The 144,179-nt window shown below is 42.5% G+C and overlaps 3 protein-coding genes across 7 annotated transcripts; 2 read left to right on the top strand and 1 right to left on the bottom strand.

Annotated features, from left to right (window-relative positions):
• Positions 1-9,974: 9,974 nt before the first annotated feature.
• Positions 9,975-41,820, top strand: slc1a5 (solute carrier family 1 member 5). The gene is made up of 8 exons (XM_043680875.1): positions 9,975-11,072; positions 29,179-29,221; positions 31,208-31,297; positions 31,743-31,909; positions 34,363-34,596; positions 35,867-36,061; positions 38,414-38,548; positions 40,483-41,820. The coding sequence occupies exons 1-8, from the start codon at positions 10,486-10,488 to the stop codon at positions 40,715-40,717; spliced, it is 1,686 nt and encodes a 561-aa protein (XP_043536810.1). The 5' UTR covers positions 9,975-10,485; the 3' UTR covers positions 40,718-41,820.
• A 23,040-nt stretch (positions 41,821-64,860) lies between these two features.
• LOC122542812 (fukutin related protein) lies at positions 64,861-82,132 on the bottom strand. Of its 4 annotated transcripts, none has more exons than XM_043680871.1 (3): positions 82,083-82,132; positions 75,570-75,777; positions 64,861-66,986 (listed from the first exon to the last, which is right to left on the bottom strand). In XM_043680871.1, the coding sequence occupies exon 3, from the start codon at positions 66,807-66,809 to the stop codon at positions 65,304-65,306; it is 1,506 nt and encodes a 501-aa protein (XP_043536806.1). In that variant the 5' UTR covers positions 66,810-66,986; positions 75,570-75,777; positions 82,083-82,132; the 3' UTR covers positions 64,861-65,303. The 4 variants fall into 4 exon arrangements, 3 of the variants coding, with proteins under 3 accessions (XP_043536806.1, XP_043536807.1, XP_043536809.1); XR_006309869.1 differs by lacking the exon at positions 64,861-66,986 and adding an exon at positions 69,994-70,033; XM_043680872.1 differs by lacking the exon at positions 75,570-75,777 and having other exon boundaries at positions 82,083-82,124.
• LOC122542811 (striatin-3-like) lies at positions 81,517-127,477 on the top strand. Of its 2 annotated transcripts, none has more exons than XM_043680870.1 (18): positions 81,517-81,899; positions 91,262-91,365; positions 96,708-96,751; positions 102,556-102,637; positions 105,453-105,632; positions 108,077-108,236; positions 109,231-109,372; positions 110,149-110,253; positions 111,621-111,742; positions 115,429-115,604; positions 117,265-117,312; positions 117,825-117,946; positions 118,537-118,704; positions 119,524-119,664; positions 120,852-120,950; positions 122,435-122,521; positions 123,201-123,407; positions 125,699-127,477. In XM_043680870.1, the coding sequence occupies exons 1-17, from the start codon at positions 81,687-81,689 to the stop codon at positions 123,368-123,370; spliced, it is 2,163 nt and encodes a 720-aa protein (XP_043536805.1). In that variant the 5' UTR covers positions 81,517-81,686; the 3' UTR covers positions 123,371-123,407; positions 125,699-127,477. The 2 variants fall into 2 exon arrangements, with proteins under 2 accessions (XP_043536805.1, XP_043536804.1); XM_043680869.1 differs by having other exon boundaries at positions 81,518-81,899; positions 96,708-96,781.
• The last annotated feature ends 16,702 nt before the right edge of the window (positions 127,478-144,179 follow it).

Raw genomic sequence — 144,179 nt, 5'->3', positions numbered from 1 at the left:
AAATAGGAAATGGTGGAATTATTTTGTACGTCAGATGGGATCTGTGAAGTGAGGAAGCAGCTTTTCTTTCTGTTTTTACTGATGTTGACTGGGGGGCAAACACAGGCCAGAAATAACACAGTGAGACCATGAATGGTGGCTCAGTGGCTAGCAACGCTGCCTCACAGCGTCAGGGACCTGGGTTCGATTCCAGCCTGTCTGTGTGGAGTTTGCACATTCTCCCAGTGTCTGCGTGCATTTCCTCCGGGTGCTCCGGTTTCCACCCACAGTCCAAAGATGTGCAGGTTAAGGTGGATAGGCCATGCTAAATTGCCCCGTAGTGTCTGGGTGGATTAGCCATGGAATATACAGGGATGAGGTGGGTCTGGATGGGATGCTCTCCACCGAGGGTCAGTGTAGACTTCAGATGGGCTGAAGGGTCTGTTTCCACATTATAGGGAATTCTATGATTCATCTGAAAGCAGAGAAACTTGGTTTGACATCTCAGCTGAGAGGTGGCACCTCTGACCAACACTCCCTCAGTACTACAGGTTGGGTGGTCAAACCTGGCTCAGATTCTAGGTAGGGAAAAGGAAGCCTTTTATATTGTCTTTCACAACTTTGGGACATGCCAAAGCGTTTCACAACCACTCGAGGCTTTTGAGGAGCAGTTTGAGAAACGGAAGTACAGATTTCATCTAATTTTCTGCACCACAAGTTCCTACAAGCAGCGATGAGATCATCTGTTTTAGTGATGTTGGTTGTGGGATAGATATTGGTGGGTACTAGACAAGTAGGATTCAAAAACAAGGGGCTGTGTTGGGGAACGGGGATAAATTGGTTTATTTTCTTCAAGGACTGATGGTTGATGCCTGAAAAAAAATTAATTGGAAGTTTGTGGAGTCTAAGCACGGTGTAGTTTTCAATCTGTGTCAGAGTGGAAATATGAAACATATTTGATCGCTCATTTACTTTTCTAGGTTGACCACTGTGAGTGAATGGCCTGAACTAATTTCTTCCTCCTGAGCGCATGAAGCACTCAGCCAAACACAGGAGGGAGATAGCAGTGGAAATAGAATCGAGAACTACTGCCAGTTTCTTTCCCTGGGAATGTTGATGCCAATGGTTCATTCGAATCATAAGCTGGGGGCTATCATGAGGTGGTGGCAGTCTCCCCACCACAGGGCTGAAAGGACTTGGAGTTCAAATGCCCCGCATCATGGAGCTCTGTCAGTCTAGGTTCATTAACATGTTTTCAGAATTGTGAAGTCTTCCTTGCAGAAGGAAGCCATTTTGCTAATCGTATATGTGCCAATTTCTATCCCCCCCGCCCCCAATCTTCTTAAAACAATGACTGTCCTTCAACAGTATTTCATCAGTTATGAAAGACATTTGATAACCAAGAAAGGCACTACATAAATGTAAAACGACAGATGTAAAACTGGAGGTTTGATACCCGAGTCTGTGCTGAGCCAACACGACAACAAGGGAAATACTCCAGTTTGCCTTAGTGCCTCTGGGCAAAGGGAAGGGTCACACTGGATTTGAAACATTAACTCTGTTTTCTTTCTCTACAGATGCTGCCCAACCTGCTGCAGCAGGCTGTCTTTCAGATCTTCAGTATCTGCCGTTCCTGGCTTCACATTCATCATTCTGGCTCCTAGTTATTGGCCAGTGAGTTCTGGGACAACATGGTGCCCAGGAGGGAGTGGTGGTGGTGACCTTGCTCTTTTGCCTACAATTAACTCCTGAGCTCACACCAATGCCAGGTTGGCACTCACTGCTGAGAGTCAGAAGGCCAGGTTACCAGTCAAGTGCAGTGGGGCCAATTCTGTTCCTTGATTGTGATGTTCAACTGCAAATGTGCCTCAGATGGATAAGGAAGATCCCAGGGCTGCAATTCACAAAGAGGACAGGCTCTGAAAGCTGTTTGGCTGTGGTCCATCACCAGAACTGAGCAGATCACAGACCAATTCTGATGAAGGGTGACACACTCATTAACTGATCTGTTATTAAATTCCTGTGAATTTCCTGGTTCATCTCACTGATCGAAGCTTACTGTTTACTTCCTGTATATTCACTGGATGCTGGATAACATCCAGTGGCCTGCATAGTAACTCCATGTTTAAATTACTTTGGGAGGTTTTGAAGAGGTTAAATCTAAAACCGGGGTGGTGTATTGATTGGAGTGAGGTCAGCCAGGTAGATCTCAATGAGTAGGAGTTCCTTGAATGGGGCAGTTAATCTGGGCCAATCAGGGAGCCCTGGCTGCCAGGGGTTCTGACTCTAGGGACTGACTCTGAGCTGGCTGGTCAGAGCCCACGCACTGTGCATGTGTAAATAAAGGTGACTCTTAATATTCCTTGAAATAACAGAACTTTTATTAAAAATAAAAGGGTGCATTCAGCAAAATTGACAGATGACTCACAACTTCAAAGTCATTTATACAATGAGGAGGAAAACATTTCAACTTCAAAGGGCTCAGATGAGTTGATTAAATAGACAAGCGAGTCTTGTCCTGTGGCAGCCAGGAGCTTTGCTATCATGGTACATCATCGTCATCTGATGTCCCACCCCATTGTAGCCTCAGTTGCGATTGCTCTAAGACCTCCAGATGCCAGCCTCTGTGGAGTTATTTCAGGTGGCATGGTGGCTCAGTGGTTAGCACTCCAGGTTCGATTCCACCCTCAGACAACTGTCTGTGTGGAGTTTGTATGTTCTCCCTGCATCTGCATGAGTTTCCTCCGGGTGCTCCGGTTTCCTCCCATGGTCCAAAGGATGTGCAGGTCAGGCGGTTTGGCCATGCTAAATTACCCATAGTATCTGCAAGAGGTGCAGGTTAGGTGGATTGGCCATGCTAGATTACCCATAGTTTCTGAGGGAAGTGCAGGTTAGGTGGATTGGCCATTCTAATCATCCATAGTGACTGGGGGAAGTGCAGGTTAGGTGGATTGGCCATTCTAATTGCCCACAGTGTCGATTAGGTGGATTAGCCATGAGAATTGCAGGGTTACAGACTGGGGGTGTTGGATCTGGGTGGGAAGTTCTTTGGAGGGTCAGTGCAGACTCAATGGGCTGAATGGCCTCTTGGGGCTTTCAAATGTATGCATTTTAATAACAATTGAAAGATATCATTGCTCAATGTGCGTGAGCACAGAAATGATTTGCTCAACCAACATAAACCTACGGTTTCAGCCAAGTTCCACTGTTTGACATTTTGGACTCAGACTCTGTGATCTGTTGCATCAGCCCCTGAAAACTGGAATGCAAGACCTGAGTACGTGAAGGTGTGAGATAGTTAACAGATGCCAGCATTCCTCAGGTAAACACGGATATCAACAAGTCAAACAGGATCTCTCTCTCTCTCTCCTCCCTCTTACTGATACAAAGAACAGGTTGCAAACACGTCAAAAACATTACAAAGTTCCTGGAATGGTGTTCTTTTCTGACGTTACCCGTTTCTTATTCAAGGTCATAGGAGCACGAGTGCAAGAGAAGACCAATCAGCCCGTTAATCCTGTTCCACCTTTCCCGAACATTATTGATCATCAGCCTCAACGTCACATTCCGAAGCATGTCCTTTGATATCGTTAATATCTAGAAATCCATCCATCTCTATCCTGACGTTTCTCAATGACTGAGCCCCCACAGCCTTCTGGGAAATTTTTAAATTTTGAAACTACATTATTTATAAAAAGTTTTTGTCCACATAGTTACTAGAGTATTTTGCTTCTATACAGTCTTAGCAAATGGAGAACAATCAAACACTTCCCTGACGGTTCCAACAAACGCAAGTTTTTTTTTACTTCTGTGAGATACTATTTACATATATTTTAGGAACAGGGAGGGTCCAATAACTGAATGGACCCCTATTGCACTTTAGCAGGAAGACTCAAACAGTGGTCTTTCCCCACTGCCCTTTAGCAACAGCTGCCCCAAAATTGATTGCATCCCTCAGCACATAGTCCTGGATCTTGGAATGTGCCAGCCTGCAATGTTCGGTCAGGATCAACTCCTTGATCTGGAAGGCCAACATGTTCCGAAGAGAATTCCAAAGATTTGCCAGTCCCCTGAGAGACAAAATTCCATGAAGGACTCTCCTCCTCAACCACTCCTCTCATCTGAGACGTGGTGAACCTCAGGTTAAGCCACCACCGTTTATCGGTCTCTTGAATGAGAGGTCAGAGGTCACGCAATGCCAGGGTATATTCCAACACAAGTGTCTTCACCTGATGAAGGAGCAGCGCACTGAAAGCTTCCTATTGCAAATAAACCTGTTGGACTATAACCTGGTGTCATGTGACTTCTGACTTTGTCCACCCCAGTCCAATTCCGGCACCTCCACATCATCTCTAATGAAAGAGCAGCCCTCTTGTCTGGTGAGACTATGGCAACTTTACCTTATACCCCAATGTACAAAGCTCAGGATCCCATATAAATTGTTAACCTCTCACACAACCTGCCCTGTTACATTTGTGGACATATTCCTCAGGTCCTTCTGATCTTGCACCTACCAAATCCTTTACTCCTTATTGCCTCACGGTGTTCTTCCTATGAAAATGACTCAGCTTCCACTGCTTTGCATTGAATTTCAGCCGTTCCTTCAAAACTGGAAAACAACAAAGGGCAAAGGAGGCAGCAGCAAAGAGAAGGGGCATAGATGGATGATGGAGGTCTTAGAGCAATCGCAACTGAGGCTACAATGGGGTGGGACATCAGATGACGATGATGTACCATGATAGCAAAGCTCCTGGCTGCCACAGGACAAGACTCGCTTGTCTATTTAATCAACTCATCTGAGCCCTTTGAAGTTGAAATGTTTTCCTCCTCATTGTATAAATGACTTTGAAGTTGTGAGTCATCTGTCAATTTTGCTGAATGCACCCTTTTATTTTTAATAAAAGTTCTGTTATTTCAAGGAATATTAAGAGTTGATGGCAAGACCAGCATTTTCTTGCCCATCCCTAATTGCTGTAGAGAAAGTGGTGGCCTGCAATTGAGCTGTTGCACGCACACCCAATGCTGCTGGGGATGAGGCCTTAGGATTTTGACCCAGTGACACTGAAGGATTGGCGATATATTCTTAAATCAGGATGGTGAGTGGCTTAGAGGGAAATTTACAGAGGGTGGTGTTCCCAAGTATCTGCTACTCTTCAGCTTGTCGGGATTGTGGATTTGGAAGGTACTATTGAAGGAGGCGTGAGGAATTGCTGCAGTTCATCTTGTGTAAAGTACCATGTGCATTTGTCAGCAAGTATCCCACTTCTGAGCTGGTGGTGGGAACAGAAAAGGGGTCACTGATAAAGCAGCTGAAGAGGGTTGGGCCTAGGACACACCCTGAGGAGTTCCTGCAGAGACGAAACTGACAGAGCAAAATGACAACACCCAAATGGTGTAGATTGTGTCTTGTTCCTGTTATAGAGTCATACAGCGTGAAAACAGACCCTTCAGTCCAACCAGTCCATAATCTCAAACTAAACTAGTCCCACCTGCCTGCTTCTAGCCCATATCTCTCCAAACATCTACTCATGTATTTATCCAAATAGCCTTTAAATGTAATTGTACACACATCCAGCACTTCCTCAGAAATTTCATTCCACACGTGTACCACCCTCTGTGTAAAACATTTGCCCCTCATATCTTTTGTAAAATCTCTCTCCTCTCACCTTAAAAATATGCCCCCTAGTCTTGAATTCCCCCACCCTAGGGAAATGACATCTTTTTCCTTTACTCTGTAACAGGATGAGGGCATTGCTGGTTAGGCAGCATTTATTAGGCAAAAGTGAGGACTGCACATGCTGGAAACCAGCGTTTAGATCAAAGTGGTGCTGGAAAAGCACAGCAGGTCAGACAGCATCTAAGGAGCAGGAAAATCAACGTTTTGGGCAAAAGCCCTTCATCGGGAATAGAGGCAGGAAGCCTCCAGGGTGGAGAGATAAATGGGGGTGGGTCTGGGGATAAGGTAGCAAGGAGTACAATAGTGAATGGGGGTGGGGATGGAGGTGATAGGTCAGAGAGGAGGGTGGAGTGGAAGGGAGATTGGCAGGTAGGACAGGTCATGGGGAAAGTGCTGAATTGGAAGGTTGGAACTCCCATTCCTAATTGCCCAGAGGGCAGTTGAGAGTCACCACTTGTTGTGGGTCTGGAGTCACATGTAGGCCAGACCAGGTAAGGATGGCAGACTTCCTTCCCTAAAGGGAACCAGATGGGTTTTTCCAATAATTGGCAATGGATTAATAGCAGTCATTAGACCCTTAATTCCAGATATTTATGATGGTGGGATTCGAACCCAGGTCCCTGGAACATTACCCTGGGTTTCTAGGTTAACAGTCCAGTGACAGGCTATCATCTCCCCCATAACTACCATGAACTCTATGCAAACTCCTCATGGTTTTATAAACTTCTGTAAGGCCCCTTCTCAACCTCCTTGAAGAAAGTCCCAGACTATAAGTTCCTTTATCATTAGGGCTACTTTTCCTCTTAAGGGCTCTATCTCACATGTACTTCTGCTGTATGGCAAGTAAGTTGCCTCAGAGTCATACAACACAGAAACAGACTCTTCAATCCAACCAGTCCATACTGACCATAATCCCAAACTAAACTAGTTCCACCTGCCTGCTCCTGGCCCATATCCCTCCAAACCTTTCCCTATTCACTGTATTTATCCAAATGTCTTTTAAAAGTTGTAATTGTACCCACATCCACCCTGTTGATGTTTCACCGGGTTGACACTTTAGTTTTCAGAGCTATGCCAAGTTCTTTCCTGGCATGCTCCCCCACACATTTCATTGGACTTGGGCTGATAGTAATGATAGAGTGAAGGATTTACTGGGCCAGGGGATTATAGATTGTGGTTGAGTACAGTTCTGCTGCATCTGACAGCGGCTCACGGATGGCCAGTTTTGAGCTGATAAATCTGTTCTGAATCATGCCCCAAGCCACTACAGCCATAACATTGGCATCTTCCCATCAGAGTGGAAATTTTACGGTGTCCTGTACCCAGTGTCAGGATGAATTCCAGCCAGCCAATTCACAGCAAGGTGACAGAGGGTATTGTTGACAGCACTACTAAATAGCAATTGTAATGGTACACTGACACTCAGTTTCAATTCCACAAAGCCACTCAACTCCTGTAACAAAAGCAAAACACTGTGGATGCTGGAAATGTGGAACAGAAACAGACAGTGCTGGAGAAACGCAGCAGATCCAGCAGCATCTGTGGAGAGAGGGACAGAGGTAATGTTGAGTCAAGATTAGAATGGTGCTGAAAAAACACAGCAGAGCAGGCAGCATCCGAGGAACAGGAAAATTGACATTTTGGGGAGGAGCCCTTCATCAGGCTCAGTGGCAGGTAGGACAGGTCATGGGGACAGTGCTGAGCTGGAAGGTTGGAACTCCCATTCCTAATTGCCCAGAGGGCAGTTGAGAGTCATCCAGGAAAATTGACATTTTGGGGAGGAGCCCTTCATCAGGCTCAGGAATGCCTGAAATGTTGATTTTCCTGCTCCTTGGATGCTGCCTGACCTGCTGTGCTTTTCCAGCACCACTCTAATCTTGACTCTAATCTCCAGCATCTGCAGTCCTCACCATCACCTAGAGTTAATGTTGAGTCGAGTATGACTTTGTCAGCTTCATTATAGCCTGAACATGGATAAAAGAGCTGAACTCTAAAGCTGAGTTGGCTGTCCCTGACATCAAGGCCACATTGGACTGAGTATGGCTCCAAGAAGCCTAAACAAAACCAGATTCAATAGGAATCAGGGGAAAATCTCTCAGCTCTTTGGGTCATATCAGATATAAAGGAAGATGGCTGTGGATGTTGGCTCAGCTCCAGGACACCTCTGCAGGAGTTCCTCAAGGTAGTGTCCCAGGCCCAACCATCTTCAGCTGCTTTAACAATGACCTTCCCTCCATCATAAGGTCAGAAGTGGGGATGTTTAACAATGTTTAACAGTCCGTGTTCAAATGCAACAAGATCTGGGCAATATCCAGGCTTGGGCTGACAGGTGGAAAGTTACATTCACATCATACAGATGATACGCAATGACCATCTCCAACAAATGAGAATCTGACTATCACCCACTGACATTCGGCAGCATTAGCATCACTGTATCATCCTGGAGATTATCATTGACCAGAACTGAACCCATATAAATACTATGGCTACAAGAGCAGGTCAAATGCTAGGAATCCTGCACCAAGTAACTCACCTCCTGACTCCCCAAAATCCACCATTGACAAGGCACAAGCCAGGAGTGTGCTGGAATACTCCCCACCTGCCTGAATGGGTGCAGCTCCAACAACATTCAAGAAGGACTCCAGAATGAGAGGGCATAGATTTAGGGTTAGAGGGGAAAGAGTTAAAAGAGACCTAAGGGGCAACTTTTCACACAAAGGGTGGTGCATGTAAGGAATGTACACAGAATGGTGGAGGCTGGTACAATTACAACATTGAAAAGGCATCTGGATGGGTATATGAATAGGAAGGGTTTAGAGGGAAATGGGCCAAGTGCTGGCAAATGGGATTAGATTGATTTAGGGTATCTGATTGACATGGACGAGTTGGACCGAAGGGTCTGTTTCCGTTTTGTACACCTCTGTGACTCTATGAACTCTAAGCTCGACATTATCCAGGACAAAGCAGCCGACTTGACTGGTACCACATCCACTATCCTCACTTTGCCCTTCCCCTGTCACCAATGCAGAATGGAAGCAGTACGTGCCAGTAACTCACCAAGATGACACCAACTTCCAAATTCACAGCCTTGATCCCCTAAAAGGACAAAGGCAGCATGGGAACACCAACCCCTTCAAGTTCCCTTCCAAACCACTCACAAAGAGCAGTACAGGCCACTCGGCCCACCAAGCTGGTGTTGACACATGATGCCTTTCTAAACTAAAAACCTTTTGCCTCTACACAGTGCACCTCCCTCTATTCCCTGCCTATTAGTGTATCTATCAAAGTGCCACTTAAACATTGCTCCAGTATCTGCCTCTAGCATTCCAGGCACTTACCATCCTGGAAATAAACCTTACCTCTCACATCTCCTTTAAACTTTTCCTCTTTTTCTTTAAACCCCATGACCCCTAATAATTGACATTTCTTCCTTGGGAAAAAGGCTCTGACTTCCATGCCCCTCATAATTTTCAGAAGTCACATGACACCAGGGTTGTAGTCCATCAGGTCTATTTGAGATCACAAGCTTTCAGAGCACTGCTCCATTGTCATGTGAAGGAGTAGCGCTCCAAAAGCTTGTGATTTCAAATAAACCTGTTGGAGTTGAAGTCATGTGACTTCTGACCTTGTCCGCCCCAGTCCAACACTGGCACCTCTACATCATCTCATAATTTTGTAAACTTCCATCACTTGGAAATACATCACTGACCCTGCAATGTGGCTCAGTCAAAATCCTGGAACTCCCTCCTGATAACAGCACTTTGGGTGTCTTAACCCAGGTTTGTTAAGAAGGCGTACAGTGTGTTAGCTTTTATTGGTAGAGGGATTCAGTTTCGGAGGCATGAGGTCATGTTGCAGCTGTACAAACTATGGTGAGGCCGCACTTGGAGTATTGCGTACAGTTCTGATCACCGCATTATAGGGAGAATGTGCAAGTTTTGGAAATGGTTCAGAGGAGATTTACCAGAATGTTACCTGGCATGGAGGGAAGATCTTACTTGAGGAAAGGCTGAGGGACTTGAGGCTGTTTTCGTTAGAACGAAGAAGGTTAAAAAGTGACTTAATAGAGACAAAGAAGATGATCAGAGGATTAGATAGGGTGGACAGTGAGAGCCTTTTTGCTTGAATGGTGATGGCTAGCATGAGGGGACATAACTTTAAATTGAGGGGTGATAGATATAGGACAGATGTCAGAGGTAGGTTCTTTACTCAGGCAGTAGTAAAGGCGCGGAACGCCCTGCCTGCAACTGTAGTAGACTCGCCAACTTTAGGGGCACTTCAATGGTCGTTTGATAAACATATGGATGAAAATGGAGTGGTGTAGGTTAGATGGGCTTCAGATTAGTTCCATAGGTCGCCGCAACATCGTGGACCAAGGGCCTGTACTGAGCTGTAATGTTCTATGTTCAAGATGGGCTACAGAAAGCAGTTCGCCATCACCAGCTGAAGAGACAACAAATGCTGGCCCCTTCAGCAAAGGACCACACTCTGTAAATGGATTTGAAAAAAAAAAGTGTGCGTTTGTATATATCTCTCTCCCCTTCTCTGCTTACTCCTGGCCAGTAGAGGGACCTTTATCTATGCAGACGAGGGATTGGTTGCTATATTTCCGCTCCTATCGTGATTGAACGAGCTCGCCCACCGCCCTTTGCAATGTGTACCTCGTCCGTCCCACGGAACGAGTCAGTTTCAAACAACATTTCCTGTCAATTTCTACCTCGCGCGCGCAAACAAGAGCGTTTCCAGAAGTAGATTTTCCCAATTGAATAAACTCCGCTGGCCTGAACTGGTGAGAGATAGGGAGGGAGAAGTGAATTTACGAAGGAATCATGGCCACGTTGAGCAGCGATTGTCCGAAGGGGGTTTCGAATGGAAACATCTACTCGGACTCTGAGAAGACTGCGAATGGTAACAAAGTATCAGACGATGGCAACAATGTATCGAGCGGCGGTGACAATGTATCGTTCAGGGAGCCCGAGGCCGCCAGCAAGATGAGGAAAATCAAGGGTTGCATCAGCTCCAACCTCCTGGTGATCCTGACCGTGATCGGGGTGATCACCGGCGTAGCGATCGGCCTGTCGGTGAGAAACCTGCACCTCAACAGGGTCCAGATTATCTACTTCTCCTTCCCGGGAGAGCTGCTGCTGCGGCTGCTGAAGATGATCATCATCCCGCTGGTGGTGTGCAGCTTAGTGTCCGGGGCCGCCAGTCTCGACCCCCGAGCCCTGGGCAAGCTGGGCGGCTGGGCGATGCTGTTCTTCTTACTGACCACCCTCATCGCTTCGGCCATCGGGGTGAGCATGGCTTTTATCGTCAAGCCCGGAGACGGCGCCGAAGCCAACCCTGAGCTACCGGGCTTGGAAGATACACTACCGGATCCTAAAGAGGTCACCGATTCCTTTCTGGATCTTATAAGGTAAATGTTTCACCCCCACTTCTTTTTAAAAAATATAGATATTGCAACCAGTTCTGATTAAAATAGTTACATAGTTGAGCAGAAAACTGAACGCACAATTTCAGCAAAGTTTTATTTTTAAGAAAGTGGGTATCGAGGCTTGGGGGAAAGAGTGATGGAGGTCATTTTCTGAAAGGTTTAATTTAGTTTTGAATTTCTCGACCATATGTTTCACAGTTTTAAAGGTTTCTCTCCGTTTTCAAAGCTAACCTTTCCTGCCCACATTGTACAGGAGTGTCTGTCTGCCTGTAGGTGATTTTTTTTTCACGCCCCCTGTGAGCATTTTCTGATGCAATCTGCCACGTGGTTGGAAGAGGAAAGATGGTTGTCTGACTGGAACGGTCACTGAGACGGCAGCCCAGTTGAAAAGGCGATGTGTGGGCGCCAATTCTTTGAAAATGCTCTCACACACTCCACCCCTCCCCTCCCCTCCCCCTCCAAACGCCTTCGGACGTCCCTTTCCCCGTCCTTCCGAATTGCAACAGCAGCAAATGTTTATTTTTGGGGGGGAGGAGGCGGGGCGTTTTGAAAGGCGCTGTTCATGCCGATGGGTTAGCTAGATGGGCTCAATTGCCACACTGGCTGAGGTTACCATGAAATTCTGTCCTTCTCATCCTCTCCCCTAGCCTGACACTCCGGTTAGAGGGAAGTGAGGACTGCAGATGCTGGAGATTAGACTGGTGCTGGAAAAGCACAGCAGGTCAGGCAGCATCAGAGGAGCAGGAAAATCGACGTTTAAGGCATGAGCCCTTTATCAGGAATGAGGCTGGGAGCCTCCGGGGAGGGTGGAGAGATAAGTGGGAGGGGGGTGAGGCTGGGGAGAAGGTAGTTGTGAATGCAGTCGGTGGCTGGAGGAAGGGTGGTGATAGGTCGGAAAGGAGGGTGGAGTGGATAGGTGGGAAGGAAGATTGACAGGTAGGACAGGTCATATGGATGGTGCTGAGCTGGAAGTTTGGAACTGGCGTAAGGTAGGGGGAGGGGAAATGAGGAAACTGGTGAAGTTCACATTGATGCCTTGGGGTTGAGGGGTTCTTCCTCCAGGCGTCAGTGGTGAGGGAGTGGCGGTGAAGGAGGCCCAGGACCTGCAAGTCCTCGGCAGAGTTTGGAGGGGGAGTTGAAATGTTGGGCCACGGGGCTGTGGGGTTGATTGGTGCGGGATCAATTTAGGGAGATGTTCCCTAAACCGCTCTGCGAGAAGGTGTCTAGTCTCCATATGTAAAAGAGACTGCATCAGGAGCAACGGATACAATAAATTATATTGGTGGATGTGCAGGTGAAACTTTGATGGATGTGGAAGGCTCCTTTAGGGCCTTGGATAGAGGTGAGGGAGGAGGTGTGGGCGCAGGTTTTGCAATTCCTGCGGTGGCAGGGGAAGGTGCAAGGCGGGGAGGGTGGGTTGTAGGGGGGCGTGGACCTGACCAGGTAGTCACGGAGGGAACAATCTTTGAGGAAAACAGATAGGGTTTAGAGGAAATATATCCCTGGTGGTGTGGTCCGTTTGTGGGTGGCGATGATGCGGTTTTTGCGGAGGTTGGTAGAGTGGAAGGTGAGCACCAGGGGGATTCTGTCCTTGTTACGGTTGGAGGGGGGGTTTCGAGGGCTGAGGTGGGATGGGCATCTTCAACCATGTGGGTGGGGAAATTACGGTCTTTAAAGAAGGAGGCCATCTGGTTAGAGTCATACAGCACAGGAACAGAGCCTACTGTCCAACTCATCTGCGCCAATCTGACCTAGTCCTTACTTCCCTGTGTCAGTTGATGGAACAGCACAACAGGTTAGACAGCATCCGAGGAACAGGAAAGTCAACCCTTGGGTTTCAGTGTGAAACGTTGACCCTCCTGCTCCTCGGATTTTGTCTGACCTGCTGTGCTTTTCCAGCTTCACATCTATTGATTCTGACTTCCAACATTTGCAGTCCTTCCTGTCCCCATGTCCCAGCATTTGGCCCATATTCCTCTAAACCTCCTTATTCATATACCCATTCAGATGCCTTTTAAATGTTGTAATTGTACCAGCTTCAACCCCCTCTAGCCCTCTGGGACTATGACAACTTTACCTTGTCTCCTTTTACCTTCCTTTAGAAGGATGAGGAAGGATCTGAGAGAATATTATACATTTCAAAACAGGCTGGACAAACTAGATGCAGGAAGGATGTTTCCCATGGTTGGGGCAGTCTGAAACCAGGGGTCACAGTCTCAGGCTAGACATTTAGGAGTGAGATATTGAAAAATGTCTTCACTCAAATGTTGGTGAACCTCTCTATCACTGAAGGTTGTGGAAGTCGAGTCATAGAGATGTTCAGCACAGAAACTGAACCTTCAGTCCAACTCCTAACCTAATCTGGTCCCATTTGCCAACACTTGGCCCATATCCCTCTAAACCCTTCCTATTCATATACCCATCTAGATGCCTTTTAAATGTTGTAACTGTACCAGTCTCCACCACTTCCTCTGGCAGCTCATTCCATACACCCCACCTTCTGCAGGGAAATAAACCTAGCATTTAGGTCCCTTTTCAATCTTTCCCCTCTCAACTTAAATCTATGCCATCTAGTTTTGGATTCCCCTAACCTAGAGAAAAGACCTTGACTATTCCCCCTATCCGTGCCCCTCATGATTTTATAAACTTCTGTAAGGTCACCCCTCAGCCTCCGACACTCCAGGGAAAACAGCCTGTTCAGCCCTCTCCCTATCGTTGCGAAATATATTCAATAATCAGAGATTTTGTTTTAGGTTTTAAAGGTATCAAAGGGCGTTGGATTGTTGGTTTGGAGAGCAGTATGATGTCAGCAGTGTGGGTTCAATTCCTATCACCACTTTGAGGTTACTGTGAAGGATTCTCCTTCTCAACCTCTTCCCTCACCTGAGCTCTGGTGGCCCTCAGGTAAATCGCCACCAGTCGCTTCTCTCTCTTATGGGAGAGCAGCCCCTATGGGCTGGTAACTTTGTGGCGACTCAACAAAGGCATACAGGGAGTATGGCATTGAGTGAGAGAGGATCAGCCAGGATCATATCGAATGATGCAATAGGGTTGAAGGGCCAAAAGGCCTACTTCTGCCTAAATCTGTGTAATGTAAGCCACTTGGTCCCTCCATTCAATAAGATAATCTGATTGTGAACTCAACTCCACCCTTTATATTTGTTCAGGGAATGTGGATATCGCTGGCTAGGCCTAGGGCATTTATTGCTCATCCCCACTTGCCCCTGGAGTAGATGTGGTGAGCAGTCTTCATAGACCACCCACAGGGTTAGAAGGCAGTTCCAGAATTTTAACCCAGGATCAGAGACATAGTTCCAAGTCACATTCCTGCCTACCTTTGACAGGCAGGGGTCAGCGTTGACTCGATTGGCTGAATGGCCTACTTCCACATGCTGGGATTTTGAATAAACTTTTCATTCCCTTGTTTATCACGAACATATCCATCTTGGCCTTAGAAAAATTCAAAAACACTGCTTCCACCACCGAAGGAGAAAGAAAGTTCCAAAGCCTCTTGACCCTCTGAGAGACAATATATTTTGTCATTTCTGCCTCAGATGGTGATGCCCCCAATTTGAAACTATGACTCCGAGTACTCAAAGCACACTTTTTGTATGCCTAATCTGATTTTCCACATTACTGCGGATTCTGATTTCACCAGTATTTTGGCAGGATGTTCCAAACCGATACAACTCATCCCTCGTTGCTATATTTCTTATGGTTCATTTCTAGGTTATCTGAACATGTATTCATTAACAAATTTTTGTTTTTTTTGTCTTTAGTTACTTCCTCATAAAGTAACGTGGGCTTGGTGTAGTCAGTTTAAGGCCAAATTTTATGACCAAGTAGATTTCTAACCTCTGAGTCAGCAGGTTATGGTTTTCAGATCTCGCTTCTTAATTCAGGCTGATATTCTAACACAGTACTGAGGGGGTGTTGTACTAGGATGGGGTGCACTTTTTAGATATAGACGCTAAACCAACACCCCAACTGCCTTTATGAATGGATGTAAGTAGATTCTACAGCTGTATGTTGGAAGGAGAGTTAACCCAGGAGTCCTCAGCAATATTTATCCCCGAATGGACATCGCACACCACAAAAAGCATCAGTGCATTGTTGCATTGCTGCTTATGGGATCTTGCTGTGCACGAACTTGCTGCTCCGTTCCCTCCACTTCAAGGAGTGCTTAGTTGACTGCGTCTGCAGTGTTTGCAGACATCCAGCGGCCGGGAATAGCACTCCTGTAAATGCCAGTCGTTCTTTTTAAAACATAAGAGTTTATTGTGAAGGAACAGCCACTCTGTTAATCTAAACAAAACCAGAAAGGGCTGGAAAATCTCAGGAGCGAATGTGGAAAAAATTCCAAAGAAGGGTCACTGGACTCGAAATGTTAACTCTGTTGTTTTCTTGCACAGATGCTGCCAGCCCTGCTGAGTTTCTACAGCAATTTTGCTTTTGGTTCTGATTTCCAGAAAGCATAGTTCTTCATTTTATCACCCTGATTGCTTGTTTGATTTATTCATTGCAGGTCCACTGTGAGCTGATGGTGTGTGCTTATGGTGTGGGGATGGAGATGTAAACAAATATTACTGAAATCAGGAGCTACTGTTGTCATGGCTTTTCTTTGAAAGATCAGCATTAGGAAACCTAGCCTCACAACAGACTGGTTCTTCCTGCTGTTGGTGTCAAACTCACTCATAATTTCAAACCTTGAAGACCGCTGCCCCTGGGCTACGGGGGGATAGTTGTAGACTGTTCTGGCTGTTGTATCCTGTCTTATGACAAAGTAAGTGTTTGCAAGAGGCCCCGGTTAACACGTTAAAAAGCACAGAGAGAGCTAGGCGTGGCCAAAGTCAAGCTCAGCAGCTTAATCCCCTTAACCTGGATGGAAGGCATCAGCCTAATGGGGCAGCACGGTGGCTCAGTGGTTAGCACTGCAGCCTCACAGCCCCAGGGACCCAGGTTCAATTCCAGCCTCGGGCAACTGTGTGGAGTTTGCATATTCTCCCCGTGTCTGCGTGGGTTTCCTCCGGGTGCTCTGGTTTCGTCACAACGATGTGCAAGTTAGGTGAATTGGCCATGCTAAATTGTCCATAATCTTCGGTGCAGTAGTCAGAGGGAAATGGGTCTGGGTGGGTTACTCTTCGGAGGGTTGTTGGGCCAAACTGTAGGGAATCTAATCTAATAGTATTAGTGCTGGACTATTAGACCCAGATAATGTTCTGGAGACCTGGGTTCAAATCCCACCAGGGTCGATGGTGGCACTTGAATCCAAAAAAAAGTCTGGAATAAAGAGTCTAATGATGGCTATGAATCCGTTATCAATTTTCAGGGAAAATCCCATCTGGTTCACTAAGGAAACTGCCATCCTTACCTGGTCTGGCCTATACGTGACTTCAGACCCAGAGCAATGCCATTGATTCTTAACTGCTCTCTGGGCAATAAATGCTGGCCCAGCCAGTGATGCTCTTATCCCGTGAATGATTTTTTAAAAATTCAACTTTTCATTGCTTGGTCTATGGTCTTGTAGGTTATGATATTTCAAGTGCATAGTGGCACAGTGGTTAGCACTGCTGCCTCACAGCACCAGAGACCCGGGTTCAATTCCTGCCTCAGGCTACTGACTGTGTGGAGTTTGCACGTTCTCCCCGTGTCTGTGTGGGATTCCTCTGGGTGCTCCGGTTTCCTCCCACAGTCCAAAGGTGTGCAGCTCAGGTGAATTGGCCATGCTAAATTGTCCGTAGTGTTAGGTAAGGGGTAAATGTATGGGTGGGTTGCGCTTCGGCGGGGCGGTGTGGACTTGTTGGGCCGAAGGGCCTGTTTCCACACTGTAAGTAATCTAATCTAATCTACTTTGAGTGATTCAGCCTGATTATGGCTGGTCTCATAATCCTCAACTCCCATAACCCTTTTCCCCATAACCCTTGACTCCCTTTCTGATTAAAACCCTGTCTATCTCAGCTTAAATATATTTAATGGCCTAGCCTCAACAGCCATTTGCCGTAAAGAATCCCATAGGTGTGCCATCCTCTGCGAGAAAAAAATTTCGGGTTGATTCAGTTGGCAGTGTAAAAAGGATTGATGACTTCCTTATTCTAATCAGAGAGCCAGTTCATAGAATCCTTACAGTGGGAGCATACATCCCCTCAAGTCCACACTGACCCTCTGAAGAGCATCCCACCCAGACCTATCCCTGTAACCCTGCGTTTCTCATGGCTAACCCACCTAGCCCACCTGGACACTATGGGCAATTTAGCTTGGCCAATCGAACCCAACCTGTATATCTTTGGACTTTGGGAGGAAACCAGAGCATCCTGAGGAGACCTATGCAGGCACAGGGAGAATGTACAAGCTCCACACAGACAGTCACCCAAGGCTGGAGTCGGGTGCTGTGAGGTAGCAGTGCGAACTACTGAGCCACCATGCAACCCCTTCGTCACTGGGTGAAGGCTGGTCCTGGAACCGACCTTTACTCAATCTAAAGTTTATTTGCTGAACCAAACGAAACAAGTACGCATCTCCTAACTCAACAGAGACGCTCAAGAAATGTCTCTTCATATTGCTCAAGTGAAATCTCAACAAATCCTCTCCACTAAATGCAAGGAACGTGTCTTGTTGGATCAATGGAAAATCTCTCAAATCTGCTCCCCTGTAGGATGAGATATTCAAATTGAACAGAATGGAAGTAGGCCATTCTGTCCATTGCACTGAGCTGGTCCCTGCAAACCTGTCTCTCCCCAGTATACATGAAGCCAAGATCATCGTTCCCTTTGTCAGGTGAAAGTTGCCAACGTTAATTGTATGTGTCCCTGGAGGCTTCATTGCCTGACTGACTGCCCCACTCCTACTGACAGTTGTTATGGTTTCCAGGTGGAAAGACATTCTGCTCTGCATCTCCTGGTTGAGAAAAGACCAAATGATTCAAGCTCTGTATTTTTATCATCAGTAAATCGGGGTTTTTCTTCAAAACAAAACACACACTTTGGTGCCTCCTCAAGTTTCTTTCTTGGGGGGTCTCTCTTTGCAGCAATAGCCTGTAGGTTATACTTAAATTCCTAGAGATGCCCCAAGGCCAGCTTAATTGGTAGCCCTAAAACATCCTGCTACATTAGTTGAACATTTAGATGATCATTGTTTTCTGGGCTGTTTACCTTGTGCCTTCTTTTGTTGGATCAGGGTAGCAACAGATGTCGGGCAAAGATGCTTTAAAAAAATGGTTGACACCAGTCATGATCTGATTGGAAGTTGCAGTTGGTTCGATGGGCTGAATGGTCTACTATAGCTCGCCAATCTAGGTACCAATAGTGATTGCACTCTGTAGAGATAGAACGGATGTTTCCCCTTTAGGGCACTGGAGAATGAGGGATCAGACTTTAGCCTAAGCAGCTGTAGAACAGAGATGAGGAGAAATTACATGTCATCAAGGGTCATGAATCTGTGGAATTAACGATCCCAGAGTGTGTGGGACACTGAATAAATTTAAGGAGGAAATAGACCAACTTTTGATTTGTAATGGGTTGCAGGATTGAGCAAGAAACTGGAGTTGAGGCTGAGATGGACCATGATTGTATTGGTGATGGAGAGGTGCCAGTGTTGGACTGTGTTGGACAAATGCAGAAGTTACGTGACACCAGCTTACTGTTGGACAGTAACTTCACCTGACAAAGGAGCAGCGCTCTGAAAGCTTGTGATTTCAAATAAACCTGTTGGACTATAACCTAGTGGCCTGTGACTTCTGACATGATCATATTGAATAGCGGATTAGGCTAAAGAGACTGAATGGACTTCTCCTGCTCCTAGTTCTGTGAAGACTCTTGCACGGTCTCAAGGGTGTGGAAATTTGCCTTAAGGATGAACTTCTTGCCACCTTGCAGCAGAATCTGATCCTGCTGGTGTGGATTAAGAACAATTTACCAGTGAAAACAAGTAAATATTATACGTTAAAATTTGGTCAACAGTTCTTTTAAATCTGTCAAACGATGTTTCAGTACTTTAACAGTCGTTTACAGGGAAATAAACTTTATTAATCTGATTTTTTTTATCACCGTGGAGCCTTTCAGGGGCATCTTGACTTCAGCCACCAGAAACTTGTGTTCTCTAGTCACGCAGCCTTGTCGTGGTTAAAACATTTTGGTTTCATATTCCTGTGTTAATCTATATATAGACTGTCTGCTTTCTGACGTGGCTGTTTGATCGAGTTAATGTTGGTAATTTTACTAACATTTCCTTATCAGATGGTCCCCAGGTTCCAAAAGCCAATGTGTTCTTGAGGCTCTGGCTGCTGTTTCTGGGCTAGTTTGACTCTCTAAAGCTTGATTGTAGATAGAGGCTGTTCAGCCGGTCGAGTCCATGATGGTAAATCAGGCAGCAAATGCTGGCTACTTTAAACCCTTGCAGTCTCCTCATCTCAGGGGGTAAGGGTTACTTCTGATTCCTCACCAATTGCATCAGTTGATGGTGCCTATAGGGTGGTGTCACACCTCAAACCCAAGGACTGTACCGGTTCCAGTAGGCAGGCTAATACCACCACCTGTAAGTTCCCCTCCAAGCCACTCACCACCATGTCCTTCATAAACAATTGTTTAAAATAAAAGTCAGGGTGGTGAGTGGCTTGGAGGGGAACTTGCAGGTGGTGGTATTCCTATGGATGTACTGCCTGTGTCCTTCTATATGGTAGAGGTCATGGATTTGGAAGGTGCTGTATCCCTTGAGGTGGGAGTTCCAGGATTTTGACGCAGTGACACTGAGGAAAACTAGGTACTGTATACCAAAATGGCGCCGTAAGTAGCGACTTTTTACCGTACCCATTTGAATACATGACTGTAAAGCTAATTCTAATTAATTCAATTGGTGTGATTTCAGGGGTATATGAATAGGAAGGGTTCAGAGGGATATAGGCGACTGGCAAATGGAACTAGATTGGGTTGGGTTGGGTTATCTGGTCGGCATGGACAAGTTGGACCAAAGGGTCTTGTTTCCCTGCTGTACATCTCTATGACTCTAAGCTTCCACGGAAGTGGGTGTCACTGGCTGGTCCAACATTCCTTGCCCATCCCTAATTGCCCAGAGGGCGGTTAAGAGTCAACTACATTGCTGTGGGTCTGGAGTCACATGTAGGCCAGACCAGGTAAGGTTGGCAGCTTCCTTCCCTAAAGGGTATCAGTGAGCCAGATGTTTTTTTTTTCTGATAATCGTTGATGGATTCATGGTTCATCATTAGACTCTTAATTCCAGATTTTTATTGAATTCAAATTCCACCATCTGCCATGGCAGGATTCAAACCCGGGTGCCAGAAAGTTACTTGGGTCTCATGGTTCACAGTCTAGCGATAATACCATTAGGCCATCACCTCCCCTAGCTATAGGGTGCTCTGTGATGTTTTTGCACCCACCTGAGAGGGTAGCAGGTTTAATATGCCGGCATCTCTGACTTTGCACTGCCAGCTGATACCGTGTGCACGGGGGGGGGCAACGGCAGCTTGCATGCCCAACTCCAAATGGCAGCAAAAGAGAGCATGAAATGTGTGTGTGTCACGTCTCTATAAAAGAATCTAGACTAATTTGGGAATCATTCTGATGTTGCCGGAACAATATTACTGTCACTGTGACGTGAGAGAAATGCTCATTCCATAAATAGCAGGAATTCAAGCAAGTATCTTGTAATAGAATCTGCTTCTGATTTTGGACTCACCCTTTCTTGATAACGGTCAAGCTGGAATGTTGAATACTTGCGTGAAACCATGACGTGTCACAGCTAATATGACCTGAACCTGCGACACAATATGTGACTCCTTAGCTCCTTCCCTCCAGTTCCTGTGATGCAGAGGGAAATGGAACAATGGAATTTTATTCCAAAGCCCCAACGTTCGACCTTGGTTAAGTATTTACTGACCTGTCCACTCAATAGGATTTTGACATCCAAAAGTGATCTTGATATACTGTAGCAGACATGACAGATGTTTGACAACAGTAAACTTGCCAACAGAGTCTTTCCTACCTTGTTTAACCCAGCCACACCTGTGTCTTTAATAAGTCATTGGTGCAGTCGAATAGATTTAAGACACAACAGGAAGGTTATCTTTCTAAAATTGAGAAATCAATCTGATGGCTATCAACAATTTATTAAAGGAATTTTATTACTCCATTTAATCTCTGACGCTCCAGGGAAAGCAGCCCCAGACATTCAGCCTCTTCCTATAGCTCAAACCCTCCAATCCTGGCAACATCCTTTCAAGTTTCACAACATCCTTCCAAAAGGAAGGAGATCAGAATTGCACACAACATTCCAAAAGTGGCCTAACCAATATCCTGTACAGCCGTAACATGACCTCCCAACTCCTATACTCAATCACTGACCAATAAAGGCAGACTTGGTCGGGGTATTCAAGAGAGAATTGGAGTAATTAGCTGAAGAGGGAAAATTTGCAGGTGAGTGGGACATGGGGCAGGGAATTGGCTCTTGCAGAGAGACCGCGTGGGGCTGAATGGCCACCCTGTCACCATTCTGCAATGCCACGCTGGGATCCCAGCTGGTAATGGTGGTGTCAGGAGAGGCAAGAGGAAGGAAACCGAGAGGGTGGAGTGTCAGTAAATATTCCTGGGAGTGAAAAAGCAGGTCTGTGATTGTAAAGATAATGGCAGGGTGATTGTAAAGCAGGTGACTCAGTGTTGCTGCAGTAGCTGCTATGTTGGAGCATGAGGAAGAGTGTACATTAGGATACGTTTGCCAACACTCCAAGAATTAAAGATTAAAGCCACGACAAACCGAAATTGCTGTAAGTGACATCTGAGACAGCAAAAGCTTTTTCATTCAGTGTGTAATATTGACAGCACAAATATTTGGCTTATTGCTGGGCGCTCTGTTTACAATCCACGTAAGCCTCCTCCCACACTACTTTCTATGGCAGTACCCTTCCAGTTTTGACTCCATCCTGCATGTCCCCTGTTACCATCCTGGAGCAGCCTGTCACTATTTTGTTTTTACAGTCTGATTAGGGAGCAGTAACCTTTAAAATAGACAAAATCTGAGACACCGACTTCCTGAGAAAAATAAAGCCTGATCCCACGGCTATGAACAGACAACTGCAATATTCACAATCCAACATTAACACAGAAATACAAGCTACAATCCATGTACAAAATGTTTCTAATGCTCAGAATTAACATGGCTTATACAGAAAGAAGGTGAACCCCAACCAGACCATGGGGTTGCTGTCTCATTACAGACAGGTGACCGGTGGTGGTTTAACCTGAGGTGCCACACCTCAGGCAAAGGACAATCCTTCACGGTCACCTCAACCCGTGTTGGACCCATGCTATTAGCATCACTGCTTCGCAAACCAGCTGTCCAGCCAGCTGAGCTGACTGACCCACCCCCCCAAGCATAATTAATAAACTGTGATCGACCACTCTCCTCAACCATGGTATGACTTTAATGGGCGGCACGGTGGCACAGTGGTTAGCACTGCTGCCTCACAGCCCAAGAGACCCGGGTTCAATTCCTGCCCCGGGTGACTGTCTGTGTGGAGTTTGCACATTCTCCCTGTGTCTGTGTGGGTTTCCTCCGGGTGCTCCAGTTTCCTCCCACAGTCCAAAGATGTGCAGGCCAGGTGAATTGGCCATGCTAAATTGCCCGTAGTGTTAGGGGCAGGGGTAAATGTAGGGGAATGGGCCTGGGTGGGTTGCGCTTCGGCAGGTCGGTGTGGACTTGTTGGACCGAAGGCCCTGTTTCCACACTGTAAATAATCTAAAAAAACATGGTGGGTCATCAAATATCATTAAAATGATTGAACTTCACAAGGGATTGCAATTGTAAAGCAACTGCCATCCTTACCCGGACTGGTTTACATGTCACCCCAGACCCACAGCAATTCCTGATGAAGGGCTTTTGCCTGAAATGTTGATTTTCCTACTCCTCGGATGCTGCCTGACCTGCTGTGCTTTTCCAGCATCACTCTAATCTTGACCCACAGCAATGGGGTTGACTCTTCATTGCCTTTGGACAATTAGGGATGAGCATAAAGTGCTGGTCTAGCCAGTGACGCCCTCATCCCGAGAATGAAAATAATGAAAGAAAATCCTTTTTTTGCTGATCTGGCTTTAAACTCCATTTTGAGGGGCTCTATCATGGACCACCTTCACAACCGTTCCTGGTCTGATTGATCCCCTTTCTTGTCAGGGTCGAAGCTGCCCTGAATTCTGGAACCTGTGCTCCTTTTGTCCGCGTTCCACAAACAGCAAATTTTCTTCTGAAGGGCAGCACGGTGCCTCAGTGGTTAGCACTGCTGCCTCACGGCGCCAGGGGACCCAGGTTCGATTCCAGCATCGGGCGACTCTCTGTGTGGAGTTTGCACGTTCTCCCCATGTCTGCAGAGGTTTCCTCCCACAGTCACAATGATGTGCAGGTTAGGGTAAATTGGCTATGCTGTAGTGCCCAGCGGATGTGCTGGCTGTGTTGGTTAACCATGAGAAATACAGGGTTATTGTGTTGGTGGGATTATAAATGGGACGTTCTTCCTGACCCATTCACCTCTCTCATGAATCATCTGCATTTCTTTACATTAGTCAGGTAGTTATTTTAATCAGTGCTTACCCAAAGGGCTGTAGGGCCTTTCTCTCTGTTGTCTATGACTCCTGAAGATGTATCTTCAAGGTTCTTCATGTGGATGCTGACAGCCGGTGGAAGTTTCCAGAATTGGGCTTGACTGGTTTCTGCTGGAAATTGAGGCACAGGCAATTATATGACATTGAGAGAGAGAGAGAGCAGCTGCAACCTTTTTGAGGGGCTGAATGGCCTCCTGGAGAACCCAAACCCAGTCTCTACTGCACAGAAGCTGGTACAGTGTGGCACGGTAAGCGGGGGCAAGTGCGTTTGTGCCAACAACACAGGCACACCAATCTCTCACTAGTGACATGTTGCAATGTGAGAAGGTATATATGATTCCGATACCAGCTCCAATGACAGCTTAGCATCTTGTTCCGAGGCGCACCTCCTGAGGCAAGATCATGACAATGCAGGAAATGTGTGGGCAGCCTCTCATTACCAGTCTCTCCTTGCTGAGACGAAACATCTGAGCAGTGAGTTGTGGTTTTATTCGGGCAGTGGCTGATGACTACATGCTGTGAGTGTGCTGTGAGTGGATGACCTGCTATCTTTCATACTGAGTTCTTCCAGCTGGAAAATTGCATTTTTAACTGTTGCAAAAATTCCGGACAGACATTCCTGGAATTCAGCAGCGGGAATGGCACAGGGAAATAAATCTCTGCAGCCCACACTTTGACAGTTTTTGTGATAAAATTCCGGTCTCTCTCTTTCCCCATTTGTGTATACATAACGCTGTTTTATTTGGGACTTGCATGCTCTCTCTCGCTCTCTGATTTTTTTTCACCTTTGTTCTTTTGCTTTTTTTTCTCTCTATATCTCTCTTTCCCTTTCTTCCCCATTTTTCTCTTTTGCCCTTTATCTTTCTCTCCATCTTTCGCGCTCTAGCTTCCCTTTCTCCGCTCTCTCTCTTTCTCCCATGCTTTCTGACTTTCTCTTTCCCTATCTCTCTCTCTGTCTCTTTCCCTCTGCTTTCTCTCTCCCCACTCTCTCTCTCTTTCTTTCTCTTTCTATGTGTGTCTTTTTCACTCTCTCTGTCCATTCACTCTCCCTTTCTCTCTTTCCCCCTCCTGATTTCTTGCCTTTGGCCTTTCATGTAAATAAAGTTTTTATGCAAGATTTGTGAAGGTTCATAGCTCAGGTTGAGGTTTAGGGTGTAGGTTTGCTCACTGAGCTGTAGGTTTGATATCCAGACATTTCATTAGCTGGCTAGGTAACATCATCAGTGGCGACCTCCAAGTGAAGCGAAGCTGTTGTTCCAGGAATCCCATCCAGGACAAACATATAAATAGAAAGCAGGAGACAACAGCTTCGCTTCACTTGGAGGTCGCCACTGATGATGTTACCTAGCCAGGTAATGAAACGTCTGGATATCAAACCTACAGCTCAGCGAGCAAACCTACACCCTAAAGTCTTTATTTTACCAATCAGCACAGTCATGAACTTTGTTTTTCGAGAACTAGTTCTGATTCCTTGACTGGTTTCTCAGAAGCCGTTTGGTTTTGTTCATTGTTCCACCTCCCCTTTTCCCTGGCTTTTGTGTTCCGGAATTCTAGGTGACCCTGACCTGGAGAGGTCAAGAAGCAATTTGTCAGCTGATTGGCAGCCTTGAAAGATCTCTTCCTGACATTCCGGGCACCCGCTTGGACGTTGAACTGAAATACATCTGAGCAAACGAATCCAGAATCCTGTTGGTTATCTCGGCACATTCCGTTCACGAATCACTGCTGTGTTCACTGACCTACGGTAGCACTTAGTTCAGCAACAGTGTGAATTTAAAAATCCCCTCCTTATTTTCTGATATCTTCCCTCCCTCCCTTTGTAATCTCCTTCAGCCCAGTCTCTCTCTCTCTCTCTCTCTCTCTCTCTCTCTCTCTATAACACTGCTCTTTTACCTATCAGTGATTCTAATTGTTCCAATGTCAGGCTCTCAGCTCTGCATTGTCTTCCTCAATCTCGCTACCTATTGCTCCTTCTGTTCAAAATCTTCTATGACCAATTATAGAGTCATAGAGATATACAGCATGGAAACAGACCCTTCCGTCCAACCCGTCCATGCCAACCAGATATCCCGACCCAATCTAGTCCCACCTGCCAGCACTCGGCCCATATCCCTCCAAACCCTTTCTATTCATATACCCGTCCAGGTGCCTTTTAAATGTTGCAATTATACTAGCCTCCACCACTTCCTCTGGCAGCTCATTCCATACCCGCACCACCCTCTGGGTAAAAAAGTTGTCCCTTGGGTCTCTTTTATATCTTTCCCCTCTCACCCTAAACCTATGCCCTCTAGCACAATATTCCAACAGTGGCCTAACCAATGCCCTGTACAGTCGCAACCTGACCTCCCAACTCCTGTACTCAGTACTCTGACCAATAAAGGAAAGCATACCAAATGCCTTCTTCACTATCCTATCTACCTGCAACTCCACTTTCAAGGAGCTATCACTTATTTTCTCTCGTTCACATATGGAATCAATATATATGCTGATTGCATAATTTATGCCAGTCTTCTGCAAACACAAGTTGAAATGTCACTGAAATCCAACAGAATTGGCAGCATATCTGCTCAGACATCTCCTTTGTTTGGCTCACTGTCCAATTCTGTTTCTGCACACTCCTGTCCAGTGCCTTGGGGTGTCTTGAGATTAGACTAGATTCCATACAGTGTGGAAACAGGCCCTTCGACCAACAGTCCACACCAACCCACCCAGACCCATTTCCCTCTGACTAATGCACCTAATACTATGGGCAATTTAGTATGGCCAATTCACCTGCACATCTTTGGATTGTGGGAGGAAACCGGAGAAAACCAATGCAGACACGGGGAGAATGTGCAAACTTCACACAGACAGTTGCCCAAGGGTGGAATCAAATCCAGGTCCCTGGCGCTGTGAGGCAGCAGTGCTAACCACTGAGCCGCCGTCTTACTGTTGTTAAAGATGCCACGTCAATCCAAGTTGTTGTTGGTAGTCCACTTTTGCCCATTGGCCTAGTTTTAAAAATATGGTCTCCTGTGACTGTTAACATCGGAGTTGGAGTAGGCCTTTCAGCCCACTGAATGTGTAACACCTTCCTAGCCCGTGGCTGATCGATTTCTGTCTCCTGCATTAAGTCCATATCTCTCAAGATGTGGAAGTGTCAATGTTGGACTGGGGTAGACAAAGTCAGAAGTCGCATGACGTCAGGTTATAGTCCAACAGGTTCGTTTGAACTCGCAAGCTTTCAGAGCACTGTCCTTTCATTGGCCTCCTGATTGTCTATCCAAAGATTCCAACGGTAGGTAAGGTCTGACACATGCAGAGATTTTCTTTGGTACATTTAGCCTGGATTTTTGCTGCTTGTCCATTCTGTCTGTTTCTGGTAACCTGTCTTTTATTCTCATTTTTTAATATTTTTTTCTCCTGTTTTCAGTGTTCATGTAGAGGCCATGGGGGGTGCTTTTCTTTATTCTGTGCCTGCTACAAAATTGCAAACCTATTCCCACGGTTACAGGGAATCTACCAGGCAGTGTTTTAAATTTGAAGCCTTTTAAAACTGAATTTGTGTGGGAAAATCTTTCATTCACGTGGCGCCTTTCACAATCTCGACTTTCTCAAGCTTCTCTCGTGCGATGAAGCTCTTTTTGTAGTCTCATCATTTTTGTAATCGAGGCAGCCCATTTGTGTGCAGCACGGTCCTGTAAATGTGATAGTGTGAAAGAGAATGTTAGGTCTCCTTCCTCGAGAAAGGGTGTACTGGCCCTGGAGGGGGTGCAGAGGAAGTTCACTGGGTTGATTCCAAAGTTGGGAGAGTTGGCTTGTGAGGAGAGATTGAGTAGTCTGGGACTATACTCATTGAAATTTAGAAGGATGTGGAGGGAACCTTATAGAAATACACCAATGTTATGAAGGGGGTAGATAAGATGGAAGCAGGGAGGCTGTTTCCACTGGCGGGTAAAACTAGAACTAGGGGACATAACCTCAAAATAAGGGGCAGCGGATTTAGGACTGTGCTTAGGAGGAATTAGTGAGGTTTGAGAAGATTTTTAGCTCAGGTTGGGGTTTTGGATGTAGGTTTGCTCACTGAGCTGCAAGGTTCATTTCCAGACGTTTCGTTACCCTACTAGGTACCATCTTCAGTGGTCCTCAGGCGAAGCAATGCTGAAAATTCCTGCTTTCTATTTGTATGTTTGAGTTTCTTTTGGTTGGTGATGTCATTCCCTGTGGTGATGTTATTTCCGGTGGTGAAGTCACTTCCGGTTCCTTTTCTCAGGCGGTGGTAGATGGGGTCTAACTAGATGTGTTTGTTGATAGAGGAACTTCTTCCCCCAGAGGGTTGTGAATCTGTGGAATTCCTCGCTCAATGAAGCAGTTGAGGCTTCCTCATTGAATATTTTTAAGGTGAAGATAGATTTTTGAACAGTAAAGGGAGTAAGGGTTATGGTGAATGGGTGGGTAGGTGGAGCTGAGGCCATGATAAAGATCACCCATGATCTTATTGAAAGGCGGAGCAGGCTGGAGGAGCCAGATGGCCTACTCCTGCTCCTACTTGTTATGTTCTTACAAATGTCATAGGCACAGTCACAATTGTTTTTTTTAATGCAAAAGCATTTTGCTTTTAAATTGATTTTGAGCTGCCATTGAATCTTTTATGCAACTAAAGTGATGCCTGAGACATGATGTTGTGTCGAATAAAATGCAGGTGTGGGGCACTAATTGGACATCATCTGAACAGATCCAGAGACTCTTCAGTCAACTAGTCCAGGAAGTGAGCTGCGGAGGGAGTTGTTGTATCCGACAGCTTGCACCTCTACCATGGTTACGTCGCCATGGTTACGCCCACAGTGTTCTTGGGCTGGGAGGATGTGGCCCCCACTGATAGGGCTGAGGAGACGGATGGAAGAGAAGAGAGCGATTTGACTGTGATATCTTGCCATAGTGCCATTTCAATTTAAACTTTATTTAGGTTTCATTTGAACCTTGTGGTTGTGTTGTGCCCCTTTAATGCAGTTAACTTTGATTGGTTTAATTTAAATTGGGTTCTCAAAAGACCATATTGAAATTCTTGGCTGTTGCAGTGGAAATGGCCCCACCTCTGAGGCAGGAGACATGCATCATCCCACTTGCTCCAGAGGGAGTGTCTCAATGGGGTTGATCAGAAAATAATCTATAACCAGATCCTTCTCCAAGCTCGGTTGTGATTGAGTTAAGATCTGTGTGCTTGTAATATTCCATTTTTAGATAAATGGGAGACTGAATAAAAATGGCTGCCATGGTACCCTTCAGGTTCTGGCCAATGATGGGATACAAGATGGTGGCTGAGTTTAGCATCTCCCCTACATAATGGTATTGCTGCACTGTCTCTGTGCTGCACTGGGTGTGTCTATGTCAATTATTTTTCTGACTGATGATTGCTGTCGGGGCTGATGTGACCCAGAGCACAAGGAGTTTGGAAAGTTGCAAAGCAAGTCTTTTTAATTCTCTTTTATTTTTCCCCTTTTTTTTGTCAGGAACGTCTTCCCCTCGAACCTTGTCTCGGCAGCTTTTAAATCGGTAAGTTAATTTTTTTCACTCCTTGTGAGGCTGCACTGTTTAACTGGTAATAGATTATTTCCAATTCTCTTTATTATGTTAATGGATAAGTGCAATTTTGAAACAACCACCATAGAGAAAGGAGCATTTTCACTAAGACAGACTAGAGACTGTTTGAGAGCTTAATTCAGCTTATATAGCTTTATTGTACCCTTGTAAAAACATTTGTATCTGATAGGTGACCCTGGACTGTTATCGTTACTCAGTCTGGTCCCTAAGTATCTCCAATCCAGTGTCAATGTGGTTGATTTTTAACTCCCTTATAAACTGGGTTATTTTGATGCAACAAACCTGCTGCTGGTAATTGTCTTGCCAACTCAGGGATAGGCCCATTAATGTTGTCCCTTCCAGTGCAGGCGAAAGTGAGGACTGCAGATGCTGGAGACTAGAGTCGAGAGTGTGTTGCTGGAAAAGCACAGCAGGTCAGGCAACATCTGAGGAGCAGGAGAATCGACGTTTCGGGCAAAAGCTCTTCATAAGCCATCAACTGGAAAAGTGATGGGAAGTAGCGCTGTTTGAGTATAACAGAGATGGACTTCAGACTTACACTGTGATCTCATTCCCATAAACATCATCCACGGTCTCATCGAATTGCAGTTGAGATTCGATGGGCTGAATGGCCTATTTCAGCTTCTATGTCTTTATGATCTTCGCGCCAGAACTGGAAGTGTAGACCCTCGAACTTGCTCTGCCTTTCAAAACTCAACTCCACTTTCCTGCCCATTCCCCGAGAGGCCAAATGTCTACTTACCCCAGCTGTAAATCTATTCAACAACAAAGTACCTACACCTCCTTGGGTATAGAACCTGAAAGATTCACAAACCTTTCAGCAAAGAGGTTTCTTTGCTTCCTCTTCTCAGTCCGAAGTGATTGGCACCTTCTCCTGAGGCAGTACCCAAATTCCTCCCCTCCCCACCCCACCACCAATATTCTAGGTTCCACTCTGTGTCCGACCTGCCAGTTTTCACAAAGGTGAGGGTGACATTGGGAGAGAATTGGAGCACATGAGGGACAATTATCCGCTGGGAGATGGGCTCCTGGTTAGATTACATCACAAGATAGAGAGCTGGGACTGGTGGGAGGTTCAGGCATAGAGAGAGAAAGTTGGATTTGGGTAGAGATTGGAGCGGGGAGAGAGAAAAAGTGAGAGGGAGAAGCAAAAATGGATTTGGGTGGAGATTGGGACATAGAGAGAGCGATGGATTTGGGTGGAGATTGGTACCTAGAGAGAGAGAGAAAGCGATGGATTTGGGTGGAGTTTGGGACATAGAGAAAGAGAGAGCGATGGATTTGGGTGAAGATTGGGACATAGAGAGAGAGAGAGAGAGTGATGGATTTGGGTGGAGATTGTGACATAGAGAGAGAGAGAGAGCGATGGATTTGGGTGGAGATTGGGACAGAGAGAGAGAGCGATGGATTTGGGTGGAGATTTGAACATAGAGAGAGAGCGCAATGGATTTGGGTGGAGATTGTGACATAGAGAGAGAGAGCGATGGATTTGGGTGGAGATTGGGACAGAGAGAGAGCGATGGATTTGGGTGGAGATTGGGACATAGAGAGAGAGAGAGATGGATCTGGGTGGATATTGGGACATAGAGAGAGAGCGCGATGGATTTGGGTGGAGATTGGGACATAGACAGAGAGAGAGAGAGATGGATCTGGGTGGAGATTGGGACATAGAGAGAGTGGGGGAGGCTCAGGTGAAAGTTAGGGAAAAAGAGAGATGGGTTTTGATTGGAGAAATTGTGAGTGTATTAGTTAGATGTTGTGTGCATGTGGAGGTGGTGATAAAGCTTGACTGTCTGTCTGATCAGAATGAATCCTCATCATCGTTGGGTGGAATATTTTCTTTCTGAACAGGCAGTTGTCCTTCTCATTGTGATTGTTGTATAGTTTGTGCAGCTTTATTTGTGTACGAGTGATTCACAAATAGTATTTTCTCCTCAGTATGCTACAACTTACCAGGTCGTCAAATTCTCCAAGAACATCACTGATGAATTTGGAAATATTACAGGCATTGAAGAAAAAGATTTAAAAGTAAGTGGAAAAGAGATGACAAATTAAGATAAAAACAAACTGATCTTCAGCACATTTCTAAAGATGAAATAAAGGAGTGTGGATGCTGGAAATCTGAAACAGAAGTTGCTGGAGAAACTCAGCAGGCCTGGCAGCATCGGTAGAGAGAAAACCAAAGTTAACGTTTTAACTCAGAACATCCTGAGAAAGGGTCAGAGGACACAAAGCGTTCGCTTTGTTTTTCTCTCTCCACAGATACTGCCAGACCTGCTGAGTTTTTAAGGCACTTTCTGTTTTTGTTTCAAGATGTTGCTCTTTGTGGGATCTTGCTGTGCTCGACTTAGCTACCGTGTTTGCTGAATCACAGTGCGGCCAATGATACAAAAAAAAAACTTCAATTGGTTGGTAAAGTGCTTTAGCAAGTCCCAAAGTATAAAGTCCAATCTTCCTTTTTCCTGTTCTCCAGATTCCCAAAGGAAGCAGCGCGGATGCTATGAACATCCTGGGGCTGGTTGTCTTCGCCATTGTCTTTGGGATCGCTCTGCGGAAACTCGGACCAGAGGGCGAGAACCTTATCCGTTTCTTCAACTCCTTCAATGAGGCCACTATGGTCCTGGTCTCATGGATCATGTGGTAAGTGGGGTCACCCTGTCTCCGTTTCTTGCGCCTTGTCGATGGTGGACAGGTTTTGGAGGAGTTAGGTGAGTTACTCGCTGCAGTATTCCTAGCCTCTGACCTGCTTTGTAGCCACTGTGTTTATGTAGTAAGTCCCGTTGAGTTCTGGTCAATGGTGACCCTCAGGATGTTGATGGTAGGGGATTCAGTGATTGTAACGCCACTAAACATCAAGGGGTCGATAGTTAGATTTTCTCTTATTGTTGATGGTCATAGTCTGGCATTTGTATGGCAAGAATGTTACTTGCCACTTGTCAGCCAAAGCCTGGATATTGTCCAGAACTTGTTGCAGTTGAACATGAACTGCTGCAGTATCTAAGGAGTCACAAATGGTGCTGAACATTGGGCAATCATCGGCGAACATCCCCACTTCTGACCTTATGACGGAGGGAAGGTCATTGCTAAAGCAGCTGTAGATAGTTGGGCCGAGGACACTACCCTAAGGAACTCCTGAAGAGATGTCCTGGAGCTGAGAGAACTGACCTTCAACAACCACAATCATCTTCCTATGTGCCAGGTACAACACCAACCGGACATTTTGTCCCCACATGCCCATTGATTCCAGTTTTGCTGGGGTGTCTTCCTGAAGAAAACTATTTTCCCTCACCAGTTGCTGTAAGTGGTGGCCTTGTATCAGTAACTTAAGAGACAGTGCAGTTAATGTTCCAATCACTCTTTGCCTCCTGAGACCAAGTGTAAAGAACCTGGAAAAGAGAGCTTTCGGAACAGAAGGTCCCAATAAGCAAAAGGATCATTTTGGTGAACAGTGTGTATAGTGCTGTCCCATTTTCTTTTCCTCTGCATGAGTGTGCTCACTTTCAGCATCAAACTGTGTCTAAACAGAGAATGCGTGTCATAATCGGTTAAATGAAGTGTTCTCAGATCTTATCTTTGTAACTGAGGAGGAAAATGTCACTGAGAGAAGTTGCCAACAATGTAGCTGTAAACGGAACCACATTGTTAACCAAAACATGTAAACCAAGTAGGAATGAGCCAGATGAACAGGCAGCGCTCTGAAAGCTTGTGATTTCAAATAAACCTGTTGGACTATAACCTGGTGTCATGTGACTTCTGACCCTCTGTGATAGTAGGTTCCTCATTTCCATTGCTCTCTACATAAAGAGATTGCTCTCAATTTGTGTTTTATTTCTGACTTAGCTGTTTCGGCTCATTAACCACTGAGCCCATATGACTGCAGGATCAGTTGTGTACACACAAGACTACCTCTCAACTGGCCATTGGCAGTGTCACAGTGGTGAGGTCCTTAGGTCAGTAATCCAAAGGCCTGGTCTAATGATCTGGGGACACGGTTTCAAATCCCACCCTGGCAGATGGTGGAATTGAAATCCAATCAATAACTAAGTTCACATAAACTCTTGAAACTATAGTCAATAGTTGCAAAAACCCATCTAGTTCACTTATGCCCTTTTAGGGAAAGGAATCTGCCATCCTGACCCAGTCCAGTCAAGATATTGACTACATAACATTGTAGTCAACTCTTATCTGCCAGTTCACAGGGCAATTAGGGATGGGCAACAAATACTGACCTTACCAGCAGCACCCATGAAAGGAGAGGAAGAAAAATCTTTATTAAAAAAGCTTCAACGTTGCACAGAATTGTTATGGGACAGGAGGAGGCCAGTTGGCCCATTGTGTTTGCACTAGCTGTTTCATGACCCTTACCATTCTCTTTAAAAAGAAAATCTGTTAATTAACTCTTTGTTCAAAACATTGATCTTAAGACTGATCAAAGAGGCACAGCTTTAAGAAAAAAGGACAGGCTAAAAGACAATTAAAATAATTAACAACAAACAATTGTGGACAGAGGCCACTCATAACAGTTACCGAATTTTGAGAAGATTTGTAGTTTAGGTTGAGTTTCTGGATGGTCGCTGAGCTGGAAGGCTTGTTTTCAGACATTTCGCCACCATACTAGGTAACATCATCAGTGGAGGCTCACTGATGATGTTACCGAGTATGGTGACGAAACGTCTGAAAATGAACCTTCCAGCTCTGTGAGCAAACTTACATCCAGAATTCTTAAGAGTTGCAATACCTTAATTTACAAATCCAAGGTGTTTAATCTATCATCACTATCTAAAGATATGAGCCAAAACAGGTAAGTCAGAAATAAACACAAATTGAGAGCAATCTCTTTATGTAGAGAGCAGTGGAAATGCACAGTCTAGGGTAGCAGTTTAGGTGGATTGGCCATGGTAAATTGTCTGTACTGTCTAAGGATGTAAAGGCTAGGTGGATTAGCCATGGGAAATGCAGTATTACAGGGATGAGATAGAGGATTGAGTCTGAATGGGATGCTTTTCAGAGGGTTGGTGTGGACTCAAAGGGCTGAACGGCTTACTTCTATGATTCACTTGCTGGGGTATTAACATGAGGCTCTTTTCCCATAGGTATGCTCCTTTCGGTATCATGTTCCTAGTTGCTGGCAAGATTGTGGAGATGGAAGATGTCCTCATGCTTTTTACCAGCCTCGGGAAGTACATCTGCTGCTGCATAGTGGGCCACCTCATTCACGGCTTAATCGTCCTGCCCCTCATCTACTTTGTGTTCACTCGTAAAAATCCTTACAGCTTCCTGTGGGGCATCTTCACAGCCTTGGCTACAGCCTTTGGAACTTCCTCCAGGTAGGCTCGGAAACAATATGGAACCAATGCTGGATACTTTGTCTCTTTGTCAGGGTCTTAGGATGCCTTTTTGCACTTAAAGCGCTTTTTCGTGAGCTGTACTTATTTAGCAAACAGAAGCATCACTGGACCTGAAACGTTTACCTCCACTTTCTGTCCACAAATGCTGTCAGACCCACTGTGTTTTTCCAGCAATTTCTGTTTTTGTTTGTTTTTTAGTGTGTAGCAATGCATGGAGTAGAGTAGATAAACTTGACCAAGTTTGGTCAGGGAGTGTGATAACAGTAGTGACTGTAATGAGGTCAGCCAGGTGGACCTCATAGAATCTGAGTTCCCTGATTGGGGCTGTTAACCTGGTCCAATCGGGGAGCCTGGGCTGACAGATAGAAACAGGAGTGTCCCCTGGAGTTGTTCAGGGGGAGGTGGGTGCCGCAGGGAGTGGAGTGTATTATTTCCCCCTCCAATTCTATTTTGATTTAAGCCCTGCCCTCCCCTTCACTGTTTGATCACACAGCACTGCCCTTTGATGTGAAGGGCACTGCTTGTCACTGGCCACTCGGGTGTTTCCTTTCTTCCTGGTGGTGGAAATTTGAATAAAGATTCGTGCACCTTGTGTCTCTCACTGTGTCTCACACCTGCACGCACACAACATGGGGGCTGGGGAAAAATTAAGCACTACCGTGGTTAGGCGGTAGTGTGGGGGAGAGAGAAGAAAAGAATCAGGCGTGTCAGGGGTTCTGCTCACTCTAAGAGCTGGCTCTGAGGGAGCTGGGTCAGTGTCAGGGACTCTCCGTGTGTTAATAAAGGGGGATGGGTTACCGGCCTCTGTGGAGTTATTTCATCAGTGACACACTCATCCCACTAAGGATTAGAACATAGAACATAGAACATAGAACAATACAGCACAGAACAGGCCCTTCGGCCCACGATGTTGTGCCGAACTTCTAACCTAGATTAAGTACCCATCCATGTACCTATCCAAATGCCGCTTAAAGGTCGCCAATGATTCCGACTCTACCACACCCACGGGCAGCGCATTCCATGCCCCCACCACTCTCTGGGTAAAGAACCCACCCCTGACATCTCCCCTATACCTTCCACCCTTCACCTTAAATTTATGTCCCCTTGTAACTCTGTTGTACCCGGGTAAAAAGTTTCTGACTGTCTACTCTATCGATTCCTCTGATCATCTTATAAACCTCTATCAAGTTCATTCCCTCAGTGTTTTTTCATTCTCTCTCTCTCTCTCTCTATCTCTCTCTCTCCCCAGTTCTGCCACACTACCCCTCATGATGAAATGTGTGGAAGAGAACAACGGTGTCAGTAAGCAAATCAGCCGCTTTATACTGCCCATCGGCGCAACTGTGAACATGGACGGTGCTGCTCTCTTCCAGTGTGTCGCTGCTGTGTTCATTGCTCAGCTCAACAATGTCTCGCTCAACTTTGTCCAGGTCATCGCCATATTGTGAGTACAAGCATGCTCGCTGAAATGCATCACAACGGAGTAAACTGCCTGAAAGGGCTACTTCATTCAAAAGGGAGTTGTATAAAATGCTCGAAAGGCACAATTTGAGGAATGGTGCAGGTTTAATTGAAGGTCCTCTCAAAGATCATTAGAGAGACCCATAACACATGGGGGCAGAGTGGGCCATTCAGCCTATCGAGTCCGCTCCACCATCACGACTGACCTCAGAATCTACCCGCCTTTTCCCCATAACTCTCAATTCCCTTCCCGATTAAAAATCTGTCTACCTCAGCCTTGATCTTACTTAATAACTCAGCCTCAATGGCCTTCTGTGGTAAAGAATTCTACAGCCTCACTACACTCTGAGAGAAGAAATTCCTCTTCATTTCTGTCCTAAATATGCGACTCCTCATTGTGAGATTATACCCTGTGGTCCTAGACTCCTCCACAAGTGGAAACAATCCCTCCACACCTCCCCCTGTCAAGTCCTGTAAAATCTTGCATGTTTCAATAAGGTCACCTCTTACTCTTTTAAATTCCAGTGAGTACAGGCCCAAACTACTCACCCCCTCCTCGTAAGACAGTCTCTTCGTACCCGGGATCAGATGAGTGAACCTTCTGTGCACAATCTCCCCTTAGAGAAGGGAACCAAAACTGTTCATGGTAATTCAGATGCCTTTTCTCGTCTCTAATTCTCGAGTCTTGCGCATGTCCTATTTTAATTGCTTATCCATTAGCAGCCATGCCTTGAACTGCCTGGCTCCTTAGCTCAGGAATTCCCTCACCTCACCTCAGATAATAACACTCAATAAAATCGACATCATTAACTAAACTTTTAATTGTGTTCCTGTGAAGTGTGTTAAATCCTCATGAAAGGTGCTGTATAAATGCAAGTTGTTGAGGTATGAAGTGCACGTGAGATAGATTAAGAGGCTAGCCGTAAGTGGAGTGAAATACCTGCATTCCTATAGCAGCATTCACAACCTTGGAGGACCCGGAAGCGCTTGATTGACAGTTCGATCTTTTTCAAGTGAACAATGTGAGCGAGAAAGCTGCAAAAGCTTATAACAAAATGCTAAACCAAAATTTGTCAATTTTACAAAACGTCATATTTACATAGCAGTTAGTCAAGCCTTGATGTCAATACCCAGACCTTATATCATTATTTCATTTGTATTTTTTAAACTTATCAATGCTTTCAGGATAAATATCTCCTCTCTGGTCTGTTCAAGGCCATCCCGGGAATACTCTGTGTAAAAGATAAAAGGTAATGTTGCCATAGTCCTATCAGACCATAGGGCTGCGCCCATCCCATTAGAGACAGAGATGACTGGTGGTGGTTTAACCTGAGTGTCACCACCCGTTGAGTGAGGGAAGAGGGTGAGATTGAGAATCCTTCACTGTAACCTCAGCCAACGCAGGAATTGAACCCATGCTGTTGGTCTCACTCTGTATTGCAAACCAGCCATTCAGCCAACTGAACTAACCAGCTCCCTACTCTTTATACAACTTCTATCACTGGCCCGCTGCCCGGAACAGGAACTGGATCGAATTGGGGCAGACTCCTCGATTATTAACTACAGGCAATTGAAGGCAATGATGTCTTTCAGAAACACTGTTCCAGAGATGCCAGCCTGCCTCTTGTCATTAAATAAAAGTTGAGTGCTGGCAGGCCACTCAACTGTGGTGTGCATCACACCACGGCCTCATTCTGTCCTGTACACGTGCGCATGTTCTCGCCTGCCCTCTTGGCCGAACTGTTGCGATGTAGAAACAGGCCGTTTGACGCAATTTTGTTACCGAGGTGCCCTATCTCGAGCACTGATTCTCTACAATTGGCCTTAACCCCTGATTCATAAAGAAGAACAGTCACTGCTGAACAAAACAACACATTTTATTAAATTTTCAAATTGCATTCATCAGTACAGTTTGCAAGAAGACCAATTCTAGGGGAAATCCACATATATACAACATGAGGGGAGAGTACTTTTGTTTGGCAAGTGCACTTTGACAGAGGTGTTACCATGGAGAATGCACCTGATTGACAGTTAACCGCCAGAAGAGATTTGTTTATTGATATTGTACTGTCATAAAACTGGCTAGCAGTGACCTCTAGATTAGAAATCTGCTATCCTTGTACAAGTTGGGTCTGTATTTGACTCCAGGACAACTTTAAGCCTTTAGTTGGACTCTGAAATGGCCACTTGGATGTATTAGTGAAGTTAGCTCAACCATCCCCTGCCTCTGTGCTACTCAGAACGGGGTGGGAGGGGCGCACATCTGGTTTGGGACCGAAGGTCCACCGGTTCTCTAGTCCCACTCGTCTGAATTGAGCTGGTCCTTCTTTTCCAGAGTGACAGCCACTGCCTCAAGTGTTGGTGCTGCTGGCATCCCTGCAGGTGGTATTCTGACCCTCGCCATCATCCTGGAGGCTGTGGGGCTGCCCACGAAAGAGATATCGCTGGTGCTCGCTGTTGATTGGCTGGTGTAAGTAGCCTTTTGTCCTGGTGCAGGGTGGCAGGTTTGCTGTCCTTGGGAAGATGGTGGTGCAGCTGTAGTTTAGGGCCTCCCATAATGTTGATAGGGAGGGAGTCCCAGCATTTTGACCCATTCAAGGAACGGCAACATATCTCCAAGTCGGGATGGCAAGCGAATCAGAGGGGAGCGTACAGGGGGTGGTGTTCCCATACATCTGCTGTCCTTGATGTTTGGGGAATGGAGAGGTTGTGGGTTTGGAAGGTGCTAAGGGGCCTGGGTAAATTTCGGCAGTGCATCTTGTCGATGGTACACACTGCAGCTACTGACCTTCAGTGGTGGAGGGAGCAGATGTTGAAGGTGGTGGAGACAACAAATGTTGGACAAGTGCAGGTCAGACAGCACCCGAGGTGAGAGAGCAAGAGAACATGTCTTTATCAGTGCAAAAGGAGGTGGAATGGGTTCCTATCAAGTAGACTGCTTTATACTAGGTGTTGCTGAGCTTCTCGTGTGCACCTATCCAGACAAGTGTAGTCTATTCCAACACAATCCTGACTTTTAGATAGACCTTGAGGAGACAGGAGGTGAGTTACTCGCTGCCGGATTCCCACCTTCTGACCTGCTCTTGTTGCCACAGTATTTCTACAGCTGCACTGCCAGTCCGGGCAGGAAAATGGTGTGTTAGTTGTATGCTTGAATCCTATTTTCATACCAAAGTATAAACGCTAATTCTTTACAATCTTGAAAGAATGGCTACAGAGAATAGAGGCACTGAAAACAACAGCTTCTCTCTCTATCTCTGCCCAGATAAGTCAGTAACAAGAAGATAGCAGCCTGAATTCCCACTGACGGATGTTAATCAATAACCCCACCCTCCCTAGGCTCCAAAGAGTCTATTAAGCATATATTCAGACTTAGCCGTGAGGCCTGCTAGAGGCAAATAATCGGCCAAAATTCACCTACTTCTGAGGATTGCTGGTCTCCTTTGAAAACTGGTGCTAAATGTGAACTTCTAGATTTCTAGACTAAACAGAAAGGAAGAGTATTTTTGAAATGGTGGTACATTGGGAAGTATGGATGTATGTCCAGTCAATGAGACAGGCAGGTACAGCAAATGATTGGGATGACCAATGCTGGCCTTCATTGCAAGAGGATTTGAGTTCAGAGGCCGGGGTGGCTTTATCATAGTTACACAGGGCCTTGGTAAGACCAGACTTTCAGTAATGTATGCAGATTTGGTATCCTTACCTCAGAAAAGATATCCTTGCCATAGAGGGAGTGCATTGGAGGTTCACTAGGCTGAGACTAGGATGGAAGGACTGCCTTTAAGGAGAAATGGGTTCGGCTGGGCCTGTCTTCTGAGGGTTTAGAAGCTTGAGAGATGATCTGATTCAATTGTGCAAGATTCTAACAGGGCTGGATGGAGGGAGGATGTTTCCCCTGGGTGGGGAGTCTAGAACCAGAGAATTAGACTTAGGTTGTAGGGTAGACCATTTCGGGATTGAGAGGAGGAAACTGTTCTTTACTCAAAGGATAGTGAACCTGTGAAATTCTCTACCTCAGAAGGTTGCAGAGACCAAGTTACTGAAAGAAAAAGGCATCGAAGGGTATGGGAGTGTTGTGTTAAGTTAGAGGGTCAGCCATGATTATACTGAGTGGCGGAGCAGGCTCGAAGGGCTGAATGGCCTACTTTATCGAGGTTTCCACACCTTCTCGCAAGGAATTAAGGGATATGGGGAGAGTGTGGGTAATTGGCATTGAAATGCTCATCAGCTGAGATTAAATGGCGGAGTGGACTTGATGGGCTGAATGGCCTTACTTCCACCTCTATTTCTTATGGTCTTAATGCAAGTGAGGTGGGGGGAGGGAGGGAGCAAGCTGAGGTTTACAATCGAGAGAGACGAGTCTGTGGCAGATCTAACGAGTACATGTCTGTTTGGTTGTAGAGATCGCACTTGCACCGTCCTCAATGTGGAAGGTGACGCTTTCGGGGCCGGCCTCCTCCAGTCTTACACTGACAGGCAGAAATCCAGCCAGCGAGTGGAGGAGCTCACTGAGGTAAAAACAGAAGCAGCAATCCAGGAGAGGCCTGACGAGGAAGGATCGCCACTCATGAAGAAAGACACGAAAGAGCCCTTGAAAAAGGAGAGCGGCTCGCTGGAGAAGGAATCAGTGATGTGAGGCCTAGCTCCGTGGATCGGAGCATCCAGCTGACAAATACCTTGGAACCTCCTAACACACCTGTTCAGAAAATCAGAAAAACTCTCCAACCTCTAGCCCCTTTCCCTCTCCTGCAAAACATGATGAAATTTGAAGAGTGTGATTGGGGTGACATGAGGTTTCCTTTTGCTTTTGAGAAGTCCATGACCACACGAGGCATTATTTTCCCCTTCACCACGCTCCCCCCACCTCTACGCCACCTACCTGCCCTCGGGGCCTAGAAGGATACGAGCCTGAGGACTGGTGGTTTAGGGGTTCCAATGTTTCACCAATCAGCTGCTAGTGATTCTGAGAAAAGCCTCCTTGGACTATTTTTGGACTAGTTTTGACCTTTGTCTCCAAAGCAAAAAAAATCGAGAAACCAACAGTGTTTTAAGAGTGGCTCATGGGCCCGCTGTATATTGACACCGCCTGTGGCAGCAGTGCCATTTATGTCTTGGTTTTACACCACTTCCAGCAGTTCCTCTCTTTGTCTGCGATGCTGCAGCTGTGCTGTGGTTTACCATTATTTGGTTTTTTTGTGTGTTACAAGTCTGTGCCCCCCTCATAGTTGTTAGGGCAAGGAGGGCTTGGGTGCCAGGGTATATGCCCCATCTTCCTCTGACATGGTTTTGTTTTGCTTGTCGGGGGGAGGTGTGCGCAAGGGAGGAAAATGAAAAACGCACTTGCTTTTATACAACGCCTTGGTATCAGCATCTTCTGTAGTGACTCCCTCTGGCATGCGGGTGGGTTTCTGTACACGAACATCTTTAACCATGGTACAGCTGAACACCACGAGCTGGGAGGATGTAGGTTCAGTCACTTGGGAGCAACGTACAGGTCAACACCCCAGTGCCAAGACTTTGGGGGAAGGAGGTTGCCGCGCTTCACAAGGTATCTTTATTTTCCTTCCCCCTCACCCCCATTGCAAGTGTTTAAACCCCACCCTCCACCCAAGTCAGGTGGGAATGGAAGATTCCAAGTCATGACTCCAAAGAAAAACTAGGGTAGGGAATGACCGGGCTAATATTTATTCTTCCACTGACATCTTAAACAAAAGAGATACAGATGTTCTGTTCATTTACCATACTGATGTTTGTTGGATGTTTGCGTAAATTGGCTGCTGCATTTACTACAGGGAGCGACACTTGAAAAGCCCTTCATTGGCTGTGCAACACTCTTTGGGACACCCCGAGGATGTGAGAGGCGCTATATCATTGCACGTTCTTTCTTTTCCTGGGTTTAGGGTCTTGCTTCTTTTGTTTTGCTCTGGGCTGGAGAGGACTGAAGGCTAAACCTGGAACGTCAGGTCCATTTGGAGTCGAGTCAGAGCAAGCACTCTCCATGAGAAATCAATTACAATTGTAGAGACATCGAGAGGTGTGGAGCACACTACATTGACCACGGGATGGAGGCTGGAGGGGGACAATGTAAACTTGAAGACAAGTTGTTGAATAGATTTTGGCCGTTTGTTGATGGTATTTTCTGAAAGTTTTCTTTTGTTTCAAAAAAGTAAAAATTAAATCTTAATATATGGGACACTCACCCTTACTTGAACAGATTGAACTGGCAATTGGAGCTCTCTCTTAATCTTGTGCATGTGCACTTTCAGGGAAATGTCATTAGTTATTTTGTTTCGTGAGCTCCTTGGCATTTAGGTTCGAATGCCAACTCTCCAGAATTGCCCTGGAATTTCCCGAGTATTGATGTTAATCTTCTGGGCACTGCTGCGGGGTAAAACCCATTGGAAAACTCATAGTGAGGGGCATTTAAAACTAACAGTGGGTTCTTCTTGTTCATTTACGGGATGAGGCCATCACTGGACAGGACACTATTTATTGCCCAGAGGGTAGTTTAACAGTTAACTCTATTGGCTGTGGATCTGGAGTAACATGTATACCAGACCAGGATGGCAGTTTCCTTCCCTAAAGACCATTAGTGAACTAGGCGGGTCTTTCCCTGACCATGGATTCATAGTCATTGTTAGACTCTTAATTCTGGATTTTCACTGAATTCAAGTTCCAATATCTGCCCTGGTGGGATTTGAACCCAGGTCCTCAGAACATTACCGGGATTAATAGTCTAGCGATAATACCACCAGCCCATCACCTCCCCATTTGCCATGAAGTTTAAGGAATTGGAGATGGTTTGCTGGGGGGGCAGGGTGCGAAGGAGAAATAGATCATGTGACAAGATCTACAGGAAGTTAGCAACGTGGGATTCAGGGCATAATTTTAGCCAAAGGCTTTGGCTGGATTGGGTGTGTGATAAAGGGGAGTGATTCTATGCGTGCATTGGATTTCATTCTGACGAATACAGATCTGTGGAGTGAGCTGTAGATTGGGTAGGGGGTAGGTTCAAGGGGTCCAGGGATGGGGGAAGGACCCCACCAACTGGGAGATCCAGACTGATTCACCAAAAGCCTGAAAGGCAAGGGACACCTCTTCGGGTTACTCAGTCTCTGGTCCTCATACCTGTTCCAGCTGCTGATCAGCTTCTCACTGGGACTTGAGCTTCCTTCGGTTTTACCACCAACTGATTCCCCTCATCCCCCCGATCCTGGGAATTTCCCACCAGTATTTAGGAAACTGGGAAGGAATCTTCAAATGTTTTAAGTCGGTTCTAAGTTGAACCAGCACAGTACAAAGATAAACATATACTTAAAGGAATACAACTTACGTTGTCGAACATGAGCAAATCTGAAAGTTGTCTGTTGGAGGGGCAGCTTGGTAATATATATGTATATATTCGAAATTCGTTTAACTGGCTTGAAGCAAAAATTAAGGTTAAAGCTATTGATTAGCGGTTTTAGCTAAATTATTGGACCAATCGTTGTTAGACAGCTCAAAAATCATAAAGGCTAAAGAAATGCTGATCTTGATATCTCCAATACAGGAAGGTAGATGTTAAATTTCAGCTGTACCAAACCCTAGTTAGACCACACCTGAAGTACCATGCATTGTTCTGAGCATACATTAGCCACAGTGGGAATGCAGCAAGGATTTAACAAACCGATAGCATCTGTGCAGAGAGGAAAACGGTGACACATTTCAGATCTTCAACCGTTTTAATCAGAACTGGGCATGAAATAGGAATTCAATTTCTCTCTTTGCCAGATGGTGCATGACTGGTTCAGCATTTCCGGCTCTTGTTTTGGATTTACAGCATCAACAGTATTTTTGTTTTTTTTGATGGAAAAGTGTGATGTTTTAAATTGTGCATGTGCAAAATGACGTCTTCATTTGAAGTCTTCATCAGGAGGTTACAACATTGCAACGCAGTCTATCAGTGATGTAGCTGCAATGCAACATTGTAACCTCCTGAGAAAATGTGTGCAGGTTCTGGCAGATGCAGTACTGGTGGGGACAGGTTGGTCGCTGTGTAACACTGGGGTACGGTACTGGTGGGGACAGGTCTGTCGCTGTGTAACACGGGGTACAGTACTGGTGGGGACAGGTCTGTCGCTGTGTAACACTGGGGTACAGTACTGGTGGAGACAGGTCTGTTGCTGTGTAATACTGGCATACAGTACTGGTGGGGACAGGTCTGTCTCTGTATAATACTGGCATACAGTACTGGTGGGGACAGGTCTGTCTCTGTGTAACACTGGGATACAGTACTGATGGGGACAGGTCTGTCGCTGTGTAACACTGGGGTACAGTACTGGTGGGGACAGGTCTGTCGCTGTATAACACTGGCATACAATACTGGTGGGGACAGGTCTGTCACTGTATAACACTGGGGTACAGTACTGGTGGGGACAGGTCTGTCGCTGTGTAACACTGAGGTACAGTACTGGTGGGGATAGGTCTGTCACTGTAAAACATTGGGATATAGTACTAGTGGGAACAGGTCTGTCTCTGTATAACACTGAGGTACAGTATTGGTGGGGACAGGTCTGTTACTGTATAACACTGGGGTACAGTATTGCTACCTGTAGATCTGTCATTGTTTAACACGGGACAGTATTGGTGAATGGAAGTCTCACCATTACACTAGGACATAGATCCATTATTATAACACTAGGGTACAATACTACTAATCATAATGGCACTAAAAATGAATAATAGGTCCTTCACGCTAGATTGCAGTGCTTTCAATTGCAGCCACATAGTTCCTCACCATCACTGACAGTGATGCAAGGGAAATGCTAAATTTGCAAGTCGCTGTTGAACCCTCAAGCTTCAGTATGTGGCACAAGAGTCCCTACTGTATCCATAACCGCAGTCTACAAGAAGCCTCTGACAAAGTTATTTTAAGGTATGCAATAGCACAGTGGTTTGCTACAGACCTAGTGAGACTGAGGCCTGGCTAACGATGAGTTCAAATCCCACCTCGTTGACTAAGGGGTTTAAATTTATTTGGTAAAACTGGAATTAGCAGGTCAGTGTGGAGACCCTAAAAGGACTGGCGTGGCAAGAAGACCACCACTCATGGTCTTGAGGAAAGGAAATTTGACCAGTCCTCACCGGTGAATCCAGGCCCTTTGCAGTCACGTGGACTCCTTTCCAGTTGCTCTCTTAAATGACCCAGAAAGCCACCAAGTTATATTCAACAAGATGCCCACCAATGGCTTCTCAAGGGCAATGGAGGGATGTGCAATAAATAGGTGCCAGTGACCCTCCATACAATAAAGTGCAAATAAGCTTTTGGGATCACTGTGCAGTGATGGGTTTGCAGAGGTCCTACTGTATATCCGGATATCACTTTACAATGAAAGTTCAATTTTTTTCGATGCAATGCTTGGCATTGAAAGCACAATATTTTTTAAAGACTTGGTGTTTTTCTAATTTATTTTTCATGTTATAGGTATCACTGGTAAGCCCAATAACTGTTGCCCATCTCAAAGTGTCTTTGAACTGGGTGTCTTGTTGGCCATTTCAGGGGGACGGTTAAGAGCAGACAGCTTCATTCAGTAGATTTGGAGTCACTTGGAGGACAGACCAGGTTCAGGACAGCGGGTTATCTTCCTCAACAGGACAGATGGGTTTTGATGACAGAAACAGAAATTGGTGGAGAAACTTAGCTGGTCTGGCAGCATCTGTGGAGAGAGAAACTGAGTTGACATTCTGAATCCAGTGACCCATCTTCAGAATGACTCGGAAGACGAGTGCAGACCAGACTTAAAATGTTAAACTCTGTTTCTCTCTCCACAATTTTTCCAGCAATTTTGTTTTTTATTTCCGATGTCTAGCATTCGCAGACTGTTGTTGGAAAAACCCAAAAAACAAAACAATTGGTGATAGTTTCATATCACCATGACTACAGCTTTCAATTCCAGATTTACTAATGGAATTTTAAATTCCATGGTGAGATTTGAAAACATGTCTCAGAGCATTTGGCCTTCGAGCCCTGTGATATGTCCCCTTCTTCTCCTTCCTCAGCTCCTAACACTTTGTTAGAAACATTCACAATTCTGGAGATGCTCACCAGAATCTGTAGGAAGGAAGCTAAAGTTGACACTTTAGTGATATTCTCACAGAGATGGAGCCTTTCACTGGATTTCAGTCGGTGCAGGGAAAGGGAAGGTGGAGAGTTCAGAGATGTTTGAATGATGAGAAATGGTAGATCAAACTGTAATAAGGATGTGTTATGGACCAGGCCAGACCCCTCAAAATATTTTAAGAAAGTAGCCCGGACTTTAACTTTCCTGTTGTTTTATGCAGGTGTAAAGTGGGTATTTCAGGAGAGAATAAGCTGGTCAAACCACTTAGTTTTAAAGAAAACAATTTATTTACAAGGTTACTGTATGAAACACAAACGTAACCTCTCCAAAAAGCCAACAGAGGTGACCCTTCCTCAGAGTTCCTTCGAAGGGTCACTGGACCTGAAACGTTAACTCTGATTTCTCTTCACAGATGCTGGCAGATCTGCTGAGCTTTTCCAGCAATTTCTGTTTCTGATTTCCAGTATCTGCATTTCTTTCAGTTTTTTATACATTGTTAACTGGGTGTAGGTGAGGGCAGGCCTGTTAATGAAGCCTGGTAGGAACTATGTGGACTTTAAATATTGACAAGGTGGCTTACAAGCTGAAGCATACTTCTGTTTCAAAAATTCTTTCATGGGACTTGGACATTACTGACAAAGGCAACAGTCAATGCCCATCTTTCATTTGCCCTTGACAAGGTGGCAAGTAATCATTGCCATTGGTGTGGTATAGGTTCACGATGCATCTCACCCTTTGATTTTCATTCTCGTCCACTTGTCCCATCTAAATCTTTGGGGAACTTAGGTGTTTTACCCTCACACCCCTCCCAGTATTGTACCACCCCTTCCCCAATCTTTTTGGTGTTGGCATTCATGTGTGAACTCAAGCTACAATGGGAGCTGCAATTCTTATGGTGTCCAAGGCTTGAGAACCTCAGATTATATGGACCAAGGGTTTTGGATTGGGTCTAATACCGACATTCAGCGCGCTTTTGTGTTTTGTGCTTTCTTAAAAGTGTAAATGTATTTCCTTTTCCTTGTACGCCTGTACATTTTAAATTTCCATTCTGTGGTCACAATGCTCCCTCGTGTCAGTGCTACCAAACTTGAGTGACATTTCAGGAGAGCACATTGTTTGTGTGTGTGTGTGTGTGTCTCTCTCTCTCTCTCTTTTGTGATAGATCAGTTCTGTTGTAGTGTGTGTGTGTGTGTGTGTGTGTGTGTATGTATGTGTGTGATTTTTCAATGTTACCAAAATTGTACAAAGTAATGCATAATTAGGGAGCTGTTTCTGACCCCACCTCCTGCCTCTGTTGCACAAATACACACGTGGACAAGAGGCCAGGGTGGGGTTGAGGAGTAACTTCAAGTTTGTTTGGGCTATCAGGCCACTTCATTAAAAATAACGTTGACAATAAAATCATCTCCACATGTGAAATTAAATGGAAAAATACTGTCGTTTATTTTCTTTAAAAGATAGGATAGTAGTAGAGATGGAATTAACACTAAAAACTGACCAAACGAGTTAATCCAATTATGATTCAGAATAGAAACTGACTTTTTCAGATGAGCTCTAAATTACAGCAGCTCGTTATAAAAGTCATCAGCTGTGCTTTGTTTGACTGGAAGTGCTGATGGTGTAGTGGTAATCTCCCTGAACTAGTACTCCAAAGGCTCAGGCTAAGAATCTGGGGCATTGGTTCAAATTCCACATTAGTCTGACCTTCTGAAACTCAAAAATCACACCACCACATTAGAGTCCAATATTTTTATTTGGAAGCACTAGCTTTCGGAGCACTGCTCCTTCATCAGGTGGTTGTCAAACTTAGTTTTATAATGGAGAGGCTGGGAACAGACCAGACACAAGGTTAGACTTCATGCTGTGATCAACAGAGCGACACTGAGATCTTTCACTAGATGCTTGAAACAGAAACTTCAGCAGGAAGACTGGGAACTGTTGGAATAGCTGCAATACCGAAAAGACGTCTTGTGCTGGACTTGAAAGGTGGGTGCTATTTTGCTCTTCTGACTGGTTGGATTGTAGCTACATATTGGGGTGAGGGAAGAACATTCAGCCTGTCCTTTCCTATTCCTATATCTTCCTGATTCAGCCCATTCTCCTGTTCCCAACTTTCGATTTGGTTAGATTCCCTACCGTACGGAAACAAGCCCTTCGGCCCAACGGGTCTACACCGACCCTCTGAAGAGTAACCCATCCAAACCCTTTCCCCTACCCTATATTTACCCCAGACTAATGCACCTAGCACTATGGGCAGTTTAGCATGGCCAATTCACCTGACCAGCTCATCGTTGGACTGTGGGAGGAAACCGGAGCACCCGGAGGAAACCCACGCAGACACAGGGAGATTGTGCAAACTCCATACAGACAGTTCCCCGAGGGGGGGAATCCCTTTTCAATCGCCTTTGAATATTTCCCTCATTGTTCATTAGGAGTAGGCATGAGATCCAGGCAGTGGTGACTTTGCTATAATTACCAGTTGCTAGGCCTAGCCACATTTGTGTTGGGGGAGGGTTTGGTTGAGGAGTTGGGAGGTCATGTTGCAGCTGTACAGGACATTGGTTGGGCCACTTTTGGAATACTGAATGCAACTCTGGTCTCCCAACTGTAGGAAGGATATTGTGAAACTTGGAAGATTTACCAGGATGTTGCCAGGGTTGAAGGGTTTGAGCTACAGGGAGAAGTTGAATAGGCTGGAATTGTTTTCCCTGCAGCTTCGGAGGCTGAGGGGTGACCTTATAGAGGTTTATAAAATCATGAGGAGCGTAGAATAGGGTAAATAGACAAGGTCTTTTCCCTGGGGTGGGAGAGTCCAGAACTAGAGGGCATAGGTTTAGGCATGAGAGGGGAAAGATTTAAAAGAGACCTAATGGGCAACATTTTCATGCAGAGGGTGGTGCGTGTATGGAATGAGCTGCCAGAGGAAGTGGTGGAGGCTGGTATAATTACAACATTTAAAAGGCATCTGTCTGGGTACATGAATAGGAAGGGTTTACTGGAATATGGTCCAAGAACTGGCAAATGGGACTAGATTAATTTAAGATATCTGGTCGGCATGGATGAGTTGGACCGAAGGGTCTGTTTCCGTGCTGTATATCTCTATGACTACCTCTGCTGCCCTCGTCACCATCTTGGTTCATAATAAAAAGCCAGAGGTTCAAGCGTCATGTCCACCTCAATCTGACTATCTATTAACTGTCTTATTTATTATTGAGGTGGCACAGTGGCTCAGTGGTTAGCACTGCTGCCTCACAGCGCCAGAGACCTGAGTTCAATTCCCGCCTCAGGCGACTGACTGTGTGGAGTTTGCATGTTCTCCCTGTGTCTGCGTGGGTTTCCTCCGGGTGCTCCGGTTTCCTCCCACAGTCCAAAGATGTGCAGGTCAGGTAAATTGGCCATACTAAATTGCCCGTAATGTTAAGTAAAGGGGTAAATGTAGGGGAATGAGTGGGTTGCGCTTCGGTGAGTCGGTGTGGACTTGTTGGGCCGAAGGGCCTGTTTCCACACTGTAAGTAATCTTATCTAAAAAAAAAGCACCAGGGACCGGGGTTTGATTCCTGCCTCGGGCGACTGTCTGTGTGAAGTTTGCGCATTCTCCCTGTGTCTGCATGGGTTTCTTCCGGGTGCTCTGGTTTCCTCCCACAGTCCAAAGATGTGCAGGTCAGGAGAACTGGCCATGCTAAATTACCCATAGTGTGTTAGGTGCATTAGACGGGGGAATGCGTCTGGGTGCATTACTCTTTGGAGGGTCAGTGTGGACTTGTTGGGCTGAAGGGTCTGTTTTCATACTGTAGTTAATCTAATGGAAAGAGTTGCGGGGCTGTTGCCTGGAGGATTATGTTGTTGAACATCCTACCCTTCAAACCATCTGAGCGCCTTCTCCCTGCCATCCTGGTCTTGGGATGACCTTCCTTTGCCATATTGAATCCTACCAGCACCAGGTTTATGACATCTGGCATAAAATGTGCTGTGGGGCTGCAGGAAGGGTTTGCCAAACACATGTTTCGAATGGCATGTGGAGGGTTGTCTTCAAATTGTCTTATTTCTTGGAACAAGATGGTTGCCCGAATTAGCTGTGATTCCTTATAAGAAGTCAGTATAAAATATTTTCCAATGAGTTGCCTGTTGCTGTCTGTTTCATAAGATCATCTAGAAGGACAATGGCAGCAGGTACATGGGAACATGTACCCCCTTGCAAGTTCCCCTCCAAGCCACTCACCATCCTGACTTGGGAATATATCGCTGTTCCTTCATTGTCACTGTGTCAAAATCCTGGAACTCCCTCCCTAGTGGCACTGTCGCTGTCTGCGGACTGCAGCAGTTCAAGTAGCCAGCTTACCACCACCTTATCAAGGCCAACTACTGATCGGCATTAAATTTTCGCCGATCCAGCGATGGCCACATTCCACAAGTGAACAGCGAAGAAAAGTCCTTCACAGACTCTAGACTTTCCCTAGCCCTTTCTGTTTCTCACTTTGTAAATACAAGTTGTTTTCAAGTTAATCCGCTCTGCAAACCCCTTCTACTGGTTGTCAGCTGCAAGTTCAATTTTGATGTTTAATTCACAGAATCATCACATCCCTGCAGTGTGGATACAGGCCCTTCGGCCCAACAAGTCCACACCAACCCTCCGGAGACTGTCTTACCCCGACCCATTCCCCTACCCTATTACTCTACATTTCGCATGACTAATGTACCTAACTTACACATCCCTGAACACTGTTGGAAATTTAGCATGGCCAATTCCCCTAACGTGAACATCTTTGGACTGTGGGAGGAAACCGGAGCACCCGGAAGAAACCCATGCAGACACGGAGAGAATGTGCAAATTCCACACAGACAGTTGCCCGAGGCAGGAATCGAACCTTGGTCCCTGGTGCTGTGAGGCAGGAGTGCTAATTACAATTGGAAGCAAAAACTTACATTTATATAGTTCCTTTTCACCTAATCGTATTCCAAAGTGCTTTACATCTAATAAAAAGCTTTTGAAGTGTGGTCATTGTTATAATGTAGGAAACATGGCAACCAATATGTTCTTAGCAAGCTCTTGCAGACAGCAATGTAATAATGACCAGTTTTTTTTTGGTTTGTTGATGGAATGTATCATTTGCCAGGCTGGCATTTCTTGCCCTAGTTGCTCAGGGGAAAACTAAGAGTCAATCACATTGCTGTGGGACTGGAATCACATGTAGGCCAGACCGGGTAGCAATATCAGATTTCCTCCCTAAAGGGCATTAGTGAACCAGATGGCTTTTGACAATAATTGACAGTGGTCACTATTAGAGCTCAGACCTTTTGAGTTTATGAGTTGGGGCATCATGTTGAGGTTGTACAGGACATTGGTGAGGCCTCTTCTGGATTACTGTGTCCAGTTTTGGTCTCTCTGTTACAGGAAGGATATTATTAAACTGGAGAGGGCTCAGAAAAGATTTACCAGGGTGTTGCTGGGAATGGAAAGTTTGAGTTCTAAGAAGAGGCTGGGACTTTTTTTCCCTACAGCTTAGGAGGTTGAGGGGTGACTTTATAGAGGTTTATAAAATCATGAGGGGTATGGATAAGGTGAATGGCAGGTGTCTTTTTCTATGGCAGGAGAGTTCACAACTAGGGGACATATGTTTAAGGAGAGAGGAGACACGAGGGGCAACTTTTTTTACACACAGAGCGGTTTGTGTGTGGAAAGAACTTCCAAAGGAAGTGGTGTGTAAGTACATGAGCAAGAAATGTTTGGAGGGATATGGGCCAAGTGCAGGCAGGTGGAACTAGTTTAGTTCGGGATTATGGTTGGATGGAAGGGTCTGTTTCTGTGCTGTATAACTATGACTCTATGACCATATTCCAACTGAATTCACATTTTCAATCACAGTGGGACATGAACTCGTTGCACAGACCATGAGCCTGGGATCTGGATTACTAGATCGGTGACATTACCACTACACTACCACCTCAATGACATTTAATGATATTTCTCATGGGATAAATAGCGGTTCGGATTCTGGGATAACTCTTCTTAAAGAGTGAGACTGAATCACTTACATTTACCCATGTCACAACATTGGTCTTTTTACAAGGTTACTATGCCCTTAAGTTTTTTTTTCCCAGAGATGGGTAGGAGGGTAATTGGCCAGGCTCTAAGTAGGCTGGGTTTGAAAGGTTTATTGGGGCCCTTTTTATTTACCCCTAAGGCTTTCCTGTCTTAAAAAAAACCCCGGTATAATCAAAGGGAAGCGGCCAGCTAGCTGTGTAGCTCGCCTTCCTTTAGATTAGAGTTTTTGATTCAGTTCAGCAGCAGTGTGTGTAAAGAAAGGCTGCTGGGGTAAGTCCAGCCAGGTACTCTCTAACTTAAAGCTTTTGTTTCATTTTTGCTCTTTTTCTAAGGGATGTGATTTTTGGGATTGTTGCAAGTATTTTCGGAACAGCATCATTATGTCGGGATAGTCTGTCAGGATTTTGGACAGGATAAGTTATCCGGTATTCTATTTTCTGTTCTTTGTGTTTCATTCTGTAATTTTGTAAATAAATTCTGTTTGTTTAAAACTTGGCAGTCAGATCAGCTAATATCCACTATGCACTTACCTAAAACAAATAGCAAAGTTACGGTCTGGGCTACCTGCTTAAGTATGTTTAGAGGGGTCAGGCTTGGTCCATAACACATGAGGGATCATATGGGACCTTGTATCATACTTCATCTGAATGACAGCATTTCTGAGTGTGCAGTATCCCCTCAGTACTGCACTGGGAGTACTGGGCTATACTAGGTGCTCAAGCCTCCTGAGAAGGATATCTGCTCAGTGTGGATGAGTTGGATCAAAGGGTATGCTTCCAACCTGTACAACTCTATGACTCCATCTTGAACTCTCCCAAACCTCTCACTTAGTAAACCAGCACAAAGATAGATTTGCATTTTTATAGCACTTTTCAGAACCTTACAAACCAGTTCACAGCCAATTAAGTGCTTTTTAAACTACATTGTTACTATATAGGAATCTATGAGGGAAAAATTGGTTCCGCCTTATCACCTCCAATGAATTTTCCCCTGAAGAAGACAAAAGCCAAGATGTCAAAATGGCTAATTCAATTTGTATCCTCCTCCAGTGGGAAATCATAGAATCCACACAACGTGGAAGCAGGCCATTTGGCCCATTGAGCCCTCTGATGTGCATCCCCCCAGACCCAGACCCCCAACACTATAACTCTGCATTTCTCATGGTTAATCCACTAGTCTGTACACCCCTAGATACTACTGGGCAATTTAACATAGCCAATCCACCTAACATGCACATTTTTTGAACTGTGGGAGGAAAACCATTGAGACACAGGGAGAATATGCAAACTCCACACAGTCAGTTGCCCAAGGCTGAAATTGAACCTAGGTCCCTGGCACTGTGAGGCAGGTGCACTAACCACTGAACCACCATGCTGCCCTTGGCAATGGCTTATCTCAGGAAGGAAATGGGGAGCTGCACCTTCTCCCAAACTCTTTTGGGATTGACAGCTTTGAAAACTTGGTCTTTTTGAGAGAAAATGCATTAGCAGGTGATCATTTGACAAATGATGCAGACAAATCTTCTTTAAAAATGCATGCATTTGTCTGCTCCACAGATCAATGATGCATCTTATACAAAGTATAAGGGGATTGGAACTGAATGCACAGCTCTTTAGCAGAGGTGGCACAGTCACTCACAACACCAGGGACCTGGGTTCAATTCCACCCTTGGGTGACTGTGCAAAGTCCACACAGATATTCTTCCCATATCTGTGTGGGTTTCCTCTGGGTTCTCCAGTTTCCTCCCACAGTCCAAAGATATGGATTGGCTGTGCCAAATTGCCCATAGTAAATCCCCTATGGGAAATGCAGGGATGGGGTAAGGGAGCTGAGTGTGGGTGGGATGCTCTCCAAAGAGTTGATGTGGACTTGTTGGGATGAATGGCCTGCCCCAACACTGTAGGGATTTCTATTCTATGAAAAGAGTTAGCACAGGCCAAGGGTAACTGAATGGCTCTTTGCTGTAACCACTGTGTGTTTCTCCCTTTCAATTCACTCTTGGGAGCAACAGCTGATCCTGAAGTAGGCCATGTATGATAACTCCCTTATGAGATGTATTTATAAGTTTACTGCTTATGTGAGTTCAATTTGTTAGCCTTCCAATCATTCCTGTTTGTTGAACAGCAGCCAGTTGTTAAGATGGCGATCTGGGTTATAATAAAACATGTTGTCCCTGGCTGAAACAGCAATAGCAAATGTTTTCCTCCAAGAGCCCTCTTCTGGCCAGTCCATGATGAGATTTTCAGAAAATGTTTTGCAATGTGTTTCTTTCAGTCTCTCAAGTGTTCATTCCTATAATGTAATAAGTATGGGTATTTTTAGCTCAAAAATTAATCTTTGTCAATGACCCCAAGTCTGATGCCCTCTCCTAAAGAAACCTGTAGTAGGGGTGTGTGTGCACCATCCTAGTTTGTAGTTCATAGAAAGTAGGCACAGGAATTTTTTTTTTAGATTAGATTCCCTACAGTGTGGAAACAGGCCCTTCAGCCCAACCAGTTCACACCGACCCTCAAAACAGTAACCCACCCAGAACCATTTCACTCTGACTAATGTACCGAACACTATGGGCAATTTAGCATGGCCAATTCACCTGACCTGCACATCTTTGGACAGTACGCCATTCGGCCCATCGAGCCTGCATCACCATTCAATAGGATCATGGCTGATCATGCAATCTCAGTATCACGTTCCATCTTTCTCTCCATATCCCTTGATCCATTTAGCCGCAAGGATCACGTCCAGTTCCCTCTTTAATGTATCTGATGAACTGGCCCCAACAGCTTCCTGTGGGAGAGAAGTCCACAGGTTCACGACTCTCTGAGGGAAGAAATTCTTCCTGATCTCCGTCCTGAATGGCATACTTCTTATTTTTAGACGGTGATCCCTTGTTCTGGACTTCCCCAACATCGGGAGCATTCTTCCCGCATCTAGCATGTCCAGTTCAATCAGGGGTTTATATGTTTCTATGAGATGTCCACTCATTCTTCTAAATTCCAGTGAGTAAAAGCCCAGTAGATCCAGTCTTTCTTCATATGTCAAATTATTGTTCCTGCAAATATTTACTGTTAACAGTCTACAGGCTCTATACGTGTAAGATGCCCCACATTATCTCCCTCAGGTGGCTCTTCTTCAGACAGTGAGCTGTCTATGCTGGGGGAGGGGGCTTCATCACCATGTCCAACTCTGACCCCACCAAGTGCCTGAATATCACGTGCCTTCAGGTTTTGGGTACCCTAATTCCCCTCAATCATTACCCCCATTCAAACTGTTGCTCTGGCTAGTCGTTAACTCAGAATAGTTAAAGAGATTGAACCATGGACTGAGCTAGTTTGGCACAGCTCAGCTCTGTACCAGACAGTGTAATTACCAACTGACCCATGAGAGGCACTTGGACATTTAAATGAGTATGAACTCCCTTCACTGATTTCTAATTTGTCTCGAGGTTCCACCTCCCCATCCACTTTCAGATTTTAAAGGCATTACAGGGTATAGGGAGAAATTGGGAATATGGTGTAAGGATCAGATTGAATGGCACATCAAGCAGAATCCCTACATGTGGAAACAGCCCAATCCACCAAATAGCATCTCACTCAGACCCACCTCTCTTCCCTATCCCTGTAACCCTGCATTACCCATGGTCAATCCACCCTAACCTACACATCTTTGGACTCTTGTAGGAAACCCACACAGACAGAGGGAGAATGTGCAAACTCCACACAGTCACCTGAAGGTGGAATTGAACCTGGATCCCTGGCGCCGTGACTCAGCAGTGCTAACCACCGAGCCACCCCGTCAACAGTCTATGCCAGCTCCTAGTTTCTGTGTTTCCTCTTCTGTTTGCTGTTTTCAAGCTTGTCAGGACAGCTGGTTTCATTTGGCCTTCAAACACATAAAGTAGTTGCCAAGATGTGACTAGTGTGGTGTCTTGGGGTTCTGTGGCCTCAGCTATTTATTTTACTGATGTTGATGACAGAGTCAGAAGCTGATCTGGGGGAGGACACAAAAAAACTGCCAATTAATTAAGTGAGTGAAGAATAAAATGGCAGATGGAGTATAGTACGGGGAAGTGTAAAGTTATTCACTTTCATTGTAAAAATGGGAAAGCAGAGCATTTCTGAAAGATGTCTTGAGATCACAATCAGATTGAATGGCAGCGCCATTTTGTCTACTCCTATTTCTATTTCTTGTAAATTTAGTAAAGTGTCTCCTTGGCAACTGTGGTTGACAGAGAAATCCACAGATGTTTGTAGATGAAGGAAGGTACATGCTGAAACTGAAATGTTCCAACTTGTAAATCTAATGACATATGACTGACTCCCAGGTGACCCCTTACTCACCAAAAAATGTTTTCACTGTCTAGTGGAACGGAATGTGAGCCAACACTGGAATGGGTGAGGAAAGAAAGTGTGTCTAGCAGCCACAATTGCAAGTACATAAACAAAACACAGAATCCCTACAGTGTGGAAAGAGGCCATTCAGCCAAAGTCTGCATTAACCCTCTGAAGAGCAGCCCCACCCAATTCCCCATACCTTGCATTTACCTTGGCCCTGCACACTATAGGTAATTTAGCATGGCATATCCGCCTAACCTGCACTTTGGACTGTGGAAGGAAACCAGAGCACCCAGTAAAAATCCATACAGACACAGGATTGACGTGCAAATTCCACACAGACTGTCACCCAAGGCTGGAATCAAACTGGGGTCCCTGGTACTGTGAGGTGACATGCTAATCGCTGAGCCACTATGCCACCCACAAGTTAATAAATTTAGGTGCCTTTAACTAAAAAATACTTCCAGGTTTACAGAAGACTGATCTTGTTAGCAATGCTCATGAAGAAAATCAAGTCCAAATGCAGACTTCAGGTGAACTGTAGATTAGATTACAACTGTGTTGGGGTCGGGTGTGGGGGGAGGATTGTGAAGGGTAAAGTTGATCCAGGATGCACAGATGTAAATTCAGAGCTTGTTTTAAAGTAATATCTTCTGTCCTTTATCCATAAAATCCTAGTCTAAGTTCCAATAAAGTCTACACATTGAATACAAACTGCTTATGGAGCTTTGTTTAACTGTAACTTCAGCTTCCCTTTGGGGTGATGCCTCTATTGGCAGGAGGATGTAATTACAGACAAACACATGGTCAGAATGAAAATTTCCTCAATGCGCATTTGAGGTGGGGTGTTTTAATGGAAGGCAATCAACACAGCAAATACAAGCAAATGTAAGTTTTAACATAGTACAACATTTATATAAAGCTTCTCAATGTGTAGTGTTTCGTCACTACTGGGTTTCTGGATTGCAATCTGAATGTGAAATGTTTTTCTGTTTGGAGTATATTCACTGTGAGTTGAGTAAATTGAATGTTGATCTGTTTGTTTCTTGCTTTGTTTAACTTCTGCCCTGCGACAATGTAATGTTAAACAAATTTTAACTCTGTGAAGTTAAATGCTCATGATGCATTCGTTAAAAAAAATTAATAAAAACTAGAGTTCACAGAATGTAGCTTGTCAAGTATGTGTGCATGTTATTTGTCAAGTAAGTTCCTTTGTCGTGGTTCACTGGCTAGCACTCTTGCCACTGAGTCAGAAGATTTGGGTTCAAGGACCAGTCCAGACCATTAAGCACATTATCCACACTGAAACCAGGGGAATCGCTGCACTATCTGAAGACCAGCCTCTTAGAGGAAACTATAAATGTGGGTCCCATCAGGTGGCAAAAGATTCCATGGCACCATTTTCCTTTTTTCTTTCATTCATAGGGTGTGGGTGTTACTGGCTAGACCAGTGATTATTGCTCATCACTAGCTGCCCGTGAGCACTCTCCTTGACCCACTGTTGTCCAGTTGGTTTAGGGACACCCACAGTGCTATTAGGGAGGGAGTTCCAGAATCCTGATCCAGCAACACTAAAGGAACGGCAATATAGTTCCAGGTCAGGAAGGCAAGTCTCTTGGAGGAGAAATTCTGAGTGCTGTTCTTCTTGGTGATGGTCAAAAGGCTGGAAGGCCCTGTCAAAGGAGCTAGGTGAGTTGTCATTACATAGACAGTACGCAGAGGTGCCACTGTGTGTTGGTGGAGTGTGCGAATGTCAAAAAAGAATTTTGAAGAGGACCAGGACATGGATCTTGTTGTCCTGATCAATATTACCCCACCTCCAACAACTTTGATTGATCTCTTAAGAGTCATAGAGATGTACAGCATAGAAACAGACCCTTCAGTTCAACCTGTCCTTTTTCATTGCCCTTTTTCATTTGATGATATTGATAGCTACTGAGGTTTGGTCTTGTAGGTACCTTGACCAAGCAGTGAGTTTATAGATATCACCATGATGTTTCACTAAACCCCTATTCTGTTTGTGGTTTGCTTTACTCCTTCATGTCACCCAGTTGCCCATCCTTAACTCCCTTGAGAAGGTGTGGCCTTCGTGAACTGCTCTGACGTATCTGGTGTAGATACAGCCACAATACAACTGGAAAGGGAGCTCCAGATTATTGCAGCAGCAAACAAATGGTGATATAATGCAGGAAAGATGGTATTTTGCTTCTAAGCAGAATCTGGAGATGATAATGTTCCCATTCTTCAGAGATAGTAAACTATTTGATCCGTGATTAATGTGCAATGCGCTATCTAATCCCTATCATTCACAAGGTTAAACATGACAATGGTTTTACAGGCATTAACCATGGTTAAATTATAGCCTGCCATTCCACAAATTATTTTTTTACACGTATAACATATACTTAAATCAACTTCACCATAATTCCAGTAATGCTGTAGTTCTTAATGATAATGTTGGTGGAAGTTGGTCTATTCAATTTACACATTAACAGAGATGGTGCATTAGCGATTAACTTCTATCCTTGCAGAATCTCTCTGTCAACATTCATATGGGCTCTACAATGCTGTATATCAAATTTTTCCATGACTTCATTGTGGTCTGAGCATGAAGTCTTTTCTGGTTGGATGTTCCATGACTCTCTGAGCACTTGTTGTTCATCTCACTAACACAAGTTCACTTTCCATCACCATTCCTTCCCCATCACATTGAAATCCTCCCCAAAACGAATGTATCTTGTTAGGGTGACATTGTGTCTCAGTGGTTAGCACTGCTGCCTCTTAGAGCAAGGGACCTGGGTTCAATTCCACTCTTGGGTGACTGGCTGTGTGGAGTTTGCACATTCTTCCTGTGTCTGTATAGGTGTGCTCCAATTTCCTGCTGCAGTCCAAAGATGTGCAGATTAGGTGGATTGGCTATGCTAAATTGCCCACAGTGTCCAGAGATTCGTAGGCTAGGTGAATTAACCATGGTAAATACAGAGTAGGAGGGGGATCTGGGTGGGATGATCTTCAGAGGGTTGGTGTGGACCTGATGGGCTGAATGGCCTGCTTCCACACTGTAGGAGTTCTATGAAAGAAAAACCTTTTTAACAAATCCATTTAGAGATACCAACCCCATCCAATATAACTGGCAACAGGATTGGGCTAGTTTCACCCTTTGCCTTCTGTCTATTATAATGCCCATCAGTCCCCCTTTCACCCAATGACTCTCACTCCTGTCTGTGGATCTATCAAAACACATTCCACTCAAAAGTATCGACAACACTGGTGCCTAGAAATATGTGGATTTTCCCCAATGAGACAAATGGTCCTTTTGCAAAGTGCTATTTTGCACAGAATTATGTCAAATTTGCAACACAAAACACATTCCTGTGTGCTTTAACAATGCTGCACACTCTCAGTCCTGTAGTAGTAGCATCAGCTTGGATTACATGTGCAGGCTTCTGGAGATTAATTGGAGCTGATTAGAATTTGCTCTTGCCCTTTTAAAGAGAAAAATGTCACAAATTGGTAAGTCTCCAGTAAATAGTTAAGATTTTTCCTATTCTCAGCATTATCAAATTGGTGGTAAGATTCAACTAAAAATATAAAAATCAACACAGATAAGTGAATAATATAAATAAATTGATTAAAATTAATTCATGATTGCAGGACATGATGTGCTGAGACTCTTGAGTTTAATCTTTGCTCAGCTGATGCGATCATTAGTTAGTCTTAAATCCTTTGTATTTATGAGGCAAAAGTCAATAGAATTTCCACGTCTCCTGAGCATGCTCCTTGTTGGAAAAACTGTGCTTTCCAACGGGTGAGGACACAATGCGGCTAAAGTATCTATGCCCTCCATAGCTTTCCGAACCTGCCTGACCTTCTTAGTTTTTCCAGCAATTTCTGATTTCGCTTCCGATGTTCACTGTCTACAACAGTGACTATATTTTAAAAATACTTTATTAGTTGTAAAGATCATGAAAGGCGCCATTTAAATGCAAAGCCTGGATGAAGTGGTGGTAGACAGCTGGTGCCTATGGGGAGGGTGTGTGTCGTGTGTGTGAGAGAGAGAAGTCAATTATGTAATTGTAATAATGCAAAGCCAATTATGTAATTGTGATAATGCAATGTCATTTTCTCCTCGCAACAGCAAAGTGTTAACATTCACCAATTGATCTTTGAGGGGAAATGGTTGAGATTGTCTTAATTCTTGGACTGAGAGTGTGGGCAATGAGAGACAGCTGACAAACATGAAGGAGTTTGCCAAGAAATTTTGCAGCCTGGATCGGAACAAAAGGGGCAAAATTACTGTGAGGCATTTAGTTGTTTGTAATTTGTTTCGGTCAGAACAGTTCACAATTATATCCATACCATTAGACGTCTAGTATGTACTGCTGTGTCTCGGCAAGAATTTGATTGCAGCTCATGGATTGCCAGAGAAAGCAACTCGTTTGCATGGTGCTGGATGGAAGGGCTGAGCTCTAGTTCCAGTTTCTGTTAACTGATCACAGCCAGGATTTCAACAGAGTGGAGTACTTGAACTCAGTAGCTTGGGAAAGGGAGTTTTGAAAATAAAACTCACCTAGATTTCCCGTTTGTGATCAGGAACTTTGATGTAGAACTCCAGCAAAGAAGAAATTGCACCTGCATAACGCCTTTCACAACCTAAATATGCTTCAGTCTTCACAGCCATTGAAGTATTTGGAAGTGCAGTCACAGTTGTAGTTCAGAAAACACTGCAGCCCCATATGAGCACAGCGTGCTTCCACAAATAAAAATGAGAGACTAACAGATAATCTTCCAAATGTCGGCCAGAACACTTCGAAATTTCCTTCATAGAAACGTAGAAATTAGGAACAAGAATAGGCCATTGGCCCTTTGAGCTGGCTCTGACATTCAATAAAATCGTGGGTTGATCTTCCAATCTCAATACCATTTCCTGCTTTCTCCTCATACCCCTTGATAAATTTAGATCTGAAAATTTTATATCGTCAGTTGACCTAGCCACCATAGCCTTCCAATACAGTGAATTCTGCAGGTTGATCATCCTCTGAGTGAAGAGATATTTCCTCATTTCAGTCCTAAATGGCTAACCCTATATCCTGAGACAGTGACTCCTAGTTCTAGACTCCCCAACAAGGGGACGCATCTTCCCTGCATCTAGTCTGTACAGCCCTGTGAGAATTTTATGTTTCAATTAGATCCTCTCTCATCCATCTCCATGCTAGTGAAGACAGACCTAAGACAGTCCTTCCATCCCCACTACCAGCCTAGTGAACCTTCACTACACTCCCTGTATGGCAAGTATATCCTCTTAGGTAGGGTGTGCAAAAAGGTACACAATAGTCCGGATGTGATCTCACCAAGACCCTGTATAATTATCAGAAGACATTCCTATATCTAAACTCAAATCCTCTTGCAATGAAGGCCAATATACCATCTGCCTTCCAAATTGCTTGCTGCAATCACCTGTTTACTTTCACTGGCGGTCAAGGACACACAGATTCCTTTGTGTATCCACACTTCCCAACATATCACAATTTAGATATCACCTGGCCTTTCTGTTTTTCACACCAGTGTACAACTTCACTGTTGTGCTGCATATGCCATGCGTGTTTGCCCACACACTGAAATTGTTGAGATCACTCTGAAGCTCTTTGTATCCTCCTCACAATCCTGCCTAGTTTTCCGTCATCAGCAAATTTAGAAATATTGCATTTGGATAATTTACATATATCTTGAAGAGCAGGGGTCCAAGCACTGACCCCTGCGCTACATCACTAGACACTGCCTGACATTCACAGAAAGACCCATTTATTCCCATTATCAGTTTTCAGTCTATTATCCAATTCTGAATCCATGCCACCATATAACCCCACTGCCATGTGCTTTATAGTTGCTCACTACTCTCTTATGTGAGACCTTATCAAAAGCCTTTTTAAAAATCAAATTAATCACATCCACTGGTTCTCTGCTATCTATTCTACTAGCTGTATCCTCAAGAACTCTCCAGTAGATTAGTTAGGCATGATTTCCCTTCATAAACCCATGCTGATTTTGTCTAATCCCATTAATACTTTCCAAGTGTTCTGTTACCATGCATTTAAAGCAAACTCTAGTATTTATCTCAAACTCATGTTGGGCTAACTGGTCTATAATTGCTTCTTTCTCTTCCTCCTCATTTTAACAATAGCAGGGTTACATCTACCACACTCCAATTTGTAGGAACTGCTCCAGAGTCTGCAGAAATTTGGAAAATGACAATCAATTCATCCAATATTTCCAGCTCACTTTCTTTATTCTCAGGGATGCAGATTATCAAATTCTGGGAATTTTCTTCAAAAATCTGCTCAAGGGATGTGGGCATCACTGGCTAGTCCAGCATTTAAAGCCCATCTCTAATCACCCTGAAGACTGATACCAATCAATCACATTGCTGTGGGTCTGGAATCACCAGACTGAAAAAGGATGCAGATTTCCATCACTGAAAAACTTTCACGAATTAAATGAGTTCTTATGATAATAGAGTTCAGACTAGTATTTTTATTCCAGATTTGTATTGAATTTAAATTTCACCATTTGCCAGGTTAGATTTGAACATAAGGCCCCAGAACAAGGGTGGCATGGTGGCTCAGTGGTTAGCACTGCTGCCTCACAAGAGCAGGGATCTGGGTTTGATTCCAGCCTTGGGCAACTGTCTGTGTGGAGTTTGCACATTTGGCCCATGTCTGTGTGGGTTTCTACTGGGTGCTCCAGTTTCCTCTCACAGTCCAAAGATGCGCAGTTTAGGTGGATTGGCTATGCTAAATTCCTGACGAAGGGCTAGGGCTTTTGCCCGAAACGTCAATTTTCCTGCTCCTCAGATGCTGCCTGACCTGCTGTGCTTTTCCAGAACCACCCTAATCTAGACTCTGATTTCTAGCGTCTGCAGTCCTCACTTTTGCCATGTTAAATTACCCATAGTGTTCAGGGATGTGTAGGTTAGGTGCATTAGCCATGGGAAATGCAAGGTTACGGGGATGGGTCTGGGCGGGGTGCTTTTTGGAGGATCGGTCTGGACTAATTGGGCTGAATAGCCTGTTTCCACATTGTGTGGATTCTATGGAACATTAGCTTAGGGTTCTGGATTATTAGCTTAGTGACACCACTGTTTCCCCCATTATCAGCCTTTAATCCTATTAATTCCTCAAGCACCATTTTTATTTCACCAATACTGATTTTCTTCAATTCCTCCGTTGGTTTTTGGAAATTTATGTTTTCTTTGGGGAAGACCGAAACAAATCTCAGTGTTCAGTCTCTTCAGCAGTGCTACTGGTTACTTTTACACCTACCCGAGAGAGCAGACCAGACCACACACATCATGTATTCCAAAGTTCAGAGTGCAGCTTGTGACTTCTAACTCACAGACAAAATTGACAATGCTGAGCCATGAAGATTGCAACAGTGGAATATGGTGAGGTCATAGTGGGTGCTGCTAGTTTGGCATTAATACATCAAGGATTGGAGAATGACAATGATAGCACGGATAAGATACCGTCCTTAAACTACTGGATGAGCTAGAATTTGTGTCTGGGATTTTGACCCTGAAAGTACCAAGCTGAGAAAGGCATGGATTGGTGTATAAACCAAAGGAATAACTGAGGCCAGGATAGGAGGTTTATTAAATTGGCAGTGGTGTAGTTCATTGGAATTTCAAAACATGATTTTTCAGAAAATATATCAATAACTTAAACATGGCATGGATCACGTTTTAGTTCAGGTTCTGAAGGGTCACTGAGCATCTTCTAGTACTCTGTATATTTTTAAAGTTCAAATTTTGCTTCACATAACTCCAGATAATTTAATTGATCTCATATCAACTGGATTTATAATTCTGTAATTAGGAGTTTGAGCGGTACCTCTCAAAATTTGAGCATTTCTGAGAAAATTTACATCCTGTCGTCTCATATATATTTAAAGCTATTGTATATTAAAAGGAATGATATTCCCACACTAACTTTGCTTGATAGGTTAATGGTAGTTTTCTTTTCCCTAGCATGGGGGATTTCGAGAGTAAGGGGCATATTTTAAAAGGCATTTGGATAAGTAGGTGAACAGGAAAGGTTTGGAGACATATGGGCCAGGAGAAGGCAGGTGGGACTAGTTTAGTATGGGATTATGGTTGGTGTAGAGCTAAAAATGTGTTGCTGGAAAAGCGCAGCAGGTCAGGCAGCATCCAGGGAACAGGAGAATCGACGTTTCGGGCATAAGTCCTTCTTCAGGAAATCTTCGCTTTTCCAGCAACACATTTTCAGCTCTGATCTCCAGCATCTGCAGACCTCACTTTCTCCCATTATGGTTGGTGTAGACTGGTTCAACCGAAGGATCTGTTTCTGTGTATGACTCTGTGACCACATGGTGCAACACTGGAGCTAGGACAAAAGGTCTCATGTTTAATCTGTCTGTGGTCAGCTCAGGTTGGTTGGGGATAAGATCATCCAGGTTTCCAGATGCTGCAGTGATACAGCACTACCTATTGGAAAGGAAGTGAGTGCGGATATCAAGGAGTAAAAGTCTCCCATCTTCCACTGATTTCCTCACTATCTCTATCTGAATCCCCAGATAATGCCACCATAATTCCTGGAACTATCTCCCAGGAAGATGCAGTGTCTTCAGGAGAGAAAATGGGGAGGAAGAAATAAATGTGGAACAATAATTATCTGTGATATAACATTTCAAAGGATTCTACCAGTCCTTATTGCTAATTAATATCCTCTGCATTTAGTCCTTCCTCTCTAACTTTTTCCTGGCAGGGTTTGGGTACTCAGGATTTTCGATGGCACCCTCTCCAAATTTCAATTCTAGGAAGCGCCTGTGATTGTTGGGTGCAAGAGCAGTTATTCCAGCAAACTGTATGGGGACCAGTGGTTTCAGGAAGTGCTCTGGGAACTCCATGTCCTGTTTGTGGTCCATCCACGTGTTTTTGGTCATGATTCCATCTCTGGCATAGAAAGGCCACAAGTCAACATGCAAGTGGTTGCTTTCGCTGTATTGCACACGGTAGAAGTCACCTTCCACTGCCTTTTCCCACACGTAGCCATTCTCGTCGACAACCGATCCAGAGTCCAGGCTCCTTAGAAATTCGCAATTTTCCACGTCATCCAGATAAATCCCAAGGTCCACGTCATAGTCCCATGGAATGATGTCCTGGTGACGGACTGCTCCCAGAAGAGTTCCGCCCTCCAGCCAGTAGCGGACACCAGAGGACTCCAAGATGTTTATGACATACTTGGTGGTCTCGCGCAAGGCTTTGAGGCAACAAGGTGGAGTCCACCTGTTTTCATATAGGTACTCAGGCGTGTCATCATGCACTGTCCTGAAACAGCGAGGAGTGTCTTTGTTGCAGCCATACCACTGCTCCTTTCCATTGGGCTGCACCACATGCTTCATGCCGAAGTCTTTGAAGAGTTGGGACAGCCTTGCTTTTGTGTTGATGTCTGCCTTCCAACGGTTATGGGCTGACATGAACAAAGAGCGGTGGTACGACGAGAACACCACATTCTCTGCCATCTTCACCTTCCAGCCATGCAGTGAAGACTGGACAAAGAGGGATGTCAAGAGCGGCCTTGTCATGGGCTGAGAGAAGTTGAACAAATCCTCGGTTCGAAGAAGAACCACTGCATCTCCGTCAATGGCATCGCAAACCTGGGCAGGAGAAAGCTGATAGACGGCAGTCCACTCCTTAAGACTAACTCGCAGGTTTTGACAGTGGAATGTTTCCCCATTCTGAATAGGAGCTGCTACCATCTGAACCTTTCCTTTGTTGGCCTCAAACTCCTGAAGAAGATGGTCAAGCTGTTGGGTTGAGTCCAATTGCACCCCGTCAGGCACCAGAAGGGTGTACTCAGTGTTGATGTAGAATTCAGGTCTGGTGACATAGTACGGCTGATCTGGAGATGCCTTCAATAGCACGACCTGTATGTTCTGCTTATTGGGCAGGTCCAGTGGTGGGTATGGTAGTTTGTCAGCCACCACAACAATGGGCTGGTCTGGTCTTTGCTTCAGGAAAGACTGCACCACACCTACTACCCAATTCTCAAAGTCTTCAAACTCTCGTATTAGTACAGTGATCCCAGTGACTCTTGAAACTGCTAGTTTCCTGGAGGCAGCCTTCCCTGGGACTTTGTGTTTCAGCATTTGCTGCTGAGTTCTGGAGACATAGTAGAGAACGATGAGATTAATCATTATTGCCCCAGTCAGTAGCATCTGGCAAAAACTAACCCGCATTGTGCTTTTTAATAATTCAGTAGTGTTGATAATTAATTTGTTCACGTTGCAGCTTTTCTTGAATTATCTCTCATTGTCTTTTAAAATTGCAAAAATGACCAATCACATCAAGATCCTGATTCATGGTCAACTAATAGTTGCAATTAATTCACCAGAAACATACAGTCTTCTTTGGATCTAAAAACAAAAATAGAGACATTATTCTGCGAAGAGATAAAAGTACTCATTAATTGATGACTACGTGCAGAATGGAATCTCCCCAGTTTGGTATTCCTTTAGAGGTCAGTGAATACATTGGACTTGTTGACTATTAACAAAAATTAAGAAATAGGAACTGGAGTAAATCTTCTCAAACCTTCCATCATTCAACAAAGTCATGACTGAATAATAATAGCAAGCATTCATATAAAATGTCCCAAGATATTTCACATGAGCCTCAGAAACAAAGTCTGATACAGAGATATATTAGGAAATATTAGAGCAGATTATCAAAAGTTTGGTCAAAGAGTTGGTGAAGGAAACATCCTCTAGGAAGAAAGAGGCCAAGTGGCAGATAGATGTCTGGGCTTATGGCCCAGGCAGCTGAATGTATCATCACCAAATGCTTCAAGCCAGATACTTCAAGCCAGAGATGCTCAAGGGGCCAAAATTAGAGAAGCACAGATATCCTATAGGGTTGCAGATTTGAGGAGATTTGAGAGATCCAGAAGAGCAAAACTACGGAGGAAATTGAAAATAAGAATGATAATTTTAAAATGAAGGTTTTTCTTAACCAGGAGGCAAGGGAGTCACAGGTGATGAGTGAACATGACTCTCTGTGGATTAGGATATTTCACAGGAAATTAAGTAGGGAGGATTTATTAAAACTATATCAGGTATTAGTCAGACTACAATGGAATGCTGAACAGTTTTGGATGCCTTATCTAAGGAAAGATACATTGGCATTGGAGACAGTCCAGGGAAGGTTCACTAGTCTGATACCAGGTATGGAGGGACAGTCTTATGAGGAGAGGTTGATGAGGTTGGGACTGTATTTGTTGAAATATAGAAAAATGAGAGGCCATATAATTGCAACATACAAGATTCTTGGAGATTAGATGGGATTAATCAATAACAGTCAGCATGGTTTTGTTAAGGGGTGGTCACATCTGACCAATTTATAGAGTCATACAGCCCAGAAAGAGACCCTTCAGTCCAATTCATCCATGCCAACCATGTAACCTAAATTGTATTAGTCGCATTTGCCTGCACTTGGCCCACATCCCTCTAAGGAGAAAGTGAGGTCTGCAGATGCTGGAGATCAGAGCTGAAAATGTGTTGCTGGAAAAGCGCAGCAGGTCAGGCAGCATCCAGGGAACAGGAGAATCAAGAAGGGCTTATGCCCGAAACGTCGATTCTCCTGTTCCCTGGATGCTGCCTGACCTGCTGCGCTTTTCCAGCAACACATTTTCACCCCACATCCCTCTAAACCTATTCTATTCATGTACCTGTCCAAATGTCTTTTAAATTTTGTCATTGTACCTGCCTCTACCATTTGCTCTGGAAGCACATTCCATACCAGCATCACTTCAGGTCTCTTTTAAACCTTTCTCCTCTCACCTTAAACCTATGCCCTCTAAAGTCATAGTTAGAGCTATAAAGCACTGAAACAAACCCATCAGTGCAACTCGTCTGCCGCTAATCAGACATCCTAACTTTACTTAGTGACATTTGCCAGCACTTGGCCCATATTCCTTTAAACCCTTCCTATTCATATACCCATCCAGATGCCTTTTAAATGTTGTAATTGTACCAAACTCCACCACTTCCTCTGGCAGCTCATTCCAAACACACACTATCTTCTGCGTGTAAGTTACCCCTCAGGTTCCTTTTAAGTCTTTTCCCTTTCACCTTAAACCTTTGCCCTCTAGTTTTGTACCTCACCTACCCTGGAGAAAAGACCCTATCTGTTTACGCTATCCTTGCCCCTCATGATTTTATAAATCTCTACAAGGTCACCCCTCAGCCTCTGATGCTCCAGAGAAAAAAGCTCAAGCCTATTTTGCCTCTTCTTGTTACTCAAACCTTCCACTCCCAGCAAATCCTTGGAAATATTTTCTGCACTCTCTCAAGATTAACAACGTTCTTCCTATAGAACTGTATGCAGTATTCTTCTTGAAAGCATTCTATGTTTTGGCTTCAACTGCTTTCTGTGGCAGAAAATTCCACAGGCTCACAACTCTCTGGGTGAAGATCTTTCTCATCTCAGTCCTAAATGATTCAATTCTATATCCTTAGGCTGTGACCCTAGCCCTGGATTCCTCGGTCATCAGGAACATCATTCCCGTGTTTAAGCCAGTCTAAATCTGTTAGAATTTTCTATATTTCTACAAGATTCAACCTCCCTCCCATTCTTCTAAACTCCAGTGAATATGACTGTAACTGATCCACTCTCTCTGCATACATCCGTTCTGCTATCCAAAGACCCAGTTTGACAAACCTTCCTTGTACTCCCTGTACAGCAGAACATCCTTCCTCCAATAAGGACACTAATACTGCGTGCAATACACCAGATGTCATCTCACCAAGGCCCTGTACAATTGCAGCATGACAGCCGTGCTCCTGTACTCAAATCCTTCCACTATGAAGAAGGTCATCCAACCGTTTGCCTTCTGCACCTGCATACTTACTTTCAGCAACTGCTGTACAAGGACACCCCGGTCTCGTTGCACCTCCCACTTCACAATCCTTCGCCAATTAGATAATAATCTGCCTTCCTGTTTCTGCTACCAAAGTGGATAACCTCACAATTATCTGTATTGTACTTCATTTGCCATGACTCAACTTGTCAACAGACATGAATTGAATTGAACTGAATTGAGTTTATTGTCATGTGTACCGAGGCACAGTGAAAAGCTTTGTCTTGCAAGCAACACAGGCAAATCACACAGTTAAGTAGCATAGATAAGTAAATAATAGGTAAACAGTGGCAAAAACAAAAACACAGGTACAAGCGAATGTTAAGAGTTTGTGAGTCCATTCAGTATTCTAACAACAATAGGGTAGAAATTGTTTCGAAACTTGTTGTGTGTTCAGGCTTTTGTACCTTCTCCCCAATGGTATAGGTTGTAAAAAAGCATTGCCAGGGCGGGATGGATCTTTGAGAATGCTGGCGGCCTTTCCTTGACAGCGTGCTTAGTAGATGGATTCTATAGATGGGAGGTTGGCCTTTGTGATTGTCCGGGCTGAGTAAAAGAAATGTTTGATTTTCTTTACTTGGAGCTCACAAAAAATCCTGATTAACCATTCTATTTGCCCTGAAAACAGCAACTCTCAAACTACTCATGACTCACTACTTGAGCACCAGTTCTTATATCAACTTACACTCAGAATCCTAATGATCAGTGTTTGACTTTATCAAAGAACATCTCCCCTCTCAGACAGACAGACTGGACAGCCTATGTTCTCTGTGATTACAATTTTCGTCCCCTTATCGAAGGAAAGATATACTGGCATTGGAGACAGTCTGGAGAAGTTCTGCTAAATTGATTCTGGATTTAGAGGGAATTTCTTACAAGAGGAGGTTGAATAGGTTGGGCTTGTACTCATTGGAATGTAGATGATGTAAAGGAAACCTTAGTGAAACATACAATATTCAGAGCGGGCTGGACAGGTAGCTGTGGCTCTAGTTTTGAACTCCCCTACCCTTGGAAAAAAACCTTGACTATTCACCTTATCAATGCCCCTCATGATTTAATGAACCTCTATAAGGTCATTCCTCAGCCTCCAATGCTCCATGGCAAGAAGTCCCAGCCTATCCAGCCTCTCCTTAACTCAAACCCTCCAGTCCCAGCAACATTCTGGTAATCTTTTTCTGTACTCTTTCTAGTTTAACAATATCCTTCCTAGAGCAGGGCGACCAGAATTGTAAGCAGTATTCCAAAAGTGGCCTCACCGATATCTTGTACAGCTGCAACAAATGATGTACTCAATGCTCTGACCAATGAAGGCAAGCATGCCAAATGTCTTCTTCACCACCTTGTTTACCTGCCATGTCACTTTCAAGACACAATGAACCTGCACCTCTAGGTCCCTCTGTTCAACAACATTCCCCATGGCACTACCATTAACTGTGTATGTTCTGTCCTGGTTTGTCTTACCAATATGCAACACCTCATTTATCTAAATAAAACTCCATCTGCCACTTCTCAGCCCATTGTTCCATATTATCGAGATCTTGTTGTATTCTTAGATAACCCTCTTCACAGTCCACTATGCTACCAATTTTGGTGTCTTCCGCAAACTTACAAACTAAACCTCCTATATTCTCATCCAAATCGTTGATATAAATAGCAAACAACAGTAGACACAGAACTGATTCTTGTGGCACACTGCTGGTTACAGGCCTCCAGTCCAAATAACAATCATCTACCACCATACTCTGTCTTCTACCATCAAGCCAATTTTGTCTCCAATTGGTTATCGCTTCCTAATTCCCATGTGATCTAACCTTACAAACCAATCTACCTTGCGGGACCTTGTTGAAGGGCTTGCTAAAGTCCATGTAAACGCTTTGCTTTCACCTATCTTCTTGGTAACCTCTTCAAAGTATTCAATCAAATTTGTGAGACACAATTTCCCACACATAAAGCCATGCTGACTTTCCTTAACCCGCCCTTGCCTTTCCAAATGCATACAAATCCTATCTTGCAGAATCACCTCCGACAAATTAACCACCACTGAAATCAGACTCACCAATCTATAGTTCCCTGGCTTTTCCTTAAACAATGGCACAACATTAGCCACCCTCTGGTTTTTTGGCACCTCATGCACAGCTGTCGATGATACAAATATCTCTGCAAGGGATGCAATCTCTTCTCTGGCTTCCCATAATATTTTGGAATACACCTGATTAGGTCCCGGTTATTTATCTACTTTTACATGTTTTAAGAGGTCCAGTACATCCTCTTCTGTGACGTGGAATCTTTTCAAGACATCACTACTTATTTCCCCAATTTGCCTGGCTTCCATGTCATTCTCAACAGCAAATACTGAGGCAAAATATTTGTTTAGTATCTCAATCATCTCCTGTGATTCCACACATAGACAGCCTCATTGACCTTTAACGGGCCCTATTCTCTCCCTAGTTATTATATTACCCTTATTGTACTTGTTGAATCTCTCAGGATTCTCTTTAACTTATTTGCCAAAGCTATCTCATGTCTCCTTGTTGCCCTTTTGATTTCCCTTTTAAGTGTACTCCTACTCCCATATACTCCTCCAGGGATTCACTTGATCCCAACTGTCTATACCTGTCATTGCCTCCTTCTTTTTCTTCACCAGAGCATCAATATCTCTAGTTATCCAGTGTTCCCTACACCTACCAGCCTTGCCCTTCACACTAACAGGAACATTCTGTCACTGTACTCTCATTATCTCATGTCTTTGCCTATGAACAGCCTCCCCCAATCAACCTTTGAAAGTTCTTGTCAAATATGACCAAAATTGGCCTTACTCCAATTTAGAATTTTAACTTTCAGAAAAAGGCCTATTCTTTTCCATAATTATTTTAAAACTAATACAATCATGATCGCTGGTCCCAAAGTGCTCCCCCACTAACACCTCAGTAAATTGCCCTGACTTATTTCCCAAAAGAAGGTCGGGATTTGCTCCTTCTCTAGTAGGTACATCCACATATTGAGGAAGAACATTTTCTTAAACATGCTTAACAAATTCCTCCCTATCCAAGCCCTTTACACTACGACAGTCCCAGTTTGTTTGGAAAGTTAAAACCCCCTATCATTACAATCCTATTGTTCTTTCAGATATCTGAGATCTCCCTACATATTTGCTCCTCAATTTCCTGCTGACTATTGGGGACCATGCAGTACAAGTCCATCCAGGTGATTATCCCCTTCCTATTTTTCAGTTCCACCATATAACTTCATTGGATGATCCCTCAGGAATACCCTCTCTAAGTACAGCCGTAATGTAGTTCTTAATGAAGAGCTGACCAGGTGTGTGGATGATGGCAATGCATTTGATATCATCAATTTGGACTTTAGCAAAGCTTTTGATAAGGTCTTGCATGGAAGACCGATAATGAAGGTAAGTCCCGTAGGTCTAAGGAATTTTGATTAAATGCATCCAGAATTGGCCGAGTGGCAGGAAACAGATGATGATGGTTGAGGGGTGTTTTTGTGACTGGAAGCTTATGTGTAGTGGGTTCCACAGAGATCAGTGTTGGGACCTTTGCTGTTTATGGTATACATAAATGATTTAGGCCTGAATGTCAGATGGTTGAACAGTAAGTTTGCAGATGATAAGAAAATTGGTGGGGTGATACATAATAACAGAGAGAGTCTTAGATTATGGGAGGAGATGGACTGTGGCAAATGGAATTTAATCTGAGTAAGTGTAGGGTGATACATTTGGTCAGGACAAACAGCAAGAGAATACAGGATAAACAGTAGGGCCTTGGGAAGCACGGAGGATTAGAGAGATGTGGACATGCATGTCCACTGGTCCCTTAGAGTAGCAGAATAGGTAGATGAATTGGTTATGCAGGCATATGGGATACTTGCCTTTCTTTATTACCTGAGGCATTGAGTTTAAGAGCAGAGAGGTTATGCTGGAATATTTTAAAATGTTGATAAGGCCAAAATTGGAATATTATGTGCAGTCCTGGAATCCACATTATAAGAGGGAGGTGATTGCACTGGAGAGGATGCAGAGGAGTTTCATCAGGAGGTTGCCTGGGCTGGAGGGTTTTCGTTATGAGGAGAAGTTGGATAGACTGGCATTGTTTTCCTTGGAGTGGGGAACACTGAAGGGGTCATGATTGCATTGTATAAAATCGAAGGGCAGAGAAAGGTAGATAGGAAGGAGATTTTCCTTTTGATAGAGAGATCAATGACGGGGGGCAGAGATTTAAAGTAAGGCGCAGGAAATTTAAGAGGGGATGCAAGAAAAATATCTTTTCACCCAAAGGAGGGTGGAATTCTGGAACTCACTGCCTGTAAAGGTGGCGGAGGCAGAAACCCTCATAAAACCACAGAAAGCTGCAACACAAAGGGACTCGGAGCTACCTGGGCATAAAACACAGAAAGCCAGCACACAGGTCCTCAGGTAATCAGGAAGGCTAATGGAACGTTGGCCATTATTTCAAGGAGGTTGGAGCATAAGAGTAGGGAAGTCTCATTGCAACTGTACAAGATGCTTGTGATACCACATCTGGAATACTGTGAGCAGTTTTAGTCCCATTACTTAAGGAAAAATATCATAACAGAAAGTTATAACGAGGATGATCCCCAATATGGAGGGATTGTCTTATGAAGGTTGAGCCAGTTGGGATTCTACTCATTGGAATTTTCAAGAATTAGAAGTGATCTCATTGAAACATATAGGATTCTTAAGGGACTTAACAGGATAAATACTGAGAGATGGTTCCCCTTGAGGGAGAGTCAAGGGCCAGAAGGCATAGTCTCAGAGTAAAAGGTGCACCAATAGAAGACTGAGATGAGGAGGAATTTCTTCTCTCAGATGGTTCAGAGTCTTTGGAACTCCTTACCATAGTGAACTTAGGGGGCAGAGTCCTTGTGTACATTTAGGACTGAGATAATTGATAATATGATCAGTAGGGGAATCAAGATTACAGGGAAAGGGCAGGAAACTGGATGTAAGGGATATCAGAATGGCAGAGCAGGCTCTGTGACTCTATAACACCTCTTACATTACATGTCTGTAACAGCAGCAAATTTTCAAACTTCTGCTTATTTTCAAAAATGAGGAACATACACAAACACTTCTATTTTTCAGCAACTGATCTGGGAGAACAGGAGTTCACCTCAACATATTTGGGGAATGGTCAAATCCCATCACTTCCTAGTTCCATGTTGTGCAGCAGCACTTACACTGAAGGTTTCATTGCAAAAATAAAAGACATCCACTTAACTGTGGCTCAGCTTTCAGCATCTTCACTCCTGAGAACCAAAAACAGTACATTTCATACTCTCAGCTGAGTCTGGATTGTCAGCCTTTTTCTCATGACTCCAGGCTCCACAAGGAATCAAGGTCGCAATACAGCAACGCAATCATGACCCCTTCAGTGTTCCCCACGCCAAGGAAAACAATGCCAGTCTATCCAACTTCTCCTCATAACGAAAACCCTCCAGCCCAGGCAACCTCCTGATGAAACTCCTCTGCATCCTCTCCAGTGCAATGTCTCCCTTTGCATGGCATTTAAACAAACTTGAACAGGGCAGCAGTAGGGTCCTTGCCTCAATCGATCAGGGAGAGACCTGAACACAGATTTTTATCGTAAAGGGAATCAAGTGTTATAAGGATAAGGCAGGAAAGTGGAGCTGAGGATTATCAGATCAGCCATGACCTCATTGAATGATGGAGCAGACTTGATTGGCCAAATGGTATGTTTAAGCTCTAGCATCTTATGATCTTACTACTAAGTGACAAGACACTTCAGGTTCAGCTAAGGTACCCTCTTCCCAAAAAAGTGAGAACCGAGACACTATGGGCAACTTACAATCCCTGGAAATTATACTAAATATCATTCCATAATGTTATATCATTGTCTGGACTTGCTCCACTGCAACAGGGTTAATACTACTATATCCGAGGCAAGGAATATGGAGTCATTAAAAAAAAACTACTATATCTACAATTTGAATGTAACTTATACTTTACTTTAACTTGCATTTCAACTTAAATTTGTGGTCAAACGGGTCAGTACAAAAGATAACACATTTGTAACTCAAATAATACCTTGTTTTCAAAGTTGTTGGCTGCTGAAAAATAGATTGAATCCAGGCCAGCATACTCTCTCATACACTTGCTCCTCATTGACAGGAACTGTGCTTGCAGGTGCAAGTTGGTGTGTTCCATTCATGAGCAAGGTTTCCCATTTTTCCGTGATGATCAGGTGTCTCCAGGAATTGCAAATTTATCCTCCAGACACTGTTGCAAATACACACTGGAGAAAAACCATTAGAGTATTTTAAATTTTTCTTTGAATACCCCTGTTTATTGGTTATAAAAGCAATAAAGATGGGAGAAGATCATCTGTCAAGGATAGCATGGATTAGTGGAGCAGGTTGAAGCCTGAGTATTGATGGAAAAGTATGAGATCAGGGGTCATTAATACAACATAGTTACTAACAAATTCAATGGGTAAATGAAGGGAAATTTCTTCACTCAAAGAAAGGTTTTAATGTGGAATGGTTGTGGCAAATAGCTAATATGTTTCCAACATGTAATTAGATGAGTACATGAGAGAAAAGACAGCAGAAAGATATGTTGAAAGGCTGAGATGGGGTAGATGGAATAGAGGGCACTTGCATGGAATATAAGCATCCAATTGGGCCAAATGGCCTGTTTCTGGGTTGTAAATACTCTGTAGTCAGGAATCATCCAGTTAAATAATGCAGGGTCTTTTGGCTTTCCAATTGGCCATCAGAGGACAGGGGGTCATAAGGATGGGCATCCTTTTGTGTTGTATGTTTCTATGACTCTGTCAGTTGACCAATGGCAGGAGCATTGGGGTGTATCAATGGACACATGCTCATTTGAGATCTCCAGGAATACATTCAACTAGAGTTAATAAACGTGTTCAGGAATCACTTCATAATCTTAGATGTACCGTTACTGATCTACGTAACTGATTTTTCTTCACAGTGATTTTCTCATCTTGGCTGTGCTTTTGTGATGGCCAGATACTCCAAAAAAAAAACCAACTGGACTTAACCAACTGGGTGGCACAGTGGTTACCACTGCTACCTCACAATGCCAGAGACCCGGGTTTGATTCCAACCTCGGGCGACTGTCTGTGTGGAGTCTGCACATTGCCCCTGTGTCTGCATGGATTTCGTCCGAGTGCTCCGGTTTCCTCCCACAATCCAAAGAGTGCAGGTCAGATGAATTGGCCAAGCTAAATTGCCCATAGTGTTCAAGGATATGTAGGTTAGGTGCATTAGCCAGGGGTAAACATAGAGGAACGGGTCTGGGTGGTTTACTCTTCGGAGGGTTGGTGTGGACTTGTTGGGCCGAAGACCTGTTTCCACACTGTGGGGAATCTAATCTTAACCTACTAATGGCCATATTCATTCTTGATCTAACAAGTAATACAAGAAGGAACTTTTGACATGCCCACGCTGCAATGGCTTGTGGATTGGAACCTCCTTTTTTCGCATCGACCAGTTCTAAAATTGTTCACTTTACTGCTAATTAAAATTCTGGTTCAGCGGGGAGCACTCTTGCTTCTGAGTCAAAATGATTTGAGTTCAAGTCCCACTCCAGAGGCCTCATGCAATTTAGCCTGACACTCCCAATGTACTCCTGAGAGAGGGCTGCAGAGTTGGAGCTTTTGTATGAGATTAAAATTAAGTTTATTGTGTGCAAGAGCTTGGCACTAGTTGACAAAGAGCAAGGGAGTACTCTCTGCTGTCTCAATCAATATTCACAAGGGAACGGTAGCAGAATGGTTATGTTACTTACTGGATTAGTAACTCAGGGGCTTGGACTAATTATTACACTAATGGACTAAGATGGTAACCTTCTTGAAATATATAAATTGATAGGTTGAATACTGGGAGGATATTCCCACATTTAGGAGAAATTAGAAAGAGGTGATGCAGGTTGGAAGTAAGGGAACTCCTCTTTAAGACGGAGATGTGAATTTTTTTTTGTTTAGAGGGTTATTAGTTTGTGGATTTCTCTGTCCCGGAAAGTAAAAGGCTGCGTCTTTGAATTCATTCAAGGCAGAGTTAGATAAATTTTTGATAGACAAGGCATTACACAAATGTAAGTCAGCTCCTGCTGATTTTGCAAGCGTGTTATTAAATTGTATTCAAGACCTTTTTGAGAGCAATGAGGAAAGGGCAATAAATGCTGGCATGGCTAATGATGCCATCACATGAATAAATTTTAAAAATGTTGGGATGATCCCAAGATTCATGATATTGTAAATATCAATGAAATCAACACTTACCTCTTCTATTTTCTTACATTTTACTGATGGATGAGTTATATTTTGGTTGAACATTTACTGGCAATATTAAGTATCAATATTATGCATATGGTTGTTGTAATAAAAGGTTACATTAAAAAATCTTGAGGCAAGGGAAAAAGAATGGAGCTAGGTTAGATGGAGAAAAACATTGATCCAATCTTGATTGTGCTGAAATGTTACATTTGTATGGAGAAGACACACTGGCAAAGCAGTTTTGTTAACATCAAAGCAGGGTGGGCTTGCATTATTAAGGTAAGCTTCAGTAAAGTGCTATCACAGTGATAAACATAACCTTTGGAACACTAATGGTTGATTGTGGGTCACAGTGTATTACATAAGATTGGCAACTCTTCCGGGATGTATTGCTGGAGATTTGGTCATGTGATATCTGATTGCATAGTGCCTGGTCACAAGACATGTGCTGACAGGTTATAAATGCTACTGTATTTATTTTATAAAGGTCAGGTCTCTTGTAGTCTCTTATTAATGCTGCTGCTGATCCTGAGCTGAGAGCCAGAGGCTTTCCCTATGTGGACAGGAAAGAGTGCAAAGCTCTACCTTTTTCCACAGCAATGTGAAGAAACCAACTCCCAGGTCTCCCAGGCAGTTGGAAAGATCTGGCTCATTTTGGCAGAGATTGAAATAAGTACACCGTGCATAGTGAAGAAAAGATGATGCTACAAAAGAAATTATACAGTGCCTTTCACAATGTCAGCACATCCTGAAACTCTTTACAGCAAACCAGCAAATGCGATAATAACCAGCCAATCTATTTCACCAATGTTGCTGGATGGATAAGTATTGGTTGGGACACCAGAGATTGCTCCCTTGCTTGTTGTCAAAATTGAGGCAGCTTTTCCATCCACCCGATAGGGTAGATGTGACCTCATTTCAAAATCTGTTAATGAGGCATTGCATTAGGAATGGCAGCCTGGACATGTATCAGCTGCGACTCAGTTAGGAACATGCTTGCCTCTGAGCCACAAGACTCCACTCCAGGATTTAAGAATAGAAATCAAGATTGACACTCCAATATAGTAGTGAAAGCTTTCTGTCAGAGGTGTCGTATTTCAGATGAGATGTTAAACCAAAGCACTGTCTGGCCACGCAGGTGTATGTACAAGATCTCAAGCCATTACTTTAAAGGAGGACAGGGGTGTTTTCCCTGGTGTCCTGGCTAAAATTTATTCATCAATCAACATCACAAAAATATAGAATGTGTGGTTCTTTCTGTACTGTCCAGATTTACCAGATTAAATAATTTCAACGTATTTAAAACAAACAACCAAATATTGCCAAGTCTGCTGTTTCAGCCTTCCACTTCAAACACTAACTCAAAGGCCAAGGAAGAACATTAAGACCAGTACTGTGGCTGACCACCATAAAGAGTCAATGCCAAAATACCTTGATATTACTCTTGACTGTACCTTGATTGACTGATAACATCACCAAAACTCTGGAAAAAATACCCAAAAGAACTGTGGATGCTGGAAATCAGAAACAAAAACAGAAATTGTTGGAAAATCTCAGCAAGTCTGGCAGGATTTGCGGAAAAAAATCAGAGTTAACATTTCAGTCTGACATCCTGAAAAAGGGTCACTGGACCTGAAAGATTAACTGATTTCTGTCCACAGAAGCTGCCAGACCGCTGAGATTTTCCAGCAATTTCGGGTTTTGTTTCCAAAACTCTGGAACCTAGGTCAAGACAAGAGTGAATCTCATAAAGAAACTGGCAAGTACCACCTGGCGTAACAGAACCAACACACTATGCACTGCTTTTCTTGCCCTAATCTATCAAAAGCAGATTCTTGCTGCTCAACAACGACCACACAAACATCTCCAGAAAGACGTGAACATTGGGACCAATATAGTTTAGGGTGACTGAATTCCTGTGCTAACAAATATTGAACCTCCATATAGAATAATCCTCTTTAAAGAACACCATTGACTAAGAGCAGTCAGAATTCCTTTAACACGAGACCTTCGGAAAAAAAAGCCACATTCTTCACTTCATCCCATCTGGTTCACTAATATCCTTCAGGAAGGAAACTGTGATTTTATCTGGCAATGGTCTAGATGTGACTCCAGACCACAGCAAAGTGGTTGACTCTTAACTGCCCCCTGGGCAGTTAGGAATGGGAAATAAATGCTGGCCTAGCCAGCAATGCTTTCATCCCACGAATAAAATAAATTCCCTGATGTTACGACACGGTGGTGAGCCTTTCTGCTAATTAAACCAAACACCCAGAAAAGCTCACCTCACCTCATAGTCTGGTTAAGTATGAGTGACAGAGAGCTCCCCAAATTCCACTATTTAAAGAAAAAATATCAATTTTATTCTTTAACTCTAAATGTGAACATCAAACAACAACTATTTACAACTCTAAGCCTCCTTTCTCTTAAAGGTCGGTTATCTATCTCCAACTCTATAACAATATATTGATCCAATAAAAGCCCCTATTAAAATTACAGGTCAACTTAATTTTCAAAACCAGACATGTGGCTGTCATCGTCGGCATCTGTCTTCTTCTGGACGTAGATCTCCCTGGTTGTCTTTGGTCTTTTGCTGCAAAGATGTTTCATATGGAAAAGGTACCTTTGATTGAGGGTGTTTTGAATAGCAGTCTCTCTCTCACTGGCTAACTCTCAAAATGCCAGTTACTTTATACCCTAAACATTGGATTGACTCTTTGGTTTGATGTTGTTAAAACAGTAAAATTCAGATTTTAGTATCCTGGGGCATAATTTAAACTGATTGGTTAAATTAAATGGTGGTCAAAACAACTGAGGTATCTAGTTTATGGTCAAATTTTACGTATTTTCAATTTTCCAGTACACTGTGAGTTTGCTAGTCACATGACAGTTACTTGCAAACTCTCACTGCCAAAACAGCCTTCACTCTCTCTTAAAGGAATAATACACACCTTCAACTTCATAACACCTCGCCTTAAAAAAACTCATCATAATGAAAAAATGGCTTTTTTTCTTAACCCCATTACAATGAAATACACATATATAGAACATCTGTTCAATCTTATCCATACTTTATCCACACCCTACCAATTGACGACAGCCCCACTGTTGACTGCAAACATCACCGAACATGACCTGCTATCTGACCCAAGCAATGAAGTTCAGATTACACCCTTCCACTGAAAATCTGGAGAAGCTTCAACTACTTGAGGACAAGCCATGGAAAATGTTGGCCATATGCTCCAAAGGTGCACAAGTTCAAATTGTGGCATGCAAGTTGAACCATCAACTATGTACTGCCGGATAAATTCCTGGAAACATCATAACCATACACACTGCATCAGCCACAGGCATTTGGAATGATATGTTCAACAATGAACTATCAATGCTTCATGAGTTAGCATTATGAATTTTAAAAATCACTCTGATGTTTGCTTTGCTGAGTGAAAATTAGCTACTGCACTTCCTATATTGCAGCAATGACTGCACTCCAAAATGTCCTGCAGTGGTTTGAGATGTCTGGTGGTTGTGAAAAGTGTTATGTAAATGCAAGTCTTTCTTTCTCTCTCTCTACAGACCTCCAACCCACACAACTTGTGAGTCAGAGTGCTACGCACTGAGCCACAGCTGACATTTGCAGTTTTTTTAAAAATAGAAAGTAGTTAATTAACAAGATTATAGCATCATGTGCCACAGATGGTGCCCTGTGCTTCCCTCAGACAGACACACACCGACATCCTTTCTTCTCAATGAATGACTCTTGACTGGAGTGTAGGATGTTGTGGTGCACATTATTTGGCAGGAAGTCAGCCCGCGTCCGTGGCTAGGGCGCATGCGCCGCCCGTTCAGGCCGACGGGGACCTCACTATCTGGCAAGGGGACAAGGACGAGGCGGCCAAGAGATGGAAGGGCAGCCAGCCGCTATGGCTTCGGCGCTCGGCGGCGCGGGCTGTCCGAGCCCGGCGACCCCACCAACCCTGGAGAAAATCACCTCAGAAAACTCCCCGGAGCCGGATTCCTACACGGTGCCGGGGATTTTACACTTCATCCAGCACGAATGGACGCGGTTTGAGATGGAAAAGGCGCGATGGGAAGCGGAAAAAGCCGAACTGCAAGTAAGTGAAGCAGCCGGAAAAAAAAAGGGGGCAGACGGTGTCGGAAAAAAAAACCGAAATCCCAAATTCCGTTTTCATTGTTCCAGTCGGTTCTTTACGTTGAACGCTATCGATATCTGAGGAAACGCGAGTGCGAAAACGTGCTTCGTGGGAGAAAAAGAGGTTTTTCTCAGAAAAAATTACCTTCTATTGTTGCGGAGGGTCGGTGGTGCGCAGCCATCTTGGATTTAAAGATGGCGGATTGTGGTTATGTCATGAGCTCAAAAAAATCCTACTCTCGAAATTGCAATTATTTATGCTTTTTATAACCCTTTGCAATGTGTGCTATTCATACATTGTACCTGCAACAAGCCTGACATTGTTTTAAACGTTTGATAGGCAAAGATAGTGTATCTGAGGGCTAAGTGGAGTTTCCTCTCCAAATGTCAAAGATTCCTCTTACAAATGCTGTCTCCTAAGAATTTGTCTTTCTTTCGTCCTGTTTATTAGGACGTTCAATAATTGAAGACTTGTTCAGTACAGCACTTGTAACTGTCACACCTCGTAGATGTCTAGTCTGCTTTAGAATCAGCAAAGTGGGTGATTTTGAGTTGTAGTACTGTTATGAGAACTTGATTTTTGCATTGATCTGTATGGATTGGAGACCTGCCAGAATCCCTGAAACTAAATTTCACTGAACTCACTAAATGGGAAAAGTGGATCGAATTCCAATGCTTTCATTGTACAACACAGAGGAAATTGATGTTCTTTTTACAGCTGACTTTGCATTTTGAATTTCTAAATTATTTCAGCTTCAAGCTAATTTAGTTTATTTATTTCTCCAAGGGTAATGCACCTTATAATTTATTGTCACCTGGTTTGAGAACAATAATGTGGTCTTAAACATAGAAATAAATGGTCAGACCAGAATGTAACCAAATAAAAGGTTAGTGTTCATCTGAGTTCAGTTATGACTTCTCTTTATGGATTTCTTTCATGAATCTGACTTTGTATATGTATTTAATGTTTTCCTTTGTCTGTTCCTTGCTGCATTGTAGCTGTTGAAATATGATCTGCAGTCTTTCTTTAATCATTTTCTACTCTCCACTGATAGCTGTTCATATAAACCCAGAGCCATTTCTAAACTAGGACACAGAATCCTAAATTTGGAGCAATGAATCACAAATTTTTTTAATGTTTAGACTTACCTTTGTTATAAATCAAATTCTTACCATTCGCTATAAATATATTTAGACCAGTTCAATTAACAGCTTAAAAAATATTTATGACACTATAGAATGGAAGCTAAAATTGGGATCAATTTGGAAACATTAGTCCACCTGATGCAACAATACACATATGTGAGTGAATTTCTCTGAAAGGCAAGCATAAAGTAAGGTTTTACTTACTAAATGGCTATAAGTGTTGTCCAACTCATCCATGCCGACCAGATATCCCAACCCAATCTAGTCCCACCTGCCAGCACCCGCCCCATATCCCTCCAAACCCTTCCTATTCATATACCCATCCAAATGCCTCTTAAATGTTGCAATTATACCAGCCTCCACCACATCCTCTGGCAGCTCATTCCATACACGTACTACCCTCTGCGTGAAAATGTTTCCCCTTAGGTCTCTTTTATATCTTTCCCCTCTCACCCTAAAGCTATGTCCTCTAGTTCTGGACTCCTCCACCCCAAGGAAAAGACTTTGTCTATTTATTCTATCCATGCCCCTCATAATTTTGTAAACCTCTATAAGGTCACCCCTCAGGGTCTGTTTCCATGCTGTACATCTCTATGACTCTATAAATAAGAACTGATTAGGTGTTTGGATTATCTGTGCTACTTGATCTGTTTTTCACAAAATATTGAAAGAGGGAGAAGGGAATGATAGAATTGAAAGTGTGACTCTGATCTTTATCCACATTGCAGTGTAGCTATTGAGTTGAAAGTATATGATATTATTGCAGGATAGCTTGACTATGATTCTTTCCCCTGTTTGGTCTCCCCTCATTTATCTCCATATTAAGGTTTCCAATATGCCACATGTGAATACCATTGTATATGGCTGTCCAAACTTTACAATCAGCTTCAAATAAAGATCCAAGTTCTCTTGAAAGAGAATCAATGGAAAAAGATGCCTGTTTTTTAAACCTTCAGGCAAAGGACCAGCATTTCCCTAACGTTTTTTTTTGTTATTGACAGATTGACACGGTGTCAAGACCTGCATTTATTGCCTATTGTCACCAGGTTGCTCTATTATTGATATTCCAAGGGCCACCTTGATATTCCAGGAACAACGTCAGATATGTAGCTATATACCAGCATTTTTTGTTATTGACAGATTGACACGGTGTCAAGACCTGCATTTATTGCCTATCCCTAGTTTCTTTCATAATGATTTTTGAATTGTAGCATTCCTGCAGTAAATATGTTCTTTCAGTACTGTTAGGTAGGGAATTTCTGTATTTTGATCCAGTGATAATGCAGGGTTGATTATTATTGGTGTGTAATTTGGAGGGGAACTTGAACATAATGACATTTCATCTGTCAGCCACCCTTGTCCTTGTGAGTGGGAGTCTCCAGTGGAAGTTTGGGAGTTGCTGCTGGAAAATCTTTGGATAACTGCTGCAATAGATCCTGTAGAAAGTAGACATTGCTTTCTCCCTTTTGGTGTTTTGGGTATTTAAGAGTGATGAGGTGCTGATCAAGTAAGTGCTGAGCCCTCCGGGAAAGAGAATTCTGTAGGATGTAAAATCCTATGAGAGAAAAAAAAACAGTCTCCTCTTCTCTTTCTTAATTGGGAGACCCGTTATTGTTAAAGTGACCCTTTGTTCTAAGCTTTCCGAGAAGGGAAATGTCCTTTCAGCATCCATTCTGTCAAATCCCTCACGATCTTATGCATTTTAATGAGATCTCCTCTCAGTGTTCTGAACTCCAGTGGATACAGGCCTAACCTTTCCTTATAACACCCTGTTCTTGTGAATTAGTTGAATGAACATTTAGTAAACTGCTTCTAATGCTTTCCTTAATTAAGGAGACCAACACTGTACGCAATATTCTGATGTCATCTTACCAATGCCCTGTACAACTGTAGCAAAAGTCCCTCTTTTTTAATCCATTCCCCTTATGATAAACAGCAGCATCTCATTTACCTTTCCAGTCAGCCACTATACTTGCGTGCTGACATTGAGTCATGCACCAGGACACCCAAATCCCTCTGTACCTCTGAGTCCTATAATCTCCCTCAATTTAAACAATTGCATCATGTTTCTTCTTCCAGCCATTTAAATACCTGGCCTCTCTATTGTTGAAATAGCTACATATCTGACGTTGTTCCTGGAATATCAAGGTGGCCCTTGGAATATCAATAATAGAGCAACCTGGTGACAGTAATGCCTTTGATATTTCAGCAATATATTACATCACTTCATTAATGTAAAACAGGTGGAAAAGCCACAAATTTGACTCTAAAGAGAGCTTAACACAGTAGTTTGAGTATCTGACAACTTGGCTTCCAGTTAAGAGCTCAGCAGTTCAGATTCTGGGATTGTGAATGTGCAGTCATGATTTTTTCACATCTTCTCTGTGGTTGTTAATTTGGGCACAAATCGGGGATCTTCTCATTTGTGTTGCTCAGTTAAATTCTACAGCAGTCAACGAAATCATCAACGCAGTTTTGGGTTTATTTTTAAAGAAATGTCAGAGGGGCAGATGAGGGTGGCAAGCTAGCAGTGTCACTTTTATGTTAAAGTCAGTGGTGTCTAACGTGTCACAAACATGATTTGAATCTAGCCACATAATGGTCAATGTGGCTCAATTTTTAAATAGAGTGGAAGTGAGAAAGATAGGTTCAAAATGGTCTGTGCAGGTGCCTAGTCTTTACAAGCTGGTGGATAACTGACTTGGACAGGAGAAAGCTACTGAATGGCAACATCTTCCTTTGTCAAATGTTCCCTCAGTCTCACGTTATTAATTAACTTTAGCTTAGCGGGATCATCTGCTAATTTATTGAGTTAATAAAATAAGTAAGCAAAGATTTCAATTTTAATTAATTATGCCCTTGGTAAAACAAAGAAGTAAACTAAACAGGCTGAAACACAGTCAATGAGGCACAGAAATAGGATTTAAGTAGTGAATTTTCTGCTATGGAGAGGTTTTCATTGACTTATAGAGAATACTTAATTTGTACTTGCTGAAAAAGGATGAGTGAGTTCCCTTTAGTGTTCAGGCAGGCAAATCAGAAAGCTGCCAGGCTGAGGCCTTGGCCTACACAGTTGCCTGGCCACAGCTAATGAAGCTATGATTATGTTCAAAACTTTTAGGTCACAGGAGAATGTTGGTGAGATTTCCTATTCCTTATTACTCTCCCATCCCCTCCTAGTATGTGTCTGCGTATGATTAATGAAGCATGTTTTGGCACAAATATAGACCACCCCAACTTTGCATACCATGCCAGCATCCTGTCTAGGCTTGTATATGAAGAATGATAGATGTGTGGCAAGATCTTTAAAAAGGAGAGGAGGATTGGTGGGAAAGACAGAATAGGAAAATAAAATTGATATTGTGCCTGTATCCATATTTGATTATTAATTTTCCCTTTTTCCTTATGGCTTAAATGTGTTAATGAAATGTAATCCCATACACGAGCTCTGTTTTTCTTCTCAAATCTTCCCACTATAATCCTTATCTTTTCACCTAAAGGGTTCCCCAAGAGTCAGTGGATTTAAACGTACTGTTAACTTATAGTGGCTATCCACATTGCCCATAGAAATTTTGGGCCCAGTTGTGTCTGTGCTCAAAATGCACTAGAAAGCAATGGATATGGATTAGCAATGGAATCTCTGGATCACTTCACCTCCCTGATGTTGCTGAAAGTGCAACTTGTTGTAGCATATGCCTGACTGTCTCATCCAGTTCAGATCAGTGTGTTTTGTGCTTAGTGCCATCACTGTATACAGGCACATGGCTTATCCAGTGATTGAACAAAGCCAACCCTGCAATCAAGTAGTCATAGAAAAGCAAAGTACTGCGAATAGTGGAGATCTGTCATAAAAATTGAAAGTTCTGGAGGAGCTCAGTAGGTCTAGTAGCAGCTATGAAGAGAGAAACAAAGTTTTAAAGTTTTGAGTGCAATATGACACTTTCTCGAAACTGACAAATGAGGTGGAAAAGTGGTGGCTTTTCTACTGTGTAGAAAAAGACAAGGAAAGTGCAAGTGAAGAGAAGGGATAGTCACATGAATACTGGAGGGTGGGGGAGTATAGAAGATGACAATGTCATAAAACAAAATGATTGCAGAGAAGCAGCATAGATTGAGGATAGCTGTTAGTTGCAGAATATAGATCAGCTCTGCTGGAAGCAAATACAAAAAGAACCAGACAATTCATGGAGGTCAAAGTTCATGGTCTGACTATGTTCACCTCTGTTCAGTACAATGTGCTGTAAAGTGCCTAAATGAAATATTTCTTCCTTTGTTTGCTTTCTTTATTGCTGAGAAAAATACTTGTGTGTGATGTAAACAACTGATTCGACTATGTGTTCCTCACTTTAGTAAGGAAGTCTCAAAACAATTGTGTGCTGTAGATTGCTGCTTTTCTGTTTAATACAATCTGTGAGCTTAATGGTCAGCAGTATCTGGCGCAAATGCTGAACATTTGTGTACTTCTGATTTAAAAATATAGAGTACTGCTTAGGAAACTAAACTCTTGCAAATGCATAACTGCTTATCATTGACTTTTAAAATTACTTTTTATGCTCAAATTTTATTCAAGTCAGGGGTATTTGTAACAGAGACAAAAACTCTAACGAAACTTCTCAGTAACCCTCTACCTGCTTGTTCAGTTAAATGTTGAAGTTTTGCTAGAAAATAGATCAGTTATACATGCATTTCCAACACAACCACCTTATGTCCTTGTTAATATTGTCGCAAGAGGATATTTTGATTTGTGGACCGATATTCACTAGGATGCTGATTTAAAACTCCTTTTACATTAAACTTAAAATAGCTGCTTCATTCCATCAATCTGCCACAGCATCTAAAGGGGAAAATCCAGCATTGTCGTAATCCTGTCAAGTTCACAATATTTTGTTTTAATTTTTGTATTGAAACTTGCATTTCGTTGCTACAATTGTCAGATTTCTCACCTGAAGCAAAATACCACAGTGATTTACAAAGGAGGCAAGATGAGAAGGAGGAGAGAAATAAAATTAGAGTAGGAATTGGGGGGAATAGAAGGGTGTGTGGATGGTTTTGAGTGCAGCTGAGGAGACAGCTTGGCTAAAGGAGTTGCCTAAAACAGGCTGGAGCATCTTACAGCTGATTCCAGTGGTGGAGTCAAGGCAGTTTGTTTATCCAATCAGCTCCCAGGAACTTAGTTTCTTAAAAAAAGAAGTAATACTTTGTATACTTTCCTCCATCTTCAAAACTACTTGTTCCTTGGCTGGAAGAGCAGCCATGTAACATCATCTGAAGCTTTTGGCACTATTAATCTCTCTGCATATAAAGCTTGAGCCACACCACATAAAATAATATCAATCCGAAATAAACAGCTTTGTTGGTTATTTATACATTTGACTCCCACAGTTTGCTATCATTCTTGTTCAAAGATCTGGATTAGTTTAAGCTAATGGTTTCAGACATTGTGGATTATAGCCAGGTATAATGAGTGCCAGTGGTCAATTTTGCAAATAGGAAGGGCTCTGGCATATGCTAGCATCTTACACGTTTTACATGACAGATGGTTGTTAACAGCACCATTATATTAGTTAGAATTTGCAGTGATGGTACAATTTTGCGTGTGCTGCTTTTAGGCTAGCAATGTGCCAAGGCAAAAGTAGGTATAAAATATACCTTTTTAGAAGCTTTCCTATTGGCTAAATTGATAAGGACAACATGAAGCTAAGCCAGATAGCTTAGAAAGTTCCAAGTTGGATTCCTGATCTGTGCTGAGGCGCCTGATTTTTAACTCTGGAATGGGTTGTAACAGTCGGCTTTAATATTTGTGAGGAGAAAGTGAGGTCTGCAGATGCTGGAGATCAGAGCTGAAAATGTGTTGCTGGAAAAGCGCAGCAGGTCAGGCAGCATCCAGGGAACAGGAGAATCGACGTTTCGGGCATAAGCCCTTCCTGAAGAAGGGCTTATGCCCAAAACGTCGATTTTCCTGTTCCCTTTAATATATGTGAGCTCAGAGCAAGTACAAGTCCTGATGTTCTCATTGTCGGGAAGTCTGAGTGTTCAAACATGTTATAAGACTTTAGTCTTGGTGTTGTGGAAAGTCAAATTGCCTGTATCATAAACTATTAAAAGAAGTAAAGAATTTGCATTTAGCGAATGTCCCTTACAGCTTCAGCTTCAGGATGTCTGAAAGCACATCAAACAATGAATTGAAACCAATTTGTACACTGTAAGGTAGAATGGCTGTTTTAGAACTTTGACATAGTTGTAACAGCTGTACCTCTACTCTGATCAGATCCCTACTCTCTCGGTTCTCATTGTGGGATTGCAAGGACTTGAAATGTTGTCAAAGAGGGAAAATGTTTGGAAAACATTGCCATAGGATCTTTCATAATGGCCACCTTGAATACTGGCCTAAAATAGATTCTTCCATCTTTAAATTGGGCCTGAAACTTTCACGGGTGAGAGTGCAAGCATTGAAGGAAAGCCTGGTTTTCACATTAAAAAAGAGAACTGTAGTCAAGGTCCTAGAAACCTGCCAGTTTATTAAAACATATTCTTGAAGGAGTTGATAGTTTCAGCCAAGGAGAGAGAAAGTTGATGTGGGGAGAAAACATGACTGTAAATAGAACAATACAGGGTGTTTTGCTATAACACGCGCTTTTGTCAATGCAAATTTGCTATAACACGATTGATAAGTTGGGGACACTGTTTCTAAAGTACAAACTTTTAAAACGTGCATTGCCTAAAATGTGATTACAGCGCCAACACTTTAAGCACTGTTTCTAAAGTGTGATTTTTCTATATCACAGGGTTGCGCAAGAACACAACCATCATGTTATAGAAGAACTGACTAGTTTGAGTTTATAGGAAAGTAGCTGATATGTATCAAACCAATCGCATCACATCACTTTCACAAATCCTATTGTAATTTAAATATGTGCAAAATATGTTATTTGAGTGTTTTGTTTTTAACTGTTGTCACACCATGTTATCATTGATTTGTTTAACGTGCTGATAATGCATTTTAGGAAGAATTAAGCTTAAGCCAATATACATTAACACTGTCGAAACCTACACTTTGCAATACATTAGCACTTCAGTCTCATTTTGAAACTGAAAATGCCTCTTGTATAGCAGCCACATTTGGGAGGTCAAGATCTTTATAGTTAATTATATTGTCAGTACTTTTCACCCATTCGAGTGGAAATAATTTTACGCATCTGTCATTGGCATTTCACTTAAATTCTAATGACAGCTTTGGAAATTGAACTTTAGCTACACTGAGAAGCAGTCAGTTACTGACAGGCGGAGCTGCTCAGACTTTTTATCTGAGGGTCTAAATAACAAGAGGCATCCATCAATAGAAATGCCAGCAATTTAAATTACAATAAAATGTAACATCATTGCAGAAAATTCTGACGATGAATGAGGAGGGTAATGCATCTTATTTAAAAACTGCTTTCAAATTGCTGCTGGATTGTTACGTAGCTATAATTTTAAACAAAAAATTCTGTTGATATTTTTTCTAGTTATGTAGTTATTTTGTGTCCCATTTTGTGTCTAGTTGTTGTTGAACCCTTACATTTATGTCCTTAAGTGTCATCTCTGTAGTAATGAGAGTGTGCTCATGTTTTGATGATTCATTCTTCAAGTAAGCTGTCTGCTTATGTGATCATTCAAATGTAGAAGAACAAGGCATTCTTCTAGTGCCTGTTCAATCGCTTACAGACATACCACCAAAGAGTACATGTTATCTAATTGTTAGTCTTTTTGCTTTTTGTGGTAAGCTATGAATGTAGAGTGGCTGCCATATTTACCACATTGCTACAAAAAATCTTAATCTGAGGCAATTTGGATTGTGAATTGCTCTGTGATGTGTCAAGTTTTTTCTCTGACATAACATTTATCTAAGCATCCTGCAAAAACATAGTCTGCTGGTTGTGAGATTCCTGCTGTTGCATTGCAGGAAACATTTCCTGGCACGACAGCAAGGGCATTATTTCAAGATTGTGATCCTTGATGCCTGAACTTTTCAAGTTGCCAGAAGATCATAGCACCACTGCTTCCTGAATCAGGACATTGGCAAGAACTTCTCTGCTATTTTTCAAAACATTGCAATATGTCTACCTCCACAACAAAAGTCTAATTGCAGCACTATCTCCCACAATTTTACTGATTGAAATCTGCTTTTATATTTTAAAGGCACGTGTAGCCTTTCTACAAGGAGAGAGGAAAGGTCAGGAGAATCTGAAGAAGGATCTGGTTCGGAGAATTAAGATGCTGGAATATGCCTTAAAGCAGGAAAGGTAAGCTTTGTAAACTGAAGTATGGATCATCCATGAATAGGAACTTTCGAACAGCATGAGTAGGCTGTTCAGTCTCTTGAACCTGCTTGGCCATTCTTGTAGCTCAGACTGGTGTGGAGCAGTACTGGGAATAGTGGGGTCTGCACTTTTGGGACGGTCCACACCTGATGATTGCTGGTGCTCATGTTCTTGTGAACTCTAAAACTCCCTCTACTTCGAGTTATAAACAAAGTTGTGGTAGAAAGATGTGGTATATTAAGTAGAAGAGAAAAGTTGAGAGAGGCAGTTAGTAATATACGAATTGAGGATATGAGAATGACAGGAAGGGACAGAGAGAAGAATACCGTAGCAATCAAAACTTGATGTTTCATAGGTGACAAAAAAAGAGCTAACCAAGTGAACAAATTCATAGCACATATTCCAGGAAGTACGTTCCGATAGCAATTAAGGAAACATGGCTTCAGCATATCCAGAATTGTGCCTGGTGTCTGAGGAGAGTGTGACATTCAAGAAAAATGGAAAACTAGATAAAGGTGGAGATCTTTAGTTCAGGAGATCAGGATGTAGAATCAGTTTGATTTCGGCTGAGGAAAAGTAGAGGAAATAAAGCATGAGTTGGATTGGTCTACAAGCCCCTTAATAGTAACCACGTTGTAGAGCAAAGTATGCAAGAAGAAATATTGGGTGATTGTGATAAAAGGGGTGGCAATAATCGTGGGTGTCTTTAATTTACATATAAACTGGAAAAATCAGAGTTGCAATAGTAGCCTGGATGAGGAATTTGCAGAATGGATCTGAGAGAGTTTCTTTGAGCAGCACATGCGGGAGTGACCAGAGAGCGCAGGTTATGTTTGACTTGATATTGTGTAATGTAACAGGATTAGTTAATGACCTGGAGCAAAGGTACTATGAGGTAGCAGCAACCACAACGTGATAGACCTTTATATTTAGATTGAAAGGGAGGTGATTAGGTCTAAGATTAGCATTTTAAATGTAAGAGCAAATACGTGGACATGAAAGCTGAGCTAGCTGAAGTGAACTAGGCGAAGTGGGTACTGCAGATGCTGGAGATTAGAGTCAAGATTAGAATGGTGCTGGAAAAGCATAGCAGGTCAGGATGTAGAATCCGTTTGATTTCAGGTGAGGAATAGGAGAGGAAATCAGTCATGAGTTGGATTGGTCTACAAGCCCCTTAACAGTAACCACTTGAAGATATGTATACTGCTCTTCTAAAGAAAATAATCTATAGTAGGACATACAGTGTGTAGTTAACTAAAGCATTTGGGAAAGCATCAAACTTAAGATAAATATTTACAACCTGGCCAGATGATTGGTTAGAATATAAAGATCAATTGAGAATGACTAAAAGATTAATCTGGAGGAAGAAATTAGATTATGAGAGGAAGCTAACTGAGTACAGGGGAACCTCGGTTATCCAAATGTGACGGGTGGGCACTATTTCGTTCGGATAATCGATTATCTGGTTAATTGATTTAAATGCCTTTCCTCTGGTGTTCGGAGTTTTTAAAGTCTGCTGCAGCAGCATGCAGCGCGCGAGGCCCTGCTCCCCCCCTGCCCCATACACACCCACCCCCCTCTCCAGGACAGCCAGACTGGACACCAACAACAAGACTGTGACTGCTGCAGTTGCCTTTATGGGGTAAGTCTCCAAATAGTGTGCGCGCGCACACAGCCTCAGCCACATCCACACACACAACTTTTTGCCAGGTTCCACCTTTCCCCTGGTCAGATTATCTGGGGGTGGGGGGGGGGTTAGGGTACACCCCTCTGCAGAACTCCAGGGAAAGTGTGAGGAGAGCGAGAGGGCGGGCGGTCAGTCATTTGAGGACGGTGCCTGTTTAATCACTGTAAACAAAAGACGCGATCACTGTTGGAAACACATCTTTGATATAATGTTTCTATCGGGACCTCAAGATCTCCTTCGGATAATCCAATTTTCGGATAATTAGTATTTGGATAATCGAGAATCCTCTGTATGTAAAAAAAAATACAGAGAGCAAAGGTTTTTACAGGCATTTAAAGAGGAAAGAGCAAGTAAAGTATATGTTGATTCTCTAGAGATTGGAAGTAAGGAGTTAATTTAATGAGAAACCTGCAAATGAAATGAAGAAATATTTTCTTTCTGTCTTCATGGTGGAGAATTGAATTCTTCAATAGCTATATGAATCACAAGGTGGAAGAGAGAGAGAACAACTTAGCAAAATTGGAATTACATGGGAAGTGGTTCAAAGCAAACAGATCAACAAATCATGGGGTCCAAATGGATTTCACTGTAACGTCTAAAGAGGTTGCTCATGAGCCGGTAGGTGGGTTGGTGTTAATTTTCTAGAATTCCATAGATTCAGAAAATGTTATTCAGATTAGAATGTAACAACTAAAACTGTTTTATTCAAGAAAGGATGGAGGCAGGAAGCTAGTAAGCCAGTTAGCTTGATATATGTGGTGGGAAAGATGTTTGAATTAACTATTAAAGAGATTACAGCCAGTCGTGTAGAAAAACTCAAGGAAATCGGGAAGAGTCAGAATGGTTTCATCAAAGGGTAATCTTATTTTTAACCAATTTATTAGAATTCTTTGAAAGAGTAATATGCATCACAGATTAAATGGAGCATTTAGATATAATGTACTTGGAGTTCCAGAAAGTGTGGAATGAAGTGCTACATCACAGCAGCAGGTTCAATTCCAGCTTGGAGTTTGCATGTTTCTCCCTCTGTCTGTGGGGTTTCCACTTGGTGCTCTGATTTCCTCCATAGTCCCAAAATGTGCAGATTAGGTGGATTGGCCATGCTAATTTGCCCCACAGTATCCAGGGATGTGCAGGCTAGGTAGACTAGCCATGGTAAATGTGGAGTTAGGGGGATAGGGTGGGACTGTGGGTCTGTGTGGGATGTTCTTTGGAGGGTTGGTGCAGACACAGTGGGCCAAATGGCCCCACTCTGCACTGTTACAATTCTGTGATCAAAGGAAATTGCTGAAAATAAAAGCTTGTGGTGTAGGGGATAACTTATTAGTATGGGTGGAAGATTGGCTGGCTGGAAGCAATGCATCTTTGCTCAACAGGATCTGTTGAGTAAAGTCCTGCAGTTGTGCTGGAGCTTCAGTTTTGTCAAAATTTACATCAATGGCTTAGATGAGGGAAGCATGGTTCATTTGGGCAGGAAGAACAAAATAAGGTATTACTTAAATGGAGGATAACTGCAGAATTCTGAGGTGCAAAGGGATTCAATTTTTTTTTAAGATTAGATTAGATTACTTAGTGTGGAAACAGGCCCTTCGGCCCAACAAGTCCACACCGAAGTGCAACCCGCCCAGACCCATTCTCCTACATTTACCTCTTCACCTAACATTACGGGCAATTTAGCATAGCCAATTCACCTAACCTGCACATTTTTGGAAGTGGGAGGAAACCGGAGCACCCGGAGGAAACCCATGCAGACAATGGGAGAATGTGCAAACTCCACACAGCCTGAGGCGGGAAATGAACCCGGGTCTCTGGCGTTGTGAGGCAGCAGTGCTAACCACTGTGCCACCGTTCTAATGCATGATTCATAAAAAGTTAGTATCCAGGCACAGCAGGTAATTGAGAAGGTGCATAGGATGCTATCCTGGAACATAAAATGAAGGATTTCATGTTTTAGTAACACAGGGCATTTCTAACAGCACGTCTTCTGTGTTATGTGCAGTTTTGGCCGTCTCATTTAAAGAAGATGTGAATGCATTGCAGGCAGTTCAGAGGAGATTTACTAGGTGGCTGCCTGGAATGAGCAGTTGCCGTAGGAAGGTAGTTTGGACAGGTGGAGCTAGATTATGCTGGCATTTAGAAGAATGAGGGGAGACTGAATTGATAAGATCCTCAATGGTCTTGACAAGGTGGACATGGAAAAGATGTTTCCTCTTGTGGGTCAATCCAGGAATAGGACTAATATTATTTTAAAATTAGGGCTTTGGATTCACCCTTTGTGGACAGTGCTGATTTTTCCTAGTTCTTTCCTATGAACTATGAAGCCGCTCATATACATACTTTCAAACTGAAAGCTTGTACTTTCTCAGTCTTTTAGTAATCTGGTTTTTAACCATTCCTGCTCTGGAAGTTACTTAAAATAGCTTTCTACTAAGGTAACTAAGAACAGGAACTCTTCTATACTCCCTTCTGCGAGATAAAGTATATTGTCCTTTGGAACCCCATCAGATCTTCTCCAAACTACTCAAAAATTTCCAATCTCTGGTTTTCCTAAGTCAAAATCAATCTTGATTGTCCTAAACCAGAAACAAGATTATAGCCCTCAATATTAATATTCCCAGTCATAAATAAAGCATAATATTAACAATTTCCATTAACACTGCAAGAGTTCTCTGCTCTCTAACAGTAGATTAGGTCATGGTTCTGGAAAAACTGACTGACCTAATCTATCATAAATGTAAACGACAACCATATGCCACAAGTTTGAAATCCAAACTCTTAAAATGGTGATTATACATATATACCACACCACTTTATCGCCATTTTGTTTTAATTTAAGACCCTACTTTTAGATTGCACTACATCTTTTTCAAGCTTAATGAAACATTCTGCCATATTGTGATTATTATTCCTGAAGATTCTTTTACAACAAGGTTATTAATTACCCCTTAAGCTACCTGAGATGGAAAATCATAGTATTTTGCAATAAAAGCAAAGTTAGGGTAATGTGCATTACAAAATGTAAGCTCTGTTCTGCTCAGTAAGGTTGGATCTTAATATGCCTATGCAAAGTTGAGGGAAGCGGAGAGAAAGGAAACTTGCTTTGACAAACTGTAGGAAAACTTCACACGAATGAGCTGCCTGTTAGGGTCTTGACCTTTCAAGTGTGTCTCATAGTGTACTTTTTAAAAATGGGTCAACCAGAGTTCCTGCTTCTGATTAGTTGGACCTCCCTTTACTTTAGGAAAGTATGCAGTGACATTGGCCTCTGCTTTGCTGCTGCCCATTGTAATGAGTTTGCATTTGTGGAAAGAAGGAGAGAGGTACTTAGAGACTGCTGATGCTGGTGAAAGCCTCTCTTGATCCTAATACAGTCAGCTTGCTCAAGATGTGTTAAAAACAACTTACTGAAATATGAAAGGAAGGTTTTATTAAAAGTGCCATTTCAAATTTAGCACAGTCTTAATTGTTGGGGAGCATTGGGATTCATAGAAATAAATTCTCAAGTTATGTCCAAATTCATGTCCAAAATTCAATTATCCTTTTTTGCATTTCCTTTTTCCCACGTTAGGTGCTTTGCTCTTATAACTATCATGTCTTAATATTACATTAGAGTGTCTTCATTTCTCTTCTTTTCTAGGACAAAATACCACAAGCTGAAGTATGGAACGGAACCAGTTCAAGGTGACTCAAAGATAGATACAGCAGATTCTGGTACATTTGAGAAATTATACATATTTTTACCTGAAAGTGTTTCATATCTTCAGTTAAAATGACACTTTTGCAGGTGTACAGTGTTGATAGGTTAAGCAGCCTGCAGTTTTGGTCATAGAGCTTTGTCATGTTGGTGTTTCTCTTTAACTCCTGTTACTCTAATTAGGCCAATCTATTCCCACCAGATTTGCCTGCGTAATTTCATCCCAACAATGACCATTTAAACTGCAGACTGCCTGCAGACCCCTTATTGTGGGGTGTTATTGCCACTTTCTCTCTTCTAAGATGTGTGCATCAACTGACTGCTTTAAAATCCACTATGTTCAGTTAGAGTTTAGAATGGGGACCTCTTCACAGAAACAAATAGCTTTTCTCCCTTTAGGATTTTTTTTACAAAATTGGGCTAACTGCAGTAAATGTAGAAATTTGTGGGATTACAAGCTGTTGAAATTAAAGATTATTTGGCTCAACTTCATTTCACCTTCCTGAAAAACCCTTTTTATTCTTCATCGGCTGGCCGGCATTTATTGCCTGTCCCTAGTTGCCTTTGAACTGAGTGGCTTGCTAGGCCAATTCAGAGGGCAGTTGAGAGTAAACCACATTGGTGAATTTACTTTAACAATTAATGATAATTTTATGGTCATAACTACTAAGATTAACTTTTTAAATTCCAGATTTGTTGACAGACTTCAATTTCTGTCATTTACCATGGTGTTACTTGAATCTATGTCCCCAACATTAACATGGGCCTCTGGGTTACTAGTTCAGTGACAGTCCCGATTATCTCTTTATTTTAGTATCCGATTGTTTCTTAAATGATCCTACTTCCACCACTTTATCAAAAGCTATTGCATATGTTGATTACTGTGTGCTGTGAATTGTCACCCCATGACAAATTATTGCTCAAATTGTAAACACATTTGTACAGTGCTCTTATTTATGTTGTGCTACTCATAAATTCTAGGAAGGCAATCATACATAAATCAATGTGCTTTGTAATGCTTTAATACTTTACCTCAGGTCGATCCCACGACCACCACCAAAAGACCTGTAACTGATGTTGCTTCATTGTCGTATTATGCAGCTTTAAATGCCCTCTTCAGGCACAGTACAAGTCCAGAATGATTTCTTCTATTCATTGTTTGTAATCATCCAGATCATGCCCTTTTTATGTGCTTGATGTATCAAAATTTCATACAACATGCAAACATTCAAGTTTTAGACTTGGGGAAGGAACAGATATAAAATCTGAATTTGTATCGCCAGTATTTAAGTATTACATGTTACTACTTGACTTATACCTATTTGGTTGGCAGGAATTGCAGTGATTGTTCCAACTTGTTGGTATGTCTCCAAATCTGTATGCCCTCTAGCAGTAGCTGTAGACTGTCTTGTAAATTAGTTGTCGAAAAGTGTGGTGCTGGAAAAGTGCAGCAGATCAGGCAGCATCGAGAAGCAGGAGAATTGATGTTTCCGGCATAAGTGCTTCATCAGCAATGGAGGGGGTAGGTGCTGAGAGATAAATAGAGGGGTGGTGGTGGGGCTATAGGGAAGGTAGCACAGAAGGCAAAAGGTAGATGGAGGTGGGGGGGCTGATGGTGATGTCAGAGACGAGGGTGGAACAGATAGGTGGTAAGGAAGATGGACAGGTAGGACAGTTCAAGAAGGCGTTGCTGAGTTGGATCTGGGATGAGGTGGGTGGAGGGGACATGAGGAAACTGGTGAAATTGACATTGATGCCATGTGATTGGAGAGTTCCAAGGTGAAAAGATGAAGCGTTCTTCCTCCAGGCATTGGTGGCTTTGACTTACTGGTGGATAGGGCCAAGAACTTGTAAGTCCTTGGGGGAGTAGAAGGGGGTGTTGAAGGGCCAGCCACAGGGTGGTGAGGTTGTTTGGTGTGTCTCCCAGAGATGTTCCCTGATATGTTGCGTGAATTAGCATCCTGTCTCCCTAGTGTAAAGGAAACCACATCGAGAGCATCAGACACAGTAGATGAGGTGTTTGTGTAGGAAAATCTCTGCCAGATGTAGTAGGATCCTTTGGGGCCTTGGATGGAGGTGAGTGGGAGGTGTGTGCACAGGTTTTACACCTCTTGCAGCAGCAAGGACTGGAGGGTGGGTTGGTGGAGGAGGGCGGGTGGGGGGAACATGAACCTAACAAGGGAGTCGTGGAGGGGATGGTCTCTGGAATGCTGATTGGGGAGGGAAATATATCTTTGGTGGTGGGGTCTGATTGTAGGTGGCGGAAATAGCAGAGAATAATGTGTTGTATCCAGAGATTAGTGGGTTGGGAGGTGAGGATCAGTGGGGTTCTATCCTTGTTGCAGTTGGAGGGGTGGGGTTCAGGAGCGAAGGTGTGGGAAGTGGAGGAGATGCGTTGGAGGACATTGTTGACCACGTAGGAGGGGAAATTGCGGTTCTTGAAATAGGAGCCATCTGGGACGTCCTGGAATGGAATTGCTCTCCTGGGAGTAGATATGGCAGTGGAATTGGTAATAAGGGAGAGTGTTTTTACAGGACTTGGTAGGGGGAGGAGATGTAGTCCAGTATGGCGCTGGAAAAGCACAGCAAGTCAGGCAGCATAAATTACTTGACCATAGGCGGTACAGAACCTGTCTGCAAATCCATCGCTACACATTGTGCACACACATCATTTTGCAGCAGCTCTCATGTAGGTTTTTTAATCCTATCATTCTTAGCCTGAGGCTTGAATGCCAATTGCAGCAACTCCATTTACCTCACTGGATGGAGTTCAGTTAACCCCAATCAGACTGGGAATTGAATGTGAAATGTTCTGCACTCTACAGTAGTGAGATAATTCTGCTATATTTAAGAAGCAACTGAAGGAATAGTGATAAGTCTGGGCCTGTACATATTAAATTTTCTTGTGAGCACGATTGATATGAAATTCAAACAATTTTGTATGAATAGAGTTAGGTGGAGTAACTACTTAGGTTTTCAGAGCAGAGTGTAAACACATTGGAATTTGAAATTGTTCATTGCACTGTTCCAGGCTTGCCTACTGGTGGAATACTGTTGATTTTCGAAGATACATGTCCAATTGCTCTTTAAACACACTAATAGGATTTACAAGAGTATACTAGAAAATTACAGTTATGTAATTTCCATAACACATATTGAAGATATAGCCTAATAACAGTATTGTCTCCTAATCATTAACAAAATGATTAACGTATTATTAAAATGACAACTACAAGTCGTTGTGCTATAACGCACATTTTGTTAATGAGAATTCACTGATGCAATTAACTAATTGGGGTCACTGTTCCTATAGCGTGAACTTTTAAAATACGGGCTCCATTAGTTTGAGTAGTGCAGCTATGACACGGTTTTCTTATAACATGGGATTACACAAGAATGGAACTACCGTTTTATAGCAGAACTGACTGTACTCACTAATAACATGATCAGTTTGGATTCTACCAGAGCCAATCTGTTCCAGACCTTGATTCAGTCTTGGATGAAAGATTCAAATGCCAGAGCAAATACATGCAACATCAAGGTAGCATTTAAATAAGTGTGGTACATCGGAGCCTGAAGAAGACTGAGCTTATTGGGTGATGGGAACAGTTTTACAGTGGCTGCAGTCTTGCTTGGCACAAGATCATGCTTGTGAGCCAACACAGTCCCAAGACATCACTGCAGAGGTTTCTGAGAGAAACATCCTCTGTTATTGACCTTCACTGCACCATATCCCAATGTTGTGTTCAAAGTGTTCAGATCCATTCACAGCTGCTCTGAAAGTAAAGCTGCCGATGCTATCCTATGGCATGACCTGCTCTGGTGCCACAAAATACCTAGTCATCGTTCCTTTAACCTTTAAACAGCAGCTTCACTGAAGAGTGTTCCATTGTCATTATCTTTAGGAGTAGGAGGCTCACCATTGACTAGATTCTCAATTGGAGTTGCTGTTTCACCAATTACTGTTTGTCAGGTACCCATCACTTGATCTCTCGAAGTCTCACCACTATTTAAAAGATGAAATTGATAGAATAGTTGTCACTTACCTGTAGTAGTAACAAAGTTTGAGAAGCATGTTCATCACTGGGAGAGCAGTTCATGTGATTAATGCTTTCTCAACCACTAATGCATCATAGCTGCAGTGCATACAATCTAGGGATATGCAACGGTTACTGACCAAGGATATTTCACCACCTTCTCCTTACTCTTGCCCTTCTCAGTGGTAGATATTATCAGTGTTGTGAGACCACTGTCATCTCTCAAGTCCCCAAACATCATGTCTTGAACCTGAATCAGTTTGCTTTGTATTTGCTATGCCAGTATCCTGAAAGTCCCAACTTTACATGTAGGAGCACCATCAGCATAATTGTTGCAGTGGTTTACAAAGAGGACCCTCCAGTAAGGAAACCAAGAGTTAACAGTAAATAACTAGTTTCAACTACAACTCGGGAACAAAAATACGAAACATTAGCAGCTGTCACAAAATAATTATCACTTAAATCCTTTTGGTAAAGCCTTTAAAATGTATACTGATGCCTTGAAAGAGGAACTTTGGCCAGCAACAATGTGATGCAAGATTTACATCCTAGTACAGTGGAGTAACACAATATATTTATTATTCCCATTGTGTATCATAGGTGTGTGTTGTTACACTAGTCCCTTTGGGTTTAATATTCTCCCAACACTTGAAACCAGAATTACTGAACAAGCACCTGTAAGTTCCTACCTAGTTGCATCCATTGCCGTTGTCTCCTGCTTTCAGATACTCACATCTTTTATTACTCATAATACCTATTATAGCCTCTTCATGTTACTTTTCTTTCTCCATGCTGAATAAGCAATCTGCAACACCTTCTTGAATATAGAACCTGTTGATGTAGGTTTCTGTTTGTCTCTTTAAATTATTTCATTCTTGTTTTCCTGTAACTTCCTTCCCTGAAGCACTGACTGACTCATGTTGGTCTATAGTTCCATAAATCCATGCTGCTGTCCAGTGCTCTGTTCAAGTCTCCATTCTTAAATTGCTTGGGTGGCTGGTTCACACTGCGTGAACCATCATTAATAAAATTGATATTACCTTCAACCAATGCCCATACCTTATACATAAAGTCATAGTCATACAGCACGGAAACAGCCCCTTCGGTCCAACCAGTCCACGCTGAACCTAGTCCCACTTATCTTTATCCTGGCCCTTATCCCTCCAAACCTTTCCTAATCATTTACCTATCCGAATTTCTTTTAAACGTTGTAATTATATCCACTTCCCTGATAGAGACATTAGATGGGCAAATATCTCTTGCTTCCTATCGTGCATTGCTGATTGTAGCAGGCCTATAACCACCATGGCTGAGATACAGCCAACTCGTAAACCAAACTATCCTGGATTGCATGCTTCATTCAGCACAGGATAAGACAGTTCTCTGCAATGCCATCTGGGTGGACATTCTTGTACTGAGGTACTCCAGAACCTGAAACTGAAAATATGCAGCTCTTCTCCATTTTATTGTATTCTTTCCCTTGCAAAGCTCCTGTGCATTTACTTAGCTTTATGATAAAAGTTGAATACAACAATAAAATGGATATTTGATTAAAATAGCGCTCTCTCTGTGCTTCCTGTCCCACAACAAAAAAAAATTAGAATAATTAGTTAAGCAACCTAATTTGCTAAGAATGTAATTAACCAATTTAAGCAAGAGTTTAATGTGATATATCTTCTTTGTAATCTAAGATTATTTTAGAATGTACTATAGTTGTACAGCCATATATCAACTCTGTACTTTTATCTTTTCAGTTATAAATAATGGCCCCGATACATCAACTGTGGAACAGAATAGTCCATTATCTTGGAAAGAAGGGCGGCAGCTGCTGAGGCAGTAAGTATACGTCCCTATTACTTGCAGTTCTTGATGTATGGAGAGGCAAAATCCCACGACTGAATATGTAATACTACACAAATGGGTCAATAGTTGCTTGTCAATCTGCCAATCCGGCCCATGAAATCCAGGCAACTCCATTCTCTTAGCACTTATTGGTCCGTTAGTTTCAAAGAAACTAAGGGTTTGGAATAGGCTACTCTTGGAGATGTTGCCTCAATTATGAATAAATCCTAAACTGGAAGATCAATTTCCAGATCAACTATATATGTGGCTTGCAAGTCTTCATGCTAAAAGACCCAAAGATTTTTTAAAAAATGCTTGCAAGCTACTGGCATTGAATATTTTACTGTAGAGTATCTCTATTGTTACCAACTCTTTTATGATGACTACCTTCCATGTATCTATAACAACCTATTTGCACTGTTGGCTACCAAGCCTTTGATGTTCCTAAAAACGTTTCAACTTCAGGATATGTTTGCTCCACTTATGCAAGTAGATGGAAAACAAGCTTGGTGATGGCCTTTGTGTTGTCTCAGAATGCTTTCAAGTATAGTCCTTTTGTCAAACTCCTTGCCTCTATTTAACTCTATTTTACTTCTATGATCATGATGGAAGTCCAGGGTTTTGGTCAGTGGAGCAGTGGTAATTGAAAGCTTGTTAGCCAGTTTTCAGATAATACAGTTGCAAGCAGTAAGATACAGAAACACAGTTCCAAAAGAAAAGAATTTATAACTGAGAAATAGAATTTGGGTCACAGATTGAAGTCACTGGTTTTCCTGATTAGAGTGGTGCTGGAAAAGCGCAACAGTTCAGGCAGCATCCGAGGAGCAGGAAAATCGATGTTTCGGGCAAAAGCTCCTGAACTGCTGTGCTTTTCCAGCACCACTAATCTAGAATCTGGTTTCCAGCATCTGCAGCCCTTGTTTTTACATCACTAGTTTTCCTGACAAATCGTAGGGTGAGAGTGAAGGCCAAGGGGGGTGGTGCCAAGGTACAACTGGATGTTATGTGCAAGAATGCAAGTGGAACCTGATATTGAATTGTCAGATGATGTTACAGAAGGATAGCACATGGATAAGAAAGAGGAGGAAGCTAAGGAGAGATCCAATGTGGATTCCATAAGTAATGGTGCAGAAGCAGAAGATGAAATGATTACAGGTTATTCTTTAGCCACAAGTGAACGGATAAGGGTAGGCTCAGACGTGGACAGCCCATCCAACAAGGACAGTACCACCCAAATGGACAATGAAGAGGAGGCTTTGAGGGATGATGGTATGGTCAACCAGGCCATTAAAACGGATTGGAGAAGATCAGGAGGGATAGCTAACCACAGACAAGTGAAATGCCATTTATGACTGAATAGGGCCATTTCAGTGCTGAGTGCTAAGGAAATATTATGAGAGGGTTTCAGATATAAACATCTGGAAACATGGGCACTATTTTCAAAGATAACATGTTCAGTGTGCATGAAGAGGAAACAAAGATTCAAGATGGGTGGTAGTTTACCAGAACAAGGAAATGAGATACATCACAGGTCATGTTGCAGCTGTACAGGACATTGGTTAGGCCATTTTTGGAATATTGTGTGCAGTGCTGGCCTCCCTCCTATGGAAGGATGTTATGAAACTTGAAAGGGTTCAGAAATGATTTACTAGGATGTTGCCAGGGTTGTAAGATTTGAGCTACAGGGAGAGGCTGAATAGGCTGGAGTTTTCTCTGGAGTGTCGGAGGCTGAGGGGTGACCTTATAGAGGTTTATAAAATCATGAGGGATGTGGATAGTATAAATAGACTAGGTCTTTTCCCCAGGGTAGGGAAGTCCAGAACAAGAGGGCAAAGGTTTAGGGTGAGAGGGGAAAGATTTAAAACGGGCTAAAGGACGACTTTTTCACATAGAGGGTGGTGTTTGTATGGAATGATCTGCCAGAGAAAGTGGTGGAGGCTGGAACAATTACAGCATTTAAAAGGCATCTAGATGGGTATATGAATAGGAAGGGTTTAGAGGGACACGGACCAAGTGTTGGCAAATGGAACTAGATTAATTTAGGATATGGTCGGCATGGACGAGTTGGACCAACTGGTCTGTTTCCATGCTGTACCTCTCTATACTTCTATGACATCAAACCCAGGAGTATCACAGATAATTAACTGGAATTAATGGTAACTACAAAAATGAAATCCTTTAGTAAATGTGCATATTCTGGTCTATAATTTCATTCCCAAGATAAAATTCATTTGAGAATTGAGGTGATTCTCTTAAATTTATGTTGTTCATTGTGTTCTACAGAGTGAAGCTGTTTTAATGACTGTCCATGATGCAAATTCATGGTGTGACTTTTACTCAAATTTCCAAATGTTAACTTTTTATTTAGCTTTGATGTTTTGCTAATGCATTATATTAATGACTTACAACAATCTAACCCGCTCCATTCGGTCTGATTCTGGCCTCTTAAAAATGGTTATAGCGATCCTCCTCTGGAACTTCCTTCTCTAACTGCCTTTTCTGTGGTGCATTCCTTTTGAAATCTCCTAACAAAACTTTCCTAATCTTCCTTTTTTACTGTCAAGTTCAGAACTCTCATAATTTGACAGTTTGCTATTTTAAACTTTGCTGCTCATGAATACTCTGATGCTTGATGGTTTCCATTTCATATGCATGAAACGGCCTTTTAAATTAATGATTCTACTTACAGGAAAGAATTGTATAATTCTAAATAAAAGGTGGATTAAAATATGCAAACCCCTTCATGATGATGTTGTACTGTTGCTTGTAGATTATATGCGTCTAATTGAACTGTGTGCTGTGCTTTTAGATATTTGCAAGAAGTGGGTTATACTGACACTATCTTGGATGTGCGGACAAAACGGGTCCGATCCATGTTGGGCCATTCCAGCCCAGAGCACAATGGAGCAGCAGAGTCCAACAGTTTGGGACAGATCCTAAATGGAGGAGATTCACCATTAGTTAAGCAAATAGAAGAACAGATCAAAAGGTGAATGCCTGACTCAGACTTATTTTCTGGTAGTTTCTAGTTCCCTGAACTGTGAACATCTATGGGATTCATCTAACACAACCACAAATCTTGGAGGCATGACAAGACAATAGCTTATTAGTGCACTTCTCATTCTTGATCATGATCAATAGTGAAGCTGCTTTGAGCACAAAGTAGTGTTTGGCAATGACCTCTGGTTTCTTTTACACACCTTTTCTGTCTCCTCACAAACTGATGTTGTCAGAAGCTTGAGAGCAAGCTACTTTTGGAATGTGGAAGGAGGACGAGAAGAAGTTGGAAAGAGAGAATTTAATTAAGTATGGGGAAAAAAATCATTTTGTTTTGAATTCATCTGGAGGAACACAGTTAGCTGGGACTTGAACCTTTTTAGATTAGTGGCTCTTCATCTATTAACGTTTGGCACTCCTCTCCTGTTAGTTGACTAGCCCTTTCATTTGAATGTTATAATAATCACTGAGCTCCAACAATCATTTAACAGTCTTTTTTTGGGAAGGTTTAATGTAGTATGCATTACCAGAAGTCACATTGGGAGATAGGGAAGGTTTTTTTTCTGTGATTCAGCTGGGGGGATAATGCAGCACATAAGGAAGGATTCTTGTGGTTTGAAACAGATGGCTAATATGTTTGCTCTGCAAGGTGGTGGCTATGGTGCCAAAAGCATATTATTACGTTTTTTTAATAGTCCTTGTTATTTTTAACACGACAGTCTGCAAATAAATCAAGGCAATACTGCTTGGTTGTATTGTGGCACAGTGATAGTGTATCTCCCTCTGTACCACGAGCTCTGGATTCAAGACCCACCTGTCCTGGGTTATGTCATAGCATGTCCAAATAGATTGATTAAAAATAACTTAAGAACAAGGTACAAGAGTAAATTGCTTGGCCCTTTAAGAGTGCCTACCATTCAGTAAGATCGTGACTTCTGATTTTAATTCAACACCTGCATTTCCCCCTGACTTTTCACTGCCCCCCTTGGTAATTACTTCTATCAAAAGTATTAATTCTTCCTTTGGCTGAGTTGGCCGAAGTTTACTGCATACATCATTTTGATGTGCTGACAGTCAGGCATGCAAAAAGGAGACAGTGGAAATCATCAGTGTTCTCAGTGCTTAGGGGGCACAAAAACAGCCATGTCTCTTGCCCCTAAGCGTGGTGATACCTGATAAAAGCATGTGCACTGACAGCCAATCAGGTTAAGATCAAACTGCCTGCAAGTACTTGCTGGAAAAGGAGTGGTAATTTAAATTGGATATCTGCAAACATATGGAACTGAAACTTGGAAGCGTTTACAAAAAAAAGCCCCTGGAGCTGCTTGTATTAACTGTGTTTTTCAATTCGGTGGCGATGTGAGCTTCAGAGACTGACACCTAGAGTGATGCCCGACATTAAACTTGCCTTTCAATTCAATTTTGCATTAAGTTTTAATTTAAGCTTGCGGGTATCAGGTACATTTAATTAACTTTTGAAATAATGGAGAGAGAAAGATGTAGCAAAACAACATGGAGAGCTATGAGTTTGCCTCACATCCATCCTACTTCCTATGATACCAGACCACTTCTACAGTTGAAATAAAATATTGATTATACACTGATACCGCTGAGCTGCATTCAGCAGGCCAAGAAATTCCACTTCTACCTGGGCGATTTGCAGAGAGGGATAACAGACCAGAGAGACTTGCGAGTAAAGGCTATTAAACACATCCTTTAGTGTACGTGTTTGTTTTTGATACAGCTGCATTAATGGAACTGTTGTCTAGTCACTAAAACTGTAGTCCACTATATCTGCCAGATTCCTTTCTAAGTCTCAAGTTTATTCCCAGGAGTGCTATATTTGCAATGGAAGCAGTTCAGAGAAGGTGACTTGGCTGATTCCTGGGATGGAAAGGTTGCCTTATAAGGAAAGATTGAGCAGTTTGGGCCTATACTGGAGTTTAGATAAATGAGTGGTGATATAATTGAAGCATAATGTTCTGAAGGAGCTTGACATGTTACATGTTGATTAATGTTTCATCTTGTGAACTTGGGGTAAAGTTTCATAGTAAAGAGGTCTCCTATTTAAGGTTGAGAGGATGAGGAATTTCTCAAAATAATTAATCTTGGGATCCCTCCAATCAATAAAGGATGGGTTATTTGAATATATTAAGGTCTGAACTGGACCAGGTTTTGATCTGCAAAGCAGTCAGGGCTGATGGGGTGGGGGATGGGGGCAGGCAGAAATATGAAGTACAGGCTGACCTCTTTTTGACCATGATCATTTGAATGGTTGAGCAAGCTCAAGAACCATCTACTCTTCCTTGTATTTCTTTGTTTTCGTGTAAGAATTAGCCTCTAATTGGGAATTAGACAATGAAAAATAAGTTGTAATTTGCTCTCTTAATTACTGTTCTTTTGTGTTGACTGTGGTGTGTTCTTTTTCATGTTAAGAAATGCAGGCAGTGAATCTCGAGATAGCCTACGAAAATCAGTACTGGAGAAGATGCCTTTCCTCCAGAATGTGGATGATGATAGTGATGAGGATGATGACGAATTGGACAGTGTTCATTCAGAACTCTCAGTCACACAGAGGCTAAGCAAGAAACAAAGGGTAGTTATTGATGCATTTGGTTTTCTAACTGTTATGATTACCCATCCATAGAAAATTTCCATGCATAGTTTGGTTTTTGAATTGAATTTGTAAGTATGATCCTGAGAGCCACTTCCAGGCAATGAGAAAATGTTCTGGTATTTATTAATGCTGCATAAATTTCAAAAGTTGTATTTTTAAAAGGCTTTTGTATAATTGGCCACATAAAACTAGTGTCATTGCTTGTTGTTTGGGTAAGTGAAGAATATGTAAGCAGAACTGTGTGTAGTGAATTAAAAGTGAGCTGTGTAAAAGCTGTCACCTTGCCATTTGCATTTGCAGACTGCTAAATAATAAATTTGAAGAACTTTTCCCAATGGGCCCAAGTGTTTGGTTACATGCATTCCTTGAAGCAAGAAGCTCGTTTAAAAGTAGTGACACCCTTTTTTTTTAAACAAAAAGGTTACAGGGTTTTATTGAACCTCGTTTTGCTGAGTTCTAGCTTACATAGACTGAGGACTGTTCTTTGGTTTCCAAATGCTGACCATGTATGTTGTGAGTTGAGAAATCACTGGAGCAGAGACTGAGAGTGATCCTCCTCATCTCTGGAAAAGGAAAATTAGAAGCCTAGACGCATTCTTGATGATAAAATAATGTCACGTCTGATGAGAAAGGTTGAAGAAGAATTGAGAAAATATTAAGATTATGAGCTAAGCTGCAAGGCAAGACCCTGCAAGCAGATGGTAGCAAATATAGTTAATGGTGACTTAAATGGATAGAGGTGTGAGTGAATGTACATTAACGTTTGAAATGGGTTGAGTGAACTGCACAGTATCTCCTGTGCTCCTACCTGAGTGTCAACATCCCAAGCAACAGTCCATTTGAAAATCCATTTTTTCTGTGAGCTGAGCAAGAAGATCACTTTAGGATTTGGTGGCCCCTCACATCAATGCATTTGCTTGATTTCCAAAAGAATTACAAACTTACCTTATTTGTGATATGTGTACTACTACAGATAGGCACCGAGATAACAGCTGCTGATCCTGCCATGGACTGTGAAACAGTGGATGCTTTGAGTGAATTTCACTTCCTGGAGACTGGAGAGGAAGAGGAAAGGGGTGAAGATTCCAGAAGTTTGAGGGATGACAAAGAGCTAGGTAAAAATAAGACCGAATCTAGAATTTGCCATCTGAGGGAATTGTATATAAAAGTCAAAGTGTGGCGCTGGAAAGCACAGCAAGTCAGGCATATCCGAGGAGCAGGAGAATCGACGTTTTGGGCATAATCATTCCTGATGAAGGGCTTATGCCTGAAATGTCGATTCTCCTGCTCCTCGGATGCTGCCTGACCTGCTGTGCTTCTCAGCACCAGACTTTTCTACTCTGATAGTCAGCATCTGCAGTCCTCCCTTTCTCCTAGTCACTGTAAAAAAAAAAATGCAAAATATTGTGGGTGCTGCAAATTCAGAATAAAAATAGAAAATGCTGGAAATACTTGTGGTCAGACCACTTGTGGAAAGAGACGTAGATTTCAGATCCAGGACCTTTCTTTAGAACTGAAGGAATACAGAAATGTAATGGATTTTAAGCAAGTTTAAAGTATGGGGTGGAAGAATGAAATCAGAGATTTGTGATAGGATGGAGGGGAGGAGAAGTGGAAAGCAATAATGTTTGTCTCAGAATAGTTAAAAGCAAAGGGGTTAAGCCAGTAGCTCAGTCAATAAAGTCACTCAGATGTGGAACTGGACCATGCAAACTAGAATGTCTCCGGTTCAGGCACTGTTTTTGCTACATTAATTGATCTCACCCACCATAACCAGAAGGGCTGGGTTTGTCTTTTTGTAAGCGTTGAGATTGTGCAGCCATCTAAAATAATGCATAAAACCCTTTCTGCTGATTTTTGTATAATGTTTAATCCATGATTGCATTCACAGGAAATCACCGCTCTAAGCTTCAAGATGTGTTGACTAATTTTACAGACATTGATGGCTTGCCTTCTATTCCAGCTGGAATGATCGGTCAACCTAAGGCAAGCGAAGGTAGCAGTATTTCTTTGCAAAAATAATTGAAATACCGAATCCCCAAAAGTAACTGAAGAGCATCAGATGATAGCCCAGCAGTTTATATCTATTAGATAGTTCCTGAGATGACATTCTTATGACGCAGTGCAATGTTCACAGAATCACAAAATGGTTACACCACTGAAGGAGGCCATTCATCGTGTTTGTGTCAGCTTTCTGCAAATGCAATTTGCCTAGTTCTACTCTCTCTACCCCTTCCATATAACCCTGGAAATTTCTTTCATAGGGGAGGGGGTGGGTTCTGGGTGGGATGCTCTTTGGATGGTCACTGTGGACTCGATGGGCTGAAAGGCCTGCTTCCACATTGTAAGGATTCTGTGTTCAGATAATAATGCAATTCCCTTTTGGAATTCATGATTGAATCTGCTTCCAATGGATCCTCAAACAGAGCAATCCAGATCCTAACTATCTGCTACAGAAAAGTGTTTTCCTTCTTGCTGCTATTGCTGCCGTAAGTAGATGCCCTCTGGCCTCTAGCAACACTTTTTCTCCCTGTGTATTTTATCCAGGGTCCTTGTGATTTTGAGCAGTTCTGTCAAAATACCCACCCGACCTTCTGTCAGGACAACAATCTCAGTTTCTGTAATTTATCCATGGGATTAAAGTTCCTCATGCCTGGAACTTTCCTCATGAATCATGCCTGCACAAACAATATTTCTTGTGAAGTATTTTAAAATATTTTACTTTGTGGTTTAAGATTTTTTGGGGATAAAATCTTCATATTTTTCCCAGCATCTGAAGACATAACTGGGATTCCTATGCAGTTGAGAAAGAATTGACATTGTTGCATAATCATTTGGTATGTAAGGAGTGGTAAAGATCTGTACAACCTTTGATTGTGAGCCATCCAAGCAGTAAGCTTCTAATTCAGTATGCATGCTGCACATATTTAGCAGATTTCAACTGGAGTTAATTCTGAAAATGTGATGGCGTACAACTGATTGCTGAGAAAAGAGCGGCCAACACATGACTTTGTTTGTGCATACCCCAGAGCAATCCTAATGCAATCCCAGTGAGGATAGGAGCAACTCAGTTACCCCACTTGTGGAACAGAAGAAGCTGAACTATTACACAGCTGAATTTGCATGTTTGGTAAAATCACCCTTTAGAGGTGGTGGCTGTCTCTAGTAATGCGGCTTCAAACCACTTAATTCAATCAAACTCAGTTACTTGTGCTGTTGGGACCACATAATTTCTCATTAAAAGGAATAATGTGGGATTAATATAGTAGCAGTACGTGCATGTCCTACATATCCTCTCAGTGGAGTACTGATGACAAAACACTTACTAATACTCTGATGCTGCTTGCTTTGTTTCCGATACAGGTGTCCCTCTTGTATTTCCCCCACATGCTAACAAGCCATTTATACTGGGGGCGGATAATGCTGGAGATGGCGATATGAGCCTTGGTGAGCTGGCAGACCTGACTGTCACTAATGACAATGATGTAAGTAGTTTTCAAAAACTGAAGTTCTTAACAAAATTTAGCTTGAAATGTTGCAAGTGAATTTCCAGTTTGTCAGCATGGATACAGACCTTTCAGAAAAGCTAGTCATTGCCAACTATGTTCCCAAACTAAACTAGTCCCATTTGCCTGCACTTGGCCCATATCCCTCCAAAACTTTCCTGTTCTTGAACTTATCCAAATGTCTTTTAAATGTTGTAACTGTACCTGTATCCACCACATTCTCTGGCAGTTCATTCTCCAGATGTACCATTCTGTGTGTAAAAAAAAAAAAAATTGTCCCCTCATGTCCTTTCTCCTCTCACGTTAAAAATATGCCCGCTAGTTTTGAACTATTCTATCCTAGGGAAAAGACCCTTGCTATTCACCTTATCTATGCCCCTCTTGATTTTATAAACCTCTATGAAGTTACCCCTCAATCTCCTATGTTCCAGTGGAAAACTCTTAGACTAGTTTGTAATTCAAACCCTCCATTCTCGCCAGTATCCCAATAAATATTTTCTGAACCCTCTCCAATTTAATAATATCCCAGGGCAAGCAGAACTGCATGCAGTACTCCAGACGAGGCCTCACCAATGTCCTGTAAAACCTCAACATGACATCCCAACTCCTCTACTCTAAGATTTGAGCAGTGAAGGCAGGGGGGCTAAATGCCACCGTAACCACCCTGTCTCCATTTGATGCAAATTTCAGAATTATGAATCTGAACCCTTAAATCTTTCAGCTCTGCCATTAATTGTAGAAATCCTGCCCTTGCATTTCATAAAACAAACTGCATCTGCCACTCCTCAGTCCATTGACCTAATTGATCAGGATTTCTTTCTAATCTGAGATAACCTCCTTCACTGTCCACTGTGGTGTCATCTGCAAACTTACTAACACCTATGCATCCCATATTCTCATCCAACTCTTTATCTAAATGACAAACAAAAGTGGACCCAGTACCAATCACCATGGAACATTGCTGGTCACAGACTTCCAGTCCAAAAAACAGCCCTCCACCACCACCCTCTGTCTGGTACCGTCTGATGAATTTTGTATCTAATTGGCAAGCTAACGCTGAATCGCATGTGATCTAATTTTATTAATCAGTCTACCAATGTGGAACCTTATCAAAGGCTTCACTAAAATCCATGTCAACAATATTTGCTGCTCTGTCCTTATCGATATTACTTCCTCAAAACATTCAATCAAGTTTGTAAAACATTATTTCCTTTGCACAAAACACTGCTGACTATCTCTAATCAGTCCTTGCCTCTCCAATGTATGTAAATCCTATCTTTCAGAATCACCTCCAACAACATATAAACCATTGATGTCAGACTCTCAGGTCTCCAAGTCCCAGGCTTCTCCTTATAGCCTTTTTTTAAATGTATATATTTAATGGAAAAAATATTTTCACTCTTACAAATAAACAAAGTTATAAAAGTACAAAAGTACAGAAAAGTAAAAATAATATTGTACTATTATATTACAGTAACGTTGACAATAAAATGCCTACTATTCTTCAAGATACAGTCATCTCATATTTACTTAAACCAAATTAGCAGAAACCCAAATTAAATAAAATAACATTAAATTACACTACAATCCACTAAATGTAAATTGCACTACATTGTACTATAATACATTATTTCACTCGCCGCACCTCCTCCAAGGCTCCTGTCCATGGGAGCAACGATTATTATACCCATATTTACTGGGCCTTCCACCCTCCCCCACCCCAGTGGAAGACAACAAGCAAAACTATTGTCATTAATGTAAGAACTGTAACAAAACATTACATTGGACAAACAGGCAGAAAACTAGCCACCAGGATACATGAGCATCACCTAGCCACAAAAAGACATGACCCACTCTCACTAGTACCCTTACGTTCAGATGAGGAAGGACACCACTTCGACTGGGACAACACATCCATCCTAGGACAAACCAAACAGAAGCACTCACGAGAATTCCTAGAAGCATGGCATTCCAACCTTAATTCTATCAACAAACACATTGATTTGGATCTCATTTACCACCCCCTGAGAAAAAGAACAGGAAATGACATTACCAACTTCAGGAAACTCAAACACATGCATAAGTAGAAAGTAGACCATACCACCAGTGCTTCATCCGGAGGCTCACTGATGATGTTACCTAGTATGGGGATGAAATGTCTGAAAACGAACCTTCCAGCTCAGCGAGCAAACCTACATTCAGCTCCTGAAATAGAACAACCAAATTCCCCATCAGGATATTGGTCCCTTTCCAGTTCAGGTGAGCAGGTCTTTTCCACCCCAGAAGAGATCACAATGATCCAAACATCACAGTATGCATTGCACCATCTCTTCAGCCATTGATTTGCCTTCCCTGTCTTTTTATTCCTACTGTCTTGAGAATGTGACACCAGGAGTAAACCAGAGATTATTACCTTTTGAGGTTCTGCTTTTTAACCTTCTACCTAACCTGTTATATTCACTCTGCAAAGCCTTAACCATTTCCCTAACTCTGTTGTTCCTACCAATGCATGCAACAACATCCAGCTTTTCTCTCTCCCCTTTCACAGTATGCTTAAACCGTTTTGAGATGCCCTTAACTATGATACCAAGAAGGCAACATACTATCCTAGATTCACACTTATGGTTGCAGACTCTCCTCTGCATGTCCCTGACAGGAGAGTGCCCAATAACAATTATTCTTTTCAATCTCGACAAACCCAGCTTAATACAAGATTCAATCTTAGTATCTGACTGCCACTTCTGTTTTCCTCTGAGAAGCTGTCTCCTTTAAACGTACCCAAAATGGAATATCTGAGACAGGAATAGCCACAGGAGATGTATAAACTACCTGCTTACCTTTCCTGACAGTCACCCATCTATCTGACTGATCCAGCTGTGTAACCACCTCTCTTAATCTACTAACTCTTACACTGTGTCTCTTGAATGCCTTCAGTGACATTAAGCCTAAAAAGCTCTTAAAAGCACCTTATTTTTTTTTTAAATCTGCCCTTCCTTACCCACAGATTAAGATTTTAATCTTAAATTTGCATCATTAGGACTCATGAATTTTGAAGCATTAACTACATTAAACTAGAAGGGAAAGCACTTTTTGTACCATCTTAAAAATTTTTATTCGCTCTCGTTGGCTCTTGCTGGTGTTCAGTTCCTGTCCTCAACCTTGTGGCTATTCTGCATGGATGAGCAAGTCCAGGCACAGACTAAAAGCCATACAGGACATCCCGGCTGAAATATGATCTTATTCCACGTGTTTTAGCTGAGTTAGTGAGCAGTGATTGAAAGTGTGAAGCAGCTTTTTCATCCACATCCCAAAGCCTAGGGCAACAGGCTCAATTACAACAACCCAAATGCAACTCTAGAATGTGGCTAATATTTTCCAAAACAGTTGAAACTTTAAAAATCTAATGCTGCATTGCAATGGAGGCTAAATGTTACTTGTTTCACAAGGCTCCTCCTAGCCCACTCGAGAGTGCTATCCATCAGTCAGAAATGCTATCAATTCTTTGGAAGAGGGAACTTTGCAAACATAGCCAGGAATGTGTCTTAAATCAAAACAGAAATTGTTGGAATACTCAGCAGTTTGGGCAGCATCTAAAGTGGGAGAGAAAAAAAAGTCAATGTTTCATGTCAATGACCCTTCATCAGACTTTGACTTCCTCTTTGCAGATTTCTGATTGCAAAGATGCCTTCAGGAAAACCTGGAATCCGAAGTATACATTGCGGAGCCATTTTGATGGGATCCGTGCATTGGCGTTTCACCCAGTGGAGCCTGTGCTCATTACTGCTTCTGAGGATCGTACTCTGAAGCTGTGGAACCTGCAGAAAACAGTTCCTGCCAAAAAGTAATTTTTTTCTGCATCGTGAGATCAGTTTGTTTCTGATTAGAACTGAGCAAAGCAGGCTGAAGTTGGTAAATTAACAATTTCTTGATATTACTGAATCCTGTACAGTTCTGTTGGGTTAGTCTTTTCAAAGGGCCGAGTATTGTGGTGGGTTAGATCATGAACTTGCAGCTTTAGCCACCCAGAGAGAGCAAAAGTCTTGCTCCCATTTGAGATGACTGTGGGTCAATAATTGTCCATAATTTATACGAAGCAGGCGAGCTTGTTCAGAGGGGGTACCTGAGGCGTGGAATAGAAAATAATTCATACTACAGAGGAACCTCGATTATCCAAATATCATTTATCTGAATTTCAGATTATCTGAAGGGGACCTCAAGGTCCTGATAGAAACATTACGTTAAAGAGCTGTTTCAACCCTGTTCGCATCTTTTGTTTACAGGTTTAAAAACTAACTTGGTTCACTGAAATGCTGCCAAGAACAGTCCTGGACAGTCCAGGCACCGTCTCTAAATGACTGACTTTCTGCTCGCTCTCTCTTTCCCCCCCCCTACACTTTTCCTGGCATTCTACATAGGGGTGAACCCTATACCCCCTTCCCCAGATAACCTCTCGAATATTGCTCTATACAGGGCAGAGGTGGAACCTGTCAAAATGTTGCAGTAAAACCTTGTGCATGCATGTGTGTGTGTGCATGTGCATGCGCGCACGCGTGCTATTTGGAGACTTACCCCCACAATGGCAGCAGCAGTCTTACTGTTGGTGTCCAGTCCAGCTTCTCCGGAGAAGTGGGTGGGTGGGAGGAGGTTAGGGGAATCGGGGGAGGCTGATGGTGGGGGTGGGGACGGGTTGGCCAAGGAGCGGGAGTGCAGACAGGGGTCAGAAGGTGGGGGGATGTGGATAGGATTTGTGGAGCTGGTGGAAGTGGCAGGGTTGGGGAATGGACAGGGGCAGGGGCTTGCCCGGGGTGTGTTGCTGCCTAGTCTTCTGAACAGGGAGTTGACTTCACAGAAAACTCCGAGCCCCAGAGGAACTCAGATAATTGATTATTCAGTTAACTGAATGAAATAGTGCCCGCCCACCTTTATCGGATAATCGAGGTTCCTCTGTATTGCAGTTAAGTTTGAAGATAAGGTTTATTGTTGGAACACTGCCTCTGGATCTAATGAGTGCACATCACTGGTGTTAGGTAGACCAGTTAGAAAGCATTCTATTTCCCAACAGTAATGCTTCTCACCATTTGAAATTCTGAAGTTGTTCATGGGGCAGTTAATTACTAGTTGGAAGACGTGTTTCTACAGTGGATGCGTCAAGAGTTACTTCCTTTCCCTGTTCATCTCTTATTCCCTTTTGAAGCTAATGTTATACTATATGTGGCATATACTAATATCACAAGTTACAGATCTAAAGCAACTCCTTGAAACTGTTAAGTGTATCTGTTCGAATTCAAATGGGAAATGACTCTAACTGGTTGCCTGTTTTGTGGAGACCTGTTTTATTTCAATTTTCAGATGGCCGTTGGAGACTGAAAATGGACAAGTTGCATAAAAAGCAGCTAAAAATTTTACATTGGCAATAAAGCTTTAGTTTTTAGAAAATCCTGAAAGGATGTTATTGGAAGAGAAAAACGTCCACTTAGGTGTTTAATTTTATTTTGTTCTAGGAGTACTGCGTTGGATGTGGAACCAATTTATACGTTCAGGGGACACGTGTGAGTATATAATTATCAGTTAGCCCATCAATCTTAGATGATGCAAATAATCTCTTAATTCCAAATTCCCATTTAGATGCTGTTACTTGATTCATTCAAATTGATAATTCAACGTTCTTATTGGAAGTTAACAGCTTTAATTAATCAAACACTGAGTTCATATTGGAAGTTAACAGCTTTAATTAATCAAACACTGAGTTCATTTGTCCATGGGGTCACGCTATCTGCATACTCTGTTCCAGATTTGATTCAGAGTCGATACTTTGTGGATCTCACCAGGACAACTGAAATGGTGTAAACGCTAGCCACTGTGCTCATAGGTGTTGAAATAGAGTGCCTGACTGGGAGCTAACTTGTAACTGTACTCCAGCTGAGTCGTAGTCATTAGGACAGTGGGAAATTATTGAACTGCACTACATTGGTATTGCTTTGGGAATTCTGATAACACTTGTCAAGCAATTTTAATTGTACTTGGCTCTTTTTTTTTTAAATCTCTGCCTCTCCTGTTACAGAGATCCAGTGTTATCTTTAGCGGTTAGTTCAAAAGGGGACCAGTGCTTCAGTGGAGGACTTGATGGCACAATTTGCTGCTGGAATATTCCAAGCTTGAACATTGATCCATATGACACTTATGGTATGTGCTAAGTAGTATTTAACAGAGTAGCATGCTGATAGACCTTCAAATGCAAGATGACCAGGACTCATTATGTACAGTAATGAATGATAGATAACAATTGACTTTTAACTGTTCTGGTCATTAACTAGGGTGATGTTCAAACATTTTATGAATATCCAGTTGTGTTTAGGCTTTTATCTATTTTATTTATTTCCTTGCTGACTTTCCCTCTTTACTCTTTTTTTTTCTCCTGAACATGCTGATGTTTATTCTCCAATCATTTCCCATTCTATGTTTTATCTGAACAACAATATTAGTTGTCATTTTTTTAATGTCAACTAAATCTGCATTGTTGTGCTGACCAAACGAGGTCATGAGGGATCAACCATTTAATGTACACTCCTGCTGATATTTACTTGTAACCTTTTTTTGAAAGTGGTTAAAATGTAGAGAAGCAAAGCCTGGGTATCCCAAAGAAATGAGACACTGGAAGGGTCAGACCTGATAGGTGGTGTAATTATGTTTATGAGCTAATCGTGTTGTTAAGACTCTGTTTTCTCTGTCATGCAATTTATCATTCAGTAGTAAGAATATCCTTGTTTTTACAGATGAGAGCATTCTGTCCAGAACACTAAATGGTCACACAGATACGGTTTGGGGACTTGCATTTAATATCCCAAAGAACCGCCTCATTTCTTGTTCAGCAGATGGAACTATTAGGTTGTGGGACGCAACCGCAAATCCAGCATGTGTTAGTACGTACACCAGAGAGAAGGGTGAGTAAAGGCTTGGGAGTCAAACATATGGTGTCTCTGGGATGATTAGGAAAAGGGATACTAGAGTAAGGCTACCTTTCTGAGATGTGTATTAGAAGTAGGGAGTTGCTACCTTCTGGAAGAGAAGATAAAGACCAACTAGTGGTACAGAAGAGAGACATAGTTGCTGCCTACCAGACAGGGGTGTATCATCTGCTGCAGGGTTGATAGCCCTGCCCCTCATTAAATTTGGAGCTCTTGTAGCTGAGCCAGAGCAAGATGGAGTGAATTGTCAGATCTAAAGCAATGAAGGAAGAATTAAAATGTAATGTTTAATTATTGTAGTTTCTTCTTAGTCTTTTAGCTTCTTATCCTTGAGATGCCCCACTCTTTGCTAGGATGCTGTTCCTTCATGCGGAACTGGGACTTTGTTTGATGCCCACAGGTGAAAAAGTACCAATGTCAGGCTTTTTAACACAAGAGAATATTGAAACGAAGAGATGAAACACACACTCAAATACTTTCCAGTTGTTGGATTCAGGAGCAGAAACTCCTATTTTTTCTTGACCCTTGGGCCAGTTGAAATGATAATTGTTTAGATTTGATTTGGTCATTTTAACTGTAATGTGGGCCCTAACTGATTTGTATAGTTCAACTACAGGCTGTATCAGCCATTGAACTACAATTTGGATAATAAATGCTAGCATTTATCAAACGTATGCAATTGATATTGGTCATACAATTATAATGCCCTGAGGGCTGCAAGATAGAAGTACAGTATAGTAACACAGTAACTAACTACTTACATTTTGTGGTCAAAGTTATTTTTCTGTTCTGCAGAAAATGGAATTCCTACCTCTGTTGCCTTTGTGAGTGATCCTGATCATGCTGTAGCTTCCTTCACGAACGGCGATGTGGTCATATATGACCTGCAGGCATTGCAGCCAGTAATGACCCTGGATTCTAAAACATCTGACACTGGTAAGCTGACACATGGGGGCTAGTAAAGAGGGGTTACAACCTGTAAGTGACTCGTGTCTTACTTGTAGAGCTCTACACCTCTAACCTGTTGTTATTTGCTCCTTTCATATGGAGCTATTTTTCCTATGTTTTGCTGGAATGTTTGTGAATCAGGTGTATTCAGATTGTATCAGTTGGGTAATAAGGCTATACGTGGTTTCTGTTGACCTCCGTCTCTGACAAAAGCATGCATAAGATATGTCGATTAACCACCCACTAAGAACTTTCCAGAAATTATATCCTTTTGAGTCATACATAATCCTGTGATTTCATCACAGAAGATGTTAACGATGTTTTGAAGTAATTGGAAGAAGCCAAATTGAGGCTTTGGAGGATGCAAGAACAAGATTTATGAGGACACTAACAGAACTGAGAAGTTATAGCGGTTCAGAAATATTAAAGAGGCTTACTCATCTAGGAAAGAGAAGGCCAAGATGTAATCTGTTGGATCTTAAGGTTATGAGGGGCCTTGCTAAGCTAGGCACAGAGAAGATGTTTGCCATTTGTTGTGAGAACACAAATAAATCAATTCAAGCAAGTTTACTCTGCGAGTACTTATAACGTGGAACTTGCTACCATTGTGTGAGTGAGCTAAATAGAGAAGTATTTAACAGAAAGAAAGCAAACACCTGAGGGAGAAAGAAATAGAAAGATACATTGATGGGGCTAGATAAAAAAAACAGAATGAGGAGCATAATGTCTGGCATAGATCAGTTGGTCTGATTGCCTGTTTGCTTGCTACATAACTAGATTGAAAGAAGTTGGCCATTTCCCAGCCTTGAGGGGAATTGTGGGTGTGGGTAATCACCATACTGTATACAAAGCAAGTTAAAAGTACCATTGCAAATCCCTACACCCTCTTAACATATGAGATAGATGTATTCTTAGGGCTAAAGGGTCTGGGGAGAAAGCAGGAAGAGGATACTGAGTTGGATGATCAGCCATATTGAATGGCGGAGTGGGCTCACAGGGCAGAATGGCCTACTCTGCTCCTTTTTTCTGTGTTTCTGTAAATTCCAAAATTATATTAGACTTTAAAATTACAAAATATGGTTCCTGATTGTGTAAATCCCGGTTAATTTTGTAAAACAAAATGACCTTGGAAAATCTGGTTGGGTTAAATACATTTTCTTTTTCTCTCTGTTCAGCTGCTAATCAGATTAACCGAGTTGTCAGCCACCCCAAGCTGCCAGTAACTATTACTGCGCATGACGACAGGTGTATTCGGTTCTTTGACAACAAGACAGGTAAAAAACGAAAGTTTATTTGATGGTTTATTCAGAGATTGTACATGTGGCAGTTGAGATCAGAAGTTCACTGAATTGTTCTAAACAGTGAAATTTGTAGTCTGAACAGGTAAAGACCAGAGGCTAGGAACTCTGCAGCAATTAACTCTTTCTGACTCTGCAGAGCCAGTGCACCTTCTACAAGGTACAGGTCAGGAATGTGGTGTGGAATACTGTCGAGAGTGTGGTGTTGGAAAAACACAGCAGGTCGGGCAGCATCCGAGGAGCAGGAGAATCGACGTTTTGGGCACAAGCGATTGTCGTGCTCCTTGACTGCTGCCTGACCTGCTGTGCTTTTCCAGCACCCAACCCTGGACTCTGATCTCCAGCATCTGCAGTCCTCACTTTCTTCCTGTGGTGGAATACTACCATTTTCCTGTATGAGTGCAGCTCTAACAAATGAAACATGACACCCTTATAGAACAAAGCCTGCTTTGCTTGGAATCATGTCAACAAACATCCACTTCCCTCACCACCTTCTCAGTAGCAGCCATGTGCACCAGCTACACGATGCATTGCAGAAATTCACCAAGGCTTTTTAGTCAACACCTTCCAAACCCAAAACCGTTGCCATCTAGAAGGACAAGGGCAGCCGATATATGGGAGAACCATGACCTGTAGGGTCCTCTCCAAGCCAATCACCACCCTGACATATAACTATATCACCATTCTTCACTGTTATTGAGTCAAAATCCTGGAGTTCCCTCCCTACACCAAATGGACAGCATTCAAGAAGACAGCTCACCATCATCATCTTGATAGCATCCAGAGATAGGCAGTAAATGTTAGCTTAGTTAGCGATGCCCGAATCCTGTGAGTGAACAAAAAAAAAGACATTGAGATGGGAAGGCATTCAGAGGAGAATGAGGTAGCAGAATGTGGCAGCTGGAAATGGTATAATGAACAGCGTTTCTTACATACTTGAGGATGAGCTTTAATATTTCTACATAATGTGAATGGCCGAGTAAAGGGCCAAACTCAGCAGGTTAAGCAAAGAGATATCCACCTTTAACGCACAAAGAAAAGCAATCGGGCAGAGCCTTGAGTTTCTTGGATGGTCGAAATCTACAGATCCATTTCCTGCTCAGTATCAAACTTCGAATGGCTTGAGATTTTGAATATCTGAAATGAGAAGTTTGCTTTCCTTGTGGATATTCAACATTCACCCTAATCTGATGTTGGTGGAAATTGTTTTAATTGCATTCTGCCAGGATTGCTTTGCGTTTTAAGAATACCTAGGCCTGACCTTTAAACATTACACAAAAGTATCAGGTGGTACCTCTTAATCAGACGACCATTCCACCCATACGTAACTCTTCAGAGTCGAGGAAGAGAGAGGGAAAAAAGAACTGATGAGCCAAATGGATGTGGAGAATAAAGAATATGAAGAATTATCATCTATCTAACTGATATCTTTCTGTGATGTTCTTTAATCCACCTTAAAGGAAAAATGATCCATTCAATGGTTGCCCACTTGGATGCAGTCACCTCTCTTGCTGTTGACCCTAATGGAGTTTTCCTGATGTCAGGGAGTAAGTATCACTGAACTACCTTTGCTTGGCGATTGTTTGTACTGTTGTATTCTGCAGTCTATAAAACACGAGAGGAAAAGCCCTGACTTGAGTATAGTTGGGAAGAAAAAGACACATTTTGGGTAAAGCTTTTTATATTGCACTCTCCAGGACAATTCTGATTGACACAATTATTATTCTCCGTTCATACTGTAGAAATGTTACTTTCCTTTTACGTTGATATTTCTTGTAAATTGTCTTGATGGGTGCAAAGTGAAAAGCTTCAAGAAAACATGTCTCTTTCTTTCAACAAGACTTGAGTTCTGTACTGCCAAACAACTATATGTAATCCTGAGTTTATAAACCATCTTTCACCACATCAGTGTTTTGCAGCCAATGAGTTGCATTTTTTCATTTTTTTTAAAGCTAACACTTCATTCAACAACAACCTTAATGAATTACTATTCTATTTCGTATATCAACACCTACACCACCAGAAACCAGATTAACCAGGTGTTTACATCATTGCTGTTTGACTCTTGTACTTAACTGTAACAGTAATGATCATATCTCATTGGCTGTAAAGCAATTTGGAATGTTCTAGGGGGAATGATGTGTGCGATAGAAGTATATGCTTTTTTCTTTTGGTTTCTATGCAAATATGTAGTGTTTAAATGCTTGAGTGTGCCCAATTAAACAGGTCATGACTGTTCAATACGGCTCTGGAACCTGGACAACAAGACCTGCGTTCAAGAGATCACAGCGCACCGAAAGAAGTATGATGAGGCAATCCATGATGTCACCTTTCACCCGAGCAAAGCCTACATTGCCAGTGCAGGAGCAGATGCCCTTGCCAAAGTATTCGTATGACGCAATATCACCTCTCCGGTCTCATTCCTGTGAGCAGGTGAGCTTCAGCACTGCAAAGCCTGTGAAACGATTTTTACTCCTCCTTATTCCATCATTGTAAAAAGAATTTTGAGGCAGTGAGCTCACTATGTTGCACACTTGCACATGAGTATAATGGTTGGGGTACCATCCAACAACGGTCAAGGCCACTGCCAAGCTCCCTTTTATGGTACCATACAAAAATGTTAAAAGTACCACAAGTTAAGCTAAACGGTATGTATGCAGCAATGAATTTTGAGTGAGATTATTGGTTGGACCTAGTGACCTGGAGGAATTGTTTAGCACTGTCAAAAGCTTGATCAAACTATATTTGTTGCTAAACAAAAACTGAAAGAACTGTGGATGCTGTAAATCAGAAACAAAAACAGAAATTGCTGGAAAAGCTCAGCAGGTCTGGCAGCATCTGTGGAGAGAAATCAGTCAACATTTTGGGTCAAGCGACCCTTCTGAGGTCATTTGACCTGAAAAGTTAACTCTGATTTCTCTCCACAGAAGTTGCCAGACCTGCTGAGCTCTTCCAGCAATTTTTGTTTTTGATTAGATTTGGCCCTACATTTATCCCTGACTAATGCACCTAACACTATGGGCAATTTAGCATGGTCAATTCACCTAACTTGCGCATGTTTGGATTATGGGAGGAAACAGGAGCACCCGGAGGAAACCCACGCGGACACTGGGGGAATGTGCAAACTCCGCACAGACAGTTGCCCGAGGCTGGAATTGAACATGGGTACCTGGCGCTGTGAGGCAGCAGTGCTAACCACTGAACCACCATGCTGTGTACGGTTTTTTTGTAGTAGTAGGTGGTGTCTCCATGGTCTATTAAATCATAAAGGCCATTAAGGGCTGGCAGCTTGCTACATGCCAAGAGCCCAGATTTTAATTAATGTTCCCACTCTTCATGATTAATACATATGCCTGATAGGTGAGGGCCAGATTGGAGTTGACTGCAGTGCTGTTCAGTCAAATAGCCGGCCAATCCTGCCTGAACTCACTCATGAGACTAAGTCGTTGGAAGGATGCAAGTGGCCTTAACATCCTTCTATTGACAAGAATCAAGCAAATTGTGGGGAAAGTGTGTAGTTATTTATATATAATAATAATGCAAGCTTTGGTAGTTGGCACACTTCAGTATTCAGCTCCTGTCAGGAATAGGAGTCATGTTTTAATGTTGTCTACTCACACTAGCTCTAGTTATGTGCCTGAGGGCATGGATCTCTACGGTTCCTGATCATCACGAACTCAAAACTCAGGTTTCCTGGCCTTTAGTGCCCTTCTATTTCTTATCCATTAGTTTTCCTTTTTTGGAGTTTATGGCCTTAAGATTTAGGTGATCTGATTTTAGCTCAGTTGCAGGCATAAATTGAAAAAGTAAGAAATCGGAAAGGGGTAAGCCAAAGGATCCTCAAATCCGCACAACCCTTAAGGCTGAGCTTCTACTTCAACTCTAATGTTTCCCTCTATACCATGTTTTACTAGTGGGAAATCCTGTTTCAAACAGGATCTGTTGTTAATGGCAGCTTCAATTATATGGGAATTAATGGATTTAAACTTAAAGTTAATAACTGCAATGATTAAATTTGATAACTGCATTTATTAGTATCAACGCAATAAAATCACGATTGAAAAATAAGGTCATTTCTAATTATGTTAACTCTCCTTTTTCAACATCAGAATATACTTTAACTTCAAATATTCAAGTTAAAGGAATTAACCTTTTTTCTCATTTGGGAAGTAGAACAGCAACTTGCATCAAATTATTGAAATGGGGAAATTGGCAAAGTGTGCATATCATATTTAATTAAATGTCTTAATTAGCAGTGCATCGGTAATGTCCCAGAGATGATGCCTGAACTGCATTCAGTCTCAGCTGGTGTCAGAACTGGGCTGGTACACTTGACACAGGAGGAGCTGAGAGAATTAAACTCAAAGTTCCTTCCTCTGATTTCTCTTCACTTGTCTTTTATCTCACAGTGCCCATTTGAAATGACTGGAGGGAGGGAAAATTTAGGATTGGTGATAATCATCATTCTTTTGATAATCCCTCTCCAGATTGATATGTGTAACATGGTCGTTTGGACAAGTTTATGGAGAATTACAACACTGTACAGTCCACATGCATGTGCAAACACTGCTGCAAGAAGTCAGGAATTCTGTTTTTTTAAATTAAATTTTAACAAAAATTTATAAGAATGATTTTGAAAAGCTCACATCTGCCTCCTGGTGGTTGAATGCAAAAGCAACTTTTTTTAATGTTTTATGTTTCATTCTGTGTTCTCTTCCTTTCAGACTGGTATCTGCTCTTCTATAAGGGTTGATCCCACATTTCTCCCGGAACGGTTGCCTTTGAATCAGTGAATGAAGATAACTTCCCTCCAGCCATGAAGTTCAGGATCCTGGGTTTGCAGTGCTGGGTTGTTCCCCCTCCACATATTTCGTAGCAAAGCTCTATTGGGGCCTGTCTTCACTGAACTCTACACAATATGTATATGTTTTAAACTTTAAAAGAAAATTGCTTTGGTAAATTTTGTATAGGTACCCGATCGTGGGCTGTGTGGAACAAGTAAAAGAAGTAGCAGAGTGTAGGTCAAACCATATAAAGGGGCGACAGCAGTTGTTGTGCTGGCATAAGTTATTTTTTAATGTTGGACTACTTTTCTAATGCAGCCTGCCACCGGTGTGATTAAGTTTTCGTTCCCTGGCCAGTTATCCATCTTGTACCAATTAAGCATTGACTTGCTGGAATACAGCAGCAGGCACATGTCACAGAGATACAGGTTCATCACTCTTTGCCCTATCCCTTCCCCAATAGGGAGTATTATGAGGGGACATACACGCATATGGACCAAGGATCTCCAACTTAGGCTCAAAAGAATATGAATGTAGTAACACACAGTTAGGGGGGGCTTGTAAGTTGCCTCTCATTTCATAATCTGAGGATCACTTAGCCTGACGGTGTTGAATGTACTCTATTAACAAAGGGTAGCTTTTATAAACTAATGCACCTATTTGTCATCCTCTGGGCAATTTAATTTAAAGCAATTTTGAGAGAACCATTTTCCAGGCCCTTCACCAACTCTAAAAGATCATTTTTTTGAGTGCTTCCTTTTGAGAATGGAAAACCCATGCTTTTCCAATGTTTCTTCATTACTTCAACTACTGACAGGAGAGGACAGCTTGATTGCTCCAACTTTACTTTAATCTGACAAGCACTCAACAAAGCAGTTTAACTGTGACTTCTTCCTCTGACTTTTAATCTTTCACACTTTCATTGGCTACTAATTTGCAGTGATTGGACATGTTAATATCAGATAACAGAGCACAGACAGGGAATCAACCCTGGGGCTTTCCTGGCTTGTACGGCCCAGGTGTAATACTTCATGGCATCAGGATAAACATTGTTGTGAACTGGGTAGGGAATGTCACATATCTGCCTTTAGAGAAATTGTGTTGGTACAGTTTGGGAATGCATTTTTTTTTTAAAGTTTAAAAAACATCAAGTCAAATTGATGGTGGGTGATCAGGAGAATCCTGCACAAATTCTACCCCTTTAGTGCTTTTTGTTCTATGAGAAAAGAATCGCTAGAGCTTAAAATAGTTAATGAAAGGAATGGTACTTAGAAATCTGCAATTGCAGATCCTGGTGAACTAATCCTTTGCCACTTCTTCAGAGCTCAGCATATTATACCATTGTTCTCATCCTGTTATTCAGTAGTACATTGAGTGGTGGTTATGAGGGTTGCTGCAATGGCTTTGAGAGTATTAAGACGGAAGTAATGCAAAACTCTGGGCATTCCCCCAAAATGCTGATGCAATGCATTGAGTAATTAACTGTGTCAAAATATATTTGCTTTCTCCTTGGATTTATCAGTTTGCCACTTCTGCTAAATATGATGGTTCAAAACAAAGTATTTCTTATCGTAATAAGGACAAATGCTCTCTTTGCTAAGTTAGTTGGTAAATTTACAGGCGGCACGATGGCACAGTGGTTAGCACTGCTGCCTCACAGCACCAGGGACCCGGGTTTGATTCCAGCCTCGGGCGACTGTCTATGTGGAGTTTGCACATTCTCCCCGTGTCTGAGTGGGTTTCCTCCCACAGTCCAAAGATGTGCAGGGGAAGGTGAATTGGACTGTTAAATTGCCCATAGTGTTCAGGGATGTATAGGTTAGTGCATGAGTCAGGGGTAAATTAGAGGAATGGGTCTGGGTTGGATTCTTTTCGGAGGGTTGGTATGGACTTGTTGGGCCAAAAGATCTGTTTCCACACAGTAGGGATTCTAATTCAAAATCAATGCATGAAATGGTGCTGAGCCACTCTAAAGAACTTGAAAAGCAAAAGAAAAACAATTGGGCTGTCCAACTTGCTCTATCCAGGGGTTGTACATGGTTCTTTTGTCATGGGATCCATCGGCCAGCACAGTCACCATTCTCCCAAATCCAGTCCATCAATCGCTCATACCAAGGTGAAGGAGGAAATGAAGTAGCGTGCTAATATTTCTATATTGCTCACCTACCGCTCCCTTCAAACATATCGGTTGACTGCAAATAGACCAGCTTTTGTGGGCGTCTGTAGTTCTTGAGTCCAGACAATCCCAGTGTTGGGCTCTGTTTTGTGCTGAGGTGGTTGCTCTCAGATGAGGCAATACAGTTAGACCCCAATCCCCTCCCCAAACTATGGAAGGGAACGTCAGTGTTGAATGCTGTCCTGATCACTATAACCTGGTCTCGAAGCTGCTTGAGTGACTTCAGGATTGGTATTAATTCTGATGCTGTTCCGTAGTGAAATAACCTATTAACACTCACTATCCAGACTTACCCTTAGGGAAAGTGCTGGTCAGCTGCTAGTGAAACTCATACCTCAACGTGCGAGTATCGCCTTCAGCAGAGGAGGAAAAAGGGATGATCATTTTTTTTCTTTGAACTTCACTAGGTAAACAATGGTAACACCCCATCTTATGAATCTGGTGTCGATTATTTACCAGGACACCCAGGCTACAGTAAACTTTTAATTCTGCAAAGTACTTTCAAATTATGAAATGGTAATCCATTTAATTAGTCAGTACAAAGATGTTTTCTAAATGAAACTATAGCCAATAATGTTTCAAAGTGAATACATCCTGGCATGTAAATACACGGAGGCCAGTAGCACTAAGAGGCATCCTGTTATAGATATTTTAAATGCTGCTTGCTTTCCACAGCATTACTGATATAGTTTTTTTTTGCATTTGTTATCGATTATTACTATTTAAAACAAAATATTTTTGGGGCTCACTCAACATCTCAGTAAGTCACAATACTGTACTGATCAGGCAACTCCTCTATTCAATCCCAGTAAATAGAGAGTTGGGTGGTTCTCATCAGCTGGGCCAGGAATTGATGTGCTGCAGTTGAGCTTTGCAATAGAGACATTAAAAGCCATCAGACAAAATTTCTGCAACTTATTGCTATCTAGTTGAGGAGATTAGGGGTCACTGGAAAGTTATGAGCATTGGATTTATGCAGATCAGATGTGAATGTGATGCTTACCATGGTTAATCAGCTCAGCAGTGCTTACTTCTTCACTTGCTAATTTGATCACTCTTTTCTTGATTAAAATATATTTGCTGCTTCAAGATACTTTCTCTGCTAGATCAGCAATGGCTCCCTCCTGTGGTTTAAGTGGGAAAACGCAGTTGTGTGGTTTGGCAAACCAAACAGATATGAGAGATGGGAAAATTCGTCAGGTTTCCTGTTCAGAAACAGGTCGTGGACAGAACACTTAGTATCGTTAGCTGAAGACCATACATCTGTAATGTGCACCTCTCCCCTTACCTACACATCACAATAAAATGGCCTTTCTGTACTCAGTATCAGAGAAACAGAATGGCTTCCTATAATCACATGACAATATCTTTCAAGAAGAGAATGGAGGATAGTGAGTACTGGTGAGCTGTGAAAGAATTAGACTGGTTTTATTCAATTGCGAACTGAGCATAATATTTAAGTTGTTACATAAATGTGAACAAAATGCCTCCAAGTGATATTGACCTTTGTTTATTTCAGAACTAACATTTTCTTCATGTGGCATTTAACAATATAACCGAGCAAACGTAGCATTCTAGGAAGCAAAAACTTACATAACAAATACAATTCAAACAAAGACTTTGACATTGATTTTATATATAATATATATAATATATATTTTCAGTTCATTTATATTGTAAGTGGTATAATAACTGTTCTATGGCATTCAGAATGACATTCTATTCAGTGGGACTGTCCAACGCTTCTGTGTTCATGAGCTGTACAGGTGCAGCTCTTGGAACCTTAGGACCACTTGAGAAGCTTAAATTCTTTTTCTCACCTTTCTGAAGCTGCTGCAGTTAGCATCCTGATGTTCTGATTTAGGTTTTGTCCCTCAGTGAAGGAACAGCTACACGAATGGACCTTTTCCAAATCCTCTGGACTGTCAAAACTATAAATGTGGTAGATGTGAAATATGGGTACAAATAAGGTTGGATTGCCTGGTCTCATGAATCATGCTTTGGACATCCCTGCTGTATAGTATGCACTTCCAGTCAGAGACCTTCTGACTTAAGTCCCTTTGCTCTTCGGAATCTTATACCTGTTGTCAAACTCCTGTCGACAAGCTTCCTGAATGTACGCTCCCTGGCAGTTTTTGCAAATGTTTAATGGCAGGCAACATGCTGACAGGCCAGCTCAGTCTCTGCACTGGGAGCAAAATGCTACTTTGAGCAATCTCAAGAGCAGGGGCTTTATACAAATGTGTGTTTGTAATGATCACACTGCAGATGGTTATTTTGAAAGAAAAATCATTTGGAATTTTGACACTATCAATTTGTCTTGCAGCATTTGGTTAGCTTTGTAAGCAGCCAGGATCATTTGACACCAGAATCTTTGATGACAGGAATTTCTTGCTTGCAGGCAGGAAATTCAAGATGGCATTGGGATTTTGTTGAGGGAATGAAACATTGATCATTTAAATCCAGGTTTAAGATTTCAGTTTATAGTTTTAATCCTGATTGTTTAGATTTACTTCTTTGAGATCTTGTCACCAGTTTCCCTCTTGATGTTGTGTTAGATGGACCCCAGTGTGATAATGAAACAGCCAAGTCAAAGAAAACTACAAATAATTATTTGAAGATGGAATTTGATTGGTAACTATCTTGAAGGCATTTTCAGAATTTATTGACCCTTTTTAAAAAATCAGAAATTTTTAGCATTCTTCCAAGATGTACCTGGTAGGAGATGAGTCCTCCAAGTTCAGACTGTTCATTTATTTTCTGTTTTGGGGGAAGGAAAAAGAGACCCTAGAGGCACAGTAGCATTTTTTTTAAACTAAATACCCTAATTCTTCCCTTTGAAAGGTCTTTTTAATCTTATACCAACACCATCAAAAAAAAGTCTGTGCCATTCCCCGAAACCACCTCCTTATTATCTAAAAAAAAATCATATTTCAAAGTCAGTATGAGCTTTGCGTTTGGTTCTTTAGTGTTTTCTTTTGCCAAGCTCCAAGGCAGAAACCTGCAGGATTAGCCTTTCTATTGTCCCCTCTCCAAATTTCTCTTTGTAAAGTATGCAGCCTCTACTAAGCTAAGGAATTGGCCCATTTTTTTCTGGCTCAGTGTCATGTGCTCACTTTACTGTGTTTCTAATGTTCCAATGTACAGTCAACAATGGAACATTTGCCTGCAGTTAACTGTTTAGAGTCATGGACGCTTCCAGCACAGGTAAAGGCCCTTCGTGTCTGTGCTGGTCAAAAACAAACACCTAACTATTCAAACCACATTTACTAGCACTTGGCCCATAGTCTTGTATGCCTTCACATCCCAAGTGCCCACTTCAATGCTGCTTAAATGTTCTGAGAGTTTCTGCCTCTATCACCTTTACAGGCAGTGAGTTCCAGATTTCCACCATCTGCTGAGTGGAAAAAAAATTTCCTCACCACTTTTCTAAACCTCCTGGCTCTTAACTTAAGTCTTTGTCTCCTAGTCATTGATCCCTCCACGTCTATCCTGTCTATGCCCCTAATAGTTGTATGCATCTCAATCATGTCCCCTCTCCACCTCCAGTTTATAGCATAAAGAAACTTTAAAGCTGCCTTTATTGGTAAGAAAGGTTGTGCTGCTGAAAATGAATTAATCCGTATATATTGCTTTTTTTTTAAAGTAAATGGTGGGCAACCTGAATATGGTGGAAAAGATTTTGTCCACAGATTGTTATTGGTTGCTAGCTGTCCAGTGTGCTGCTGTCAAAACCTTGCTGATGCAAATAACTTCTACTTGGAGTCCTTTTTTGTACAGACCCCCACATATTAGACCCAGGTTGAAAATGGCTAGTGGATGATTTGTCAAAGTCTTTACCAGTGTTAAATTGTCAAACATAAAATCTTACAAAATTACATTTGTTACATTATTTGCCTGTTGGTATTGTTCCACCTATTTTTTTAAGTTGGGAGGTGTCTGGTTCTTAGTTTGACCAAGGTAAGGGTTTTTTTTTTCATTAGTTGGAGCAATTTAAACCCTTCCCCACTCAAACAAAAAGTCTGAAATTTCAACTCCAGCCCCATTGAACTTGGGAAGGAAGTTTACTACTTAAAGCATCCTTTATTGTAATGCTTACAGGCTGGTTGTTCGACACATTGGTTGCAGGAATTGTTGCCTCCTGGGTCTCCATTTGGTAGGCGGCTGGCTTGTTAACAATCTCTCGCCAAATGATTCTGTCCCTTCCCAGTGGTCCCCATAAAACTCAATATTGCTAGAACCCTACGTTACTGCCAACAATAGCAAACTAATTCTAAAACATCCTGGTTTGAAAAAATGCCGTATACAATTTTTAAAAATGGGAAAAACAAATCAATGCAAGACTTTGGAAAATGAGAGACTGGGGTCTTGTTTGCTGGTGCTGAGTGTGTGACAGGGTTAAACTCTCAAATCTTTTATAAAAAAAAAGTACTTTTTCTTCCTCTACAAATATATTGCAAAGGAACTGTATATTGTGTAAAATTTTAAATATGTGATATTTTGTACATCTCACTATCTCAAATAGTTGTGTATTTATCAAAGACTACTGTAACTCTTTTTTTATGGCACTTGTTTTCCATGTCTATTTATTTTACTTTGTCTTAAATAATCAGTGATGTTCTGTATGTGTAAGGTCTGAAAATAAAGTGTTTGTTTTCTACAGATTCTGTCACAGTAATTCAACTGCACTGTACTTAATCAGAGCCCTCAAAGTAGCCTTGGCATAATCTTCTGTTAATTTTTCCTTTCTAAACATGATCGTTGGATAGGCTCCGCAGTTCTTTATCAATTGGACTCTGCAACTACACAGTTATAAGTAATTGTTTACATACAGGTTTTTCATTCTAAAATTCATTGTCACATGTTACATAAGCAAAACCATAACAGGAAAGCATGTATACACACCTTTTTAATAACATATGGACAAGTCTGTATTTGCAGCAATGAATGATTAGAGGATTGACAGGGTTTCCTGAAGTAGAATACCTTTAACAATGGTTAAACTGAAACACTGCTGTTTGAAATTTTCTGGTCATAGCATCCCCAGCAGACTGCATTTAACTGTCTGAAAATCTTAGGATATTTTGTGTGAGCTGGTGCAAAATGAGAACTTGTACCTTAGTCTGTCATAACACTGGAGTGTATTACTGAGGGATGGCTGCTCTGTTATCCTTCTGGTGAGATGAGAAATAAGCACTTGTGCCTGATCCACTTGTTCTGATGGTTATAAAAGATGCCATGACACTGTTTGCAGAAGAGCAGAAGGCTGTGCTGTCACCCGAGCTGACATTACTCTCTCAGATCACCACTAAACCAAAGAGTGACTGAATCTTCATTCCATTGTTATTTAGAGAACATATCTGTGAACTGCATGAGTGCCATATTTGTCTGCATGCTAACAGTGACTGGACTTCAAAGAAATTCAATGTATCCAGCTCAGTGCTGTCACTGATCTGTATTGGCCTCTGATCTGGTGATGTCTTAATTTTAAAATTCTCGTCCTTGCTTTCTCAATCATCCATGGCATCACCCTATCTTGCCACCTCCAACTGTAGAATTTTTCTTAACTCTGTGCTTTATCGTTTCTGACGTCTTGTGGTTCCCCGTGTCCATCACTCCATCATTTACAACTGTGATTGGAAGATTTGAGCTACAGGGAGAGGCTGAACAGGCTGGGGCTGTTTTCCCTGGAGCGTCAGAGACTGAGCAGTGACTTTAAAGAGGTTTATAAAATCATGAGTATGGTTACAGTGAAAAGACAAGGTCTTTTCCCCAGGGTGGAAGAGTTCAGCACTAGAGGGCACAGGTTTAGGGTGAGAGGGAAAAATTTAAAAGGGACCTAAGGGGCAACATTTTCATACAGAGGGTGGTGCGTGTAGGAATGAGCTGCCAGAGGAAGTGGTGGAGGCTGGTACAATTACAGCATTTAAAGGGTATCTGGATGGGTATATGAATGGGAAGGGCTTAGAGGCAAAAGGGCCAAGTGCTGGCAAATGGGATTAGATTAGGTTAGGATAACTAGTTTGGCATGGACGAGTTGGACCAACGGGTCTGTTTCTGCGCTATACATCTCTATGACTCTATTTAAGCCATTTCTCAGCCCACTTCCCCAGCAATTTCTTATAACCTTCCTCACTGTCCACAGTACCACCTATTTTAGTGTCATCTGCAAACTTATTAATCATGCCTTATGCATGCTCATTCAAATCATTGGTATAGATAACAAACAGTAATGGCCCAGCACTGAGGTACTCCACTAGTCACAGGACTTAATCTCTGGAAGTTCTCTCTCAATCTTTCTGTCTCTCTTCTTAAGATGGCTCACTGTTCTAGTATGTATTTTATCACCTTTTGTTTGAGAATCCTCCTGCCATGTTCCTTGGGAAATTTTACCACATTAAAGGTGCTACATAAATGCAAGATAATATCGATATATATTTAGATATATACTAATGCAATGCCTTTTAAGATTATTTGATTTTCTTCTGTGATGACTGTAAGGCAAGCAGCTAGTTAGAAATAGTGAGACAAATTGTCATGTTTCGTTGGCTCCTGATCAAACCTGAGCAACAGAACAAGCTATGCTGCTATAAATGACCTTGATGCTGTTTCCTGTGTGTATGGTTATAGAGACAAGCCAAATAAGACCATAAACGAAATAAGGCGTTTTCTTTTCCCTTTCCTGCCAAATGTTTGCAGTTATAGAGTACTGAGCCAAATAGAGAATTGGAGTCCCCCATCTAATTTCTCAGCTCAAGTGGTTAGCACTGCTGCCCTCACAGCGCCAGGGCCCTAGGTTCAAATCCACACACTGGCAACTGTCTGTGTGGAGTTTGCACATTCTTCCCGTGTCTGCATGGGTTTCCTCTGGGTGATCTGGTTTCCTTCCACCATCCAACGATGTGGAGGTTAGGGTGGATTGGCCATGCTAAATTGTCCAGGGATGTATAAGTTAGGTGTATTAGTCCAGGGCAAATATAGGCTGGGGGATTGGGTCTGGTTGGGTTACTCTTCGTAGGGTCGGTATGGACTTGTCGGGCTAAAGAGCCTGTTTCCACTCTGTAGGGATTCAATGATTCTGCTTTTTGAATCAATTGACCTGGGTCAAGGCAGCATTTGTAAGATTTTTTTGTTTGACGAGGATGTCCTTCTGATCACAACCTCCAAACCCCTAGTATATAAGATGATGGCAAGGGCAGGCACCAGCATAATGATCTTTCCACATAATTCAATGATATCTGAGCTTGCAAATGAGCAACAAATACCTAAGTGGGAATGACTAGGACTAGGAGGAGGAAAACCTGTCAGTGTCCGTGCTCGTGATCAGTGCTGAGTAAATTATGCTGAAATTTGTAAAATGTATTAATATCAGATGAGGGAGGATCAAGGTTGACACGTGTCCTGTATGATTTAATTGCTCAAAGCTGCATTCATAACACTTGTGTTGACACCTCTTGCAGATTTCCATCTGTTTTGGAGTAACGTGCGACTTTGCCTTGAATCTCTTGACAAAATTGGCCCCACTGTTTGCAGCCCATGCTATACATTACCCTAGCCTCTGCATAATTTATTCATTTTCTTAACATCTGCCTTCCAGATCCCCATATCATTTGGGTTGAAGTTAGTATCTGCAATTTGAGATCAACACAGATTGTTGTTTCTGCCCGTTGGAATGGAGGTGAGACTAACAAATGCACATTATTAGTGAGCTGACTGCATGCTGCTACCTTTTTAAAATAAGAACATTAGAAATCTGAGCAGGAGCAGATCATTGAACCTGCTGTACCATTCAGTAAGGTCATGGCTGATCCATCTCAACTTTAATTTCCTTTAACACTCTTGGTAGCTACCAATCTTATTGGTCTCTGTCTTAAATATACTCACTGAGAGTCCACAGTTGTCTGTGTGGCAAATTCTAAACATTTGTAATTTTTAACAGAAATGACTAAATACAAAACAGTGTACAGTGGAGCCAATTGGGTAGTCTGAAATTGGAGTCAGATGTTATTCAGACCGCAGCTGGGAGTCAGGTTTCTTGCCCTAGAGGACGACAGTAAATCAGTTAGGACTTTCCAATGTGAATTCAATTCTGGTGTCAACCCACAGTTTTATTAAATTTGATCCCGCCACTGGCCACAGTGGGATTTGAGATTGCCAGTGAATAACACAGTCATTGCATTGTTGTGCACTTCCATGTCTGTGCAGCATGAGACTGGGAAGTAATTCTAGGCAATCATGAATACAAAAGAACCTTAAATCACAAAGCTGCTCCTGTGCACTGAAATATACATAACATTTTCATGCTCCACAATATTACAGGTGCAAACCGGTATTTACATTTTGTGGTTATGACTTCATATATAACACATTTTCTGCTTGGTCGCCCATTTGTGAAGCAGTGTGAAAAAAATAGATTTACTTCTGTTTATTACTGTTCGTTTGATTATGTGAAACTAGCTGCTTGGATTGTCCCAGGGTGGGGGACATAGCCTGAAACTTAGAGCCAGGGTCTTTCAAGAGTGAAATTAGACAGCATTTTGTGGTAGAAGTTTGAAATTATCTTCCACAAATAGCAATTGATGTTGAATAAAATGTTCGATTTAAAATCTGAGATTGATTAGATTTTTGTTAACCAAAGGTGTCTAAGGATATGGAGCAAAGGAAGGTATGTGAGGTTAGGTGGAAGATCAGTCATTATCTCATTAAATGGCAAAGTTAGCTTGATCTCTTATTCCTCTGGTCCTAGCATAGGTCTATAACCAAGTATTTTGAACTGAGCTCACAAAATAAATGTGTATGGGTCTCTTCAGGCCGTGAGTGATTTTGTATAGATCCTCTAATGTAGAGTATCTGCCTTTCTCGTCTAACTGGAAGTCTTGTTGGGTAACCTATCTGAGGTTTATTGCATTATTGCAACTATATACAGACCATGTGATCATGGATTCTAGCAATCTCTATAGCACACTTTTCCTAGGGCTGTCTCGTACAAGCTCCTTCTTTGCTCTCCACAGGAGCGATTGAGTACTCAAGGCCTGCACTCTCTAGAGATTAGAAGAATGAGAGGAGATTTAATCGAGCTACATAATAGGCTAAAAGGGACCAACAAAGTAGACACTGAGGATGTTTCCCCTTATGAGACAATCCCGAGGTCAATTTCAGACACGTGGAGGAATTACTTCTCGAAGGGTCATGAATCTATGGAATTCAATGCCCCATAGTATAGCGAATACTGAATTTAAGGTGGAGATGGATGTTTTTAATTAGTAATAGGTTACAGGGTGATGAGGAGCAGGCAGCAAAGTGGAATGGAAGCAGAGTTGAATTTGACTATGATAGTATTTAATTATAGAGTAGGCTCGAGGGGCTGAATGGCCAACTCCTGTTCCTAGTTCATATCACAGGGACTTGGACAGATTATATTACAATGGGTGGTACTTACTGCATGTCATTAAATATGAATTATTTCAGACCCATGTATGACATATGAAATTTAATTGTATGTTTCCATGAAGTTACATATGCTGCAAATGTCACTTAAATTTTGCATCACGTAATTAATAGCACAGAAGGTGAGTATTCAACCCAACCATAATTGTTCGGTGCCAAATTACATATTTGCACTTCTTTCCAGGATTTTTAAAAAATTCCTTGTTAGACTCACTACTAACACTAATATTTATAGCCTTTAATTTTGTACTTGAGATTTGTGGAGAATGAAGTACTCTGCCACAAATCATTCAAATCCAAAGTCCTAATTAAATTCAACCAGGCCAAGTTCAATGAGTAAGACGCAGAAAAGGCAGCAGACATGTGAACAACACCACCAGCTGCAAGTTCCCCTTCAAATGGCACACCATCCTGACTTGGAAATACATGGGCCGTTTCTTTCACTGTCAGTGTTGAAATCTTGATACCCCTTCACAGCAGTCCTATGGCTGGACCTACTCCATGTGAGCTGCAGCAGTTCAAGAATTCAGCTGGCCACCAGCTACTGAAGGGTAATTCAGGATGTGCTGCTACTCTTCCACATTCGGGCCTGGGTGTCCCTGGAGAAGGAGCACGCGGTATCCAACAACACCCTCGAGATTATCAGGGAGAGGTGGGCACCACGGAGTTTTATTTTCCCCTCTGCCTCTAATTTTATTTAATCCCTGCCCTCCCTTTCGCTTATTTTGATCACCCAGCATTGCCCTTGTTGAGAAGGGCACTGGCCACTCAGGTGTTTCCTTTCTTCCTGCTGGTGGAATATAAATAAAGATTTCTGCACTCGTTGTTATTCACTGTGTCCTTAAAAAAAAAATGCTGGCCCTTGCCTTTCAAAACAAAATGCATAAGCATGTCTGGCAACAATTGTATCTTATGATCATTCATGCGTGGTTCCTGTTTTATAAACTTTACTAGAAAAGTCCACATCCTCAGACCAGAAGAGGGTGCTGTTTTCTATTAGGAGAAAGTGAGGACTGCAGATGCTGGAGATCAGAGCTGAAAAATGTGTTGCTGGAAAAATGCAGCAGGTCAGGCAGCAACATAGGAGCAGGAGAATTGACGTTTTGGGTCCTGAAGAAGGGCTTATGCCCGAAATGTCGATTCTCCTGCTCCTTGGATGCTGCCTGACCTGTTGCGCTTTTCCAGCAACACATTTTTCAGCTGTTTTCTATTGTCAGATATAAAAACTCATACTTGACAAACAATCTTTAGTATTCCATTCTGAAAGTAAAGGTTCATTGCTGTGCAGTTTTGTAATACTTCAGCATTATGTTGGAAGCATCTGTGGTGATCAGCTGCATTTGCTTTCCTAGACAGCATTCTCAAATTTGAGTTTCTCCTAAACTTGCACCAAGTTCCATTTACCACTAATGCCTTATGCTTGCTGATCTAAAGTGAATCCTGGTAAAGCAACATCACAATTTGTTTGTTAATACAATGTTCATTTGAGTTCAATCAAAGAACTTTGTTGCCACAGAGGAGATCCTGACTTCAGGCCGCAGTATATCTGCTATAGTTAGGCAGTGATAAGAGTAAAAAGCTTGGTAAAAAAGCTTTTCATCTCAGTCCCTTAATTTTCCTGACTTCTGCAGTTCTGCCGCAGTTGAGGAATTGATGCTTGAGGGCTCAATATAGAGTCATAGAGATGTACAGCATGGAAACAGACCCTTTGGTCCAACCCGTCCATGCCGACCAGATATCCCAACCCAATCTAGTCCCACCTGCCAGCACCTGGCCCATATCCCTCCAAACCTTTCCTATTCATATACTCATCCAAGTGCCTAACTTCGTCCAAGCAGGTTCCTCCAAGATTAGTTGTGAATTTCATTGTTTGTTAATTTTTCCAGACACATTCCGATCTCCAGCGATATATGAATTCAAACAGCAAAGGCAGTAACTATGCAGGTTCTCTCTCTCTCTCTCTCTCCTGCACTGTCCTCACCATGTGCTTCCTTTGTCTGTTCTTCTCCCTTTTAAAACTGCTATTGTTTTGACTTTTTTTTCCCCAAAGTTCCAAAACAATGCAACAGCATGTAAAACAGTAATTGCTGCTCCTAGAATTCGAGGAAATCAGCACCTAAAATACCTCAAAAAAGGAGCAGCTGTTACAGCCAGAAATTTTTCCCGTCCTCCATTTTGGATTACCCGGAATCCTTTGCCTGAATACTCCTCCACATTCCAAAACATCTTCCCTCAATGCTGCCTTTCCACATCTTGTTTCTATTATGTCTGAAGAGTAAATTACTGCAGATGCTGGAATAAAAAACACTGGAGATCACAGCGGGTCAGGCAGCATCCATGGAGAGAGAGCAAGCTGACATTTCGAGTTTAGATGACTATTCATCAGGGCTGAAGTGTGCAGTAATGTCCTCCTGGCTGTCTCCAGATATGTAGTTAAACACGTAGTTTAAGTCCCCACCTGCTGGGTTTTAAGTAAGTTTTGGTAGATATGAGAGGTAGGGATAAGATTCCCCTCCTAGACAGTAGCAATCAGTTATAAATCACACACCAGGTTATTGTCCAACCGGTTTATTTGGAAGCACTAGCTTTCGGAGTGCTGCTCCTTCATCAGCTGGTTGCTTGTCCTGAAGTCCACCTTGGATGATGGTCACCTGAAGATCCGAGGCCGAATGTCCAGGATCGCTGGGGTGTTCCCCGACAGTCATGCCTGGTGATTGTTGCGAGGTGTCTGTTCATCCGTTGTCGTAGCATCTGATCGGTCTCGCCAATTAAGCAACAACGCAGAGTGGCCAAGCAGAAGCTGATAGCCAAGCTTGGTACCCATGGGAATGGCCTCAACGGGGACCTTGGGTTCATGTCACACTACAGGTGACCCCACTGTAGTATACATTCTCTCTCACACACACATACAGACTCTGTGTCATTCACAAGCTCTCTCTCATACTCAACGTATATACATGCCCCACTCTCACCCATGCATACAATCTCTTACAGGCATATATCCCATCACACTTACTCACACACACTTAACCAAACTTGTGCACACGCATATGCATTCACACCCACACACATGCACACACTCATTCTGTCTCTCCTACATGTGCACATGTATAAGTTTATGGGGTGAATTTGTTTTTGCAGAATTACATTTTATTTTGTTCAAAAACTGCATGAATCCACATAGGACTCTAAATCCCACTTTAGAAATAGAACCAGTTTAACTCAAGACTGGAACACAGACAGACCTCACACCTTAACGCATTGTCTGAGCTGAGATGGCACCTATTGTTAGAAAATTTTTCAATGTATAATTTCAGTTACATCACACTGTAAATTTTTGCTATAAATTCTGTGTTACGATTGAGCCCTCCACTATCACCTGATGAAGGAGCGTCGCTCCGAAAGCTACTGTGCTTCCAATTAAACCTGTTGGACTATAACCTGGTGTTGTGTGATTTTTAACATTGTTAGAAAAGCTAGAGATATCTTGAAAATGTAATTTAAAAGAAGTTCTGGGATTTACATATCAAAAACAGAAACCAGCACATCCCAATCTAAAAGATGAAAAACTGAATCTAAAATTGTTTAGTGTATCATTACACTTCCATGACACTGTACGCCTGTGTCTATAAATTCTGTGCCTTATGGCCTTATTCTCCACAACCACCTGATGAAGGAGCAGTGCTTCGAAAGCTAGTGCTTCCAAATAAACCTGTTGGACTATAACCTGGTGTTGTGTGATTTTTAACTTTGTCCATCCCAGTCCAACACCAGCACCTCCAAGTCAGTAGTAATCAGGACAGTTTTAAGTGAGCTGTCTATGCACACCTCTTATCATTTCAACTTTCAGCTTTCCAATTGAACTCAGCTTATAAAAATGGATTTGCATTGATGTTTTCATCATGTCTGGAAATGTTAAATATTTCATATTAGTGACCATACTTCAAAAGCAATGTAGGAAATGTACTTGCAAATCTGTGCACAAGCATAACTCCAAATAACTGTTGGTTATGAGTGCTGATTACAAAAATTGGGGTAACTCTCCAACTCTTCTCTGATTTTAAAAAAAAATTCCTGACTATCTGAGCTGGAATGCTTTTAACATCTCATCTAAAAGCCATCTCCAAAAGTGCTGCACTCCCTTGGCACCTTACTGAGAGTGTGTTCAGTTCTCTGGGGTGGTACTTGAACCCACAACCTTTCAACTCTGAGGTAAGAGTGCTACTCAGTGTGTCGATCTGTAGTCCCTCAGAACCAACTTTGACCTTCTGCGTGAAATAGCTGGGCTCAGTGGTTAGCATTGCTGCCTTACAGTGCCAGAGACTTGAGTTCAATTCCACCATCAGATGACGTGTAGGTTTCTTCCAGCTGCTCTGGTTTCCTCCCACAGTCTAGCGATGTGCAGGTTAGGTAGATCGGCCTTACTAAATTGACCATGGTGTTCAGAGATGTGCAGGCTTGGTGGGTGAGCCATGGGAAATGCGAAGTTATGGGAATAGCGTAGGGAGTTGGGTCAGGGTTGGATGCTCTTCAGGGGGTTGGTGTGGACTTGATAAACCGAATGGTCTGCTTCCACATTGTGGAGATTCTATTATTCTAGTGCAATAAAATATGCACTAGAAATACTACAGGATACAGCTCTCTCCACAGATGCTGCCAGACCTGCTGAGTTTCACCAGCATTTTCTGTGTTTGTTGCAGGGTTTAGCTTTAAGCCCTTTGATCATTTGAACCAAAGGAATATTCCATGATGGTTAGTCAGCTGTAATCTAGGTTAAAGTACTGATCAAATTTATTGTTAGTAAGTAAATTTACAAAAGCAAAACAATTCATCATTTTTTAATTTAAAAAGTTAGCATTTAACTCTATGCTTTAAAATTTGACATTGAGCTGCAATATATGAGGGCGGCTGACTCAAGATTTTTGTTGGAGAGTTGGATTTTAAATAATTACGGATGATGTAATATAAGCAGAATAGCAACCCTACAGTTGCAGATAGAAGCCATTCAGCCCATCAAATCAGCACTGACCCTCCAAAAAGCTTCCCATCCTATTCCCATATTTAATCTGGTACAGGGCAATTTAGCCTAGCATATCTTTGGACTGTGGGAGGAAACCGGAGCACACCCACACAGACAATGCGCAAACTCCGCACAGACAGTCATCCGAGGCAGCAATCGAACCCACATTCCTGGTGCTGTGAGGCAGCAGTGCTAACCACTGAGCCACCCCTTGATGTTTGTCATTATCACAACATCTTTGTATCAGAGCACGTGATGCCAAACGTGCGTGTGGAAAATCCGCAGTCTTTTAAGGGACAGTGGGGTCTCTCAATTAGATGCCTTGTATTCATCCCTCAGGCTTCAAAAACAATGCTTTTCCGTGGAGAGTTGCAGTTTGATTAAGTATGGCAAACTCAACACATTAAAAGGAGCCAGCTTGGGCCACTTGAGTCTGCTCCAACATTCTAATTCATGGTTCCCTGGGACTACAGGTTGACATACCTTGGAGTTGAAAATTTGAAAGACAAAATTTCTTATAGTGATAGTACATATGTCCTACAGATCATCTGGCTTAACTAAGAATGGCAGCAGACAAACCTGCTGTGCATTCTTTGTCATCCTGACGGTGGCTGGTGTTTGTAAGTGACCATACTGGTCTTTCAGGAATAGCTGTTACATCTTTTGAATTTACTCAGCATAGCACTATAGAAAAACTTGCCGATTGATTCAACAACCTAATGTAGGTTATTGTTCTTGGGGGTTTTGATTACAACTGAGTTTGAGCAACTGGGTGGTGTCTCATTATTAGAATGAGAACCAGTCATTCTTGGAAGCTAGTTCTGAATCCTAGCCAGGATGGGATTGAAAGTCATTTTGGCTCCAGTGGAGGAGGAGGTGGCACTTGTACGAGAAAACATTGTCTTAAATCCAACCTTAAAGAGAACATATTCAACATTATTTGTTTTAAAAAAAGAACAATTATTATTCAGTGGAACAATGCATCAGAATTGCATGAATTTTTTCTTCTCTCGAGACTGGATCTATTCCAGTGCTTTCCAGGTCAGCTTGTTACCTCTAAGTATCACTCATTCTGAAATTCTACCACCTGTCCCTTATCCCGGACTATCCTTGTTAACTTAAATTACATTTTGCTTCATCCTCCAGCCCCTTAAATTTTAAATTCTCAGCTTTGTGTTTGAAGTATCAAGTTGGTCATTTAACCCTTGTCCAGCCTGATTTGTCAATCAATTAATTTCTGTTCATGTCACACTACAGGTGACCCCACTACACGATACACTCTCTCTCACACACACAAACAAGCACACATACACACAACCTCTTACATACTCACACATTCACACAGACCCTCTCTCATACACATGCAGTAATTCTGGTCTCCTTCTTATCGGAAAGATGTTGTGAAACTTGAAAGGGTTCAGAAAAGATCTACAAGAATATTGCCAAGGTTGGAGGATTTCAGTTATAGGGAGAGGTTGAATAGGTTAGGGTTATTTTCCTTGGAGTGTTGGAGGCTGAGGGGTGACTCTATGACTCACAGATACACACACACACACACATACCCTCTCACAGGTTTATACTCCATCACACTCATGCACACACTCTACCAAGCATGGACACATGCAAACACACACTCTCCCACTCAAACACATGCAAACACTCACACTCTCCCTCACATACACGCACACACACATATAAGTCTATGGGGTGAATTTGCATTTGCAGAATTGTACTTCCTATCTTGTTCAAAAAGAACACAACCTGCAGGCAGTCAACAC

Source organism: Chiloscyllium plagiosum, chromosome 41, assembly GCF_004010195.1.
Source record: "Chiloscyllium plagiosum isolate BGI_BamShark_2017 chromosome 41, ASM401019v2, whole genome shotgun sequence".
NCBI classification, from domain to species: domain Eukaryota; kingdom Metazoa; phylum Chordata; class Chondrichthyes; order Orectolobiformes; family Hemiscylliidae; genus Chiloscyllium; species Chiloscyllium plagiosum.
Note: the sequence above shows the minus strand (reverse complement) of the source record. Positions and strands in the feature narration are given on the sequence as shown.

Coding starts and splice junctions, on each gene's coding strand:
- slc1a5 (XM_043680875.1), top strand. CDS start 10,486: ATGGCCACGTTGAGCAGCGATTGTCCGAAGGGGGTTTCGAATGGAAAC. Junction 31,298..31,742: donor TTGAAGAAAAAGATTTAAAA/GTAAGTGGAAAA, acceptor CCTGTTCTCCAG/ATTCCCAAAGGAAGCAGCGC. Junction 34,597..35,866: donor GCCTTTGGAACTTCCTCCAG/GTAGGCTCGGAA, acceptor CTCTCTCCCCAG/TTCTGCCACACTACCCCTCA.
- LOC122542812 (XM_043680871.1), bottom strand. CDS start 66,809: ATGCGGGTTAGTTTTTGCCAGATGCTACTGACTGGGGCAATAATGATT.
- LOC122542811 (XM_043680869.1), top strand. CDS start 81,687: ATGGAAGGGCAGCCAGCCGCTATGGCTTCGGCGCTCGGCGGCGCGGGC. Junction 109,373..110,148: donor GAGGGATGACAAAGAGCTAG/GTAAAAATAAGA, acceptor TTGCATTCACAG/GAAATCACCGCTCTAAGCTT. Junction 110,254..111,620: donor TCAACCTAAGGCAAGCGAAG/GTAGCAGTATTT, acceptor TTTCCGATACAG/GTGTCCCTCTTGTATTTCCC.